This window comes from Leuresthes tenuis, unplaced genomic scaffold (assembly GCF_036924035.1).
Source record: "Leuresthes tenuis unplaced genomic scaffold, fLeuTen1.0.hap1 SCAF_23, whole genome shotgun sequence".
NCBI classification, from domain to species: Eukaryota; Metazoa; Chordata; class Actinopteri; order Atheriniformes; family Atherinopsidae; genus Leuresthes; species Leuresthes tenuis.
In genome coordinates, this window is record NW_027325377.1 from 16,922,472 (window position 1) to 17,066,650 (window position 144,179).

At 40.3% G+C, this 144,179-nt stretch overlaps 4 protein-coding genes across 4 annotated transcripts; 3 read left to right on the plus strand and 1 right to left on the minus strand.

The window, feature by feature from the left end:
* Positions 1-7,916: 7,916 nt before the first annotated feature.
* LOC140282803 (protein FAM180A) lies at positions 7,917-19,207 on the plus strand. The gene is made up of 3 exons (XM_072377362.1): positions 7,917-8,110; positions 17,244-17,341; positions 17,695-19,207. The coding sequence occupies exons 1-3, from the start codon at positions 8,035-8,037 to the stop codon at positions 18,022-18,024; spliced, it is 504 nt and encodes a 167-aa protein (XP_072233463.1). The 5' UTR covers positions 7,917-8,034; the 3' UTR covers positions 18,025-19,207.
* A 26,145-nt stretch (positions 19,208-45,352) lies between these two features.
* On the plus strand, positions 45,353-90,559 carry sema3c (sema domain, immunoglobulin domain (Ig), short basic domain, secreted, (semaphorin) 3C). Its single transcript, XM_072377479.1, has 18 exons — positions 45,353-45,534; positions 49,185-49,361; positions 64,096-64,256; positions 64,856-64,918; positions 70,370-70,489; positions 72,132-72,222; positions 76,768-76,887; positions 77,004-77,146; positions 77,230-77,344; positions 77,834-77,903; positions 79,227-79,371; positions 80,223-80,445; positions 82,114-82,202; positions 84,009-84,050; positions 84,281-84,438; positions 85,357-85,424; positions 86,267-86,397; positions 88,140-90,559. The coding sequence occupies exons 2-18, from the start codon at positions 49,223-49,225 to the stop codon at positions 88,560-88,562; spliced, it is 2,301 nt and encodes a 766-aa protein (XP_072233580.1). The 5' UTR covers positions 45,353-45,534; positions 49,185-49,222; the 3' UTR covers positions 88,563-90,559.
* A 2,676-nt stretch (positions 90,560-93,235) lies between these two features.
* On the minus strand, positions 93,236-100,083 carry cd36 (CD36 molecule (CD36 blood group)). Its single transcript, XM_072377862.1, has 12 exons — positions 99,770-100,083; positions 99,257-99,417; positions 98,929-99,073; positions 96,110-96,265; positions 95,904-95,995; positions 95,696-95,745; positions 95,544-95,613; positions 95,165-95,352; positions 94,902-95,020; positions 94,725-94,798; positions 93,868-93,922; positions 93,236-93,785 (listed from the first exon to the last, which is right to left on the minus strand). Exons 1-12 carry the CDS (start codon positions 99,890-99,892, stop codon positions 93,606-93,608), a joined length of 1,413 nt encoding a protein of 470 aa, XP_072233963.1. The 5' UTR covers positions 99,893-100,083; the 3' UTR covers positions 93,236-93,605.
* A 3,012-nt stretch (positions 100,084-103,095) lies between these two features.
* On the plus strand, positions 103,096-118,021 carry gnai1 (guanine nucleotide binding protein (G protein), alpha inhibiting activity polypeptide 1). Its single transcript, XM_072377951.1, has 9 exons — positions 103,096-103,596; positions 109,443-109,485; positions 110,755-110,896; positions 111,134-111,291; positions 112,697-112,825; positions 114,192-114,321; positions 114,477-114,630; positions 116,486-116,710; positions 116,808-118,021. Exons 1-8 carry the CDS (start codon positions 103,479-103,481, stop codon positions 116,674-116,676), a joined length of 1,065 nt encoding a protein of 354 aa, XP_072234052.1. The 5' UTR covers positions 103,096-103,478; the 3' UTR covers positions 116,677-116,710; positions 116,808-118,021.
* Positions 118,022-144,179: the final 26,158 nt, after the last annotated feature.

Consider the following 144,179-nt stretch of genomic DNA (forward strand, 5'->3'; position numbering starts at 1 on the left):
CATGTTACTTGTTGTTTAACAACTTGATTTAAGGACTATTAACAAATCCCTAAAGTTAAAACATTTGAAACATTACAGCTAGAAATGGAATATGTCATTAATCTGCATTTGAAATACAGCTGTACAAAAACTGTGACACTGGCATTTTAATTAATATTTTCCAAAAAGAAAACTTTGTGTGTGTGTCCACCAAGTATGTGATGATTTTCTTTTTTCATTCAGTCTGTAATGAAATTGCATGTATAACCTCATTTTTCATTTGAAAATCCAGAGATATCCTGCCAGGAGCCCACTAATTTTCCCTCAGTGGGACACAACCCTGCCCTACTTTTTTCAATGTATCAGGTAATCTGCAATAATTTGAGGAAAGTCACGGGCACCTTTTCTGCATAACATCAACTGAAATCTTAAGGGTATTAAAACTTTTGGAGATTTATTAAAAATTTGAAAGTATTTGCATGATTGCTGTTTTTCCAAACACTCTTAAAACAGAAGATAAATCATTTAAAGACTATATTCAACTGAAAACTAAAGTCTGGGAAAGTTATGCAATGCTTAAAGAAAAGCACCTGCTGTAACATCTCATAACTAATTAGGTTCATTGGTAACAAGTCTGAAATTCTATAGGTATCAAGAGCATTCAGGAGGGACTGAGTTCTCAAATGTTGCCTGATGAGAGGTGTTGATGAGAGCAGTGTGCAAAAGACTGTTGAGATGTGGAGCTTTATATCTAAGTGTTACCCTATCTCAGTGCTATGTCTAATAAGAAAGGGAGGAGGCAGCAGAGATGCACAATCTCTGTTAAAGCAGTGATCAGTAAAGAGTGGGGAGACTGTCTCTTGTATGGAATGAGAATGGACCCTCTCACCGCAGAGAGGCAACGTGAGGGTCCGCAGAAGGACTGTACAAGAGGCCCAATGGCCGCATTGTTTCCTTCATTCCGAATTAAATCAGCTCCATCAGAATGCATCTCTATCGCTTGCATGAATAAATTGCTCTTTTGTATTTTTCTCCCGGCTTTCACTCGCGTCACGGTGCATGCAGAAGCTGCATTTCAAGGCCAGCAAATCGAAAACTGAGTCAATATTATCATAGAGAATTCTCTTCACGATTAGTCATGAGAAATGAGAACTGTCCAAGGTTTTCCATTTGTATCACGCAGTTGGGGGGGGGGGGCATGGGCTGTAGCATGATTTGTCGGAATTCATTTCCATTGACAATAAAACTCCTGCATATGTTTATGAGCCATGAGCACATGAGACATCTGTCCTGAAATTATTGTTAGCTGATGCTGGGCATCATAACGGTTCAGGGTGTACAGGATTTGGAGCAACAGGAAGTCTCTTTTCCAGAAAAAGCTACATATTTCAAGACAATCTTAACCACATTCTGCAAGTATTACAACAGCATGGCTATATAGCAAAAGAGTTGAGGTGCTAAAATGAGCTGCTTGCTGTACAGACAGGTCGACTTTGTGATAATGTGCAATAAAAGAAGAGTTGATGTAAAATTGTGGGGCGTATTCATGTGTCCTATCTTTTTATTGACAGTGATAGCTCTATATACTTGAGGCTGTTGACGGGGCCACATAGAAATCGTTAGCTTTCCTCAGTTAGATTGTTTTACAAGCAGCCGCAACCAAAGTCAGGATGGAACAGTCTGGCTTGACTTAAAAGCTAAAGTGCTTGTAAAAATGGAAAGTTTAAGGGATTCACGTTGTTGATTTTTCAAAAATAAAACCAGCAAACTAAATTAAATCCCATTGATAAAATCGTTGTGCTGCACATCGTGTTATTGGATGTCTCTTCTGTAATTTGTTTGGTTGTTCATTCTGGACCACAAATTAGGTAATTGCATATTAATTTGTCAGGAAGAATGAGCAAAAAAACTAAAGAGAAAAAGAGCAAACTTCATGATGACACCTTATGAATATCAATTAGAGACCTATATTTTCAACTGCTAATTCAAACATTGAAAGTGACTGGATGCCACAGTAATTAGCGATGTGGACCAGAATGTAGCTGTCTCCTCTCCAGTCTGTGTGGTGTATATCAGGTAGACAAGCAACTACTTTTTTGGGTTTGCAGACAGCCGACACCCACGGGGACAATTCCAGCTCCATTTAAAGACTCATTGCTGAGCTGTGTCTGTGTTCTTATTTGGATTATCCTTGATGAAATTGTTCGCAGAGGTGTGATAGACAGCCGAGATAATTCTTCTGCTTGAGGTATGATCATTAAGCACTGTGATTGAACATTCACACTCAGTGTTTTGTTGAGTTGTTTTGATGTGTCTCCTGCCAGCCAAGTAGCGATGTTCCAGACAGCCTGCTCTCATGCCAGTCTCACTCGCTGTGATGGCTGCCACGCTGCCACTAACTATGGTCGATCAATAGATCTTAGTTTGAAACTTTCAAAGAGTTGGTTCCCAGCTGTCGCTGAACTTTTTCTCAATTTTGCCTCAGCTTTCTGAAGTCGAAATTATCCTCACAGTGTACATTACTCTGCTGCTCTCTGCTTTTCCTGTACTATAATGTTCTACCTTGTTCATACATTTCTGTGAGTGTGAAGCCCCCAAATGTTTTCAGTCTGACCTGTGTGTTTGTGTTTTATTTTTGCCTCTTTTCAACCTTGTGGATCAAGCAAAAGTTGAAAAATGAACGGTGTTAGTGACCAGTGGTATCGGTATTGTATGTGTCCAGCTCGTACCTGGGGGCCTTTTTTTTCTACTGGAAGTGTGTTTTATATGAAGCTGGGGTCTCCAGCCTTCAGCTCCTGCAATCTGTCAGAGAGAGTTTTCAGTATATCATAACATTGCTTTAATGTTGAGCTTTTATTCAAAAATAACCCCTACGAGTCAAAATGTCTGGTCTGGAAAGAAACCCGAGCAGAACAAATGTCAGTGTTTTCTGCAAAAAGTACATTCAGGTGGGGTGTTTACTTATCATCTCAACTCATTGCTTCGAAGAATAAAACTGCAGCTGCAGACTTCTTGTGCGATAGCAATTGGACTATTAAGCAAGCCTCACGCAAGTTCAGATTTACAGTGGCCTCATAAAAATTTGCATATTCAAGGCATTCCAGTGATTTACAGCACAGAAGCAATTAAACTAAAGGATGTCTCGAGGGTCCCCACCTGGTCTGAACCCCAAACAACCCTTTGATCTCTGTTAAGTGGCTGCATTCATATTGCCAGACCTTATCTAAATAGAATTAAATTATTTCTGAGTTCATGCAGCATCATCGAAAGAGTTGGGGAGCAGCAGTAATCACTGCAGGATCTTGGATAAGTTGGGCAGTTGTGGCTCTCTCAGAATCTGCGTCGTACCACTGCCCCCTCATGGTCATATTGACCAAAAAAATAAAAAATGCACAGATAAAAAAATCATTTTGAAAAAGGAGGTTTTTGGGGGAGATTGTCTGGTACTTGCCAACAAACGAACACATTTATGGATCAGTAAAGTTTTGCTTGTCTTACATCGATTGAATAAGTGCACCTGCAGGCAAACACAGAGGATATGAGCTGCAGAGAAGAATGCTGAATGCCATCTGCCTTTGCCTTATGTGTAGCTCATGTGATTTAAATGCAAAATGCAGACAAGAGTCACAGCTTGCCCACAGATCTGTTGCTCCAGATTCCACGTCCATTTAATTATATATTTTTTGTTCTATAAGGTACAAAAAAGGGCATCAGACCCTCTGTGCCCATCTGCTCCAAACAAATATTCAATCATCTGTTAAGGTAACAATAAACCATTGCATAGATTAAGTTATGCAGCACCGTTGAGACTGATTAAACCTCAAGAAATAGAAGATTATCATTTATTTCCCCGAATAAGCAGGCAGACCTGTGTCTTGTCATGTTATGTTATCTTGTGATATTCGTTTTGATATCGTTATGGGATTTCTTTTTAAATCATGCTTACTATCATATTTCACTGTTTGACAATAATTCTGTTTGTTCTTCAGAGGACACCATCGCTTGATCACAGAATATAATGGCGTTACATAATGACGTCATGGTCTGTGGGTTCTTTGTTCTGTCTTTGCATACCTGGACTTAATTAGAAAATTATCCCACCTGCCCTTTGTATGCCATTAGCTCCCTCTGTTTAAGTACTTCTTACTTCCCTTTTCATTTTGTTCTTCATTATGTTGCATGCTTTGTTCTGCCTTTTGCCACGTCATAGGTTGCTAGATTTCCTGACACAGCAGCACCTTTTTATTCTATTTTGCTCTGTTTACATCCGGTGCTCAACACAACACGTTAACTGACAAATTATCTCATAATGATTTTAATTTGGATTTCTGTTCCAATTTGATTAAAATTTCCATCTCTAGAGTCATTTTAAGTGTATGTACAAAGATGAGCACGTGTGTGAATGTATTGGTATTCAGAGAGCCTCCATTTATGGTTGTTTTGTCCAGGATGATTCAGTAAAGCATTCTCCTCCACAGTGAGGTTTAAACTGAAATGATGGAGGAAGGACAGCTACAGTACAAAGCATTTTAGTAAATGTTTCATCTAATTACATGAACCAACAGGGTCAATAGATATCAGTGCAAAAGATGACGGCTGTTTTCACTTGGTTCCTGCTCAGGGTTATCAAACGATGATGCGACTAGCTCTGAACTTTCATCTTCCTATTCTACTGTCTAGCCCTTCTCCACGTCATCTTCTGACAGCTTTATGTCTGACTCCTCTGCATCAGTTCTGAGCAACATCCCTTCTGCTTCATTTAACCTAAACCACAAAGGACAATACGTAAAAATGTTATTTTTGAGGGTTAAAATTACTGTACATTTCTGAAATCATCCAAACTAAAGACCCATTTTGAGGAGACAAATTGATTGATTGAGACAAAGAAACATCTTTAAAAGAAATACCTTGTTGTCAGAAATTGGGGATAACACATGACCAGCAAAATTTAAAAGAAAGTCCAGGTGTTCTGTTTGCCACACTTCAACAATTGTGACATCTATAGAAGGCCAAAGATGTTCTCTTCACTGTACTGTTGAGAGATTTCATAAAGCATTTAAATCGTGGATTTAAACACTTTGGAATTATTTAGCCCCATGCTTTTCTAAAAAAATAAAAACGCAGCATTGATGACCCTCTAACCCATTAAAAGTATGAACGTGCGATTCTCACTCAATATTTCCATTAAAAAAGATTCCATTCATTGTTTATTCACAGAGCAAGGTGTCGATAAATAGAAACTGCTTTTCATCAGTTTTGTATTGTTTGAACAAACATAATAATGAAGAAGAAGAATAATGACGCTCTGCTCTCTGATATTATCATGCTGCGCCCTCAGTGCTTTACTTTAAACTCCTTTTACACGAGAGCATCAGCAGAATGTCTTCACTATTTCATTTTAGAGGATGCAACTTTGGGGGATCAGTCAAGAGGGCTGAAATCACGAGCACCGGCACAGGCTATTATATGCTTTGGCGCCAGAAGGACGTCTGTGTATTTATTGCACTTATTCGGGGACAATAAAGAGCAGAAAGAGCTTCAGATGGGAGAAAACAAACCTGTGGAAAGAGCCTTTAATCAAGATGCCCTGAGTTGTTCTCACGCTGATGCTGATGCTGACACTAACAGTGACTCGCTGTTTGTCTTAGTCTGGATTTCAGTGTTTGCTTTATACTCACAACCTGCGATGAAACGGTGCTTCAAAGTAAGGACTTTGTTTCTTTAAATGACAATGCCATAATATTCCTGAAAAAAATATGTAATTGGCTATGTCTGAAGAATTCTGTCATTTATGTTGCAGTTTGTTCATTAAGTTAATCGCTGAGATCTGGAATCGCACTGGAGGAACATTGAAGAACTAATAAGGTCAGAAAAAGTTTCTGGTGTGCTATAAAACCTTATTAATTAGTACTGTGTTGGAAAAGATCTATGCTAAATCCAAAACACGGCACTCATGGAGTTTAAATGTCTTCATAATACTGACAAGTCCTAATTGGACTAATGGGAAAATTCCAAGTAGCTTTTTAAGGTCATGAACTACGAAGTTAATTGGCAACAGGTCAGTAACTTGATCGGGATTTTAAAAAGAGCCGCCTTGAAAGTCTGTCATGAGTAAAGATGGAGGGAGATTCAGCTCTCTGAAAAACTCTGTTGGCAACAGTTTAAGAAAGCTTTGTTAACATAGCTGCAAATAGCTTACATCTGTCATCATTTACAAGACAAATATCACTGTTTACAGTGGCTTGTTCACCCCCCCCCCCTTGGTTTTTTACTTTGGCGTGACATCCTGTAATACAGCCCCTTTGATATGAAGCCCCTAAGATTTGGTGCTACAAATTACCTTCAGAAGCCAATAATAAGATCCACCTGTGTTTATCACAGGATCTCTGTAGATATACGCTTGTTCTGAAAGACTCTAGAGTCTGTCACCGTGAAGCTCTACAAATAGGTCGGGATATAGTTTTATTTGTGTGTGTATTCATTTATATATATATAAACTGTGATAATCGCATGAAGCAGCATTAAATCCATCTTCAGAAAGTGAAAAAAGAGTGGCAACATAACAAACCTGCCTAGAGAGATATCCAACAAAACTCAAACCGTACAAAGAGGGCATCAATCAGAGAGGTGACAAAGAGACCAAAGGTAACTCTGAGGGAGCTGGAAAGCTCCACAGCAGAGACTGGTGCATCTGTCCATATGACCAGTATAAACAGCACATTCCATGGATGCGAACTTTAAAGGAAGAATGGCAAGAAAAACCACCACCATTGCTAAGAGAAAAGTTAGCCAAACACCATTGGAGACTCCCCAAACATATGGAAAATGTTATCCTATGTTAGCTTGTGAAAACATCACCAAAAATACACCAGCCCCACATTGAAGCATGGTGGTTGCGACATCATGCTTTGGGGATGTTTTTCATCAATATTCTGAGGGTAATATGCTCCAGTCTTCCAGAGATTTGAGACTAGGATTGTCCTTCACTGAGAGACATATCAGGTCTGATGCCCATGCTGCTGTTTGACCGCATATACTTTCCTTTGTCTTTTCACTCACACAAAGCAAAATTCTGCTACAAACTAAACTATTTTAGCAACATGAGGATCTACGTTGTAGGCAGATGGTCATAAAGTAACAGCTTATGTGTGTATGTTAGGAAAAGTGTATTCATTAAAAAACTAACAATATTTATGTCAGTACTTGATTTGTAGTCTTGTGCATTTCAGAATTCCTTCGAGTCACTGCATTCTGTTTTTAACTGCACATTGCTTTAAAGAGACAGCAGCGAAACAGGAAAACAATAACCGAGTTAGACTGATTGAAAGGCAGAAATGAAGACAAATGTGAGCACAGTGTCACACAGACACCCTGAAAACCCACCCAATTTATCAACAATATTTCGTATGAATTTTCTTTTTTTTCTTAAACCTGTCAGATGTTCAGATATGCTTGTTTCCCGGCTGGTTGTAGAAGTTGCAGTTAGCCCACGTTTGAGCAATTAAACTGCTCAGTTCCATGTTATCCAACAGAAATTATGGTAAGAATGATCTAAATAATCCCATATAGATGAGGATGTAGTGCTTTTTAAGGATTGATTCTGGTTCATGGGAATGCCATTATGCTTAGTCAGTCATATTTTTGCAGTTTGCTTATTCACCTGTAGGGAACAGTCTCCCAGTAACTGAACCAGTCCATCAGTCAAGCAGTCATCCTGTAGATTCTGGCTGTGGCCAAGAGGGCAGGCGTTGCTCCAAATCCTGATGATTTCCAGATGGGAGCTCAGACAGTCTGGCCTGAGAAGAGAACACACACACACACATATCCAAAAAAAAAGAAGAGGGAGTGTGAAAGAGAATGGAGGGAGGAGGCAACATGAAAGTAAAAGCAGTGAATGAAGGAATGATCCTGCACATTAAACTTTTTATTTTGTGGAATGTGGAAGGAACAGTTCTTTGTGATGATCGTTAATGACTCTGATTGAATTGCTTGAGACAGCTTGACAAGAAGAGTGTGTGTGGATTTGTGTGAGAAGATCTGTGTTTCAGGATCAGCATGACGCGGTGGTGGGCTTTACTCACCGTCGTTTACCTGTCCATCCTCCAGGCAGCCACTCAGCACCACAGGAGAGGTAGGAGGGCACACCTGCTGCTGAAATGAATGTCTAATGATTAGATATCACTGAATACAGGCATAATCTGTCACAAGGCACACAGGAATTCTATCACTAGTTTAAGAAAATAATATTCGCTTTGTTCCATTTTCTCTTTGTGAAGAAGTGGAATGATTTTTATTTCACGTTGAGAAAACACAAGCTTCCATGAAAATGGAGGCAAACTGGTTAACGATGGTTCAGCGTCTGCGCTGCAGTGAAAGAATGTGTTTATCCTTCAGAGTTTTCAAGAACATGAAAAACGCAGGATGTCAACAGATTCAGTTCCAGTGAAAAGGGACTGGATCCGCTCACTTAGGAAATTCCTTTCTTGACACTCACAAAGCGTGATATCTTCTGAAAAAGAAATGAGAGGCAGCTGTTTTAATCTTTTCAGCCATTAAACTCTTTTTTACTCATTTTACAAGCATTGATTGTAGACCACTTTTCGTGCCCCTTCAGTGTGGGCAGTGTCATAGATTTTCAAACTGCTTTTCTCTGAGGATGAGAAAGTTACTTTTTTTTTTTCCAACATAGCAGTAGCGGTCTACACTTGAATCTTTGTAGGTGATGTAGGACTAACAAGGAATACTTCAGTTTCAACACTTTTTGGTTAGGTTTAGGCACCATTTGTTTAAGTCTTAGCTTGCTTTTTGGGTTAAACTATACCCTCTGACAACAACAACAAAAAACGTTACATGCTTTTGACCCTTAAAACAAGGCTCTTAGATTTAAAATGCCTTCATACCTGAATTGATTAGTACAACTTTGTTTTTTCGGGACCCAATAAAAAGCCGTAGAGGAAGACCGTGAAACTGTAATCTTTGTGGCAGTATAGCCAACTTTTTTGTTTTCAGTATTTAGGTTGGTGCAGTTGTGTATTCTCCACCAGCCTCGGTTATGACCTGCGTCGACACTATTCCTCTATTAACCGTGTGAAATTCTATCAGTTTGACATGTGCTACCATGTGACTTTACTGCAGCTCAGTCTGTCTTCCATCACAAAGGGAATATTGATGGTGAAGCCTGTGTTTGCATTGTAAATGTTGGGGATTTGGGATCTGACTCATGTGCTTTTCTGTATTTTTAACACTAGTTTGAGGGTGCAGATGACGAGCTATTGCTGTCTGAGTATTTCATTCTCATCCGTGGCCTTTTCACCCCTCTCTAATGTATGCTTGAGGGATCCAGGCATCCATTTTGTTTTATGTTTTGGTTTGTTTTTCCATTTGTCTCGCCAAAACATCCCTCCAGCATGGAGCACCGTTCGGCACAGTTAATTAATGAACCTTTGTTGTTCCCTCATCTCCTTGCAAGCAGTTAGCTGGAGATTACAAGTTCCCTGCCTCTACATAATGACACCAGGGGAAGCCTGCCCATCTAAACATTGATTGTTTGGAGCGCTGGAGGAGGGAGGGCAAGTCTGATGAATGGGGGGGCTTAAAATTAGCAGCAGGGCAAAATGAGATGTTGTGATAAAGAAGATCTTTATCAAACACTCAATCGAGCAAATGAGCAAGACTAATTGGATGGAAAATATGAATCACTTTACAGAGCACTGGTTTGAGATCAAATATGAATTACCTCAAGTCTCCCTCTGCTAAAAATCTAGTTTCTAACCTTGTTAATATGACCGTAAGGTATTATGTGTCACAAGACATATGAGCAAAATCAAACAGCAGTTAATCAATGAAGCTGCAGTGCTCCACCTACAGTCTCAGAAAGGCCAGATCTGAAAGGCCATATGTTACATGAAGAATATCGGAGGAACCAATGCTCACCGCTGCCTGGGTGGAGCTGTAAAGAACTGGCAAGAGAGAAGCTTGCAAGCTACCAGAAAAAGTTCAAATAAGCAAGATGGGGAAGTTACTTGGTGTGTTTTGCTCTTGTTGCAAAGAGGGCAAACCTGGTATTATGTGTTTATGACTTTAATGGCATGAAATCAGATTCTGTAAGACTGCATGTCTCCCTTAAGTATATCAAATTAGATCTAGATTCAGCTCATTTAGTTTATCAGTAGATAAATTAAGCTGGCCTGGGCACAGAGTCGCTGGTTGAAATCCCTGTTCATAGTCAGAGACAACCTTCGATACAGATGAGGGCGAGCATGTTCAGCAGTATCTGGGATTAAAAACTCCCAAGTGGCCTGATCTGAAGAGTGCAGATGATTCCGTTCACAATTTTGGATCCCTTCTGACAGCAGAGTGACAAGAATTGGAAGTTTTTAATCTCAGATACAGTAAAACACACGCCTGCCTTCATCCTGAATGTGTTTCGTTTCAGATTCTTCCCACCAGATATTGATGTTTTTAGCCAGTGTCATCTCTCTGTCTCTCTTTTGGTAGCAATGCATTTGAAAAGCAAACATACCAATTGACCAACATGTCTGGTAATACATGCAATGACCACTAGATAAATGGTTAAAATGGTGTCAGCCTTAATTGCTTGAGTCTTGGTCTTTACATTATGAGCATAGCCGAGCTAGTTTTGCACAGTTGAAAGAGACTTTGTAAGATTTTGCAGAGCTGGCAAGCGGAGATGTGGCCTTTTACATTTTCTTTGTGGTAAAAACTTCACAATATCTCTTCAGTCCTGTTGGTTGACATGCCCATCTGCATTGAAGCAGTTTTCAAATCTGTTTTCACTGTTGTTGGTCTCTTGACTTCATGTGTTGTCAATGCGGTAGCTGCTTCTCTCTCTACTCCATTAACCACTTGTAATTTGTCTGCCAGCCACTATATCATAAATGTATAGTTGTTTACAATACAGTGTAATGAACTACATTTACTCTGAACTGTTTTAACGAACTGTCCAAATTCTAAATGGGAAATTTATGCTGTGCATGCTCCTGTGCAAAATATAATTATAACAATCCAACAATGTAATGCACTGCATGTTACTGATGGGAAAATTGCAGCCATGCTCTACACTTGTCAGTGCTGATGCAAAATGACAGTAATTCATTAGATATGGGAAAATTCAATTTGCCACTCCTTCTAGAGTAAAGTAATGAATGTCTTTTGTATGGGGAGTTGTGATTGCATGAACAGAAAAGTGATTTCAGATACAACCAACTACCATCTTGTCATCCCAGAAATTCTTATTCTTTCCCCGTTGATTTAGCTCTCAGCTTTTTCTACCTCTCGTCATCACCTGACCCCCACAACCACCTGTGCACCTGTTTTTCCCTTATTTGTTCAAAACGTCTGGTGCCAGTCTTGCTTTTATTTTACAGATTATAAGCATAAATGGATGCCTGGGAGCAGTGTTTCTGTAACCTGTAATGTGTTTAAATTTTAAGTACATAAGGTTTGTGCTACGCAGCACAATAAAATACTTAATTCCTCGGTTTTCAATGCCATGAACAGGGTTCACTTCTTACAATGGTAATCTAAGCTTGAATACTAAACTGCTCTGGGATTATTACTGTTCAGGATAAGAGATAACCGCCTAAAGCACCGGCCTTGCAAGAAATCAGTTCTTTTGCATGATTAGGGGGAAAAAAAGAGAAATCTTTGAATAGATATAGATTGTCACCTCTGTATTATCTATCTTAAGAGTTAGAAATCGTCTACACCCTTTTTCTTTCAGTGATGGGTAACTAAACGAGGGATCTGGGTTGACCGACATTGTGACAGCATTCGGCATCATCCACATTTTTACAGGTTGTTAAGCCAGTAATCATGAGATTACTTTGATGTGTTAAACCTGCTTTTTAGTACACAACTCTGGTGTTATTTTGGCGAGCCGTTGTGTTGTATGAACATGGAGCTCTATGGAGCCAGCATGTAGTGTTTTAGCCGTGTGTGTGAGTGTGTGTGGACATGCCCAGTGCTTGTACGCACATCAGCATTTATGGAGGCCTTTTTGATCTTGAGGTGAGTGGACTGATGTGACTGAGTGTTTTTGGGTCACTTATGGATGTTCCTAGCTGAAGGTAGTAATTTTATGTGGTGTGTGGCATATTAAGTGTTTGCTCTACTGAAATGTGGGGCTTCACTAACTTGTAGTACAGGGACACTGCATGTGTTTGACAATATTTGCTGTGCCGGCAACATTTTGTTTGCTTAACATAAATGTTGCCTGCAATGTATGAGTCTTTTTGTTGCTCTATCACTGTATGTTAAATTACAACGCACTTTTTTTAAAACCATCTTAAAACTACTGGGAAGAAATACTAACAATGGCTACCAGGATTGTGGCTTTGCTGCTGTTGAAAAATACCTTTTTGTGACCTTTGACTGTGTAGAAAGTGCAAAGGAATTTAAATGGAATGTTGAGACTGTCCATAGCCTCAGAGCTAATGCTAGCTGTAGTAACAGTGTCTCAGTAAACATCTAAAATGGACAAAAAAAAGTGGTCATATTTGTGCAGCATTTGTTTTCATTCTGGCTTTCTTAGCAGGATGAGCATATTGAAGGATATGATCAAATGTGTGGCATCGCTGTAAGTAAATACCATGTTGCATTGAAAGATGTTTGTGGTATTCTGCCCATACTTTTAAAATCATTTTGCAGACATTAAAACTAAGGTTATAATCAGTTTGCTCCATGACATAATATGCCCATGCTTTGGACTGCTTCTTCCTTTCTGCGATGACTTCGTTTTACAGCAACACAAGTAGATAGATATGTTGATTTGCAATCAGTGTGCATTGCTAGAACCTGCTGCCATTGACAAAGGAATTGATAAGCTCATAGACGTATGATTCAGAAGCTTTTTTTAAACCAATTCTCAAGTCCCATCTGTGGTCACATGTTCCTGTTTTGTCTATATAGTAGCAGAACTATGTTTGTGATACTCTTGTGCAGGAGCCTCCATGTGTGTTTGGTCAAGTCCTCTTGTTCTATTTCGTGAGAAGATTTATCTCGGCTGCTATTGTGAATAGCTACAAGAGTTGCTAAATGAAGCAATTTAGTAATAAAGATCCTATCCTAACCCATTTGATATTTGAGAGACTGCTTGGTAGCTTAAGCCACTTTGTTAGACAATCTATTACTTTATAAGGTGATAAGAGTGTATCTGAGTCTCTGTGGGCGACCCATTAGTCTGTGGCTGCAGTACTTTCCATTTTCCTCTTTCCTCTTTCTGTTGTAGGTCTGGTGGCTCACAGACAGGTCTATAGACAGGGGTTGTTCTTACTTTGAATTATGTATGGGCATCATTGTTCTAATATTCTTAAAAGGCATAACTGGTAAGGCTTTAAAGGGAGGTGCATCCCTATTCATCCCATTCCCTTTACTTTAATCTATGATTGCTGCCAACATTGTTTTGTGATTAGTATAATTTGTTATGAGATAACATAAAAAAACAAAAAGAATATCTAGTTCTGCCTTTGAGCTTCCCTGCAAGTTATTATTCTTGTTTCACCCGTAACTGAAGCCTCACCATCCAGCTCTACAATAAGTCCTGTCTTACTGAGCTACTGTTAACAGTCAGGCATAAAATAATCAATTCTCTTTATTTTCAAGCTTAAATAACGTTAAAGTCTTGTGGTCTATTTACCTTCACAGCAGCAGAACTTCAGCCATATGAGTTTTAACCAGCAATAACTTTTTTAATTCAAAACTGCTGCTGCTAGAAACAAACTGTTGTCTTAAAGGAAACGTTGACAGAGACCAGAAGGTGCCTTTTCATGTAAATTGCAGGTTATTCATTTGAAATGTATTGCAGCATTGGGCTGGCTGTCGTTTCCCTGCAGCTCCACCATCCTTTCAACGATATAACCTTTGTTCTAATGAGCACTCTTTTTCTCTAGGCGTTATGTTTACATCAGCAATGCCCCATAGAAGCTGCAGTGTTTATTTAGTATATAATATGTTGGCGAAAGCATTCCTTCTCTGCTGCTGATAAGTATGATGCATGAATGAGGAGTATTTTCTCCTGTATGTCACGTACTCCCTGCTTGGGGTTTTTGCAGCAGTCGGTCTCCAAAGATGTCTAATTTGCCACAATATTGCTCACATGATGGATGGTTTAAAGACTATCACCAGTGGCAGAATTTCTTTTTTTATGCCACAAGAAGAAAGAAGTTGTCAACACCCTTGCTAGGTAAGAAACCATATATGTCAACCAAATTGCGGGGTAACATGTCAGACCTGGGAAGAACATAAGAATCCAAAATAGACCTTCAGCAACACCCAATTAGCTGTTTGCTAACCTGATTAAGTGGAAGGATACTATGATCTCTGTAGTGCCGTTTGAATTCAGCCTTATTTGATGGTTTCAGCTACTTGTCTTCTGCTTTGTTTCTTTTGCATTTTTGTGTGCTCATGACCAAAAAACTCAGCTCCAAGCAGTGTCTCTTCTGTTCAGAGTGTTGCTCCTCTCTACTTGCAACACAAGCAGAGCTGTGACTCCATAGCAGACGTCAGTCCTGTCTGAAAACTCCCAACGACAAACATTAAATGAACACATAACAGAAAAATTCATTTTTGAGCTGTTGAGTATGACATATCAAAATGGTATTTTGAAACTTTACATTATCACATGGTTTTAATTCAAGCTATGATGTTTTGCTAACCTTAACCACCTTGTTTTTAAGAAGTAATCTCAAACACCTAGCCTGTAATGAGTGTAACAGCCTCAAATTAGCCAGTTAAAACGAAAGGAAACAGTGACTGAATGCCAGAACTAATTTTTAAAGGGTTGTGGGGACTAGTGAAACGTTTTATAATGTCGAAATGTATAGTAATTTCAGACTCAGCACTCTATATACTCATTAGCAAATTAAAAGTATCCTATACGCACCGTGAAAAGTCGTGTAGAATTGATGGTCATCAACCTGTCAAATATATACCATAATCCAGTGCAACAAAGAAAAACAATAAGAGCATATCAGTCATATCAATCAGAGCAGCAGCACCTTTAAAACTTGTCATATAAATGCGATTAACTTACACTTTGAAGACATTTTCATCTTTTTAAAGATTTTCTTAGCCATGTAAATTATAGATGAATATCACTATCTTATAGGAATATGAAGTGTCTTGTATAAAGTAACATGTATAAGTTTGTTTTTAATCCATTTAACTGCAGGCATGAGATGGTTACACAAGATGTGGGAGTAATATGCTGAATTTAATTAGATGAATGTGCACAGGGCAGACGATTACTCCACAAACAGCTCAAAGAATTTTGCATTCATTTATTTGTGTACATCACGAAAACTCTTCGCAGTAATTACCTCGTGAGTTAAACAGCAGTCTCATGATTAATGGTGCAGGAAAAAAAATTACTGGACTCATGTCCAAAAGCATTGTTTAGAAATGAGTCCACTATAATGCCCTACAGACAACTCCCTAAGAAGCTGGTAGGAACTAGTGAGTGTGTGTGCCATTCGGACTCAGCACTAAACAGTGAATTACACCATCTGTTGGTTAGACTTGCCATTTGAAGCCATTTAAAGTTGGTGCAAAATATGTTTCTCTTTGTTATCCAATCATTTTCAGAAGGACCTGACATGATAGTGACTTGTGGGGAAAATGTATTGAGTACTGATTTTTTTTCTTTTTTTCTTTGAAGCCAGCACCTAGTGGTCGTCAGTGGTGTTGAATTTCCAGGCGCTCAAACAATGTGTTGAAGTCCAGCGACTTTATCCATCTCTTTATATCGTAACATTTCCCCTGTAACTCACTTGGCAGTGTCAGGAAAAAGATACAAAGCAGACACATGCACAGAGAGGGGCTGACACAAGTTGTCACATTACTGTATATGCACTGAGAGCTTTCCAGGGAAGGGTTTCTGTTGTCAAAATGGAAGAAGGAAGAGAAAAAAAATGAGCTCTCTGTGTTCTGGAACCTGCTGATTCACAAATTAAGAGCAGAGGATGCATCTGAAATTCCATGCAGTGGAGTTTCACTGCAAATGGACTCTTTATATCAGTTATTAAAACCCTGCTTATGACATTTTGAGCAGGTAAAAGCTTTGAGATAATTAGCTGAGGATTACACTGATGTGCCAGAATCACTCCAACACTGTTATACGGGGCTAAAGACTTCTTTGCATTCTGAGTGTTGAATGAATTGTGAAAGCAACGCCAGAGCTGAGACTGGCTGTCAGCCAAGCTGGAAGCAGGTACATGTGGAGATCAGCCCGTGCATGTGGCCTGGCTGAACTCATAACAGCAATAAAGCTAAATATGTCTGGCCCACGAGGCTGCAGGCAGCAGGGCTGATCGTTTCTGTAGAACTGAGAGAAGGAGGAGGGTTGAACCCAAATTCAGATGAAGCACAATGTTTATTTTTCTCTATATACCTCATTAAGATCTCTGTGTGTGATATGGGTGTTTCATGTGTACTTTCTCAGAGTTTGCTGCCAAATGCTGGAATGGTACAAAAATATGTGAAAAAGAGAGTTAGGAGTCTGGAGAACTGAAGAGGAAGTTCAACCGTATGTCATTATGCTGTGAATCCCCTTTCACTGCAAATCAAATTTACTTTTCAGTTCCTGCTGAAGCAGTGTGAACGACATCGCTCAGGCAGTCTCGGACAACAGAGGGGTTCATTATATGGACACATTTCAATGTTATTTGCATCCATGTACCTAGTGACCATTTCCAGTTCCTCCTGCGGCGAGGCGTGGCCCAGAAGGTTCTGCAGTGTGCAGGGTTAAATTGTCCTGGTTGGTTAGGCTGCCACTGCCTTGGATAAAATGTATTATGTGTGTGTTGTCATGTGGAACTATGTTGTATGTGTAACAAATTCGATTCTCCTTTCTTTGTGCCTACTAAATTGGGCAGAACTTCCAACAATTAAAATGCAAGTGAATCAAATTTGGCGCAATGAAAGTGGGCAAAATTGGAGTACAGGGTCCTCTACAAACATGGACCGAATTGAGTTTGTTACATGTGCTCTCTGTGAGAGAACAAACAAATCTCACCTCTGGATGCACTACTGGCACTCACAAGATCTGTGGATCTGCTCGAAGACCAATTACCCTTTATACAGCTGGAGCCACATTATCTCCCACCTGAACAATAACTGAGCTATAATGAATCCATGTTTACTCAACCTCTGGCCCACCCACATGTGCCACACTGGATAATGCGGTGCCCAATTTCTTAAACACAAGGAGCTCATCTAATCCAATTTCCTGTTCTCATGTGTTGCAGCTCTGTATCCATCTGCGTATAGGATAAAGCGTGGGACATATTCACTTGTCAATCCCACATTCCAGCGCTCAAAGGACGATGCCAATCTGCTTTTTGAGGTCAGTTTAGAGCTTTAGAGGTCCGGAATTAAATCACCAAACACTGCTTCCTTGCCAGAAACCATCATGTTGAGAATGAGTGACCTCTTCAGATCACACATTTGTGAACACTGTGTACTGCTGCTGCTGCCCTGCTAATCATTAGCAGAAATGTGAAATATGTGTTTATCTAAAGGCTTCCTGACTTTGGTGAATGGAATGTTTATTAATAGCTTATGTCGTCAGCTCATTTCACATTCAGTTAAATATGTTCTTGTGGTAGATTGGTATAGTTTTGATAAGGTCTAATATCATTTGGACACCAGTCAGTTGGAAGCAGTCAGTATTTTTGTCAATGGACCCCTATTTTTCAGATTCTGCTGGCTGGAATGCAGATTCAAGGCGAGCAGCGCTCCCTGCTGATCCCAGATGAGGAGCTGGCCTCCCTGAGAAGCATTGAAAAGCTGGAAGTCATCTGTGAGGACATCCTGCCCAAGAAACTCTCTGACATTCGCCGACTGATGGCTGATCTCGCCCAGCACCAGCGGCCTCTGAACTGGCAGGACTTTGAGAGAACAGTGCTGACTTTAGTTTACGCCTCTCAAACACTGGCCAATGTTACTAACAAGCACCAGAGAAAGGTGTGGACAGACACCCTGGTGCAACTGTTCCAAGTTGTTCAAAGAGACCTCAGAGCCTCCTGAGGGAGAACCACTTGTCTTTTTGTTTTTCTTGCTCGTGGTCAGAATTAAAAAGAATTTTATCAACACAGCCTTAGCCTTTTATCTGTTTTATGCATACTTTACATACTAACTGTGCACACTCAATGTACTGTACATTTCTGCTTCTTGTTATGTTGTGAAGTTTGCAGGTGCTATCTAAAAAATAACTGACTTTTTGCACAGCTTTCCTCAGCAGACTGAGTCGAAACTTAAACATGAAAGTTTGTGAGTAAAGTTTCTTTTGCCAAGGTCAGAACGTAAGTCTAATGCTGTGGAGATCAGTGCAGCACCATACATAAGATGTCAAACTTGTTTATCAATTCCTGCAATCTGCCTGAAATTTCATCATCTCCATTTTTTGTCCTTGTTTTTGCCTGACCTCCTCCAATAGTTTGTCTTTCATTATGCATTAGTCGACAATGTCCACCAACAGCACGCTAAATATAAACAGATTTTTATTCATTATTATAAACAGTTATTTTCTTGCCATGTCACAGGACGCAAATCAATAGCATACACATAGCCGTTCAACTCACTTTGATGAGACTGTGATGGTATTCAACTCGTAATCTCTCATCAGAATGACTTAAATCTGCTGTGTAACACCAGTCCAGTGTTTTTAGACTAATATGTTCACAAACCAGCTTTAAATCAGAATTTTAAATGGGTTTTACATTCTGCCTCCATCAATCAATTCACAAAAGTGGACAGATTCTAACGGTTGGACCTCTTATCCACAGCTTAGAAAATATGTCTAATTGGCACGTATATGAATTTTCAAAGTCACTTTTGAGGCTAAATTTAGATCATGTCTGACAGTCTAATCAAAGACCAATTGTCAGGGTCTTTTTTTGGTCTAAATAGGGAGAGAGAAGACCATCTTGATTAAGCCTTTGAAAGGTGTCCATGGTCGTCAAGTGTTTGGAGGGTGTGAGGTTGGGTGAAAGCCAATGCTTCCCCTTGATATCTTGTAATTTGATGAGATGAGATATTTCACAATTATATTTTCTATTTATAAAAAAAAGTCTCCAATCATCCAATCATTACAGAAAGCCACTGAAGTTGATTGTTGCTATTTGTATCTGATTGTAACAGTAATATATACTTTGTGCCGGACATTTCTTATTTGTTCATTGTATGAAATTCAAATAAAACTAACAAAGCCTTTGAGTGCCCTGTTTTGTATAAGTCACAGGATTATCTAGTCATCCAACTGAGTCCCAGTGAGCCTCAATAAATGACTCAGGCACTGCGGCAGTTGATTAAAATACATCACATAATGAGACGCAGATACTGTGCCTTCCTTCTTAACTTTTCTGACTATACTGGTCTTTGACCTACTTTATGAAATCAAAATACACAAAGTCTAACTTTCAGCAGTACATTAGTTTGACAACTTGATGCAGAGTCACGACCAACCGCCTGCCCTGCCTGTTTGATGTCTTCAGACAACTTTAGAAGATGCTTTTTTCTGTCTAGAAAAGATTTCTCACCTCATCTGATTTGCCAGTGAAAGCAATTTAAATGAGTAGCGCACGGCGGTCTGTGTACATCAATACCCTTGATTGCTCATTTGAGCGAGATGTAAAATGTTAGATAGATGTTTGCTTCAAAGGCACCAATTTCCCCGCTTATTTTGGGAAATACATGCTTTACCTAATGGGCTTTTGTGAAGATTACTCATCTTGGAGTGGATAGAATGTATGGATCTGTTTTGGTTGCTTTGCCTACTTGAGTCAATTAGTTTTACATTTGCTTACACTTTAGTTAAGTTTGAGTCTTTATCCAGCTTTGAGGATGTTTTTGATTTCCTTAAACTTTTATTTATTTTCCTCAGAGTCAGCATTCAATTGCACCGCAGTTGATTAAGACAGCAAGGAAGCGAAAAGGACACCGGTTTATAATTTCTTTAAAGGATCTGGATCAGCCTTTAAACTACATATTTGTCGAACAATGATGATTAGCTTCAGAATGTTTACGGTCACTCATCACAAAGTTGAAAAAAACTTGGATATGAAAGAAAAGAGGGCAGCTCAGGATTTCATTCTAGCATGTAATGGGACCAAGCTGAGCTTCATTAAAGGACAACAGTTAAAGCCAATAATTAACAACTGAACCAAAAGACGTGTTTGTAAATCCTTGCAACAAAATGTGTAAAACTGTATTTTCACAGGCCACAAGAATCGAAGTTGTCGCAGTTGTTATGGGCTTAAAGGTTTGTCTTAGCAGACTCAGCAGCACTTTTTAAGTATATGCAGGAATGGCTGAAGAGTGTGACTAAGCCAGCAATTTGATTTTGCTCTCCAACCACATTGAAAACAGAAGTATTGAGGATACTAAGGTTCTTTATGCACAATCTCTTCGTTAACTGACAAAGTTTTTCTTCATCTCTTTCACCTCCTCTGGGATTTGGGTACAGACTGAAAGAGAAAACATCTATTTTTCCATGGACTGTTGACTTGCACATGTGCCCTATGAAAAACAATTCAGTAACACGTTATCTGTTTTGAGTACTATCCCTTTCTCTCATGTGGAATCTCCTGCAGCATCATGCGTGTTTAGAGAGCATCACCAAGTGGCTACAGACAGAACTGCTGTCCTCATTGGGGATTTTATATCTTTCAGGCTTGTATGAGTCATAAAGCTTCTCATTTCTACCCTTTGGGATCTTTATCTTTATTTCTGACTCATTTTCAGTTGTAGCACAAAGGTGCAACATTTCAACTGTCATGTTTCAACCATTTTTTGTCAAGAAGAAGGCACAATGTGTTTGAAATAAAAGCAATCCGTATCTTTCAGCTTTTTCTGATTGAAAGGTATTTGGATCGATTACTGTAGCAGCTCACTATGCTCACTAGGTGGCAGCATTTCCCATCTGATACCCCTGATCCTCAATCATGAAATCAGTCAGGATTTGGTTTCTGTTGCTTTTTTTGTTGATTTTTTGCAGCTGTATAGCCAAGTAATGGGTTTTCAGGCACAACTGAACTTAAAGATTAGAACAATACTCTCATCTTACTGTATGTTTTTTAATTCATGCACTTACTGAGGACCTCTTAAACACATCAAAATATATGCACATTTTTCCGCTGACACACAGCATGGACAGCTGCATTACACATGATCGATTGACATTTTGTGGTGTTTTCGCATTTGAGGTGTCTTAATTAGAGCTTGTGCTCATCAAAAACAGGAATGTGTCTTTCCTGGCAGAAATACACTCTGATCACCTCCATCTGACAGTTGTTTTTTAACCCGAGTTTATCAGCAGCATATGTTTTCCCCACAGCTGTCAGGCATATTTTTCATGCTTCAAGTCTTGCTCTGCAGGCAGAAAGAGATGAAGCATCACAATGTGTCACATTTATATACATATCCACTGGGATTTCAGCAAGCAAATTACACAACTCAACCTTTACCATGTGTTTTATAAAAGATATTTTGTAAAATCTGAAAATGAAAGCGAGACTTTAGGTGTATAACTTGTGAGAAATATATTCAGGTTCTTAGTTGCAGGGATCAAACACAGCAGCCTCACAAGTGAAAACATTCCTGTGTGTAAAGTGAATTTCTTTGAAGAGCTTTCGAAACAATAACTTTACGAGAAAAGCCGTTTTTATAAGCAAACAGGCTTTTTTTTATTAGGCAAATCATTGTCAGTCCAAGAGGGAATTTGACAGAGAGAGTGAACGTCCAGATGTGAGGCTACATGTTGGGAGGTGATTTATCAGCTGCAGCCGCAAACATGGTGAGGTCATCAGCCACTGCCGTGCCAGTATCTTGATGGAGTTTTCTGGCATTGCTAATATCAGTTTAATGGACACCACCCTGAATTGTATGGACTTTACGTTAACAACTGTCAGCTTTAAAGGATTTAGCATTATAGCAGTTCATTCTGAAGCCACAACTCTACAAAAAAATCTTGGTTATTCTTGCAGCCTTGTCATATCAACATGCCTTAATGTGGCTTGCAGAGAGAGAGTGCTTGCAGGGGGAGCTGCAGAGGGGTGGGATGGATGAATACATAGATGGATAAGACAGAGGTGGGATGCATTAGTCAGGGAGTGGGAGACCTCACTCAGAGGGAGAGCCAATTATACAGGTTTATTGAGAGCAGGCAGCCTCCTGCTCTAGCTTCCAGGAATCAGTTTTTCACCCAAAAAAAACCCCATCACAACGGCAAGAGGAAAACACCATTTTCGGTGATTACTGCCCTGGATTTACAGCACAAATCCTTTGAAAATGATCAGTGTTCTTTTCCTTTATTCTGCTCCTAATGCCTCGTCTCGCTTCATTCAAACAAGACAGGTTTCGCCAAAGCAGTTCTCACAACAATTTCAGATACTTTCCAGCGTTCCCACCAAATGCTTACTGGGATAACAGGGGTTCTGATAAGGATTCAGGAGAAAGTTGGCCGATGCTCTCTGGCCCTCCCGAAGTCTTATCGGGCACAGTAATGAAGAGGCGCTGGATTCACATGGGAGTTGTGGTATGCTGTGTTTCAACACAGCTCCCCAGGCCCCTAATTTGATTCCACATGGTGAAACTCAGCCACAGGTGGAGTGGTCTCAAAGGGAAGCAGCAGATGGCACATAAAAGACTGATAACACTGCTGTGTGTGGACGATGTCTTTGGCTTACTCTTAAGGTGTTTGGAGGCCGCAGATTGTTTGCATCAGTCACCATAAGGACTGTTTTAAAGCTACACAAATCCACATGGGTCAAGTAATAATAATTATGAGAAAGCGGTTTCTTACAGCTCGAATTGAGAGTTCAGATCAGCTCACACCCATAACTTTATTGTTTCGCTTCAGCTTAAGGAAGGTTGTCTCTGGATGACAGCATATATTGAGTTTTAATGGTGCATTTGTAGTAGTTCAAATTATCTTCGATGATGTGGCCTATGATTTGGTAACATTTCAGCTTACTGTTTTGTACAATGTGGCAGTTTGGAAAACATGTAATAGCATTGCATGTTTCTGAAGCCTTGAAATGATGTAATTTCAAATTTTTTGAGGATGTGCAACAGTTGATAATGTTAAAGTACTGCAAAATGTATGTTGTCATTCTAAAAGGCAGACATAGACATGCATTGATATTTGGAAGCCAGGAAGTTGAGCTTTCATTGTGAAACTGCCACATTTTGTGGACCAACAAAGCTATTACACTCTCTGGTGCGAGACTGTGTTGCATCAGACCAAAGGACACTTTTTCACTTCTCCTCTGCCCATCTGAAATTACCTCAGGCCCAGAAAATGTGACACTTGTGAATCTTGTTTGAATGTTTTCTCATCCTTCCAGAGTAGAGTTTTGACTTGAATTCATGGCTGTACATGAGCATCTACTTTTTAAAAACAAAAACATTTCTCAACATCATCACTTAAAACTGAATATAAGGATTAAAGGATTTGCAAGTGATTCTACTCTGTTTTGGATTCTACTCTGTGTCCCAGTGGCTGCACAATATTAGACACAAATGATTGACAGAGTTAGTGAAGAGCATGTATTCACTTGATTTTAGCACAGATTTGAGAGTCCCCTCTTTCCTTCTTGCTGAATAAACATCCTGAAAGCACTCCAAAACAGCTGTAAATTCATATTTTGACTGACTGGAAATATGACAGATTAGATGATCCATCTCACATCCTCAGCACAGCTCTTTGTCATTTACAAGATTAACACAGGCAATTTGAATAGATTGAAATAATGACAGGGGTCACATTCTGATTCTAATGTGTTTCGCATGTGTTACATGTGCATATTATCTTGGGTTGCCCCCATAATAACAGTCTGCTGATTATGTTGAAGTTCTATTGTAATGCTCAAGGCTATAATGAAATGTTATAGTGAAGGAGGAGGAGAATGAGACCCCAAATCATGAAGTTCAAAGCCTTCCACGACCCAAACCACCTTGTAATTGAATACATGAAGAATCTCTATTCTATCCCACAGTACTAGTTCTTCTGATTCACTGAAATGCTTTCCTGTGTGTTTACACTGTATAAATGTATCAGCAGCCATGCCTTTGATTTATAAATCTCATGCAGTTTCCTAATTTGTTTAGCTGTTGGCTGCAGAGGTGCCAAGATCCTTCTAAAAATACAGGAGCCTTGCAAATTTCCAAATTACTTCCAAATTATGTCGATGACATAAAGGCCTGCATGAGTCCTACTTCTCTGCACCTAAATTCAGGCATAACTGAGGTTGTGGTCATTGGGCCTGTGTGCCTCAGGAAGAACCAACCTCGCTATCTTGTTACTTGGTTGGCATTACCTTGGCTTCCAGGACTACTGTGAAGAAGCTTGAGGTTATTTTTAACCACGATTTGAACTTTACTCACATATAAATCAGGTTTCTAGGACTGCCTTCTTTCAACGTCTTCATTTTGCCAACATTAGGAACATCCTGTCTCAGAGAGATGGTTTAAAAAAACTGGCCCATGCATTTGTTACTTCAAGATGAGACTACAGCAACTTGTTACAATTGAGCAGTACTAAAAATGATCTGAAAAAGCCTCTAGCTGATCCAAAATGCTACAGTGAGGGTTCTGTCATCAAATAACTGAGGGGGAAAAAAGGAAAGAGCAAAAGAACAAATTCCCCTAATTCAAGCTTCTCTTCAATGGCTACCTGTAGAATTTGATATTCCTCTCCTCACATGCAAAGCTCTTACTGACCAAGCTCCATTGCTATCTGAAAGATCTTATAAATCCATACTTTACAAACGTAGCACTTCCTTTTTGATACAGTTTGTAGGCCTGGCCTGAGGCCTGGCTCTGGTTTTCTTGAAACATTCCGTAATTATGTTGCTATATTCCTAGACTGCTGGGGGACCTCCCATGATGCACCTTTTCAGCTTCCTTAGCAATTCAGGATTCTAGTTTGATCCTGTTTTGATCCTTCTAGATTAAATTGAAATTAAATTCAATCAAACTTGTTTATTCTGTTTAGAGTGGCTTGAGATGATGTGTGTCGGCACTATATATATATGTATACATATATATATATGTCTGTGTGTGTATACGTAAACTGAATTGAATTAATTTGACTCAGGGATGGTACTCCATCATATAAACACAGTTGAAAAATGTATTTCCTTTTTGATTAGACAATATAAATATGTGTTAATCAGTTTATCGTCTGTTGAACTAGATCATCTGTGGTAAGTGACACTCAAGCGCTTGGCTGAAACTTGGTTCAAGACAAGTTGACCCTCTGGCACATGTTCATGTTTAGAGAGGAATCAGTCATTTAGTGATCTGGATGATCGGTTGTCTGCCAGCTTTGTTTTAAACTGTGGCCACCTTAGTTTACTTTTACTGCTTCAGCATAAACTTACTCAGGAAACTCAGTGTCAGGAAAGACAATAGCAGAGTTTTTCATACAAAATAAACTGTTAAGTGCAGTGCATGTGTGTGTGTGTGTGTGTGTGTGTGTATGCAGGCTCGTGCCTTGGCCAGCTCACCACAGGCCTTCCTCATTATGTGTTTGGTGTCAAACTGACTGTGAAAAAGTGTACAGGGCCCCCGGGAATCTTACTGCAACCATTGACTCACACTTTGCTCACACTCAATTTTTTCCTCTAAGATGAATTTGATTATCATCTGTAAACAGTTTTGAGATACCAAAAGGAAAAAAAAGCCGCTCTGGCAAATGTTTGTCCTCACTCTGACCTTTCAGTGTTTAGATACAACAATGCTTCCACTTCCCAACAAAATCCCAAATTTTATAGAGAGGAAACACTTATATGAGGAACACATGACAGAAAACAAAGATGACAGAGTTTCATTAGTCTCCAGTTGCATTTGACAACAGTTCAATTTAAAGAAACAGATGTTCATAGTCACAAAGTGTCTCAGCAGATGCTGTCAGTTTTAAAGTTGGAAAACGAAACTCCACTTTGCATGTGAGATGCCATGTGACTGTTTTGTTTTTCATACAACCTCCTTTTCCAAAGACGGAAGCACTGAACCTTTAACTTTAGTGTCACAGTTATTGGAAAGGTAGGACTTTTTTCTTCCAGAAAAGCAAAAAAATGCATGAATGATGTTTAATGAGCACAAGAATGTGTTCCTTGTGGGCATTCCTTATAAAATATGAGCATATATGACTGCATTCCTCGGGTTATGTCTGTCTTCTGCCCTCACACCAAATCCAGCTAACTCTACCCAGGAAATCCTCGTCTGGTTGCAGTGTCAGGGCAGCACATGACAGTCACACGGCAGGTTTTAGAAATTCACACTATAACTGATATGAATATTTTGCATTTAATCAAACTTTTGCTGAATCAGTTAATTGACAATCATTTGAAAAAGTTTTATTTTGTTAAATGCATTCTTTATAGTCCATTTACAGGCCAAAGCATTGTGGCATGTGTACAACAATACACATGATATTAACTTCTGAATGTTGATTAATTGCACAGCTCTTTGCCTAAAAACAGCTATGTTCATGAATAATGTGAAAATTAATTTAAACTGATTGGATTTATATGGTGAGTCAATACTTAGTCAATAGCCAATACTAGTTCTCTAAAACTGGTTGATCCAGCTCTACCCACAAATAAGTAAATATTACATTTAAAAAACAAGTCCTAGACGATTGCTGTTGTTGGCTGTATCAGTGATAGACAAGAGGCTGAGTACAGGGTACTGGTCGATTACTTTGGAACATCTTGTGGAGACAATCAACTGATCTAAATCACGAGCAAAACAAAAAAATTACGGTGGGTTTTGGGAGGAATAGGAATAAGACAAACACTGTCTTCATTCTAATGAACATAATGGACAAGATTGTCCACCATATAGTGTTGAAACAAACTTCAGTCAGAGGCTTCTTCAGCTCTGCTGCAACGCAGAACAGTAAGGGAAGTTATTCCTGTCAGTAACAATAATCATACACAATGACAACCTGAGATGATCAAAAAAAAAAAGAAAAAGAAAACTGCGACAATTTAATTTCCTTTTTGGATTTGTAAAGTCTTTTCATTTCCTTTTCATTCAGTTTTACTTCTCTTCATATAGCTAAACTGTAATCTGCCCCAAAATATTGGCTCACCAAAAAAAGTAAACAATCAAAATTCATATTCTCCCCATGTTCCCTATTGCTTTTGCCGGTGCGAGGCTCAAATTCACACTTAATGCAAGCCAGAGTTTCCTGTCCTGCTGTCTGCAGCTTCAGACCTCAGCAGCTAATGTGCATATCATGAGTCCACATCTTGGCTCTGCTCTGACGGTATTTGTGAGTTTGGCAAATGTCAGTAAGCTGCAGAACTGCTGGAGACTTTGGTTTCACATAGTTATGCTTGTGGGCAACTGTTGTATATGAGAGGAAAAACTGAGAAAATTATGGCCACATCCCTCTAAATAAAGACTACTTGTTTTCTGTTGTAAAAGAACAAGAAAAATTGTCTTATTAACGGAAACAGTGATGTGGCTCAAGGCTCGTTTTGTCATGATATAACTGTATGTGCTAGTATTTTTCAAGATTACAGTTGATCTAGAGGCACTTGGATGTTATAAACAGTTTATATGTCTAAAGGCAGCAGGCAGCTGTCACCTTTGTTTAAGTGCTTCACTCTTAATGACAAGTGCTCTCCAGCAGCTCACGCAGCTCAGCCCCCTTCAAACTGAAATGCTCCCAAAGAGCTTTCTTTTAACTGCCTCTTTTCTTCTTTCTCCCCCAGCCCCCAGCCCCCACAGCTTTCCCTTTTCTCTATATTCAACTTAGAATCAAAAGACAATCTCAGATCTCCTGCCCATGCTCTCATCTTAAAATACAGGCACAATAAAATAAAAGTTTATTGCAGAAGAATCTGAATGTGGAAAAGACTTATCACAAATGTGTTTTATTTTGCTGACTGGCGTGCATCAATACTGCACTGTCTGTCATCCGTTAATTCAGATAAGTAACTTCTCTCACATTTGGCAGATGGACGTCCAACTCAATCTGGAATTGAGACAAAGACGTCCGCCACACATCCCCCTGGGACACTGGGTCCACAGGTTAATGCTGAACTAATCAATCAGAGCCTTGAATAGAATTACCTGTGAGTATCCCTGAGCTTTCACCCAGCCAATTAAGACTATTCATCTCCTTGAGGTGGAGATGGTCCCTTGGCACTTGCAGGGTCGAACCCAATTAAGCGTCATGGCTTTTTGCCACTCATTTTCTTAAAAGTTGGGCGGCTCAGGGGTGGTTGAGGTGGGACAATTCTTTTAGTTTTAGATGTGCTTTGGGTTTTAACATTGATCTCCTCACTTGAATGCTTAGAAGTCTAGAAGGGGTCACCCTTTCAAGTCATCAGGAAAATGGGGAGGGGCAGGTCACAGGTCTCTCTGTAACCAAATTGTTGTGAGGCAGACAAAAAAAAAAAGAGATCGTTCAAAGTGAGTCACTCCTATACTTTAATCATAACTTTCACTAATAATCATCAATCTTTAAGAACACTGATAGTTTTCAGAAGATGGGTGTGCACACATCTGGATCTGTTTGTTTGTTTTAATTTTCTAAATATCTTCTAAGTTCCAAATGTTACCTCAAGTTTTCCCCTTGTTCACATATGCTTCTAATTTTTGTGATGGCCAGATTTGAACGAGTCTTATCCTTACTAAGAAACAGGGCTGACCTTGTATGAGTTGAAGTCAAAGCTGTATCCCCTCTCCTCCTTCCAGCTTCAAGCTTAGATGGGAGCTGTGTTGGTGATGGAAATCTGAACTGTTAAGACAAAAATGGATAATGAGATTTCTTACACTTTCTAAAAATGCTGCGTTACCTTCATGCTGCTTGGCCACTGAGGCAAAGAATAAAGAGAATTCCAAGCCTATAATGAGAAAACTCAAAATAATGTGGAACAGATTATTGTTGGATCCATTACTTTGGATGATAGTGTGCCACAAAATGTTAATATTTTCTCAAAACTATGACCAACTTTTTTTGTATGCACTGATGAATTAATATACCTGAAATGTAACACAGACATGGCCACATATTCCATCTATTTTAATACCTAGGATGGTTATTCAAATCTACTGCCGAGTTCCAGCAAGCAAAGCATAATGCTAATTAAAAGTAGAGGTAATTCAGGTGACACTGTCTTACTATTAATCCTCAGCATATTGATTAAGCTGTCTGGAGCTCAATCAGTGTGTCACTCAGGGTTTAATTGGCCTTTGGGGCTCTGAGACTGAAATGCAGGCATAAATAAATAAAAGGTAATAAAGCAGTGAGCCAGAAAGCTTCACATGAATGGTTTCATGGAATTCAGTGGAAGTGGTAAATGCTAGAGTTGGTGTGTTTTATTGAAATAAGTCCTAATTCAATTAAAAAAAAAAAAAAAGCGGCAAAAAAGAGACAAACAAGGGAAAAAAACACAACAATCACAGAGCAGGAACCTGAAAAAAGCAAATTAGAACTATGAAGTTTGCAATAACTGTCAAAGAACAAGACAGGGCTTTATTGAGTATAGATGATGATTTGCAGACTTGTTTCAAAAAGTAGATCTTTGGGATAGACTATCTTGGTGCTCTGTCCCTGAAATGTTGCTGTGAATTGACGACAACGGATGGCAAGGTAAGATAACATTTCATGCCACAAAAAGACCACTTGTTGATGCCTCAATCGTACTATGCTCATGACCGATATGGGGGACTTACTGAGTGGTGTTTGAAGAGCAGTAGAGAACATTATCTTGCTGAAAAGAGACCACTGCCATCAGAGAATACCGTTACCTTGAAGGAGTGCCTGTGGTCTGTAACAGTGTTTGGATAGGGGGTGCATGTCAAAGCTGAACATTATCCAGAGCATCTGCCCAATTAGCTTCTTCCCATAGTGGATTCATCTGCCATCTCTTTCCAAGGTACTGGAAGCAACCCACATGTGCCCAACCATTTACGTCCTCATGCTGAAGTCTTCGTACCAGGCACTTCAAGCAGTGGACAGGAGTCAGAATGACCCCTCTGCAGCTCTGTAGCACTAATAAACAACAAGCTGCTTTGCACTGTACGTCACTTTTCTGTGGCAGCCACCTTTAATATTTTCAATGTGCTACAGCAACAACATAGCCGTTAAATTAAAGAAATTTAAAAAAGTGATAGAAGCTGATTGATGCGATATTATGCAGATATACTTCGATATAATGTTTACAGTGTTCAGATAGGTCGACAGGGGTCTACCACCCAATTCCAAAATAGCTAGAATGAGAGTAATATGTCTTTAAAAGCCTAATGCATTTATTTGCAAATGTTTTCAATTAATTTTCTTTAAACTGGAGCATAGAACGCATGTAAAAAGTTAGATAGTTTACTATTTCATGAAAAATATTACCTCATCTTGAATTTGATGTCAGCAACATGTCTGATAAAAAGTTGGGACGGGGGTAACACGAGGCTGGAAAAGTAAGTGGTAGTAAAAAGAAACAGCTGGGGAAACATGTTGCAACTTAAGTTGACAGGCAATAAATCAATAACCTGATTGGGTATAAAAAGAGCATCTTAAAGCAATTTCAGAAAAATGTTTCTTCACATAACATCGCAAAATCTTTGAATAATCCATAATCTACGAGACATAATCATCAAAAGACGATGAAAACCTGGAGACATAGCTGTGCACAAGGGAAATGGACAAAGATCAATATTGGATGCTTGCGATCTTCGGGCCCTCAGGCCTGCATTAGAAACAGGTATGATTCTGTCATGGAAATTAGTGCATGGGCTCAGGAACTTTTCCAGAAATCAATGTCTGTGAATGCAGTTCACTTTACCATCCACAAATGCAGGTTAAAGCCAAATATGAACACGATCCAGAAACATCGCTGCCTTCTCTTAGTCAAAGCTCATTTAAAATGAACTGCGGCAAATTGGAAAACTTTTCTGTGGTCAGAGAATTTCTTATTTCTGGAAATTATGGATTAATAAATTAATCATATTTTCCAGACTAGATAGGAAAGGGACCATCCCTCTTCTTATCAGTGCTAAGCTAAATACCGAACATCTCCGATGGTATGGCGATGCATTAGTGCCTGCGCACATCTGGAAAAGCATCGAAAGGTTTATTTAGGTTTTAGAGTGACATATGCTCCCATCCAGATGGTGTCTTTTTCAGGGAAGGCCTTGTATATTTCAATAAGACAATGTTAAACTGCATACTGATTCTACTGCAACAGCTTGGCTTTACTGTAGAAGAGTCCAGGTGCTGGACAGTCTACCCGCAGTCCAGACCATTCACTAACTAAAAACATCTGGCACATCATGAAACACTAAATACGACAAAGGCGGCCCAGGACTATTGAGGAGCTAGAATCCTGTATCAGACAAGAAAAGGGCAATATTCGCTCACAATTTTTAATTTTTAAAACCTAGCTTTAACCTTGAATTATATCTAATCTCACAAACACATCTTAACACTAAAATATGATGATTTATGCAAAGTGTGTCATAGCAGCTGTGTCACTTTGTTAGTTACTGAGCATCCAGAGATTGACATTGTGATAGGCTATCACTATCTATAAAGTGCTGCTGTTGATAGGAATGTCTTTCATTTTGGAGAAATTTGACAATCAATATATGTTAACCTAAATATGGGTCTGAACGTTTAGGAAATTTTGTTCCAACAAAATTAGCTGTCCATTACATAGCTGTTCAGACATGTAACTCTCTAAATGTCAAGGTGGTGGCAATGGAAAGATCAGGAGATCACAAAACTCAGCAGGATTCATTCAATAAAAAACACATATGTCAGCACAGGTCAGTCCATCTAAAAGCTATCTTATTATTTTTTCCAGTCTGTACCAAAAGGGACAATCCTTTGTAAAAAGCCATATCACTAAGGAGTTTTAAAGCATTTACAAGTTAAAGGTATTTATTGATTTTATGACTGGGATGCAGAGAAACAAGCTTCGATCACAATATCGGATATCAGATTCTTTTTCGATAGTGAGCGCTCTTAAAACCAGGAGATGCAACCAAATAATTAATATATTCCACTTTTTATGACACTGTGATTTAACTCTGAGTGCTACGTATCAGCGCTTTTCAGCTAATGCAGTGTCTGCAGATTTTATGAGCAAACTTGCTGTTAAAAACATCATCCATCAACATGAGTAACAGCTGGTCTAATTGAGGCTCTTACAATGAATGATAGCTAATTGAATTCCAGTATTCTGATAACGGAATGCCTTCAGACACTGATTTATTTTGAGATTTGTCATGCTGTCGTGACCTCAGGAAGCATATGAAACGGCAGAAAGTTTACACAAGGCCCAATTTATAAGTGATGCCTGACACAGGGTCAGTATATCCGTCAGGTTTCTGTCACACAGGCACTCTGATCTGATAAATGGGCCTTTGTTTCACATGAATTTCTACATTAAGTGGATTTAGGTGTGTGCAGTATTTGGAAAGCTACACTAAGTCAAAGAGCACTTAATTCTAATGACACAAAGCCATAAAAACATATAGAAATCTTATAAAAGAGAGCACCATTGATGTGTAACATATATAAAGAGTTGCTTGAAGCATTCTCTATATAGTTGTTATAACGTAATAACGTACAGCCAACATTTTCTTTGATGAGACCGTATCACTGACATTATGTGTTTGGAGTGAGGTTTCAACATTATGACGGTTTTTATCAGGGAATAATACAGACAATACACTTTCAATACACAATTCAGACAATACACAATTCAGAATGTGCTGAATGAAAACAATGCCATTCCATTCAACATTAAGGCTAGAGTAGAACATATGACAACTTACAAAATTAGAGCTTACATTCTGCTATGAAAAGAGGGTGAATGTTGATATCCATATGAAGGTTTTGGTGCAAGAGCAAGACTGCCTTTTTTGAGAAGTATATCAACTAAGCAGTGTCCCTATGCCACCCTCAATAAAAAACAAAAATGTGCTGCTTTGCACCAGGAGTTACAAGGCCAGGACGTTCTGAAACCATGACCTACAAGCTGAGACATAATTTGAACCTCTCCTTGTGCCATGTTCTTCCCTCCACAGGTGAATGGTTTTCATGGGTTTCTGGGGGCCAGTTGTATGAGGGGGAATGGTGGGTGAAGGTGAAAGGAAGAAAGTCTTCAGATCCTCTGGGACTGAACAATTTGAGTTGAGTATCTGGGAACTTAAAGTTCACAGTTCACGGTGAGTGGTTGCTGGGACTGCAGCTCCATAGCAAAGTCAAAGGTTTTGGAGTCACCTTCCCGTCCGAACACATGGGAACTGACATCATGCATCTGGGTCCAATGCCAGGGTCGGGTAAGGGATACGACTTGACCTTCGGCCTTTGGTGAAATTCAACCATTTGTCATACGTTACTGGATCGGGGGTCCGGCTTCTGGCACATCTGTTCATAATGCAGGTAGCATGTGGGGGCTGCAGCTTCCGTGAATCTTCTGGAACCCTGGTTCTCAAGCTAATGAGGTTGCCTATCCTCCGAGTTTCAGCCACTCTGAGGCAGACATACTCACCTTTGAACTTCCCGAATAATCCTGATGCCTTTAGAGATAGTTTAAAATATGACCTCTTTATGGTGCAGTCTCCATCCATCCTCACACTTCAAACAATGCCATGATGGTTTCAAAATGTCTCATTGAGCTGTCCCCTGATGTTTGAAATAACTGTGAAAAGAGGCCTTTAAGGGAACTTAATTTGTTTGTATTGCCTAAGATTGATGAAACTAGCTCATTGGGTCTGTGGACATGTTAATTTTTTAAAGGGCTTCACATGACAAAAGGTTTCTATTTGCTCTCCAAGAGCTGGTCAAATAACTGATAACATATGTTATAATTTTAGTAAAACACCAATGGATTTTATAACAGCATGTTTTACCATCTAATTCTGTGTTGAATAACTCTCCAGTCGCGTCATGTACATTTGCTTTTGTCTGTAAAAGTGTGTGTCCACAGAATCCATACTTCCTACACATTCTGGCAGCGCCACAGTTGCAGATTTTGCAAGATGAGGGGTCGAATTGTCCCTTCCTCATTTGCAAAACTTGAGGTCAAGCTGTCTTAGGCGAATGAAGAATTGCCAACATGTGAAGACAGATTCAACACAGATTCTCACCTAAACAGTTTTCAGAAATACATTTTCAGTGAACTACTGTCGTAAAAGAAGATTTCCAAATGGCCTGCATTGTTGGACTGATTTGAAATCCTTGGTATGCCTATCACAACCAAGTCACAACACATATGTAGCTTATTCCACAGGCTCCCACCTGCTTCTTACTAAAGACTAGGTCAAATGTTATCATGTAAAGCCAGTGATGCCAGAGGACACGTCAACACATCAGTATTTGATGGCTTTATTGTAAAAGCTGGGAGATGCTTCAAAGTTTTCCCACAGTGGTCTTCCACCCTCTTCACAATCTAATGCTTAAAAAAATGCTTGAAGAAGATGGAAAGTCTAGGGCTGTAGGGTTAGAAATAAATGCTGTCACTCAACCCCACCACTTGCCACTCATGTAGGCAACATCAGCTGCATTACAGCTTTGAATCTCCAACAAAGCTGTAGGCTGCTGAACAGTATTGTGGGTCATGTAAAAGTCAGGTTTAGACAAAGAAAACAGGCTATCAACATCTATACTTCTCTAACTAATCAGTATATCAGCCAAGGTGCTCTTAGTGTTTCCTGATATGTTCACATTCTTGACGAAACCCATTCACACTTTCAACAGTTATCGCGTGTTAACCTGCAAAAGGACTTGCAATGACAGCAGAAAATATGCACGCTCTCCATTCTACGAATCGGTCGGAGAGGTCAACCTGTGATTGACACCAGGTCAGTGGCAGACAGCTGACCCACAGCCATTAATGAGGCTCAATCGGACAATCATGACTTCTCAGATTTGACCTCGATGTGATCTTTTCAAAGCTGGGAACGCCCACAGAATAAATTAGGATCATGCATACTGAGCACAGGAAGAATTATTGGGTGACCTTGTTGCTCTGAGCCGATCAAGAAGAAACTCTACCTGATTGAAATTCCTGTAGAGGGGCTGCATGGAGCTCTAAAGTCTAAGCAGCAGTCCACAATGACATTCAAATTAGAGGAAAAATACAGATGAAAATGATAAAGAATATCAGTTTTAGGTCATGTAAATTATGATGAATCGTTTTGGGGGTGGAACATGCTCGTTACAGCAAGTTTTGTCATCACCTTTTAGAGATTTTCTTCAGTTGGTATGTTGTATCTCATCACGATCAGTGACTGAGGGTGTTTACCACTCACAGTAATCACTCCAGATCTTATCCAAGCACATATTCCCCGAGCAAATCAGCCACGCAGCTGACCTGAGGGTTTAACTAGAGGTTAAACCAACACAAGTGCATGCAAAATCAACTTAAAAGGAAAAACAGCTTATCCTGTTCACTTATCTTTTTCATTCTTCTCTTTTAGTGCGTGTTTTTAAAAACAAATCAAAGATGGGACTTGGTCATCATTAAGTTTCCAAGCACATTTTTTCGACTCTCCCTGCTTGAATTTTTTGTTGTTTAACCGCTGCTGCTTTTCAGAATGAGTAAATCCGCAGATGTGTCTCACAGGCTTAACAGTTATTTCTGTTGTATAAAAAAAGGATTAGAAAAAAGGAGGAATATGGACACAGTGACAAATCAGGGAAATGACTGATAAAATTCAATAAAATGCAGCAGAAGCCACAGTAATGAGATGGGAACTGGTGTGGCAAGTAAATGAGCTGTGACTGACGGTCTAAAATGGATTTGCCTCCATGATTATTATAATGTAGGATGAGACTGGAGCTGGATGTCTGGAAGTATTTTGCGTGTGGAATGATGTGCCATCTTACACTGCTCAATCTTCAAGTCTGTCTCACAGGCATGTTCATCATGAACATAACTTTTTAAGCCGACAGCATCTGCTGTGTGACGGTGCACTGGTTTGCACTGTGAATGGCAGTCTTTCACAGTGAAGACAATGGTAAAATAAAGAACTGGAAGGGTGCATAGATTTGGAGACAACCCCACATTACACTCTAGCGCTGTGCTTGCATATAGCTTACCAAACACATGTTTAATCAACGTACATTAGAAGCTGGATCGAGGCAAGGTTTGTTAATAAAACAGGTTAAATAAAACCCATGGATGCTTTTTAGATGCACAAACCAGTCAGCAGGTGAACCTCTTTGAAGATATATGATTAGTTAACATTGAGGAAGAAACGTCTGTCTGTTTTTTAGCATGCCATCTAACACAGGTATCCGGTCATTTTTGATCATTTAGGTTACTTTTAATTGATTCAGTGCCTTTACTTTCATTTCCTGCTTCACTTCCAATCATTTGTCTTTGAGCAGGTAATCATGCAAAGAGGAAATAACTAAAATAACTACTAACTCTGTGTAACTCTGAGTCCTGTATCTAAGGATTGCTTAATGAGCCAAAAGGGGGGGGGGAATGACTCTGGGTTGTGGTTTTGATCTGTGTTATTTACCAGCACAGTTGGGCTCTTTTCTTTAATTATTTTTGTTTACTTCACAGGACAGAAATAGTATTGTCTATCTCATTCAACAGCAATTGATTTTTTTTCCAGCACAAGATACACTTTATAAACTTCATCTTATACATTTGGAAGAATTTAATAGTTTTGATTTACATTCAATTAATGATTCATACAATGACTTGAACTTTATATGACAGTGGTCTCTTGCCCGAGTTGCTCTGCAGATTAAAAGTAGAAATACTCATCCATAGCACTGATTTGTGTTCATGGCATGTCTCGGGGGTAATTTGGTGATGATGTTTAGAGAAGGGGGACTTTAAGGCAATCCATGATGTTCTGATAATCCTAATCATTTAGCTGTTAATGGAGTCTTCTGATCAGTTCAATCCAAGTTTGTGGTTTAGGTACTTAAACCTAACCAAACAGCGAGTGAAAGCAAATGCAACCAGTTTCACCAAATGCTTTGGAACTGTATTTCTCTGTTACATTCCTCTGTTGCATGTGGAAAAGGATGATGTCGTGTCCCGGCCCGTTTGGTGGTAAATTCTCAAACAAAGACTATCGTGTTGTCCCATGTGACGTTTGAGGGAAGGAAGTCCAAAAAAGGTACAAAAGGAGAGATATCTTTTCTTCAGAGCTATCATAAATATATCAGCTTACCTGCTCCATCCATAATTTTGTGAAAGCCTCCAGCTGTATATTATAATCTCTGTTAGATGAGCTTCAACGGATTTCATGGCAACTCATGCGCTTGGTTTAAAACAAGCACTTCCAAATGAGAGGACTTCTAATTCAGTCCTCTCACCTGCCTTTTAAAGTGGAATTCAATCCCAACCTGTTCACCACAAATAAGCTGCAAAATATATATTAATCTCTAGCATATTCCAGCCAAATTATCCCCAAGCCTTTCAGGTACCTTTCAGTTACAGAGTCTTTGTTTCAACTTACCTACACAGCCTATATTCCACACTCCTTGACCCAAATTTCCTTTTTCCCAGCTTTCACTGGGATATTGCTGTCTTCTTCTTGAAGCTCCCCTTTGCACACAATCCCTTCCGTGCTCATGTCTCAGTCCTCATCATGGTCCATTCTTCATTTCACAGACTAGACTGCCTCAGTAGGTATCAGACATCTGCTATTACACCACCTGAATTGCAAACAGTACTATCAGCCTTCCAAATAAAATCTTTCTTTGTCATCTTATCAGTGGACTCTCCTATCGCGGTTGCAAATTGCCCCCCTAAAACTTTTGTTCTTACAGGATCTAATTCTCTTATTCCAGGAACCGCTTCCAGGATTCTCCTCCCTGCAGCTGTGTTGCCTGAGTCCAACAACAAATTCCAAATTCAGTATCTTCCTGCCAGTTGTTCTCATCGTGTATAATCCCAAAGTGACGTGCTTTACACAGACTATAAGCAGTCATTTGAATGTTGTTTAGGTTTATAGAAAGTCATATGAATGAAAAGCTGCAAACATTTTTTATTATAAATGAAAAATCTGCCGTATGATTGGCTTTGCAAGCATGAAAACAGCAACACCTCAGCCTCTGGCTAATTAACAGTAATGTTTGACTTATCTGGTCATGGTAAGTATTGTAATATTTCCAGAGACCGCTCTTCCTAACCAAAGTGGGTTTTACCTGTTTGCTCGTAACTGATAACTGATCAGATCTACAGGGAAGAGAAGAGACTCTAAGATTAATATCATAGCATTTGCCTAATCTTGGTTTTTATTTCCACTTCTGAGAGATAGATTACCTTGAAACCCATAGATCCATCTGGACAATTAATGGCTGATAACAAGCGATTTAACCACCTCTGTTTGGACAAATCCATACTACTGCCATTGTTGGCTTACAATCCCATTACCCACACTAATTTTAACACTGATTTACATGTACAGTTACAACTTTTCTAAAGATGAATAAATGAGCCTATTCAAAGGCTTGTGGCTATGCTGTCCACTCATTGTACTAGATAAAAAAGATCTACGAAAGGGCAGATAAATGTTTGCTTCACAATTCATGCTGCCTTAGGATGGAACTCTAAAGGTCATGATTAAAAAATGAACTGCAGTACATGACCCAAGAAAAATTCCTCATACGGAGTCATGAATACAGCAAGAGGGGGGCATTGATAAAGACTTGGTAAACATGACCCCATGTTAAAGCAACAAGCGGTGCAATGGTTAATATATCAAATACATCCGGCTAAACTTGACAAAATTTAACTAAAAGTGAAAATGTAAAAGGGAATGACTTGACTCAGATCACACCTATGAACAACTAGATGTTAGATCCAGTGTTTGTTGCAGTTACACAGTGTGAGCAAAATCTTTTTTTCTTCTTGGAAGGCACTGTAGGGGAAACCTAGTCCTAAAATTCAGGAGGTTGGATGTAATCTTTTGGAATGAATCTTACCGATCCCTAAAGACAGACTCCTATAATTCATAATACGGCAATGTCTTTGTCAGGAAAGGGCCGACTGTATCTCACAGAAGGTTTTCTGGGTTCCTGATTAAAAACATGCTAAAGCTGCCGCTAAAAACCACAACTACTGTAACAGTGCTTCTTTAATATGCAAGTTAATTTCATTTATTGGACTCATAAAGTTGTAGATGTGGAGTATGCTTAAGATAAAATCTAGTAAGATCTCAGACTGAGATAAACTGTATCCTATTGCATACAGTAAAGCTGCTACAAGAAGCTGGAAGTGGAATAAATCATAAAAAGATTCTGTTAGAGTCCCCACGGAAGTCAGTGCCTCGGCGAGAGAACTTTTTAATGTGATTTATTGTTTCCCTCATCCATTGAGATGGAAGAGTGGAGGACGGGAAATGATGTGCAGTTAAGGGAGAGGAGACACACTATAGTGTGACAGGTAAAACAGGGACAGATGGGCTCTGCACAGGCCAGTTTCCCACAATGACATTCTATCTTTTTTTTTTCATAAATCTATTCTGCATATGCGGTCATCAGAAAATATAACTCCAGTAGTGTCAGCTGTTGAAAAGACACATCAGACAAAGACTTTTTCCTGGGTTTTTATGTGTAACTTGTGCTCTCCTGATCAGACATCATCCCCCACCAGGTGTTAACATTCACAGCTACAAGTTTCTTTCTACTCCATTACTCCATTGCCTTGTCTCTGCTGTCTGAAGCAATGTTTCAGTTCCCAAATAGCAGGTGAGGAAAATGTAAGGTATACCGGAAGGAGGAGATGCCAAGAAAAACTATTGGTTCCATAAAGCATGAGTCCTAAGCAATGATGACTATCTGTAAGCCACATGTGGAGATAGATATTATACAGGCTATCATCACAGTATATATAGAAACCTACTACTGTGTGTATGATATAGTTGTGTTTCATCTCTCTAAGCCGGGCCCTCCTCTCTCCTCATGTCCTGGAGGTGCTTGGAATGTTTGGAAAAATCATCCACGATGCAGGTCACAGTAGGATGTGAAGAGGCACACGTTCGTGGAATGATAATCATGCCTGAAATGCATCCCAAGGAGAGAGCAGAGAGGAGGCTTGCCAGAGGAGCTACGGGAGCTTTCTAATCAGACAGCTGATGCAGCTCTGCCACATGTCATATTTCAACTCACAGCAAAACATGAAAAAGTCACAAAAAAAAAATCTTTCATTCATGCAAATGGATATAAATTCTGTCAAGTGTGCATCCCGGCATATCTTTAAAGTAATGTACTTATGGGAAGGTTTTGGTGTGTGTGACCCATATCTTTTAAATGTTTTGGCAGGGGAAAGAAAGAAAGGTCATTCTGTAAGGCAGGAAAAGGGGATTTTAATTTGCTACGTAATTACAATGGCCATCTTAACGCAAGCTGTGGTGTCTAAGTCAAACAAATCACTTTTTAATTCTTATCATTAACCACAAGAAACAGTAAACAGTGACACAACAAACCAAAGTGATTTTTAAAAGCACTTGGAGGGAGAGAGTTAAATACTGGCCTCATTTATATTTTTCCACTGAACCCCCCCCCCTAATCATTTTCACTCCGGGAGCATTCTTGTGTCATGGTCTGTGGATTCTTGGATCTGTTGTGTTACTTTGACACTCCTAATGCAATTTCCCTGTGTCAGCTTGGTTTGGTTCCTGTTGGATCTCTGTTTCATGGCTTTTATTCTTGTTTATTTTTCTTCAGTTTGATCCCTTGTTCTCATACTGGCGTTCTGCTCAACGTGTTTCATTTCACTGGATTCATTAAGCCAATGATGATCACCCGCCCTTTGTTAACGGTTAGCTTTCTCATTACGAATACTCCGTGGTTTTAAATGTTCAGTGTCTGATCCATGTTGCTTTTCATCAGTCAGTCCTGTTTCCCATAAGTAGTTTCCAGTTTTTTAAATTTATAAGATTTCCCTGCTTCAGCTGTTTTATTTTTACAAAAATAAAGACTTCAGTTCTGTCAGCTGCCAGCCTACATGTCCTCTATTTGTATCCTCTCATCAACTCTAGTAGTTACATTTGGAACAGAGTATCAAAATGACATGTGTCAACTCACTTTCTTCTCCCACTACTCGACAATACTCAAGCAGCATAGTGGCTCTTTTCCTCTGTGGTTTCATCAGTTGTGGCATTGTGCATACATCTGAGACATTTTGTGTCACCCCGAAGCACAACCTTTTTTATTAAGTGGTCAGAAGGTTTATCAAGTCACTTGAAGAGTGAGCTTTGCTGAGCTCTGACAAAATCCTAATTTTCTCGTGAAAATCAGTGAAGAGCGACAGAAGAAGAATTCTCCTCCTCTTTCTCAAACTCTTAACTCGGAGAACAAGTGGAAACGTCTGTATGCTAAAAGCAGAGTCAATGTGAAATAAGAGTGGTGCATTTCTTTTGCATTTGCGAAGGTAGAAACTTTGCAAATTGATACAGACTCTTGTGGTCCCATATTTGTCTTTTTATCTCTCTTACGTAAGATGTGGAAAAGCAAAAACAGAAGACACAGCAGAGCTCTAAACCGTTGTTGCTGTTTCACACTTCTCTGTCAACTAGGTTTAGATTAAACAAAGCAAAAACATCCAGACTGGTTCTGAGTCACTTTAATGAGCTCACTAATTGTTTCCTCTCTCCAGCTCTGTTGTTCTATTCATTACTCCCTGCTTTCTGTGCCAGTCATCTACAGTGTGAGATCATGCCCTGCCAATGTCTTTCTGTCAAGGAAAAGACCCTCACATGGAAAGACTCCAAGTGCAGCATTGTGCAGTAACGTATGGATTCTAGCTGATGACCTCAGAAAGGGGGAAGGAAAGGGGGAGGGAAACAGGGAGATTTCTCTTGAGCTGTTTTGACGCAGAGCGTGACTCTGGAAGAATTCCTCACCTCTTTTTCACGGGGTGGCAAAGAGCTCATGGTTACGCTCACAGAATGAGCTGTTGAACGTGGAGGATGCTGCCTATTCCTGTTTAGCATTTATCAGATCTGCTCTCTGGTGCCTGGCAGCTAATTAGTGGTCCCATTATTCACGCCTCTGCTTATTGTTTTCCCTCATATTCACAGGCTTACAGAGTTGTCAGCTGCAGTACACAATGGCTGCACAGATGGAATGAATGTAAACTCTGGGTTTACATTCTACAAAATCAAATGTTCTCAACCAGTTTACTTCTTGCATCCGCCTTCCAGCCATTTTATACATCCAATTCTGGGTAGCCCAGCTGCCATTAGGACCCCTGGACAGGTCCACAGTCACTTCAAGAGTCAATGACCTAATATGCATGTTTTTGGATGGTACGAGGCAGCTGGAGTTCTTGGATAAAACCCACATGTGTACTGGTAGAACATGAAAACTCAACAAAGAGAGGCCCCAGCAACGATTTGAACCAGGGATCTTCTCACTGTGAGGTAACAGTGCTAACCACAACCGACTGTGCAGCCATTATTTCGCAACCTGTCACATTTAACTGAAGTTACACCTACTGGAAACCTACTGTTTTAGACTCAAGTAAAAGGTAGCTGAGTGTGAAACTGATTACATTACTGACCCTGCAGATTATATGAATAAATGAATTACCAAATATTATGAAAAATAATCTAATCATGATTTTCCTGACCTGAATCCAGTCTTTCCAACCATTCATCTTTTTTGGTGGTTGGCACAATAAACCACCTTGTCTTCTCTGCTAATTAAACCTGGATGTGCACTGCTTTCTCTCCCCTAGTTGTGCAGGCGCCTCTGTAATGACGTTGTAATGACACATTGATGTCTATGTCGCTCAATTCATATTATCAAAACCTGTGAATGGAAACCAATCAGATTTTAATTTTTGCATTTTTAAAAATGAAGCCTCTTTCTCGATGACTGCTGGGATAGAAAATTAAGCTACAAATTCAAAAGTCTGCATCAAAATGGCTTCAGATTGGATGGAAACACAACTATTCAGTTTGTTTGCATGCTCAATTAAGTCAAGCTACACCTATAGCTTGTTATGTTTTGTTGATCAGGTAAACTATTCAAAGATCCAACTTTTAATTTGGTGAACTTTATTGAAAGATCACGTTATTTTCCACACAGCTGTCAGAACTTAAGTGGAACATGAGTGATTGATAATGAAAATAATCGGTAGCTGCGGTGTCAGCTTTTTCTGTGACTAGTTGAAGGCTATAAAAACAGGTCATGGAGGAAGAAACCTTACCAATACAGATTTAAAGGAATAAATTAATTCCCTATGTTCAGCTGATCATGTTTCAAATGGTTTAAATCACAGGAAAGAAAAAAATATCCATAAAAGAAATGTGTGAAATAAAATTTCACAGCATTAGAGACAGTATATTAGTTTTAACTCTGTGATTCGTCAAGTGCGTATATGTGCAAGTGATATGCCGAGTATCGCAGGAGCCCCCCCGTGCTCTGGGCTTCAGTGTGACAAATGTGTAACATCTGCAGTGTTAATGAGGGGCAGATTGTTCAAAGGTTTGTGTTGGCCTGAGCAAGAAATAGAAGTGAGTAGAAGTGAGAACAGCACGTCATGCAGAGAAACCCGGAACAAACGCATCAAAATCTTTGTCACCTGCCATTTTTGTAAAATTTTTGTTGTCTTTTCAACATAATCCCTAATATATGGAGTAAACCTCTAAAACATGTAACCAAAGACAGCTCTTCTATGATCACTTGCTGTAAAGCGTTGTCCTCCATAATCATGCCTCCTGTCAGAGATTACACCTGATTCTCTTTTGCCCGCCACTCTCATTAAGTTAATTTACCGCCATGTCTCTGCCGTGGGGATCGTAAAGTATACGCCTCATCTCAATTTTGCTCTCACCCACCTCTTTCTTTTCTTGTTCCTCTTCACCACCTATAAGGACCATGCAATTGAGTCTTCACGGACCAATGGAAAACCTGCATCGCTCTACTGGGCCATCCTGACACTTTAATAGGAGAGGCGTAAATCAGGCTCCATTGTGACGGAGAGGGGTAATTATTTCCTCCTGTCTGAGCCACCAGTGATGTCCTCTATCCTCCTCCTTCCACTTTACTTTTTCTCGCTGTCGGACATTTTCATTAGAGACCTGCCTCTCACACCCCCTTTCCCTTTCTTTATTGTGTGCTCTAGGATTCTTAGCAAATGGCAAACATTTTTTCCTAAAAGCTAATGTGCATTTGCATAAAATCCTTCACATCCTGGCTCATACCCTCAGTGAAGTGGCATGTGACTCTCACTCGGGGAGTACAGCATGTAAACGGAGCTCAGTTGCTTTATTGAGCTTATTATGGAAATGTAAATCAATGTCATGTTACTAGTGGAACATTATCATACAGACTGCGGCATTCTTTTATTCACCCAAGTCTTTCTAGACTCCTGACTCCTTTGTCTGGTTTGTGCTTGTGCTGAAACTACAAAATCCATATTGGAATAAGCATTCATGTTAATGCAGGCTTTAGTTACACAGCATGGCATTTTCTAGCTTCTTGTGCTGAACAAGCTCTCCTCAGTTAGCTCAGTCAAAGCATCTGTATGTCAACTATATATTTTTTGTTATCCTCAAGTTTCCCAAAAGGGTTGAATCCTCTTTACAAATTAGGTTTATGCGCCCCTGGTTTGAGCATGCCTCTTTCACCAAAAGCATATCATATGTTGACCACAGTGGAAGAAGGATGTGCCTTGTTATTATCTAAGTATCTGTTCTAATCATGAAATATGTCTACTCCGAGAGGAGACCTCTCAACGCAGAACAGACTGGTTTAACAAAGACTGCATCAGAGAAGGAAATGGTGACAGGACTTACCAAAGAGTCAGTGATATCCAAGGTAAAACGAGAGAATACAAGATTTTTTCAGCCAACCATTAGTTGGCTCATAAAGCCTCTGTTCGAGTGTAAATAAAAAGTTGGCTGTGCATGTGTCCAGAGTACAATGGCTGCATCAGGAATTGTGGTTTAAAACAACATAAAAGTTGCCATTTTATGTTTTCATCATTTTCATGTGGACAATTTATAGGAACTCTGAAATTACTTACAAGCCAATTGTGTTGGAAAACTTTTGGGGCTCATGAAAATAGAAACAAATGGAACATTTCTGATTTCATTGAAATCCATGACGTGTATTTTCAGACTGGCCATGTGATAGAATAAAAGCAGTGTAAGTGATGAATGTGTCTGACCTTTCGGGCTTCACCCTCTCACTGTGTGAGGTAAGGGTCCTCCACTTCTCTGATGTTTTGAGCTGTTAAAGTGATCTGTTTGCTGTCTAGTTAACGGAGGGAGGGAGGGAGGACGATGGTGGAGAGGAGGGTTGGGGAGGAGGAGGAGTGGGACTCCAGTGGAGAGTATGTAATAGGACACCAGCTCTCTCTGTCTTTTCGTTCCCCTCCCTCTTTCCTCTCCTCTCTCCTGTGCTCTCTCTCAGTCAGGCTTTCCCTGTGAGCACTTAGATGGAATAGCTGCATTTTTCCTCATTGGTGTCACTGAGGAAGTCTGGAAACAAGTGTTACAGAAAGGACAGGACAAAATCCAGGGTCTGGTTTGGTGGATCTGTCTTCTTCAACTGGGATCAGCACTGGAGGAAGCTCCTGGACGGTGAGTTCTGCACCATGGTCTGATATGACCCTGTCTCTAAGGGTAATGTAGTTTCCTGTAGTGGCGTAGATCTCACAGTGGATGCAGAAAGGAGTTTGTGGGCAGTGGGCTAACAGGTGCAAAGTCCCACCAGTGAGAAACAATGAGAATAGCTGGAAGTAAACCCAATCTGACTGACATGGAAACACTTGATGCTTCTTCTAAATCATGCGTAGTATTACATCAGACTTCTGTGCCATGCTTTATTCCCTGTCCATGCTTTGAGAGCACAAACTATTTTGAATTCAATATGATTTTTTCAGGATGAGTCATGACTTTCTCAGTTATCCTGTGGCCGTTAAAGCAGAAAATCTGACTTTTTAAGGGGCTGAATTATTTAAAGTATCCCCTAGAACTCTAAAAGGGTTTTATGTTTAACAGTGTGAAGAAGGTTGTCTTATATTACAAGGTTTAAATGGTGCTATCACAACACTCCCATGTTATTCAATCGGATGGGCTAAAGTTGAAGTAGTTCAAATATATACTCTTAGCTGCTCCTGCTAATCTAGTCATGTGTGTAAAGGAACATTGGGCCGTAACAGAGGCACTGACAACTGACTGACAGGGTGTGGTATGAACACACATTGTCCTGTTGGAGCCGGGACACAGAGCAACTTGTTTACCAGTGCAATTTTAATTCTTCCTCTCCAGCTGAGGACGAACGCAACTGAAGGAAAAACAAAGCTTAAGTCCTAAAGAGATGACCTGGTGCTGTCAATTCGTTGTGCCTGAATTGTGTTCAATATGTTTAAAACATTACCAGGAGCATATGGGAGCCCTTTAGTAAGAAAACAGGGGGAAATGCAGTTTGCTTGTGCAGCTATGCAGTTTTCCACTTTTATCAATATTGGTTTTTGGGCAGCGCGTCTAAAATGGCAAGATGGAAAATTCATTAGGCCTGCAGCCAAGGAACAAGCACAATAAACACAATTATCATCACACCCCACTGGAAATATAACTCTCCTCTTGCCCACTGCAACGACCTCCTTTGCGGAGAGACATTTAATTACTGCTACAGAGATTCCTGGCAGACTCGGCTCTGGAATTTCTGGGCTAAAGTGCCCAGCGAAATTAATTGGAAGCGAAATTGGAGTTTTTATTAATTTTGTTCAAACAGTAATGCACCTTTTATTAGCAAAGTCCTTCATGCAGGAGGAGCGCTGCAGAGCTCTAGGAGAGTGTTGGTGAGCTCATCCATGTTGTTTGGTGTGGCGAAGCAAAGTGTCTTAACCTCACCTCACGGGATGTCACAGAATGCTCGGGAGACAAACTCCCTTGCCGATGAGTTTAGCAGCTGTGAGACCAAAATTTCCATGCCAAAGACTCTCCTTGGGAGATCACCATCTGTCTGAGCAAACAGGGAGTGTTAGGCGTTGATGCTCAAAAAACAAGGGGTCACTTCGATTAAAGTATGAAAAAAATATTTGTCTCACTCAAACATTAACCAGGATTCATGTTTACAATATTGCGCATAGCAGCGTCAGCATGGATAATGTTAAGAATGAAGACAGACATATTTCCTCTGGTCCCGTTTGAAGAGACCTCAGCAGACCTCTTTGTACCAGAAGATTTAGTGTCTTTTCTCAGTGCTGCACATTTACAGTAGCCATGGAAAGGCAGCTGTGCAATTTTAAGACTTGGTTTTGACTTGACTGCCATGAGGCTGAACCTAATTAGTAAAAAAAAAAGTCTGAAGTCTGACCTGGTAAAATCCCAGAGCAGTAAAAACAAAATAAATAAAGGAGCAGTCCTTAAATACCATTACTTCCATTGTGTCGAGATAAAGGCAGAAACTTCAGTGCGGATCTTTAGAGGATGGGGACAGAGGCCAGAGCAGGACAAGAGCTCAGCTTCGGGACTGGGCTTAAGACAAGAAGGAAGGAAAACTATGTGTGTGTATGTGTGTGTGTGTGTGTGTGGATGATGCAGCAGGATAGGGGCTGCAGTGCACTGGCTCAGCCGTCTGGATATGCCCCATGCTGCTTTATTGCTCTCAAGTGCGCCTAAAGAGATCTCATTCCTCTGCAGCTTTCCATATGTTATCCTTATGCACCTGAACGTTAGAATTCCACTTCAGCTGTACATCAGTCATGCTCCACTCCACCACACAAATACGTACATTTTTCAGCCCATTTGTACACTACACCCCTTACTGAAATTTCCATTGCAATCATGTAGCTTTCTATTCTCTAGCCATCAATTTTTCATTGCACATCAATAACCCATGACATCAAAGATTCAGGCTGTCGTAAGAAAAAATATATTCTGCATGGTCACTCGTGCGATACGGTTTTGAACAGCACAGGTGGTGTAACAGCCAGTTTGAGTGGTTAAAACAGCCAAGTCTTTCTTCAGAAGAGGAGTTTTACATTGCAGGAGTTAGCACCCCCCAGGCAGTACAGCACCTGCATCTATCAATAATTGAGCTGATCTTGTCCTGGTATGGAATGGAACAAGAGGAGGCTGCGCACCCCCAACCGCTCTTTTGTGCAGATTTACCTCATCCATATTTAAGAGAGGTACATTTGCAAGGATACACTAAGTGATGGGATTTAAGCGACATGTTGTGCTCTCATCTGGGTCCTCGTTTACTGCAGCTCATCCCATTCTTTCCTTTGTGAATAAGCATTCCATAATCTGTCCTGATATCGAGTTGAAATAAAGTTAAAGCCTCTTCTTATAGAGCTTTCCTGCACTTGAGCCAGATTTGAATTATTTCATATATGAGTTTGCCTTGATTTTTTTTTCTTAAATTTTTCTAATTACCACTGTCATCCTGTTTATGTCCAGACATGCATACCCATGCCTGTAGAAACTTTCTATGAGCTGAATTTAATTGGAATGTCAGAGTTTTTAAAAAACAAAAACATTCAAGTTCATCAATTACAGAAAATTTGTATAAAACCTAAATATTCAGCATAATTTCTATATTAACAATGGATCAAGTTACATTATTTTAAGTATATTGTAACATTTATTTACAAGATAGTATGGCATACTGCTCCTTGTGCTCTATTTTATTTAGCAAGAGCTTGTTCCTTTGTGCATTCTGTCTAGTTTTACTTCCCGCCCTTGATTCACACCAGGTTGCAGTTGGCCATTGGCACACACCTGCTTTGCATTTGTTCCTAACCAGTTGCTCCATTGATGTTCAGTTACTCATTCAGTCTTTTTGCATTTGAACTTTCTTGGATTTTTCAGGCTTTTTTTCATTTATTACAGTTCTGGGACTTGATCTCACAGCTTCCTGTAGGCTTGCATTTAGCTCCTATAACCACTCATCGTATGACCATTTTAAAATTTGTACATGTAAAAATTTAACATTTCCAATTTGAAATGTCTTTAGATTACTTGACCAATGCTTCATATTTTGTTAAGGAGCATTTATAATCATGGATGGGTGCATAGTTGGATGGATAATGCAAATATACAGTATGTGACAACACAGAACACGGATAAAGCTTAAGTACATCTCAATATCATGATATGTGAAAAAGAGTTACACAAGTAAGAACTTGCTTTACATTCAATTTCTGTTGGCTTTAGCTGTTACAGCTGAAATGACACAGACTAAAACACCAATGCTTTTCTCTGTGAAACCCCTCCAACAGGTAGTGCCGGCTGGTCGTGGTTCCTGAGTGTTGCAGTTATGGGCAGGCCGGAGTGGTTGGCCAGGCCACCTCTGGTGTCAGATATGGCGTTCTTCCTCCTGGCTTTTGTCTTTTGTCTCTGCAGCGGGGTCTCAAGCCTTTCTCAACCTCTACCAAGAGTGTTCCTGTCCTTTGAAGGTAAGAGGGGAAAAAATGCTGGTAAATTATCTTAATTGGGGCATTTTGCGTCAGAATAGACACGTTCGTACTGATTTCAAATGGCAGGTAAACAAATTCGATGAGGTGCTACACCTTCATGGAGTTCAAATAGTTTATTTGTGGATGATAAATAACTTTGTTTAGTTTCTTAATTTAAAAAAAAAACTTTTTTATCACAATTTCATACACCCAAAGCCTCAAATCTCCATTTTTAGACAATCCTTGCCCATCTTATGTCCTGCTGTGAGTCAGCCTAAAGTCACACCTCTACAGGAGGTGGCACTGACTATCAGAACTGTTCTAAATCTGTTCCTAGTTAAGCTTTAATCAAACCACTCTGTACGCCTGCAGGCCAGTGGGCATTGTTGCTTCCTCTGGTTTTGATTCTCTTGTTTTATTTAGATTTTCATTTGCTGAATTTTTGATGTTCCCTTGAAATGAGAGTGTACCAGAGTGTTAAGCAGGTTTAACTTGCATTTGTGGGAATCAGCGTGGATGGAGGGGTGTATCACTTCTGCCCCAGTGCTGTGAGTGGTGCAGCAACCTTTTTGTAGAGGGTGGATAGTGTGCCGGGGCTGAAGGAGATGTTTGATCACTTTTCACTACCTCTCACTGTGGATTAGGCCGCACAGAGCAGCTGAGGCTGTCTGTCAGTCAGTCAGGTTTTTTCAGTTTGAGGCACTGCAGTAAGCAAGTGTTTTCTTTCTCCCAAACTGTATAGATTTGTTTTATTTGCACCATGATTTTTCCAAATACTTGCCCATTATTATCCTCTTTTTTTTAAGCTGTTATCATTCTCTGGCTCTTATCTCATCGCAAATAGATAAACCAACCTGCAGTCAAGCTGTAATTTGTATGGTCTGCAGCTTCTCTGAGCTGACGTTCAGCTGGAAAAAAAACTGACTGAATTCAGTCAAACCCATAGTTGGATTTCCATCCACGAGCAAAGTAAATCTACATTGCTCGTGGTTGGGATTCTGCAGAAGAAGTTGTTGTCGTCGTAACTAGAAACCCTCTAAATGAAACTGTCATATGAGTCGCTTGTTTGTAACCCTAAATACAACTTACAGCATCCTGTAAAGTACCCCCCTACAAGCAGCAGGAGGGGAATCCGACTCATATGAATGTTTCAGCATTAGAGTTTAAAGTTTAGAGAAACCATAAAGGCCTCATATGGATTAAGGTGGGGTGGTTGAATGAAGCAGCTAAGCGCTACACTTATAACCATGAGCCTTTGTGTGACGTGAGAGCAAGACTAAGATACATTTAGTCAATAATACAACAACACATTTGTGTTTCTTCATGGTTAAGTCTAGGCAATAACATCCTTGGTTAAGGTCAGTAATGAACATGATTCTGTCTAACGTACATTCTTTATACAAAGCGATCATCAACCTCATGGACACCATTTTACCAGTTGCCTCGGTCACATATAAACACAGCATGTTAGAACAAACCGTTATCACTTTCTGTTCAGCCTTATCACTTAATTAGGGTCACAAATCAAAGCTACGTAGTTAGGGCTAGAAAACAATCTTAGTTAGGGCTAATAAAAACATTTACTTAGTTATTATTATTTCTTTTCTACAATGTGACAGTGTCTTGGACACCATTTTAATTCATTTGAATGTAATTATTGGCCATGTCTCTCTGGATTTATAAACGCCACATGGGTTCATTCGTAGAGGGAAGACAGTCTTCTGGACACAAAATGGAAAGGGCTCTTCTTCTGGAATTACTTTAGCTTCCAGTAATATCTAGCATATTACATCATTTCTGGAAACGTGTTGGGTGGTCACGTGAGTACGGTGCTGGCTCAGAGAGGAAACAGCTGGTGACTCAAGTCATTTTCACATTTGCCAGGTCAGATGCGACTCACAACTTTGTTTCCATTCCTCCTAAATGCAACAAGTGTTCTTCCACTTGGAAAAAAAAAAACATTTACCAATTCCTTTCACTTTTTCATGTTCCCATCTTCTGAATATGAATCAAAAACAGCCATGGAAACACAACAAATATATTTGTTTTTCATCACTCAAGTGCCAGTTTTCCAAGTAGCCAAATTAAAATTCAAAATCTGGCCAAAACTGAATTCCCTTTTTGAGTGTGGATTCAATTATTTCTATCTTACCTGCCATATGGGTGTTTTACTGCAGGGAGGATAATGAATTGAGAGGAGAGCCTGCTGGAATTCTTCAGCAAGCTCTGCACTTTGTTTTCAATGAGTGTGTATCTTTATAATGACATTAATGTGTGCACCTTACTTTTATGCAATTGATACATTTGGAATTTATGAGAAATAAGCAGCAGGGAGCAGGTTGAGAGGAGGATGTTTATTTGAGACTTAAGAGCCAACATCAGGTGAGAGTTTACATTCCAGCTTTGATTTAGCATTTCGGGGAGCAATGAGTGTGTACAACTCCGTTTTTGAGTCAGAAACTCTTAGAGAGAGCTTGGGGTGGTTGAGCACCACATGTTGGGAGGAGACAGTTAAGGACCAAGGTGGAGATAAATTTTTCATACACAATTCGGGAAGTCTGAGCTCAGGCCAAAGGGACCGGTGAAATGAACAAAGAGATTGTGGATGAGTGTGGAAATAATGATAGAAGGTGCAGATGGTTTGGCACCTGCACCTGCACACATTCTTCTGCTCTCAGATATAACAAATTAATTATTATGAGCCGGAACAAACTAATGCAAGAAAATAAACCGGAGCTGTAGATCATAGAAGACTTGAATGTTCTGGTGTCACTGCTGAAACCCAATCCAGGGGCAAGGCAGGTTCATGGGACTCCTGGCGTAGCACCGCGTCCTGCAGAGAAGCTGCAGTCTCTCACATTCCACTCCCCCTCACTCTGCTTATTCTTGTATTCTAAAGGCAAATGCGGCCAGACCGCAATTAAACCCGCATAATAAACAGTGTAAAATGCAGCTAACCCAAATAATAAACTCTCAAGTGGTGCTTTTCTCTTCCACGCCTCGGATAATAAACTCAGGCCTTTCCTGACAGCAACCCTATTTTGGGATACCCAGTGTGATAAAAGATAATTACCCCCCCTTCGGTTGCTTTAAACGTCTCTTGTTCTCTCAACATCTTTTTTTTTTTTCCGAGCATCTTTTCAGGTAGTTTGATGTATTTTCTGTCATAAGTCTGAAAAGCTTACAGTATCTCCAAAAGAAAGTTAAGTGGCGTTTTACAAAGAAATTAAACAACATTCGGATCGGTGTCTGCTGTATTGTTACAAAGTTTTTGGTGTTATTATAACAAACATGAAGTGATCATTTTTCACTCAAAATGAAATTCTATCTCTTCTATTAAGCCAGACTTATTTAGGAATTAAAACAAGCTTTTCAACCTTCTTTATGAATTACAGGTGCAGGGGGCCTCCTCTATTTCACCTAATGTTACTTAAAAATACTTTTTTTTCCACAACTTTTCTGTACACCTCACAAATTCAAAATGCTTCAACAACACATACACTCACGCATGAATGGACAGAATATCTCTACAATTAATATCCACAAAAATAGCATCTTGTCTATTTTCTTGGTAACCATGGTGACGAGTCTTGCCCACAGTGACATCCAAGATGTCGCCTGCTTGTTTTTCTGGTGATGTCCGGGGTCATGTCGAATATTTTTTGTTTGTTTTCTGGCTCAGGCTCCTTCTTAACTGAGTGGCAGCACTGATGAGAGCTGGTTGAATTCTCTAAATGCAAAGGTAACAAGCTTCAGTGCTCCGTTACTCATCTCCTTAACACCGGGCACATCTTTCATGAGAAAGAGTGTTGTTCTGTTATTTTCATCCGGTCATACTAACTATGATTCACATAAATTAATATGAAGACTGGAGCACGAGTGTGAGCGCCCTGTGACAACAATACATTTCACGCTTATGGCTTCTTCTTTATTTTTTCTTCATTTTCAATCCTGAAAGTTTGAGGGTTTTGAGTACTGTCCACTTTTGATATGTTAAACAATTTTTTTTCTTTTTGTTTTAGTTGTGAACCGGGTACTGTATCAAATTCTGTAGTGTTAAATGGCTATACTAAAGCAATAACATTTTAAAAAACGTGGTTATTTCATTAGTGATTTCTGTGTATATACAACATTTAATTCCTATTGCAAACATATGATATACTATTACAGTATTTTATAAACTGTAGAATGAGTGTTGTTTAAAAGAGGCAACTGTTCACCAAAGATAGCACATTTAATATGTAGCTTACTGGTCCCTGCTACTGTTTTGGCTCAACTGTTGCCAAGATGACATCCTGTGAATAGTGAGGTGAAAAAAGCTGCCTCATTTATCCCTCGGGTTGACAGCTGGTGCAGTGGTCTGTGTTTATGATCAGGATCATTTAACCTCATCAACAGTCTCACCCCGTTCTGGCAAACCTCCTTATTCAATACAAAATTAACTTAGAAATATATACAGTGGGTATGTCAACCCATCAAAGATGTTTATTTGAGAGTGAGCTGCCCTGAACACGCTTTCTTGGGGTTATTGTAGATTATTGCACACAGAGCCTGTCAGAGAGATTGATTAAAATTATGTCTGTAGTTTAATGAGCACTCCTCCGCTCTGGTATGAGCCACATGGGCTGCAGCCTTAACAGAATCAGTCTTGGAGATCAGGAACCAGGTGTAGGAGCGGATACACTAGTTCCCTTTCATGACTCATTACTACTTCCAGTCACTCCCCATAATTCATTCAGGAACTATGTTCATGCACAGTAAGTTTATGTCAGTATGTCGAGGGTGTTTACTTGGTGTAGGAGTGTATGCAAGTCAGTAAATGTATCCGTGTCTCAATGTGCATTCCTTGATTGGATTTAAGTGGCAAACTGTAGTTTTCCAGTTATAAAACACTGTGTCAAGCTCCTCTGCCAAGTGGATACCGCTTATTTGTGAATTCCCAAGACAACAAGGATTTTTTTTTTTTTGCTTTTCTTTTCAGAATTTTTAGGGTTAGGGTCTTTAAATCCTAGTCTTCAAGTCTTTTAAATATAAATCATGATCAACCAGAGAATGATACACCAGATGGTTAATGGTGTATATGGGGTTTTGGATCAAAGGGCAACACTGACAGGTAGTCAGAAGCAGACCGGGATGTTTTTGCCTGCTCCATCATGTTAATTCCGGGACACGGGACAGCTTTTTAACTTTTTTATATTAGAGTTGCACATCAGCATCTTCACGTTCCTCTGGAGAAAATAATGAAACCGATGAAGTATAATCAGTGAAGGTCTGTTATTATGTGGAGGTCCTGGTGGGGTGAAAAGCACGGGTCTGTCACAGTTGTCGGCAAAGACATAGAGACGAGCCACGAATAGCCATAAGTTAGTGGTGCGTGATGGTTTGTGTGTGTTTCTCAAGCTTCAGCACACACGTTGCTCATGAAATTCATGTTCATGAAATTGCCTGAGTTGCAGCATGGACATTTTCCTGCAGGAGGACAGGAGAGTGTGGTGAGCTCCGGATTGGGAATGAAAGTCTGAGATGTTTGATAGTTCGTCTGTCGCTGTCTGTGTTTAGCCTTTCCTGGGACTGACCTTGCCAGCCTTGATGAATGTCTTATTATCCTTGTCCTGCAACATCTTTAAAGATTAATGATCATTTATCAGTACAGACCGAGACTTTCTTCTGAAGCTTCCCATCTGCCTTTGTTTGTATTTTGTCTTTTTCTACAATAGCTATTATAGTATACGAGTTTTTTCATTGGCTGAGCTATTTCACACTGCACAGACTGCTTTTAATAAGCACCTGAAGGCAACATATATAATACATACTATCACTGAAATCTGTATCAAATATAGCTTTTTAAAACATAATATAGTGTTAACTTTGGAGAATCCATTAAGTTTATGTATTTAGTGCTAATTCATAACTCCATTTTTCAGGTCAAGACACTTAACACTTTAAGGTCAAGATCGTTCAATATTACAGAGAGTAAACCAAGCAAAACCACCTAAAGCAAGAACCAGAAAAAAAGAGGAGCTCCACCTGGTTGAACTTTTCGTTTTGGGTGTCCTCCATGACTAGTAAAACCACATCAGTGCTGAAATTCCTCTGACCCATATCTCCTGCAAGCCTCCTCTCACTGTGACAGTCTCTTTGACAGCCTCCCTGACAGTAAAATCATGGAGATTTACTGTCTGCTGGGGGTGTGAGGAAACTAGAGGCTCCTGATGTGTGCAAGTGAAGGGTCACTGGCTAAAAGGCGCGGCAGTGGACAGCATGAGTTGGTGCAACTGTTGGTGGCATGTGAACGGAAGGTCAGGTGCTAATTGGGGCACCGGGAACGCAAACTAGCTGGCTGGAGGGGCAGTTTGTCATCTCAAGTTTCAAATCTTACAGGGAATATTAACCATCACCTGCAAGTCAGCTACACAGTGGAACCTGCAGTTGACATTAGTGCTGGATAACATCACCATGCAGGAACACACAGAGATCATCATGGGAGAATTTACACTCCGGTCTCACTTGTCCTGTTTAGATACAGTGTCTGCTGTGGGAAGCCAGCACATGAGAACCAAGATTCCGTGCAGCCATATGATTTCTATTACAAATGTCTGGATATAGATAATTGGCGACAGCAATCAGAAAATTAATGAGACACAGTAGATAAAGAGTCTCAGCCAACACTGGCACCTGTCCATGACAAGTAGTGGCAGTACAGTACATTTATTTACACTGTTTGCCTCTTAAGTGCTGAAAGTAGCTCCCCTGGGAATGTAGAGTATGTATGTTGGACAGACAATCGGACGACTCTGTCAGCCACCGCAAGACGTCTTGGGTGGTCTTCTTCTACTGGATCGACACCTTAACTTAACTTCCTAAGCGTCTGCCATATTTACACTGTGCCAGTCACAACTGTATACCAGCAGGGTGGGTGTCTAAGAGGACTCTGTGGTCCAATGTTCTGGCCACAGTCATTTTTTATCTCTATGGCTTACTTGTCAGTTGCCAAGGCAAAGTTTCTTTTACTGGCCTAGTATGTATGAGTTGGGCTGCACTGTATTAGGTAAGTGCAACCATCCAGAAGTGACCTCGAGGGCTCTTAACATTGTCCAGACAAATAGCAATGGTATTTGGCACCAGTTTTGAAGTCAGCCCTCTCAGATGAAACCCTCTCCATCTTATTTTCAAAGAGAAGAATTGTGAGGGGGCAGTATAAGCTTCTGCTTCAATATTTATCAAGATGGGTGGCTGGGGCCCTCCCACCAGCTGCCCCTGACAACCACAGAGCAGGTTATCCTTGAACTAAATGGAGAGCCAGCCTGATTAGCATGGAGTTAATGTATGCATGCTGGCCTTTCAGGTAGACAGCCAACTGATGAGGGCTGCTTTACATGGGAGATGCTAAGGTTGGTTTGTAATTGGCCCACTATCTGATCCCGAAGTGTTTTTAATTAGGTGCAGGGATATGTTGGCTTGCGTTCAGACACTGGTATTGATCTATAAAACCCAACACTTCAGACACTTAGTCAGTTTTTTGAAAGCTTTTAATCCCTTCAATACAAAGACTTAAGACCATGTTCTGACAAAATAATCCCATATTGTTGCTCCATGCTGATTTTATCACCTTTTCATGTCCAGAGAAAAGTGTCTGCCATTGAAATTTCTTGAGGTAAGGCTCTCATCTAGAAGCTATTTCCTATTAGATAAACCATTATTATATAGTTACATTTTGAATTCTGCCACTTCTAGCTGTCAAACTGGAAGGAGGCTCCTACATTTTTTTAAATGACATCAACTCAATTAGTTGGCACCAGCTCCCATAACCTTCAGAATGACAGTTGCCTCTCTCATAAAGATCCCACATATTTTCCATCCACTGTGAATCTCTAATCTTTACAATGCTGCATTTCAACAAACCACTCCTTGTACGGACATCCTAAAACAGAACCATGGCAGTGTTGTTTATTGCTGGAGGCATTGCTGTAAAACTCTATTATTTGATTATGCGAGCAATTTTGGGGATCAAGTCTGTCAGAAAAGATTGAAAACCTGAGAGGAGCCTCACTGTGGCTGTTGCATTTTCCTTTCCTGGAGATACACTGTATAATCACAAGCAAAAAATGCTGAGAAGTGAGCACAGCAGTCTCCACTGCACTTTAATTGCTGCCATACAAATAGGCGCTACAAGTCCCTCTCAGTTCCCAACATTTTTTTGCTATTTCTACTCTGCTGTTCACCACAGTCTCATAAAAGAGGATGCTCTTTTTTTACTCTGTGGGATGCCGGGCTTGTTGCCTGTTTAAGTTTTCACTCTGAAGCCTGCGCACATGAACAATCAATTCCCTTAGGGGTAAAAGAAAGATAAATCAAGAGTCAACATGATCATAGTTTGTAGTTGTATCATATCGTCTCTCTGCAAACTGTAGTGACAGCCAAATGCAGTGTGCTCTACTAAACCCAAAGCCTGCATATGACTTTGATAAAGATTGTCAGTCAAAAGAGACATGTGTAAAGATTTTTACTTTAGACATGTGACATGTTTTACTTTAGGATAAATGTGTGTTTATTCCTTGGTTTTGATGAATAAAAGCATTTGTGAATTGTGACCTGATTCTTATGACTGCTTGACCACAGTTAGACTCGTTTGTAATTGAAGAATCAATATAGATAGCCTGATAAGTATTGTGAAGTTTTGCAAACTTTGTCACTTTTCTCTTTTTCCACTTTTTTGAAAAAGAGCCAATGGCGTAAAGTGGCACAGAGGGACACCAAATGGTGCTTAAAAGTAGCAGTCTGATCAAAGCAATCCAACAGGAAACTCCCTTATTTAAAGGGGACTTATTAAAAGCGCGATCACAGTAAACCTGTACACATCAGTGCTTACGTCAATATAGCACTTGGCCTATACAGGCTACACAGAGCTTTTCTGTATCATATAATCTCTCACACATGCCCAAGGACAGGGACATAAACTGCTATCCATCAACCAACATATGAGAAATATTTTATGCTCATAATGTCTTGTCAACAGCAGAAAAAGCAGCCTGTTGTTGGATATTGAATGACCTCTGCAGTCCCGTGGCCAAATAAAAGGCTTTTGTGCTGCTTCTGCTTGGTCACTTATACACTTCACGTCAAAGAGACAAACTCTCAGCTCTTGAGTCACCACCCTGTCCTCTCCGCTATCACCACTGTCCACCGTATTGATCAGAGTGGATTAAATCACAAGTGGTCTCCCATCCAACCAATGGGGCATTATGGGTCAAGGCTCAAAGTCAAAGGCGGGACCACAGAAGACTGCTGTGAGGTCCACAGGGAGGTAAAAGGCCCACACGCCCACATCCATAATAGAAAACCCTCCAGCTGTCGTGGCCAGACACTGCTTCTTCTTCTCTGTCTTCGTTTCTGTCCCTTTCCACTTGCATTGATGGCAAGAGAAAACAAAAAATCAGACCTTTCATCTTTCTCACTACTTCAACTTATTTCCTACTGTTAAGAGTGGAGTTCTTCCTTCTGTGGGGTTGTGTGATCTCAACGATAAGAAATGCATAAAAACAAACAACTAATGAACTACATGTTGTCAATACATTTTTGTGTCATGGTTTGGATATAAACAAAATATCTACGACTTTAGTTTTCTACGAAATCGCTGACAACATATTTCGAAAGTTTAGGAAAGTGGTAAGTTTGTGCTCTCACATAAAATTGTTAACATGGCATAAGATATTAAGTTAGACCTGACGCAAGACCGTTGTAGTTGACCTCATACTATGGTTATGGGCTGGCAAAGATTTTGTAAACACTTGGTCACAATGGATGTACTGAATAGCTGAAAAACCTTGGCCGTTCAGAGCAGCCCCCTCTACTTCCCTCTGTTAGAGCAGGTGCACCATCTGGCAAGTTAAACTTTCAGAGCTGATCTACAATACTGCAGCAGAGCAGGCGTGACTCATATGTTTGTATGAGGCTGGAAGCAGCACACTGAGAAGATACCAGATCCAACGGTATGTGGACTCCAGAGGGTTTCAGTTTAACTCTCAATGAATAAGCTGAATCTACGTGACGCACCCCTGCTGCGTCCCTTCTTAGCACCAGGCTTAACTGACCTTCCACCCTCACAAGGGAACATGAAAGTCTCCTATTTCCCCCCACTGTGAAAACAGCACAAAGTTCACTATAATATTAAGCAGTTATTTCACTCTCACCACACCCCTTGGAACAATTTGTTCCTGTTGTGGAATATTCTGGAGAAGTTCTGGCAGAAAGAACATGAACTTGTCCTTATTTGTTTTGAAGATCTCCAACAGAACATGTTTAAAGATATATAAATAATGTCGTTTTCCCTAAAAATGCTATTCTGTGTAGTTGAAATCTCTTCACCTATTGGACAATCCACAATCTAGAATTGAATGTCAAAATTGCATGAATGCTCTATGACTCAGCCAGCTCAGATAATTTTCTAATCAAGCTCCTGAAAGTGGAGACAAAACTAAGAAAACTATACATACAAAGTAGAACCTTTACATTTCTTTATGTGGTCCAATGAAAGTACAGCTTTGGTAATGTTGGACAGCTTTAGCAGACAACTACTATGATAAATTACAAAAAGAAAATATGTTGATTTAAAAAAATCTCATCCAAATATAACTTTCTACTGCACTTTTTGTAGAGGAGGTTAGCTTTGAAGCTTATAAAACAAGCTCCTCCTATAGCGAATAATGCTAGTTCGCGCAAGCAACAAAAAACCCAATGTAGCTGTTTTGCACTTTGTTGTCTTTTGGTTTCTTAGTTTCTAATGTCATGTTCTGTTCACAACTGTTTTGTAACTTAAATACCAGATTGTTGAATTTTCCGTCTGCCCAACTTGTTCATTGTTGAATTATTTGAAAGATCATGTCCACATTCACAAAAGTTTTTTCTCAAAAGTAGATTTTTTTGGTTCACAATTTTCAAGTTGTGCATTAAAAATGACTGATGGGAATTCAAAAGTCTTGCTTGAGTTTGCAAAAATATCTTTTTGTACACTACTTGAGGTGTTCCTACTTCTACAAATCCCGCTGACATGAAATAAACAATATACCCAGCCGAAAATAATTGTTTAAGACCTCTCTACACTATGTTTTGTATATGATTTTATTTTTTCTGAAATATCATTAACCATAGCCATTGGTATACTCACATGGATCACTGTAGCACAGGTCCATGGACTGACTTATAACTAGAAATCTCAGCTGAAGTTCCAAGTGTAACAGTTGCAATTTCTGAGTTCAGAACTTTTGTTTATTCATTTATTCAAATGAATGTGTTTTTTGTCTACTTTGCTTGAGAGTTTGCCCTCTTTTTTGGTATGAAAGCAAACTGCATGGTTAGGTTTAGGAAAATATCATGGCTTTTGCCAAAATAAACTATTGGCCCTCATACTGTGAACATCGACCATTTTTACCCTGTTATGTAGGCTAACAGTATGCATTTTTCCCCAATAAGTTTTCAAGCTGAGGAAAACAAAGGAGGATTAAAAAAAAAAAAAACACCCATGCGTGTGTGGACTAAACAAGAAAACTAATTGTGCGGGTAACTCTTGTCTTTTTTATCTCCTCCTTTTTACAAAGGCATTTTAGGATGACATGTCACAACTAACATATTTGGTCTCTAACTCTTGAGGTTTGGGTTATTTTAGTCTGGATAAGAAAAAAGACTAAAGACTAAAACTCCTGCTCCAAACATTTTATTATAAACAGCTGCTTATTTAATGGCCGCTGCTTTTACTCTCCAGACAAAAGAGAAAAAATAACAACAGTTTGAGGAACGTTTTTTAAAAAATGCAATAATGAGGCATTGTTTTGTGGTATCAAAGTTTTTCCTGAATCCATTGTTTTTGAAGATGTATAAAACAGATTATTATAGATTATTATTGGCAGACTTGCATGTTTTTTTTATCAGTTGTGAGTGAGTCTTTCATTGTTTCTGTGCATATAACATCTTTAGCCTTTTTCAGTTCAGTGTTACTTCTGCACAGAATGTCCCCTGATGATATCTGTGATATCTTTACCGAAGCTTTTAAGCATCTGACCGATGCAATTTGTGTCTGAGAAGTTTCTATTTTGTTAAACACAAGTCTGCTTAACAGGATGTTTTAACTTTGAATTTCTTTCTTGACGATATTGGGTACATCTTCGTGATTAGGCACAGGGTAATGCTCTGACTCTGGATGATAACAGTGATTAAAAATACTACCTAAACACAGTTGAGGTGAAGAGTAAAGAGTCGTGGGAAACTTGGCTGTGCCTAATGTGGTAAACTTGTCTTTTTTTTTCCTTTTCTTTTTTAAGTTAAAGACTTCAGGCTTAACGTGGCAAACCAACGAAACAACAGCCTGTGATGAGAGTCAGGGGTGCCACAGAAAAGCCCCTTTCCTTCAAGATAAAAGGCTCCTGCCTCAAAAGCATATGCCACACAATAATGAAAATGTGACTTTAGCCCAAGGGATTGAAGCAAAGCGGAGGCAACCTGTTTGTTGATTAGAGGAGGGAATACAAAGAGAGCTCAGAGAGGGTCAATATAGGGAAGGAAATGGAGGGTGTAGATCTTCATTGCCGCCCACCAACCCCTGCTCTCAGAGCAGATTGAAAAAGTGATAAATATGCATGAGTTTGGCTTCAACAGTAGAGGCCTTTGATGATGTGGTTGAGAACGCTCTATCTCTGCAGCAAATAGGCTGAAAATAACTGTCTGAGAATGTTTACTTCGTCTGTGTGAACAATCTAATGAGCAGAAAAGACTTCACAGGAAGATTTTTTTCACACACTTTGTATATATACTGTATCTCCCCTGAACACATGCTATGTATTTACAGCTCTCTGTAATCAAATGGATGAAAGAAGGAAAATAAAACAATATGTATCTGCTCCAATAACTGACTGTGTGATCCACTTCAGATGTGGTTAATCCATAATGTTCACGTTAAGCTTCTTGTAATCTCTATCTACTAGAGAACCCTTTAATGTCAAGCTCTACCATTTAGTAGAGCACATTTCATAGAGTCAATATACTGTGTGAAAAACTAAGCCTATTTTAGCCACCTCTACCTTGTTTAGGGGTGTAGTGCTAAAAGAAAGTATAAGTTGTTTCTCCTTTTTTCAAATTGTGATAGTTTTACCATAAAGCTAAAACCACTCATGAAAAAAACACAGGTTCTTATCATCATTGTCCTAAGAAATGACTGTGGGGGCATCGAAAGGTTAAAACTGTTTTCTGGATATTGTAAGGGCCAGGATCTGACAATTAAATCAATTGTTTGCAACTAAGGGATTGCCAAATCTGGGTTGGAAGTGAGTTCCTGCCTCGTGTGGAGGTGTTTAGTCATTTCTGGATCTTGTTCCCAAGTTAGGATAGGATAGCGCATGAGATTGGCATGTGGATTGGTTGAGCGTCTGCAGTGATGGGGACATTGTACCCATCTCAGCGGAGCCAAAAAGCAAAACTGACTATTTATCTGTATATTTACATACCAACCCTCACTTATGATCACAAGATGTGGGTAGTCACCAAAAGAATGACATAATGAATACACGTGACAGAAATGAGCTTCCCCAAAGGGTGGCTGGCCTCACCCTTAGGGATGGGGTTAGGAGGTTGGTCATCAGGGAGAGGCTCTTCTCCACATCAAAAGGAGCTAGTTGGGGTGGTCTGGACATCTTTAGAAACAAAAATGAATGAAGAAAATGTAGTAAATATACATGTTTTGTAAAAATTTTTCCGAAACTGAAATGATATTGCTACAACTGGGAGTTGCTATCACAATATACTGATATAGACGATACTCGTGATATTTAAAGAATGAATTACTGATATCTCATTGCAAGTGCACATGAACAACACTTCAGCCACTGATTCCTGTTTTAAGGCAATCTTTGCTGTTATTGTGTGTGTGTCACACAAAAGAAATCTAGAGTAAATACAAATGACTGTTATCTTAGGAGACATTGATATGAGTTTTGTGCTTACCTAATGTAATACATTTTTGGCATAAGCTTTAGGAAATCTAAACTTCTCAGCATTTAAATTACAGTGAATAAGCTGATATCTTCTTCCACAATGTTCGAAGTAATGCTGTGCCCCTCTTGGCATATTTCAAACTTGTCCAGAGTTTTGGTGGATGGCCAGCGTTTTATCACTGCTAACTCTTACAACAACAGTAAGAGAGTTTCTTGAGGCATATAAACTGCACTGCATTTCTTTGGCCTACGTCTCGACTTGGCTTTGAGCCTGTTTGGGCCTCGTCTTGAGTAAATCTGTAAGTTTATACTTTATCTTGTCTGGGAATCACCTTAAGTGGTCATGACTACAGCCTTGTCTATACCAAGAATTGTCCCATGTGTTTCTTGTACACCGAAGTGATTAAGTACACTATTTAGTCTTGATTTAACAAAATTGGTTGTTTTCATGTTACTAGCAAGCTTCCGTTCTACTATTGTACGTGCAGTCTGTGCTGCAGTTGCAAATTGCCTTACACCCTATGTAAATATAGAGTGGCAGCCATGATCCTTCTATGTGGGAGCTGTGGCATGTTTAAAGAACAGCTACCAAATTAAAAAAGTAACAATGCAGAGTTTTCTCTCAGATCTTAAGCAAGCATCTGTTTATTATGAATTTACTTTTGTAGAAGCATGAGAAACATTTAACTTTTCAGTGGGAATACAAGCTTATTTGAATGTTTTTTTTAGCATTTTCTTCTCTGCGTGCCTCCCAGAACTGCAGGCCACCCAGTCCTTTGAACACTACAGCATATCAGACAAGGCCATGGACTACAGGATCCTGCAGATGGACGAGGACCAGGACAGGATGTATGTGGGCTGCAAGGACCACGTTCTCTCCATGGACATCAACAACATCACCCATGGCACACTTAAGGTTAGCGGGTGGTTATCGTTAGGATCTCAGAATCTATTCTTCCATAACAATCACAAAGAAGAAAACAAAAACTGAATATTATGTATCATAAAGCTGCTGCCGAGAATGTTCTCACAATATGTGCAATGATATGCAAATTACCTTAAATTGTCCATGATTAGTAAAATTTTCAGTTTATCCCCAAAAGCCATAAAACTGCCCAAGCTCTCTTACAACTCATTCTGAATGCAGTGAAGAAATTATCTTTTGTGTAACTGACAGGCATGAAGTGTATGTACAGATGGGAAAGCATTTATGTTCCCCCAGAGAGTACTCTATGGCATTCATTTTTTTCCCTGTAAATTACGTGATACATTCACTGAGCTGGACCTTTCAACCCTTTCCCCAGGTTTGAAAACACATTTTCCATAAATGACAGCTTGTTGTAATTACTGACACTGAGACTTGTGGAACATCCTTTGTGTTCATTTTCCACAAATTGTCCTTGTGATTTGTCTGAATAAACTGTTGAACCTCATGAGCATACTCATGTTATGTCTCTCTGTATATGTTGCCTGTGGGCTTAGTCTCTAATCTAAATACTGTTTTTTTTCCACCAGGTTTTTTGGCCTGCATCTACGAGCAAAGTGGAAGAATGCCAATTGGCAGGCAAGGACCCAACAGTAAGGACAGCAGACCTTTCAAACCCATCATTTTGGACATTGTGGGGCTATTTGGGGGACCAATTACTACATATAGCTAAAACAAATGCAACAAATAAGAAGCAGAGATACTTTTAACAAGGTCCATATTACTTTGCACCAATCTGGGCTGTTAGGGCCATTGTAATATTTGCAAAACAACTCAGGATTTCCAAAAAGACATTTTTGAGTAGAGAAAATGTTTTATTCTCTCGTGTTAAAGTAATACATTTTTAAAAAAGATCAACTTGAAGGTTCACTGGGATGATCAAATCATAAATCTATAGAGGGGAAAAAAACTCAACTCCACTCAAATTGCAAAACTGGGTTGCATCATTATATTAACCCTGCTCGTCATGTACAATATATGTTGTGGATGGCCTTATTGAATTATACTCTTAATCAGATTTAGCAATAATAAGATACTTGGGATTTTAGCCTAAGCATATAAACACTGCTGGGAATTGTGCTTCTTTAAAAGAACATGATTTGGAACAGATGGTTGTTTTTGTGCATCAGTTACAATTCAATGAGCAAACTGGTGATATCCTTACATCTATCAGCATATATAATTTCTGACTTTATAACCTGAGAGTTTCATCACTCTTTTTATGTCTTTATTTGCCTGAAAATACACATTTTTCTTACAAATGAAAAGCTCTTGTTTGGTATGAGCGTTAGCACATGTTAGCTAATGTTAGCTAATGTAGCAAGCTTGCCTCAATGTAGCACTGAAACTATTAGGCAATGGGCTATAGATAAAATCTGTTTCCCCAAAGACAATAATTTGAATAAATACCTGTTTATGAGGTTGACAAACATTTACCTAAATAATCACCCATTTATAAAGCCACAATTGCCCCAACATTGCTTTTGACCCATATATAATATCTCACATTGTAGACACTAATGACACGTTTTTAGACCTTAGTTCACAAGACTGATTAGAAAGTCCTCAAGCTTGTCTCCATGATGTTCAAGTTCAAGATTTAAAGGTTGTTTAAAGCTGTTTCCAGATCAGTGCTTCCTGGAAACTATGCACTGGAAGTCGCTACTTGGGATTTCTTGCTCACATCTTTTTGCTTCTGTCAAGCCCAGACATATTTTTAGCTGTGGGAGGATTGACAGCCGTAGATCCCGGTAAAAACTTTGTAAAAGGAGCACAGCTCATTGACGCAGAGATTTCATAAGCCCCCATGATTCTGAGCAGCACCTGCTGGCTATAAGATTTAATGAATTACATACAGAGAGACTCATGAGCCTGATTCTGCTTCAGTATCATTTCTCCTTTAATTCAATTCTACTAAGACATGCAAGGCATTCTATAGATAATGCAGTGGAGAAGCCAGCAAAATTGAAGGAGAGAAAAACTGGTTTATGTTTTAATTGTAAACCTCTAGAGGCAAAATTTAGATAAATCAAAGGCCTAATTTCTCACTTTACCATGGCTCTATGAGACTGATATCTACCATCTCTCTTTCCTCTGACACCATCTGGGGTAACAGAGCGAGGATTTTGTACTACATGCTGTTGCAGAAATAGATGAGGAGCTGTTTCCAGTAACTGATTTTTGCTGCTCTGAGTAATCGTATGCTCCAGGCAGGCTTTCTCAAATATTTGGGTGAGCCATCTATGTGCAGAGCCTCCTTCCCCTCCTTCCCTGCATGATCTCTGTCATTTTGCCTCTTTCCACAAGTTTGAATTCCTGTCTGACTACATTTCCTACCTTCTTTGCTCACTTTTTCCAACTCTTTCAACATTTCATTTTTGCTACAGTATATTTAATTTTCTCTCATCCACAGTCAGCTTTGTCACTGGCTTTTTTCTTGACTCAGAACTCCCATACATCTGTTATGGTTACCATCCCCATCTCTATATATTAAATTCTCTTTCTCCAATAGAATCTGTGCTTAAGAGGGGCTCTAGAAAGTGACTGCACATTGTTTGTGCCAGAGGGGGTCATCAGAGGACAAATCTAGACCAGCTATGTTGATTACTTTGTGCTTGAGACGTGTGTATTGAGAGGAAACAGGACAGGAAAGTAAAACAGGATAATGTCATATACTGTATGCATGTGGCTCTGTAAGATTGACATCAGATATGCGTGCAGGCATTTATGTGGGTGTGTTAAAATGAATGAGTAATAAAAGTGAGGCGGGGAAGGAGGGCCAACAAAGCAAGATAAAGAAGAGGAAGATAAATAACAGAGATGGGTGTGAGATTGTAAAATATTCAGTTGCTATTCATTGATAGCTCTCAATGGAGCTATGTGCACTGTGAGCTGCAGCAGCTGCCATTTCTGCAGCCATGGCCAAGTTTCTGACAGCTCCCTGGATACGTGTTTTTCTCCTCCCCACATTTCTCCACTCTTTTCCTTTCTTCACTAGTTTTCTGTGAACTCCAGCTTAATTAGCCACAATGCCCAGGACTCCTGCTGCTGCCAGGTTTGAGAGAGTGGAAGCAGAGGGATCAGTAGTCAGTCTCACCTACTATAGATATATCACTGAACCATTCATACTCTTTTTCCTCAGGTCTTAAAAACAGAGCAGCTCTGGGATCATTTGATTATCCAGAATGTGATTCCACAAGTGTCATAACAAGTGAGATCAGTTTGATTTACCACCTCACATGGAATAGTATTCAGGAGCAATAAACATGTTCCGGATTTGATGTTCACCTTGGCTTTATATCAGGAAACAGATCTCTCCTGTGGTATGTCAATGCAATGTGTCATAGCTGAGGCTGGAGAATATGAAAACGGTCAGAATCTAAGTGCTGTTATGTCTGCATTAAAGTAGACTGGAGCACCTTTAGCAATTGCAATTGAAATTGTCTTTTTGTTTTTGTTTTTTTTTGGGTGGGGTGTCCATTGTGATCAAGATTATTCATACTTCACCATGAAGAACTTCCTCACACTACATGGAAAGGTGTTAGATGGGTTTTGGAAGAACCCAAAGGATCTTGGTCCAGATTAAGCGCTTCATGTAGTGAAGCGCTTTGAGTGGTCAGTTAGACTAGAAAAGCGCTATACAAGTACAAGTCCATTTACCATTTACCATTAGAATTGTTGTGATTAGCAAAATAGGGCTTTGGCGGTAATGAGGGATGCAGCCTCTAAAAGTCCTTATGATTGTCATTAAAGTGACATTATTTGACATCATTTGATTCTAGATCTCCCCGGAGTGATTCTGTTGGGGATGCTGCTGGAATACGAGGCATCGGAGTTGCTGTTGCAAGTTGTTAGATCTTGGCACAAAGTCAAGCTTGTTTACTATGTATGTCAGACTCTCCCGCTTGTCAACAATCAGGTTTATCTTTTCCTTTTTTTAGATCATGTAGATCATGTATCTTTTGCACTGGAGCTACTTGTAGCAAAGTGCGAAATGGCCAGGCTGAAAGTAAGCCCTTGCAAATCTGAGGCCAGTGTTCTCAACTGGGTTGGGGGTGGGTCTTAGCCTCGAGGGTAGGAATTTACATATCTTGGGATCTTGATCACAGTTGATGTTAGCAGAAAACAAAACATAGAGAGGCGCACTGATGCTTCATCAGCAGTAATGAGGCCGATGCTTTGGTCCATTGTGATGAAAAGGGAGCTGCAAGGCTTTCGCTTTACTGGTCCATCTTTGTTCCAGCCCTCATCTACGGTCATGAGATTATTGACTGAGAGAATGAGATCACAGATACAAGGGCTGAAATGAGTTTCCATTGGAGGGGTCGCTGAGCTCAGCCTTAGATAAGGTCAGGAGCTCATACTTGGAGAGCTTGGGGAGCTGCTGCTCCTCCTCACTGAAAGGAGTCAGCTTATGTGGCTCAGACATCTGATTAGGATGTTTCCCAGTGGCCTCCTTTTGATTTTTTTGGGCACGACAAACTGGGAGAACACCCCGTGGCAAACGTACAACTCACTGGAGGGATTATATATCTCTTCTGGCCTAGGAACACCTTGGGAACTCCCATGAGGAGCTGGAGAGTGTAAATGAAGAGAGGGGTGTCTGGGTTTTCTTCCTGGACCTATTATCTTTGTGACCCGACCTTGTAAGCAGAAGAAAATGGGTGGATGAATGAAATAAGATCCAAATGGCTACAATTGAAAATTAGGGTTTAGCTTGTGCTATTGAAAGAGCACATGAACTAAACAAATGGACACGCTAATGAGCATTACACATCAAAATTGAGTCAATTACCATTAACCATATCATACTAGATCAGGAATCACCTTGTAAGACAGCCATATTCTCACAAGATCCAAACACATGAGAATCTATTTCAGATTTTTTTCAAGTTTTCAAGCAAGATTTTTGGTCAAGGCACAATGGCTCAGACTATACAACAGTCTCTACTGTCAGAAAAGGGCAAAATTCTAGTTACAGTCATTAATATTACAAATACAAACACAAATAGATAATGCAAATTATTCTGCTAAGAGTGTCCATGCCTATAAACTCCTGGATCTAATTAAAATAATTAGGGTAATTAACATGGTAAAATCAAATCCATATGCACTGCATGTGGCTCCAATCCACTAAGAAAACAAGAAGCTAGTTAGGTAGCTGATGCTGTAGTCCGCACAGTGGCTGCTCGATTGGGTTCTCAGCCTCAGCCTGCTAATGCCCAGTCGAGCCAGTCACTGTCCCTCTGGATAGTTGATTAGACTTGGAGATGATTTTGTCAGTGATAAGCCACACCAGCTTATAATTTGCAAGAAAAGTAGTTGCCTTTGGAAATAATAAAACCTCCGCTGGCTTCTTTTTGTCCCTTATCCTGCATCAGAGAGCGATAGTTCAATGTTGTAATTATTTTCTCATCATTTTCTAACAGTTAGAATGTGTTTTGAAGCAAGTCGCTGAACACTAGGATTTCATCCTTTGGATATTAACGAAAACATGCAATGGAGTCGAGCCTTTCTGACATAGTGAATTGAGCTACACAACAAAGGTTATCGATTATTATCTTTTTTTTTTATTTCTTTATTTTTACTTTAGTTTTTACTGGTCTGATGTACAGATAATCATAGTTGGGTTATAGGCGTAACAGTCAGTCTCCCAAAGATGTCAGTGTGCAGGCTGCTATAGCATCAAATATAGCATGACGAGACGTTATTTTTTTCATTGAAAGATGAGCACATGTTTTTTTCCTGGATTTCTTTGGGCATTCCACCAAGCAACTCTCCTGGTTCTCGTTTATTGATCTGATTCATTGAAAGTCCTTCACAATGAGAGACAAAAACTTCCATGAATGACTTCAGTGCAAAAGACCATCTGAAACATCAGGTTACACAAAGTGGATGAAAATATAAACTTATGATAACGCTGAACTGATCAATAGTTTTGCAAAACTTTGAAATGTGTGAATAACTTAACAGACCAACGACACATCTTTATTTCCTATCGGCTCAACATTTCGTGTCTTTCCTTGTTCTTCTGTACTTTCTAGCACGGCTGTGGGAACTTCATCCGGGTGATGCAGCCTTATAACAGAACTCACCTGTTTATGTGTGGCAGTGGAGCATACAGTCCTGTCTGTGTGTACATCAACAGGGGCCGCAGACCAGAGGTGGGTTCACAACAACAAACTTATGATAGAATAAACCATTTAGGGACGCTTACAATTCATTCGGATTGTCAATTTAAATGCTCTGGGATACATTCCAAAAAGAGGAAAACATCAAGCACCACTGGACATCTGTAAGAGTTTAAATGTGAAGCCTAAAACGTGAACATGGATTGATGAGGACACTTTGTACCGCTTGTTTCTACGTTAATTCTCCTGTTCTTTTAAGTTGACTTTAATTTGACCTGTGTGCTAAATAAAGCAATGTTTCAAAGCTGCTATCCAAAGCAACAAAACTGATTTCCTCTGTTGGAGAATGAGTCATTATCATCATTATGTCTTAAAGGGTGTAGGCGAATCAACTTTTATACAGTATTGTAGTTTCAAAACAAATTTTGACATATTTGTGATTCATTGCCGCAACATCAGGAAAGTGAATTTTCCATCCACCAACAACATATATCATAATAATTAAGCACTGGAAATGTTTTCAATGAATGACAACCAGTGACTGCTAAACTGCTATAATCAAATCACGGCATGTATTTAGGGATTTTCTAAAGCTACGCCACATGGTTTTTGAAAAAAATATCTGAGATTCCATAACTTATTAGGAGCCAAGTTTTCATGTGGTCCGATTGATGTCTCCTGAGATGAGAGGATCAGAAAGAGTAAATGGAGGTCTAGTGTCAGGGATGGAAGGCTGTTTTCTGGGCTTTCATGTCCAGCCACACTGCTCTGGAAGAAAGAGCTGGGAAACCCTCTAGGAGGAACTGAGTGAACATTCACCCCCAGACTGCTGTCGACTGCTGACAAACTCTAATAAGGAGAGAGAATCAGGCTCACTGCGGTGCCTTTTGTCATTTGGGGTTTTTGTTTGAAAGGCAGACTTCTCTGTTTGCAACCTCTGAGCTCAAACATGTCTGTGCCTCTAAAAAAAAAAGAGATCTGTTAAGCATGAAAAGCTGAAAGTATGGATCTTTTCTTTGTGGACGTATTATTGTGTTTGGAAGCTCAGTAGAATGGAAGCAACTCGTCATAAGCATGTGTCTTAATAAGGAAAGTTTTATTCAGCATCCCTGATGTTTTTCAAATAGAAAAATCTACCTTATTTGATTGAAACATTTCTTTGAAGCTGTTAAATATATCCTTGCACAACAGCAGTCAAATATTTAAGTGAGGGAAAAATAAATTCCTGGAATAATGCTGCTCCGCTGATGCAATCTGAATCCCCATTCATGGAAATTGCTCTACAGCAGTGGGCCGGATCTAAATAGATGGGACGGAAAGTGTTATCTTTTACCCAGGGCATTCTTAGACCTTTAAGTCTGCCACAAGAAAGGTGTGGAAACTGAAGCATCACCACTTCACATTGAGAGATGTCTGTCCAACTCATCAGCAGGGAAAATCCTCCATTCCTCCAGATTGGAGCATTTGTTTAATGGCCCATATGGGCCAGTTGAGGTGAACTACAGCAGGAATCCCTCTGTGCTTCCTTGAAATGAAATTAAATGAAAGGAGAATCTGGCAACTTGGTGGGGAATTTGTTTTGCCTTAGTTTTACTGTCATAGGCCACTAGATGGAACAATTTGTCATATAAAAATGTCTCCAAAATGTCTGATTTTCTCTTTTTCTCTGTGACAGGAGCAGGTATTTCACATTGACTCAAGGACTGAATCAGGAAAAGGAAGGTGCTCCTTCAATCCTCAAGTGAACACGGTCTCTGTCATGATCAGTAGGTGCCTCCATCTCTCTCTTAAAATCATCAACAGAAATAGTTTGCTGTATGACCTCAGTTTAAAGCCAAGGAGGGGCTTTGGTGGGCATTGTTAGGAATTTGATCTGCAGGCCAGATGGGAGGGATGGTGCATATTTTGATTGAGTTCATATCTGGTCGTGTAGGGAAAAAAATACCTTGCATTGCATAGTTTTTGGGAGCTCCCATTAGCGCAGAGTCAGATATCAGACAATGATATGAGTTCTCACCTTACATTCATTCATACAGCAGTAACCTAATCTCATGCACTGAATAAAAAAAAAAGAGGAAAAACTGTTATTCCCCCTATTACCTGACCTTTCCCCAACCCACCCACTATGTGCCAAACATTTTTCAGTGCCGGTGGTAATTTAGCATCTGACTCTTTTACTCCAGAGCTGTGCTTTTATAGTATGAGCAGAATGTAGTTTGCTCTTGTCCTTCCCTGAAAAGAAATGTCTGGAGGGCAGCACATGCTCGGACAACATGACACTTTCCAGCTAACCTCAATCCATCTTGAATGAGTTCATGCCCAGAAAAAGCTGCCCCAAGCTGCTGGATCTTTGTTTACATTTTTTCTCCTTTAATGGTAAAGTATCAACTTGCTACTTTGTGGATGCAGTGACAAAGCTGTGTTCACTGGGAGTGGTTTCAGAAATGTGCTGTGAAGTGACTTCCTATCCAGAACCGTTTGCATTCAATGCTGTGCAGCCTGTGGGTCATAGCATTTCGGTATTGATTTACAGCTTTGTCTCTTCATTGTCTATGGATTATCTGGATCTTTTAATGATACCATTTTTAGTTGATAAAATCTTGGAATTCTTTGCCGTTTTTTGATATTGAGAAATGTTGAACTAGAACCTCAACTTCTTTCAACAACAATCTGTGAACATCAGGTAACTGAGGACACCAGTTGCTGGACCTTCGGGGGATGAATGTTGTCCCATCCTTGTCCGATATAAGATTCTTGTTGCTCAGCAGTCCTGGTTAAAGGTCTGGACTACAGGCAGGGCAGTATAGCACCCGGACTCTTTTATTACAAAGCCGTGTTTTTGTGATGTGTTTTGGTATTGTCTTGCTGAAATGCGCAAGGCCTTCCTTGAAAAAAGGTCTAGATATCTAGATGGGATCATCTAGATGGGAGCATCTGTTGCGCTAACATCTGTATATACCTTCAACATAGATGGGGCCTTTCCAGATGTGCAAGTTTCCAGTTCCATTGACACTAATGCAATCTTCCACCATCAGAGTTATGAGCTTGTGAAAAGAGAGCTGATAACACCCTGAAGAGAGTCTCTCTTTAGTCTGGAGGACACAGCATCCAATTAATCTGACTACAGAACAGTTCTCCACTTTGCTGCAGTCCATTTCAAATTCGCTTTGATCCAGAGAAGACGGCAGTGTTTCTGAATCACGTTCACATACGTCCTCTAATTTGCATAATAGAGCTTTAACCTGCATTTGTGGATGGCACAGTGAAATATGTTCACAGAAAATGACTTTTGGAAGTTTTCATAAGCATGGAATGATTTCCATGGCAGAATCCTGTCTGTTTTTAGTGCAGTGCTGCCTCAGTGCCAAAGTATCACAGGCATCCAGTATTGAGCGTTAGCGTGTCCTTGCACACAGAGATATCATGTACTGTGGATGATGGAATATTCTTCAGTCTTCACAATTTTAATTTAAAGACCATCATGCTGAAATGGCCTCAGAATTTGTTCCCAGTTTTTTGCAGATTCCCTAAAGTCTGCCCAACTTGACTTCTACTTAGTCCCATTTACTTTGTCAGCTGTTTGTTGCCCCCATCCCAACTTTTTTGTTGCTGTCATCAAATTCAAGATGAGATCAAATTCTCCACACTATAGTAAAATGTCATACTTTCTGTGATTTGCAAAGATTGTTGGATTGTTTTTTTTTTGTACTTGTATTTTACAGTGTCCCAACTTTATAGAATGACAGATGTATTCCCCCCAGAGTCTTTTACAGAGTGCTGAACCCCTCCCCATCTTTACTTCTTTTTTTTTTTTTTTTTTTTTTTTCCCCCTTGTCCTGTTCAGCATTATGGCAGCAGAATTGTAGTCTGAATACCTTTGATGCCAAACAGATTTGCTTTGCCAAGGGAAGTTTTATAAATGTAAAGCTCCCCTTGATGCCCATTTATTTATTTTTGTTTACAATATATAACATGTAATAGAACTGAACCGGACCGGGGGACAAGGAAAGAAGAAGAGGAAAGAAGAGGAAACAGAACAAAAATAGAAACAAAAACCAGACAACCAGCTGCTACACCTGTAAAAAACAAAACAGACAACAATCCATGGCCTCTGAGGGGAATCCAGCCTTAGCGCCACCAGGAGCACCTGAAAGCAGACAAGCAGAGAAAAAACAAACACACAAACAAACAAAAACAAGCACAAGAAGCGGTAATCGCATACAACACAGCTGTGGATATAGATGACCTGAGACGACATGATAACACATCAACTGCTTAGCGAGCATGCTACTGGGCTAATGAATGTGTGTGTGTGTGTGTGTGTGAGAACATGCAACACCCATGGCACAGGATCTACATGGTAACCGTGGTTAGTTATGAGTGTATAAGTGTACAGGGCCACAATCCACAGCCCCCCCCCCCCCCCAGCAATCAGAAGCAGGCAGAGAGGGCCACAAGACCCAGGCCACCAGCAGCCCCCACGGAGCACAGAACCCAGGAAGCCCACCGCAGGGACAACCACGCATCCACCCAGAAGACTGCAGAGGAAGCCCCCGGATAGAGCCCCCATAAGCATAGGGCAGAGGCCCTCAGAGAGCCAGGGGCAACAGCCCACTGACCCCGCCAGGTCCCAGCCGCCCAGACATGGGCCGTGCACTGGACCCGGGCCCCGGGAGCCCGAGCGCCCCCAAACCCCCCGGCAGAGGCCCCACCCAATACCCAGGAGGGCCAAGTGCCCCAGACAGCCACGCAGTGGGTCAGCGCCTGCCCCAGCGCCCCTGGCCAAGTGCCCTGGGAGCCAAGACGTGCCCACAGGTGGCTGAAGTCGCGAGCAGCGGAGAGAGGCAATGCCGCCCCCCCATCGGGAGAAGCACAGGCAGGCCAGGCCAGGCCAGGCGACAGCAAGTCCCAGATCCAGGCCCAATCATTACCACACACACTTTCACGTCCCATACATCCACACGTCCTCCCTCCCTCAACTCCGCTGGGGTGTAGCGCAGCGGGCACACCAGGGGGCCAGCAGCCCCCCAGCCACCACAGACCCCGAACCAGCAGAACAATTAATTAATCCTCTTGGCCCCTCCCGCCTCGAGCAGCAACCAGGAAGCAGGGGTGTGGGAAGAAGACCCCTCCCCTCACCCTTCTGGCTCTTCAATATTTTCTAATAGTGAGCGATTAAAATTGAGGGGCAGCCAAACTTGTAGGACTGGGAGCGCGGCCCTCTGGGCAGCCTACATACCCAAAGAGCCCCGCCCACCAGATGCCACTCAGTGTAACCACCCCCCAAGACCCCATCTTTACTTCTGAAAAACAGTTTTGCTACCACCTTTAGATGGAATATCAGCACATATTTTCAACAAAACAATATATATTTCTGTCTTTGTAATATTTCAATTGGGTTGTAATGTATTGCTAGTGATTGCATTCGGTTTTGTAATCATACTTTAAACAGCATCCCAACTTTGTACCTAAGAAACTGTACCTAACTTGAGAGATTTCAAATTTCAGTCCAACACTCTTACACAACAAACATAGAGGCTGGTATCTCTTTCCAGTTAAACTCCTCCTTTGATCTCTGATTGGTTGAGAAGTGTTGGGTTGCCTTTTACACCGATAAGACGATCTGCACCCTCAGCTCTGCTTTCTGGCACCTGAGTATTGCCTTGTCAGCAGCAGCTTTGCCAGCCAGCAAACACTGTCAGAGATCCCCCAAGAGTGAACCAGAGGGGAGGGTGGAATAATCTATAGGGGTAGGAAGGAAAGTTGTCTGCCAAATACAGTGGAGGTCAACTGCAATGCTGTGAAAACAATGATACAGCACTTGGAGCCATAGAGGATAATCCGAGGCAGTTTCTGGGCTCAAGTGAATCTTTGTCTCATCTCCTCATCCACGCTTTGCACCCTCTGTGACCACTGAGTGCTCATCGACACCCACTTTTTTGGCAAAGCTAGTATGGACGTGTGCCATATATCCTTAGAATTCCTCTAACTTGCCCCACATCCTCCAAAAAACATGGCCTGAAACTGGTTGATGATTAAATGAGGAAGACAGAAAGCCTGAGGCAGCTGTGAAGGCACAAGGCTGTTTGTTAGCAGCAGGGCACATACAGTGTTGTTGATTCTATAAGGATTCAATTTCAGTAAAAGATAATGTTTACTAAATAAGTTTGAAATAAACACAACATTCATCTATATTATCTAAATACATATTTTCTTTAGTATTATGGCCATTTTAGTGAGTTACCTTTTTTCTTTTAGGCTCTAAAATGGGTAAGAATATTGCTGATGTGTGTTTTGATGTATGCTTCTAGATCAGGAGCTGTTCTCAGGCATGTACATTGACTTCATGGGGACGGATGCTGCCATCTTCAGGAGCCTGACAAAGAGAAATGCAGTGCGGACAGACCAGCACAACTCCAAGTGGCTCAGTGGTGAGCAAACAAACATTTGAATGCAGTCATATTGTTTAATTCACATAAAATAAGATGAAACCTCTTTATATCAATGTGGAAGTCAAAATCCCCTCAGCTTCTCTTTTCTCATTCAGAGCCAATTTTCATTGATGCCCACCTGATACCAGACGGAACGGACCCGAACGACGCCAAATTGTATTTTTTCTTCCGAGAGAGGCTAACAGATAACAGTGGAAACACTAAAAATATCCACACCATGGTTGCCAGAGTGTGTCCAGTGAGTGACTTTGTGTGTGTCTGAATGAATCAACACTGTATGTTTTGTGCTTTTGAGTTGCTATGTGTGGCTTTTGTCTGCAGAATGACATAGGAGGACAACGCAGTCTCGTCAACAAGTGGACCACCTTCCTGAAAGGCAGGATGGTGTGTTCAGTGCTGGAGGAGGATGGCACAGAAACACACTTTGACGAACTTGGTGTGTAAAAGAAACTAATTTTACATACTTTTTCTATTAGTCGTGTCCCCTCTCTAAGCTTTATATTCTATGGACGTTCCATGAGACGAGTTCAAACCAGTTTAGGATTGATATTGCCAAGAACCAAAGTCATCCTAATTTTTGAAAGCTTGCTATTTATGTTCCAAGATTTCTAGCGGTTGCTTTTTCCATAAACAAACCATGGAGCTTCTTATGTTTGGTCTGGATTAGGATTTGAGTCCCATGTCATGTTTCATAACAATTCCTCTGTTGCTTTTGGTGACCTCGTGTTCATTTATGAGCGTATTTGTCCAGTCCTTTAAGCTTCAAAAACTTCAAAGATCTGCGCACAGCTTTTTTAAGACCAGATTTTTTTAATCTAGGTCACCAGACTCGCATCTGTCAACAAGTACACTTATTAATTCATGCACTCGTGACTTTTTGAAAGGTGTTTGTCCACGTGTACACATGTGCATTTTCCATTTGCAGAAACTGTGTTTTTGCTGGAAACCGATCAACCCAAGGGTCTGTTGGTGTTTGGAGTCTTCACATCCACAAGGTAAGACTGATGAAGCCAACTGTAACAGTTTTCCAGGCTTCAGTGGTTATGTTAATCCCTGACTGAGTATGAGTTGGAAGGAACATACATAGAGATGTCACATATCATCAGTTCCAGCATCCTGGTTGATTTACTTTGTTTAGCTTTGTTTCCGTGTTGTTTGTATGACAAGAAATCTTTACTCGGATGTCTTCCAAAAGTGTTAAGAAACAGTTATCTGAAGGATCTTTGAGTGCACAAAGAATTTCAGTGTTAAATTTTCATATAGATGGACTCAAACCCTGATTCTTTACCTGTGTGAAAGCTAATCTGAGCCAAATCTCATTTTAGATTAAAAGCTATCATTAAAAACTGAATTTAAAAAAAACTTTTCAGCTAAAATCTTGATGTAACCATAGATACGCAAATGAATTATGCTATAGTTCAAGTGTAGAATTAATTTCTAGAAATCTTTTTTAAGGGCTTGTTTTGTTTCCAGTTAGGATTACAATGACCTGAACAGTTGAGAATCCACACAAATTACCTGGATGCTTCTGAAGCAATTTGATAAAAACCTGTTGCAAACCGGTTCCAAATAAGCACAGGGTCTAGTAAGGACAATATATCTTTTATTGAAACACAAACTTCAAGGCATTTGTGTGTAATGGAAACACAGACATTTGAGCACATTTTCAAATTTGTACTGTCAAATATGATTAACTTAATCTGATTATTTTTTACATTATAAACTCAGAAAAGACATGTTTACCACGTACTGTTTAAAGCTCTAAGGTAACTGAAGACCACCACACTGAACAAACTGACTGAAGTGCTCTGAAGCAAATGTAGAGGTTTATCGAAATGGTCACTTGATCCATCTGTTCTGGACTTTGACTGAGTTCGTCTGGGTGACTGAGGGTGATGCTGCCACAAATGCCCAATTCACTTGTTTCCCTCGAATCATAGAAAGTCTACAGAAGTGTAGCCTGGCTCAGAGAACACAGCCAACCCAAACAGTCGGGTCCATTCGAGTCTCTGAGCTCACTATTGTTGCTCTGCCTCTGCTGAGCACAATATGCTTTTGTTCCATTTCCCAGCAAAGCATCTTTTATGTGTTAAGCTGTGTGGTTTAAAATATCCAAACCAAACCACATCGCATATGCTTAAGAGGAAATAGATGATCTGTCCTTACCGGCTTGTGACAGCACTTCCTCTCTGGCTGCATGACTCGTACACCATCATGCTGTGATCATAAGAAACAACTGCAGAATATTATTTTTGTCGGGTAGAGTGTAGGTTCCAACTGTGTTTGTTTCAGTCGGTGTATGTTTTTTATTTCTTCAGCTCCGTGTTTAAAGGCTCAGCAGTGTGTATGTACAACATGGCAGACATCCTCACTGTCTTTAATGGCCCCTTCGCTCACAGAGAGGGGCCCAACTTTCAGTGGGTGGCGTTTCAGGGACGCATCCCCTATCCAAGACCAGGAACTGTAAGTGTAATGTTTTTTTTTCCAATGTATGATTCTAAAGGAATTACAAAAACTGGTCATCTCTCTTTTAAACAGTTTCATATACATATCAATTAGTAAGGAGCGAAAGGAAAAGATAGCGTGACATAGAAAATGCATAATGCAATGTCATACACATTGAATTGCAATCATCTTAACATAAATACAATCAGTTAACACATGTACACTCATCAAAATAAAAGTATATACAAATCAAGTATAAGGGCCACTGTGGGTAGAAAAATACAAACAGCAGAAACAGGGGGGGAGTCGCAGTGTGTGAAGGGATCAGTTTAGCAGAAAAATGACTAGTCTCTTATATTAAACCTCAGAACACCAGACACCGCAGCTCTAAATCATCTACTGAAGAACAGTACACTAAGCTAATAAAGTTGTAAAGAAATTTACGAAATATAATGTCAGATAGTATGAGCCTTTTCTGGTAAATTCCACATCAAGTTAAGAAATTCTATTAACCTCAAACCAGAAAAAAATAAGCAACTGAAAAAAGATAAAGCATAGTATCAAGCAATGCATAATTTTAGGGAGGGGGGATGTTTTCAAAAACATTAAACTGAAAACATGCTTCGGTTATTAACCTCTAAGAAATCCAAACTTTAACCCTTATGAGCATCGATTTGTATTACACAAACATTCTAAAACTATCCATCCCTAACAGTTGTGTAAGAGTTATACATGGCAGGACTTTAAACGCGGTTCTCTGTGTCGCTTTTCATCGATTGTTGAATGAAGATGCGAAAAAAAGTTGTGAAATATGTGTGAACTTGAGAATGAGTTTCCTTTTGCACAATACACACTCTCTGTCTCTACAGTGTCCCGGTGGAGCCTTCACACCTGACATACACACAACAAAAGAGTTCCCAGACGACGTGGTGAACTTTGTACGGAACCATCCCGTCATGTTCAACCCCATCTACCCCGTGGGGAGGAGACCCCTGGTGGTTCGCACCAACGCTGACTATAAATACACATCAGTGGCTGTGGACCAAGTCATGGCTGCTGACGGCAACTACCAAGTGCTCTTCCTAGGCACAAGTATGAATCCACTGCAGTTTTTCTAAAAAGAACACTGGTGTCTTGTGCCCTTCTGGGATAGAAAAAATATCACATTCATTCAAATTTAAAAAGAATAAGACAAGTAAGAAACACTAAAAGGAAAGGAAAATGAAAAAAAAGAAAATGTATGGTTTGGTCATAACATTTAGAGACCTATTCAGTCTTTTTCATGTGTTTCATGAGTAAATGATTGCTGAGTGGAGTCTTGTTGCTATAGCTGGTTATCAGATAAACAGATAAAGAAAACAGCAGATAACAGGTGTTGCAGCTGGACAGGTAGAACAGCTTGGCACGGCATGTTCTGATTATTTAATCCTATCCATGCTGAGATTAACATATTGGCTCCATAGCAGCAACAATACACCTTTCAATGCATAGGCAATATGTTACAGTCATTAGAAATATATCATTGTGTGTCATGATAATCATTTTCTTGCATGTAACTAGTCTTATGTAACCATTGGGAAACTTTCATGTATTTGCTTTTTGAATCATGTCAACCATGGATAACGAAAAATTTTGTGGTGTAAAGGGGCCCCTGGTCCATAAACTCATGAGCCGACTGACTCAAAGTTTCCTATTAGTTATTCAGACCACCAGAACAAATTTGAAATACCTCACACAAATAGAAAGAACCTAAAAATGACAGAAAAAAAAAAACTGCCAAAGGCCACAAAGAGACTTGGCAGACACAGGATGACTCAAAATTTATTGAAGGAAGCTGAAATTATTCATACTGACAAAGAAAGATTACAAAAAACTACAGAGACACAAAATTGCTGATGGAAAAGAGCTACAAATAAACTTTAAATGACAAAAAACTATGTTGAGACATTAAAAGCCACTACAAAGACGGAAACGATAAGAAAGAGGAACAAAACAACAGGTAAGATTTGCATAAAAATCTGTTTAGAGCATCTCAAAATGAGCATAGAATCAAACTACAGCCTCAGAGACTCAAACACATGAGGGTCTGGCAAGCATGTACAGGTTGGGCCTGCAGAATCAGTCCAGCTATGCTGCTAATGAAATGAAATGATGGAAGGAGACACTTAAACACTGATGTGTCGTGTACTCCTGCAATACCTAAATGTCTGTTCCTATGCTCATAAGAACAAGTAAGATGTATTTGTATGCAGTTTTAAACGTGCATCCGTGCTTGTGCATATGCTTATGGGCGGATTTGTATTCAGCAAACTGCTCTGGGAATCTCTCATGCAGCTGCTTCTGTTTATCGAGCAGCCTCTCCTGTCGGTTACTCCTGCTTGGATTCTTGAAGAGAAGCCAGTGCTGTCTTACCATATCTGCTCCTGAAATGTGGCTTTGTCTCAAGGATGAGGGAGGTGCTCTTATCAGGCTTTTGCAGGAGCTTTTACTGTAACTCCTCCTCCAACCCCTGGGACGAAACAGCCGAGTTGATGATGGCGATGTTGTATTTTGCCCTTTTTGTGGTCCTTGACCTCCCTGCTGTGTACTTAAAGGATTCCATTCCCACACTTGCCACAGTTGATTTTGCTGTGGAAACACAGCATGCTACCATTCCTAATTCAATAGCAGACATGGTCAGCAGTTGTTCTCTGGCTGTTTATTGTTGTGCCATATTTGTTGTTAAATGCACGCGTGCTATGTCTTCTCTTTTTGCCCTAGACAAAGGTACAATACAGAAGGTGATTGTGCTGCCAAGCAATCAATCCCTGCATGAAGATCTGATCCTGGAGGAGCTGGAAGTATTTAAGGTCTGCTCCCTTTTGCCTTTTTTCATCTTACACTTTAATCCTCTTTCTTTGGTAAAATCAAAGGCAGCGAGGAGGAGGGTGAGCTTGGCCACAACACAAAGGCCGGGCAGGCAGAAAAAAGCAGGGTGGCACTTAAGAGATTGATGTAGCGCAGCACAAAGTGATGAGAAGCATGCTAGAATACCAGAAGGGTCTGGTTTTTGGCCTGAGTGAACCTACGCACGTGTTTTTTTTTTTCTTTGCTGGAAAATGTGATCAACCTGTGATCACTTGTAAAGGACCTGATTTCTTTCATCTTCTATTCCAGCCAGACTTCAGCAGCTGCATGGAGGGGATTTTTCTAGACAGTCTGGCAAAACTGATCTTAGTTATTTTGTTTTATTATCTTTTTTCACCTTTACTTTACTCCAAAGACTAGTCAGACATTTTTTGGAAATGGGTAGATGACATCATGTCTGTACATGAGGCTACAGCTTGCAAAATGTTAGCTGAACTTAGCAAGAAAGCCACAATGTGATGCTTTGAAACTGGTTTAGTGCAAATAAAACTCATTGAAAATAGGTGATTATTACTGAGCTAAAGAGGTGCTATTCGACTGACTCTGCACCTCCATGTCTGAGACTGGCTGTTAACATATTTACTGTCTTTGTGCTTGAGTTAAGTTGAGCTAAACTAGCAATATACTGATACATATATCACATGATTTGTATCCAAGGTGCCAGAAAGTGGTGTTGAGCAATAGCTCTTTAGAATCTTTCTTTAGACAACAACTGCTTTTTTATTCATTTCAGGTTCTATTCTTGCACCTGATCATTTTCAAGAATGTTTCTTTTCTCCTTTTTTGGTATTTTTTGTCATTTGTTTGTCTCTGAAGCCACTTAAGAGTGAACTGAGAATACCCAAGCATAACTCAAGGGATGAACCAGCATTGTCTACACATAACAGACAACTTAGCAAAGATACAATTTTCCATTGTATATTTAGGCACTTTGTAGCAGTAGCCGGTCACAAAAACAGATCATTTGCTCCCATTTCCTAACATGTTTGACATGTATAAAATGGAATTGTTGCCCCAGAATGAAACTCCCAATGAGCTTTTAGTTTGAAACATGGAATATCTCAGCATGGTCTGCAGGGTGTCCTTTAAAAATTGAAGACAAGTTGTGGAAAAAAGAGGAAATTACAGGCCTAAAAAACTGTCCATGTGAAATTCACAGTATTTGAAAGTGATGTCCTGAAGGAATAGAAAAAAAACAGGAAAGACTGGACACAGGACTGGAAAGATTGCATCTGGCCCTACAGTTGACCCATCTGCTGTTCACTGAAGCCTCATCAAAAATCTGGCTGTCAAAAATCCATTCTTAAGAAAGAGAAAGCACTGAACTAGAAACCAGTGGCAAAAGGTCTTATGAAGGGATGAATCCTCCCCAGAGCCCAGACCTCAACATTATTGAAGCAGTGTGGGATCATCTTTACAGAAAATAGAACAAAAGGCAACCAACATCCAAAGAAGAACTTTTTGATCTTCGTTCAAGAAGCCTGGAGAACTGTTCCTGAAGACTGTTTAAAGACATTACAAGAAAACTTGTTAGGGTTGTGCAAACTCTGTTTTACTTTATGTACTGTATTTCTATTTATAATGTCAGGTTTCGTTCGTTCCTGACAATATGTGAGGAAATGACAGGTGGATCAAGACTTTTGCATTGTACTTTTATTACCTGTATATTTCCCAGAACATCATTATTATGAGTACATTTCAGCTATGTAAAAACTCTAAACTTGGTTTGTGTTTTTTTTTTTTCTCAGAACCAAGCTCCGGTTACAAACTTAAGAATATCCTCCAAAAAAGTAAGTATCCCAAATATTGTCCCTCATATATTAGGTGAAGTTGTAAGTTATTCATTGTCTATGGCCACCAAGCAGCGCACGAAAAAGAAATTGCCTGCGCACAATAAGCCGGCCCCAAGGGGAAGGAAATAATAACCCATAATTGTTTCGGCACTCTGCCTCATTTTCCTGTCAACCGGCCACTTATTAAGACAAACAGGGGGCTGACATTTGAACTGTTTGCTTTGCAGCAACAGCTGTACGTCAGCTCAGAGTTCGGGGTCTCTCAGGTCTCCCTGCACCGTTGTCATGCCTATGGCTCAGCTTGCGCTGACTGTTGCCTTGCCAGAGACCCCTACTGCGCCTGGGACGGACTGAGCTGCTCCCGTTTCTATCCCACCGGGAAAAGGTACACAACAATGACCAGTGTTAGGGCTTGCAGCTTTGGTTTTTTGGCATCTTAATGCAGTGAATTATTTAGTGTACACCAAGGATTTCTCTTTTGGCAGCACACAAAAGACTTTGCAAGTTTGCAAAATCTGTCAAAGTGTTGACAGTGGCTGATCAGGTGTCTCATTCATAGAAGCAGCTTTTCAAAACTCTTAACAAGTCTTAAATCAGCATAAGCATAGGACAGATTTCTAAATACCACTATAATCACTTCTACTGCGTTCTATTTGTGTTCTTAGGATATATTGGGTTTCCAAAAGACAACCAGCGTGTTCAGTTCAGTTAAACGACAAATATAAAAGCATTCAGTGTACCAAAAAGAGGACAACAGCTGACTTTTAATCTGTTAAACAAGAATAGAAAGAGCTGTCCACAGATTGAGAGGGCAGGAGGATCACATGAGCAGGATCCCTCAGTATACACTTGGGTGTAAGCCATGTTGCAAATTTAGCTGCTGTTGTTTCCATCCATATGAGCAGACAAAACACAGACAGGGAGGAATGAGCAACACCTCGCCTCTAAACTGATACCTCAGTGGTTTCTTTGAGGACCAGCTGCGTTCCTCTTGACAATTCAGCCGATCGCGGGTCAAGTTTAGTTTGGTCGCAGAACAAAAGCCCAAGTCTCTGTTTTTCTGCAGGAAATGTGTCTGAAATGTGTCAGCTGTTTACATGTTCTTTCCCTCAAGCTGTTATGTACGACTGTGCTGCAGCGAGTTCAACAACATGGTCAGATTTTCCCTCATATTATTTTGGCAGCCAAAGCTCCTTGCACAGTTTCATTATGAGAGGATGGAGGATGTTATGACTGTATTTTATTTGGTATTTCAGTGGTGTATTTCTGTGGTGTATTCATAATTCTTTTTGTCTTGTTTCAGGAGAAGCAGGAGACAGGATATTATGCATGGAAATCCACTGACTCAGTGTAGGGGATTCAATTTAAAAGGTAATCAAAGCTGTACTTTTTATTTCCTTTTTTCAAGTAACAATTGATTAAGTAAATGAGTGTAATCTAAAATGAGGACACAATATCTAAAATTAGACTTAGATTCTTACTTAATGTTTATTTTGTGTGTAAACAGGCAACTATTTGCTAACGAGCCAGCCATGGCTAATTTAATGAGGAAAATGTTATGTGTTCCCAAATGGCCATATAAAATCAGCTGATGCAGCTATCAATAATTAACTTAGACATATATTGATAAAGGGACACCTTCCGTGTCAGACTCAGTAGCGTTTAGCCTGACATTGACAGATTTGCCAGTACAGTAAAATCATCCCGGAGAGTGTGTATTTCCCATTTGCGTTCTGCACTATATGTGCTTATTTGTGGGAGCAGGTGTTTGCACAAATTCCTCATAGAAATGTATCCGGTCCATTAGCAGGGTGCGGTTTAATGAGAGGAGAGAAACGATTCCCTGGAGTCTTTCATACCATGAACAGTTTACATCTCTAAATTAACATGAGCTTGGGGAGCCAGCCATATGGCTACTACCACTAATTTGTCACAACCCTGTCTGAGTGATAAACCATTTAAATTACACAAAAATCACACAATGGGAAAGTGAGTTAGTTTGATGCATTAAAGACTATACTGCTTAAACTGAAGTCTGGGTGGTTCAGTTGTGCTGCTTGTGTGAAACTGAGCTTTTTGTACACATTTCACTGTCACTACAGAGGCTTGAGACAGATTTGAGACCATCTGTGGGTTTTTTGTCTTTCACCAAGTGACGTCTGATGTGGCTCATTTGACTCCGGTGTGTGTGTGTGTGCGTGTGTGTGTGTCAGCTTACAGGAACGCGGTGGAGATGATGCAGTACGGTGTGAAAAACAACACCACTTTCCTGGAGTGTCTTCCAAAGTCTCCTCAGGCATCTATTCGCTGGCTCATTCAGAGGGACAATGATAGGCGGAAAGAGGTCAGTCTGACATTTTAGGAGGTCAAAAGTCAGCTTTGTGGCCCGCTTGATCTATAATTCATGATAAGATAACGTGGAATCAAGGACGCAACAAAAATCCTTCAAGATGTACCTGCTGAAATGTCCTTTTTCTTATCCTTAGTGTGTAGCTCCATTGTTTGCTTATTCATCAAACATATTGTGACAAACCAGAGAGCTCATATATGTTATCAGGACTTGTATCGCCTGAGGAATGACAAAGTGGCGGCTTATTGGCAGGGGAGCTTCATTATTAGGCACAATACAGATCAGACATAATATGGGCCTTGGCTAATGACTACATTCACAGTGGGGGAACATTTTACAAGTATTTGACACCCCTTAAATGGTGGGAGTCCGATAAAAGGCTGTGAAAGATTAAATAAAGCCTGTAAAGAGAGCGCTTAGATGATAAAAACACATCTTTTATGGATTTTGGCCTCACCTCCGGGGGAAACGTCACGTCTAATGAACATTTAATACCAGTTTCGTCATGAAAGGCAGGTTGTCTTTATTTTTATATCACTCAATTTTACAACAACACAATTTGTAGGGATTTACCTGAAACATAAAGGGCATTAAAACTAAATGTATCAAAAACAATACATACAATAAAAACATGAGAAAGAAAATAAAAGGTACAATACAGTGAACGTCACTGAAGTCCTTCAAATAAATGAAAGGAGTAGCAAACAGAAAAAAAAACTTTTATTTAAAAGAAGTGAAAGTTGCAACAGAGCTGTCATCTCTGGGAGTTTGTTTCACATACGTTGTACAGAAACTGAAATGAGCTGCTCCAAGTTTAGTTTTATCTCTGCGGACAGAAAGTAGATCTGTTCCAGACGGCCTAAGATGCCCGGGAGGGTCATAACATACCAGATAGAAATTTTATATTCCAGCAACGGTATTCTAAAAATCAACTTTGTGGACAGGAAGCCAGCAAAGACACCTCAGAACTGGAGAGATATGATCCACTTTTCAGGTCCTCACGAGGACTCAAGCAGCAGAAATAACATTTCTAAATATTTGATTTATTTATCATATTTTGAGAGTGAAATCTGTGAGAAATCGCAGAAATTATGGCTCTGTTCTCAATTTGGGGCTGTGCGCTGATGTGGTGGTTAGCACCTTCGTCTCACAGCAGGAGGGTTCCTGGTTGGAATCCCGACTGGGGCCCTTATGTGGGGACTTTGCACGTTCTCCCCGTCTGACTTGGATTAAGCGGGTAAAGACAATGGATGGATGGATTTTCTCAATTTGTTCAGCTTTTTTTCGCTTTAGATGAAATAAGAAGAACCATTAGAGTGCCATTAAGGAACTGAGTATTGGTAGGAGTAGTATTACCATTATGATAGTATAATGAAGACAGAACACAATGTCATCCCTATGTGAGATTTCAGGTTGTATTGCAGAAAATCTTGCTGCCCTGCACAAACTCTCTATCTCCTTTTGAATAAAACTATTTACAGTTAAAGAGCATGAAATAATGTAATACTTTTGGAAGAATATGCTTGTCTTTTACCTTTTGTTTTGAGTATCTCTCATAAAAGATCAACATTTGAGCCACTATATATACAGTAGTTCTTCATAATTTCAGATGCATTGTGTTAAAATCCCAGAGCTGTTTAAATTGGACATCTGCAACGGATGTGACATAATTCAGAATTACATTTAGTCATTCAGCCACTTCTTCAGTCTGTATTCATGCCTTTGAATTTCTGCAGGTAAAGCTGAGTGACCGTGTCCTCTCCACCGAACACGGTCTCCTCATCCGCTCCGTCCAGCTGTCCGATCAGGGCCTTTATTACTGCCTTACAACAGAGAATGGCTTCAAACGCACCGTTGCCAAAATCCGTCTCAACGTGCTTAGTGAGGCCATGGTGAGTGTGCTGACAGACAAACAGCAGTCGCCTTGGGCATGGGCCAGCTCTTTGCACCCTAAGGCCCTGTTGGCAGCCTTCAGCCCTGCAGAGAGTTTGGCTGTTCAACAGTACTGCAAAGAGAGGAGGGAGTTCCACAACCTGCAGCAGAGACATCTGCAGCAGCCACAACCGCCTGGACCCCTGAGGGGGGACATGGCCAAACTGAAGCCCCTGCTGGACCGAAGGAAGAGCCGCAATAGACGCAATCACATCCCAGAGGTCTGACACAGAGAGCTGGCAGCTGCAGAAACTGAAACGCACACCTTCCTCTAAACCAATATCCTTCAAAGCAGTTACAGACCCTCATTTCCTGCTCTCATCTCAACTACAAAAGCTGCACTGTGGATGTACAGTAAAACCAGGATGTGGGTTTCTGGGAGTAGTTTTTTGGCAATATTTCTCCTTCTTGCATGAGGCACAGTGACCAGATGGCTGTGATATGTCACTAACACACAAGCAGTTGGTTTGCTCTGACGATCACAACACGAAGTGAAGCAAACATGTTGTGACTGCCATTTATAAACTGTGGTTTCAGCTGATAATGCGCATGATAGTACTTTGCAATGCCGCTATCTTATCTTACATTTTCTGTGTGAAAAGTGAACTGGCTCGGTTTTAGCGGGAAAGGGATTTGTTCCTTCTGAGAAAAAGGGGAAGTTCATTTAAAACGCCTTTAAAATGCTGTCAAGTAAAAGTGATTGAAAAGGGGCAAAAGGGAAATAAGTAATTCATTAGTATAGTATTAGATTGTCCTCTCATTTGAATGTTTACTTTTTAACTAAAAATGTAGTCTATTCCAGGAAAGCAACTGGGCCTTTATGAGCTCACATGAGGTAACATTTTCACACTGTTTACAATCACATCAGAGTACAGATGAGAAGCACTCCTAATGAATTCTTAACTGCCGTGGCCCTGAGGTGAAAAACACAGTGACGAACTGGACCTGGAAACACAAAACTCGTAACGCAGCATCCCAGAGAACGCAAAGTTTTAACGCAATAAAATCATTTTGAAAAAGGCTCAAAAAACAAAACAAAAAAACAATACAATTACTATTGCAGAACAATACAACAAAACAGAAAACACATGTAATACAGCAAATGTGACAAAACCAAACTCGGAACATTTCACACAACTCCAGGGACAAAGCACGCTTGTTGCGTTTTGTGAAATGTTGTTCACTAAAATGTCGTGTTTGTCTTCTGTTTTGTGAAATTTTGTCTTTTTTTCTTTTTTTTTATCAAACGTTTTTCTCATTTTGCTGCAGTGTTTTATGTGGAATCTTTTCTCGTTTGTTTCAGTCTGTCATGCTTTCTTTCAGGAACGTCGCCATGTCCCTCTGGTGTGTCCTGATTTTTCCTGATGCTGTGTTTCCTTTTTCTTCTAACTTTGGGGGTTTGTTGTTGTTTTTTGGCACTTCAGGGCTGAAGTACTTGGAAGAAAACGAAATTCCATGTACGTTTGCTCACGTGATCTCTTCTATTTATTTCTGTATGTGCTGTAAAAAAAAAAATAAGTCTCACTGTAATCAAAGTGCATATTGCTACACACTTCTTACGTTTCCATCACAGAAGCATGTTTCATCAGTAATGTAGCAGAGCCATCATTCTTCCCTTTTTTCTGTTTTAACAACCAAACTAGCAGACACGCTCACAGTAGCGAGCAACATGGAAATGTTAAGTTTACAATCCAAAGTAGAAGCTGAAAGATGAGCGTATCCTTCACTGGATTCACTTTCTCAAAATTCTTTTAAGGAAAATACTGTTTTTTTTCAAATGTAGTAATTGTCAGTGAGGTAGTCTGAGAGTTAGAACATTTGACACATGTGAATAGACTTTCTTTTCCAAAGCGTAGAGAATGTAGATAGAGATACTTGTTTGTGTACAGAGTATTTTGTCCGTTTTTAAATTAATGTTACGCAAAACTTTGCAAAACTTTGCAAAAACTGTGCAAAACTTTCTTTGTTGTGTATATGATTTCAACATTATTCGTCAACTAACTATGACTGTATCTGCAAATTGCAGAGATAAACGGTATTATTTTCATTTTGAAAAAAAAAAAAAGAGCGTGTACCTTTCTTTGCGCAGATCTCTGCTCCGCATGTGATAAAATCGCGCGGCAGGCATCGTGTCATCTTCAACTCAGTGTTATTTTGGTGCCCTGAAACATGTATTTGTATTTATCAATGTCATGGTAGCCTGAATAAATGGTTTCAAATTAAAGTGTAGACTTTATCTTACTGGCCAATACATCATCCATCTGTCTGCTTGACAGATTCCAAGATATGATATATTGTGCCAGGTGTATGATATTACTTTAAAGAAGTAACTTAATATTGTAGGAAATAGTTTAGTCTTTAAGTTGCAAACAGTAACATGTCTTTGAAACCACCTTAAAATGAGCTAGTCAAAAAGGTAACTAAATCTACCTCACAGCAGAAGCTCGTGACAGCAGTGGCTCCAAATCCCCTCCCTGCCCAGGAGGCTGTCCGAAGTAATGACCAAAACAGCAATGATCAGAGATAAGAGACAACAAAAGACCACTTTTGACTTTTACTGGTTGCTCTCACTGGATAACTCTTACATATTTTGATGTATAATTATCTGGGTTCAGTCATGGTTTCAGCATATTTGACAGTTATTCTATTCAACTTAACGAGTTCTGCTTTAAAGCCCTTTCACTCTGAAAATAAAACCCAGTAATACTCTTGGATTTTATCTTTAGTCTGAAAGAGTGCAACCAGCTTTCATTCATGCTTATTGCAATAGCCTGAAGTGTTTTACTGAGTAGGACTAAGCATTCTTCAAACTGTTTTGAACGGCACTTTTGCGAACCTCTTGAAGGCAGCTTAGAGGAGATGACTGCCACACATGAGCCAAATAGCTGGCAGCTTTAAACATGACGTTGCCATGCCTCTGCACAAGCTAGAATGTGAGTCTGCAAATTTGTTATCTTTGCAGAGTAAGACCATAGCTTTGAACAAAGTCAGACTACCTTACCTTTGATTTCTTACCCACAAGTTGCTTCCAATCAAGCATTATATAAACATAGTTTGAAGAGACTTTAGGTTGACAGATTAATCAGTTGGACGATTCATTTAGCTGATTTTTGCCATTTCTTAAATGATCATCATGAGCCAGCGTCTGAGCATATCATATCAGTAGCTACGATGCTTACACTGCTGTGCAAATGCACACGTCAACACAGCACTGAAACCATTTATAACTGTGTTTGAGGCCCACTGGACTCTCTGCAGTCTTCACCCAAAACACCTGGCATCATCGCTAAGAAAATGGCAGAAGTTCAGCACAGTAATAGCACTAAAAGCAATGAAAGTATAACCATTAAAAAGGCATATACATCTGAGGGCAAAGCACTGGTGCTGCTGTGGAAATACAAGCAGTGACAGATGTGCAACACTGTTCTTTGTGTCAATCAAACTACTGTGAGGCTCTCATTTTTCTTGTTTTTTTCAAAACCCTTTATATTTAATTGGTTAGATGTAAAATGTTACTTTTAGGGAGAATAGTAATAGTATTGATAAGTTGTTACCGATTCTGTACAAGGGAACAGATAATTTGGTGTTGTTGTGATAGAACTAGACTCAATATACTGTCCAACATACAGAAAAATCTATATTGACCATTTGCATCAGCACTGGCCTTGGAAGAAGCTGTATTAGTTGGCATCTGGAGGAGACTAAAATAAAAGTGAAGGTCACTGGCATCCATGCCGTTTTCTGTTACATACCATGTACAACCTTTCCCAACAGCCAGGAAAACGAATAAAAAAATAGAAAAATTAATTTCCCGAGGCAATTATTCGAGTGAAAAGGGCATGAAAAGAAATGTCATTATGTCACTAAAGTGTAAACATACCAGATAGCTCCTTACTGAGGGTGATGTTACATGTTGCCTCCTGATAAGAGAGCGAACAGGTAGCATTTGCAAACTCATTGTGTGAGTTGTTTCAGGAAAATACAAGCATTTAAATATGAATTGGAAAGCTAAAGCTTAGCATACATAAGCTTTTCAGACAAAAGAGATGACTGTTCAAGTCATAAGTAAATCCTCCCCGTTGTGTGTGATAATCAAGATTCAGGCCAAACATACCCATGTGACGCCGTGTCTTGGTTTTCATGGAATTTGCTGTCCCATTTTGATTTCTCTGCCCCTTTCTAATTCAGACAGCCTCACCTCTACCTCCTGTTTTATTTGATTATCTTGTTGTTTTTGCCTTGTACATTTAGGTCTTTAATTCCTGTTCCACACCTGTATTGTGTTTTTTGGTGATTCTTCCTCAGTACCTCAGTCAGTCAGCCTTTTGTTCTGAGTCAGTTCTTTATTTTGTATGATCTCTCCTTGTTACCAGTTTTTCCTATCGCCTGATCCCTGCTACTGTTATTTCTTTTGGATCTCGTCTATCTAACTAGTCAGACCGTTTTTGGGGTTCTACCTTCTCCTTGCCTGTTCAGTCTGCTTCCCTTGCGAATCGGCCCTGTTTGACCCATGCTTTGTTAATATAAACACTACATACTGGACTTTTACTCCATGTTAGTAGTGATCACTGCATCCAATTCACTTCCTGAGAGCTTGCTAAGGGTCATTTAAAGCCCAGTAAAACAAAGAGTGGCCTCGTGTTGTCCAGAAATACTGCTCTCGCCACAAACAAACCATGGAAACATTCATGATTGCATAAAAATCCCCCTCTAGCTCTATTTCAGTGATAGGCCACTCAAGGTAAAGAGGAAAATGAGCACAATGCCGAAACTTGAATCAGCACTGGAGTGGTCTGAACTGTGTTTGAGCTGAGAGGGATGTCGACCCGTTTTTACAGTCTGATGCAAAGATGGAACAATCCTGTACAAGGAGCAACTTATAGACATCTTATAGAAGAACTCCCTTTCTCAGCTTTTATTCATTTTGAACACATTGGTTCAGCAAAGATTATGAACATTTGCGCAATATTAGATCTGTGTACATTTCTGTCATATAGATGTCAAACAAACCCTGAAGGATTTCCTTACATTTGAGAGGAGTTTCCACTTGCTCTCCCTCAAGAAATCCCTGATATAGTTAATGTTACAGTGTTTTCAATTAAAACAAACGTGGTAAGGAATTCAGCTGATGAGCTTCATAGAATCACAGTATCCTCCCCTGTGATATAAGTGGGGGTATGACATTATAAATAACAGTGAAATTACAAAAAAGTGCAAGTCTATATCAAAAGGGTGGACGTCCCAAAGCAGCTCAAATGCACTGTGCTCTTTTATGCAACATGCTTGCTTTTGTCATGTCTCCTCTTCACCACACAGTAGGCGATGAGACACAGGACGAAGATGGCCACACCTGTACCCAGCAGTACATGTCGAATCGTCTCCAACATCTGGATGCGAGATATAAGCTCCTTCTTAAATAAGTCAGCGGTTTCGTCATCCAACTCGGCCGTCTGTCAGGAGACAGAGCAGAAATAGATGATTTACTTGATTTGTACTCCTCATGACTGCTTAATTTTTCATTATTCATCTTACCTCATTCATCCAAGCAACAGGAAATATGGTATAGTCTTTGACTTGCTTAAGCACCCTGTTGGGAGATAGTTAATTATTTGACATTTAGTGCATGATTCCACCTCAAACTCTCTTTCTTTGACTGTTGCTTTGATATGTCCTTCATGTAAGTATGCCAAACTACGATGGCAGCCCATATAAAGCCATGAAATAGTTAAGCAAAAATAGTCAGCGCCACAAAACCACAGATACATTTTACTGAGCCCCTCATGAGTAGCGTCCTCCCTTTAGCTTGGTTTGCATTGCCATTTTGATTTGCATTTAGAATAATAAGTTGACTGGAAACAATAATTTGCTAATTGCTAATTTGCTAACAAGTTTATAAGCACCTTTAAGGCGGGTTTTGCCTCTTTTGAAGAAGACATGATTCACATAGTGGGAAGTTAAAACAACTTTGTGAATGACTTGGCCTGGCCGAGATTAAAATGATATGGTTCACCCCTGTTTCTGGCTAGAGCAAGCAAACATTAAACTCAAATAACTTTCCCCAGATATCTCATATCCCTGATATTCCCAGAGATAAAAGTAACTCCTAAAGCCGTTGTGGCAACACTACGAAGTTGTTCATTCACTTTAAATTACTTCAAATTTCTTTTGGCAGCTTTTCAAAAATTCCCCTTCAGATTTGTTTAACTCGTCAATGGAAACCCAGCCTCTGTTGTGGAGCGGAACTTTGACACTTTTCAAGATTGTACATGCATAAAACGCTGGATAACAAACTAAAGCTGAGGGCATAATCCAAAAAGAACCTCGAAAACCTAAAACCGAACAAACAAGAAATTCCTCAAGATCATTTCAGAAGTTAAGTCACAACTCACGTGATGACATTTGATGGTCCATACATCATATTGACTTGAATTCTTTTGGCGAAACTCAGAGTAAACCCAGTGGTCTGGTGGAAAAATATGACAAAAGAATTATTACCATCTCAAAGTTAACTTGTGCTCCTTCTAAAAATAAAAAATTAAAAATGAATCTGTCACATGGGCTCATACAGGTTCTATATTCAGGAAGGTTTGATGGTGCTCCTCATTGGGGCTGATGCCAACCACGTCTTCCTGCAGTGATTTACTGCCATGAAGGAAGTGGGCCAGAGAGATGAAGATAGGTCGTCCTGTTCAGTTGGGAGGAGACAGTTACAATTCAAGATGACTTGTTGTTGCGTGAGAGGAACAATAAAGCAGCAAAACAGTGGTCTGCCCTAAATTCTCACTGAAATCTGGATATGTTGTGCTTAAAAAAAACAATAGTGACTGACCGGCTTGACAAGAACTGAGGTCCAATACTCCAGCCAAGGTGCAGTTCTTGGTGGTCTTCATGTTTTTGCAGAAACACTTGTTGTCTGGGTTGTCCAGAGGGGAGGCAAGGGTGGACGGGAGGAGGGTGTAACGATATACTTCGATCCCTTTCAGATCTACTGTCTTCTCATAGCTGGCTGACACAGACCTGAAGACAAAACAGTACAAGGGCTGGTCCAGTTCATGTACCTTTTTTTTCTTCAGCATTATTGAGACTTCAGCGGAAAGCTCTGACCTCTAGTGGGCACTGGCAGGAAAAAAGCTCTTCTAAATGTTTCACTGACTATCCCACATAACAAATCCAGCAAACAGCTCCAAATAAATGAAACCCTTTATCACCTGCAAATGTCTGATGAGAAGAAAAAGAGGGGCTTTTTCTTTTCCACGAATGGAGGGAAGGATGAAGCATCTAAGACAAAAAGGAGAGAAAATCTGGTCACACAGGAGACTTCTCTGCATTCTGGCAGTAAGAATATTAGTGTGAACCTGACCTGTTCCGTTGATCATGTCGCAATATCTGTCATTCCAAAACTTTAAGCTCCTGTGGCACAAAGCAAAATTAGCCGGACCTTCACTTTTTCAATTTAACCGCTGAAGACATATTTCACAAAGTCCCACTTTACAAAATTCCACATCTAGATCAAATAACAAAAACTTCAACTTGAGACTGTCTCTGTCACTATTCCTGAATAAACTCACCCGGCTCCTCTCCATGAGTCAATTGTTCCCACTTTTGAGATGTCATCCTTGCCGGTGAATACATTGTAGGTGCCATCAAAAGTATCATTGTACTAGGAAAGATAGAGGTATTAGGGACCTTATATTGATCGAATAACTGCATTTCAAACACGTCACTGGGTAGCTCCTCCTGTGATATCCTTATGATGTCTAACGTGTTTACTTACAGGTGCAAATAAGCCCACAGTTTCTTTCAGCAGTGGATCTGTGTAGCCCCACAGCAGTTCCCTCACTGTGCGGGATTGGAACAAGGAGGAATTGCTTGATTTGATCATAGTCTCCAGAAGGGTATGAATTGGCTCTGGAATCAGTGAATAAGCTCCCTGAAAAATGAATGTGGAAAAATGCACACTTAGATTTGGAAAAGTTTTTTTGTCAATGTAAATCTTTGTTGTGCCAGGCATCAGTACGGTTCCATAACAATACACAAGTAAAACATGCAAAAACTGCTGCTCAGTCAAACAAAGCTGTCGCCTCAGGAGAAAAGCCAGAAAACAATCCTTTTATGAGTATGATATTCCACAATAACAAGCGTACACCAGCCTTTGCTTTGCTTTCACTCATCATTTGAAGCTTATCAGAGTTTGAAGACAAGGCACATAAATGTCTGCATATAAACCAGTTAGATTCTGCATTAATCAGACATCATCTCTGAGTCATATCTGATATCCATAGTCCAAAGCAAGACAGAGGCGTGTTGTTGTTCTTGTCACCTCAGACGTATTTTTAAGTTGGTGATACAGGCTTAGATTCATACCATTTCCTTTTTTGAACAGTTACCGTTTTAAATTTGGCTACTTTAGGAATTTTAGTTTGACTAAGGTCAAAAAAATTTCTAGAATTTTTCAAACTAAGTCATATTTTCAGCCATTCTGTCTTCCAACCCGTACTTGGCTTTGCGCTCACAATTTAAAGGGCTAAAAGATTAAGCGACACCCGGATGACTTTGGAGAAAACATTTGCCTCCTTCTGCCAGAAAGCTGTGTTCCTGGAAGCCTTTCAGGCAAAGGGCATTCTGCCAAAAAGGCAGCCGGAGCAACTAGAATAAGGAGCAATAGTCCACACAGCAAGTGGGTTGCAGTTGATGAATAGATCACACACCAGCCTGAAAACTGGACCTCAAATTCTGTCCGTGGTTCATCATCATTTTTAGGTTTCTGTTACAGCTTGGTAAGGTGTCGCCAACAAAATTGCTCGCTGAGGGTCAGAAAAAATTTCACGAGTTCAAATAAGACTTTCTCAATTTTTATGCGTGTGGGTGTTTTATTTTGTATCTGTTTGTGAGAACAAAGCGGGGTGCCAGAAACCGCTACGTGTGGACAAGTTTAATGTGTTGCCATTCACTGATTTGCAGTCTCACTAAAACCTTGAGGCCAACACCATCTTGATCCTTTAACATCTAAAGTTAACAGCGAGCAGCAGATCCGACTGCGACTGTGGAAACAATACACTCCTACTGGGCCTGTCAGTCTCAATATAGCAACACCTGAGTGCATATCATACTTGATCTTCTATTTTGCTCTAAATGGGACAAGGATCTCAAAATGCAGATTATGCTCCATTGTATAAGACATGAAAACAGTCATTAACACATCAAGATTGTGTTTACTGACATCCCAAATCAATTTAATTGAGTTATTTTTCCACAAACTGGTATAGAAAATATGAAGTTCATGTCATGAGTAGGTATGTTTAGACACCATATGGTGTTGCCACTTGCTCTGAGACCCTGAATTCTAGCTTCAGGAAAGTATTTCTATGATCAGACTGTAGGATCGGCCTCTAAAATCATATCTCAGTCCATTTCTACTCCTTGAAATGTTAAACAAGTCAATTTACTTCAATTTGAAGATAAAAAACACTTCAAATATTTTTTTTTCAAAATATAGCATATTGAGATTATCTGCATCTCATGGAAACCTCTGCATTCCATAAACCGAACACACGAATTAATGCGTTTGGAAGGATTAGTGGAATAGTTTGTGTACTTTTAATAAACTGGCCAAAAACGGGGGAGGAATTCTGTGGGGGATCAGATTTTGGAACAGTACTGCCTTGGTAATCAGCAAATCTGGCACTCAGCAGCACAATTCAATTTCTCCTGGTAAATGCCATCCACTATTTCCTTTTCTTTTCTCCATCTCTCTCCTTCTTCACCAGATTGGACCATTTTCAGGCAAACAAAACAAAAGCTTGTAGGTAGAACTAATGGGAGAGCAATCCTTACAAGAGGGCGGTTCTGTCTCAGTTAGCAATCAGGCATGATTCATGAAGTTCACATTCGGCATACATACAGATGATTTTTTTAGCCATATGAATTCCCCCCTTTGACGGTTTGATAGTATATGATAGTAGTCCACAATGTAATAAGACACCATCAACAGAGCTTGGTGTCTCAGTAGCTACTTTGTGTGTATATATACAGTAAATGTTCGTAATCAATCATTTAGTAACATCCCATAATTGCAGGATGTATACAGAACTACAAACTTCACCCACATAACAGCACAAATGTGATTTGTCAGAGTAAACACAGACGCAGTCTTCCCAGTCATTTGTTCTCAAGTGCAAAAGGCAAAAGTGGTGCAAGGGAATTTGCCACGTGAGAAATATTCTGAGAACACTAAAATTAATCATCTGCAGCATTTGCTATCATACTTAACTGCTGATAGAGCAACCCTTGGGTTTAGATGTGTTTAAAACAAGTCATTTTTTTGCAAGATTCCCGCTCAAACACTCGTGAGATACAGTGAGTTGATTCCTTTCTCAGTAGTTTTCAGTCATGTAAAACTATTTAAAAGATAAACCCTGGAGGGTAAAAGCCACAAAATGAACAAATGGCCATTAAAATGTATGATTACATACAAAAGCAACCCGCCACATGCCTGCACAGTTTGCTTTGGCGCTGACCTTAAAATCAACTAGACAGAAACTGCCAGCAGTAGAGACGAGTCACGAAGAAAGACACACTTGGTCTGACACTTACAGCCACTGCAAGGTTGAGTGAGCTGATAATGTCTTCTTCTGGTCCCACCGACATGGATGGCTCAAAGATAGCACCCTGAGGCAGCAGGAAGGAGACGGTGTCATTGGGGTTGAATGTAATGTTTTCTTTGGCAAGATATCTTGTTCTGAAATAGGAGACAGGAAGAGTCATGAGATGAAAGTAAGCTGTTGTTTGTGACATGACAACAAATGATAAATCCGATTCTGGGCTAATTTAGGAAGCATGAAAGGTGTTCTCTTACAGGAGTTTTAAAATGAATGGTTATCAGGACACTGACAAAGAAATGAGGTTACAGAATCAAACTCACATGTATGTATAAGGTCCTTTTTCTTTTACCACTGGTTTTGCACCATGCTGAATAACCTCCTGTGGGTTTGTTACGTCAAAGAACCAGAACTGCCTGTACACCTTTGTCCCTGCAGCAGACCAGTTTTCATAAGCTGTCGTTCCAGGCTCAAGGATGACTTCCTAAACCCCGCAGACACACAGACAAGCTATTTTTAACATTCCTCAGGACTGCCAGCAGGCCAGCAGCTCTCCTGACACATGAAAAAGGTGGATGCTCTGACATTGAAAAAATAAAAAATCTACTGTAAAACGATCAGATTTTTCTGGATGGATGACAAAAGGATGAAAAGAAGGCACACATGGCTTTTTGCATTGCCTCTTGTAATCCATTTGAAGTAGCTTTCCAAATATACGCCTCTTCCTTCTCATTTCTCCTGATTCACCTTGATCTCCGCATATGCACACACACTCTCACACTGATGCGTTCTGTCACTCCCTACCCTTTAAGCCAGGGTGAAACTGAAAACCATACCTTCTCCACTGTCCCCTGAATGATAATGTCTCCCACTGGAAAAAGGATGCCTCCCAGGATGGCTAGCAAAGCCCCCAACACAGCTCCGGCTATCAGCCCGCATCTTCTGTTACAACAGCCCATGGTGGTGTGCGTTCTCCTCCTTCTAACCGTGCGTCTGTCTGTCTCCTTGTCTTCTTTGCTGCTTGTTCTCCTTCTGTCTCTGTGTTTGTGGTGCGTACTAGTATGTGCAGCTTGTCTGTTTGTGTCCCAGCAGCAGCAGCAGCACAGGGAAGGCTGTACCACAAGGAGCTTAGAGAGCAGCTGAGGCCAGGTATAGGTATACACACCTCTGGCTGGGGTGGGGTGGGGTGGGTTTAAAGGTCAGCTGAGAGACGTGATTCCAGCTATCAGTACGGACTCTCTGACCTGATAACAACTACCACAGATTGAAGAGGAAAAACGCAGCAGCAGCACTCGGAGACTAAGTGATCCCAGAGTTTGCTCATTATCATATTTCTTTTTTTTTTCTTGCTATTTGATTCTAAACTGGTGCATTATGAATCCTACTGCTATAAAACCTTCTCGAAGTCACTTATAGGTTCAAGAACATGTTATCTGTAACTGTCATCATTTAGCTTAATAAGTTCTTTATCTTTACAAGTTATTTCCTCATATTCATCATGATACTTTCCAGTGATAAAACATTGCACATTGAACTTGATTATGGTCCGGCAATACATCTCCACTTCCAGTCTTTTTTGCTGACAATACCCTCAAACAAAAATCTACTGTTGCATGTTGTGCAACACTACAGTGATTTAAATTGTGTTAGCCACTGTAGCATAACAAACTGAGAGGTTTAAAAAAAAAGAAGTTAAAGTTAAAGGGCTATCCCTGCATTTTCAGGACTTTAAAAGCAAACGTTGAGTCGACATATGTTAACATTTCCCGAGTCAAACTCAAAAACACTAAAACTAATTTTCAAGAAATCCCTCACTAAAACAAAATACATTACATTACGACTGGGTTCACTGTATTTTTCCCCTTGTTAATTAATCTTAGTGCACAAAGCTGATGAGTTGTTCCTTTAAAACAACACCTCCAAACCTCAGGGTGCTGAACCGTAAGGGCGTGCACTGGATCCAGAGTGCAGTTTCATTGTATCACCACTGGGGGGCGGCATAACCATTCCCATATCACACATATCAATCATACAAAGCTGTGAAGATGAACCTCTGTCTATTTGAACAGTCTTGACAAACAGCATAACTCTCACGTCACCGCGCACATTGTTTATTTTGCCAATAAACCATCAGGGGGGTTGAGAAGGCTTTTCCCTTTCCTTTTCAGCAGTGACGTTACTGCGTTACTGTCTCTAATGCGTGACTCACCGTTAACAGTAAAATGTTTGTTCTTCCCAAAATATATCACCTGAAAGCAACTAAAAGCAAATATTGTTAGCAGGCTTGTCACAGTTTGAAAAACGTTGTAAAAAGTTTTGTATCTGCGTTTTTAAAAAGTAAAAGGGACAGGCAGGCCCAGCTTTACGGAAAGCACAATGAACTACGCCTTGTTGTAAAGTTTATGTAAGCCAGTTTCAGAGGGTTGTGTTTTGCCAAATTCAATTAGTTTCTGTATTCCTGCATCCACAGCTTTTTTTCTCTCTAATAAATTAGTGACGATGGACATGCAACTGTGTCATTGTTTTTCTTGGTTTATTGGTGTGTAATCTACTACGAAAATGTTGAACGTTTCCCTTCCACTGACATGACCGATGCACACTTAACGGCTTGAAACAGAACCCTGAACATGACTTGTGTGCCATATCTACGCACACTCCCAAAAAGTCGCTCATGAAATGAAAATTGCCAGGAAAGTCAATAAGATTTGCCTCAAGGGGATTTGTGAGTTTTGTTAAATTTTTTTTCTTTCTTCCTCCTCTTTTTTAAGTAGACACCCGCAACCTGAAGCTGGACTTTTGACTTTGAATTGTCACACTTGACTTAGTCTGACAGGCTAAATTATTTAAACCACAAACAATGGTTGTGCGCTGCTGAACGCATCGTCGAACAGACTGACACTGGTTAGGGCTGCGGTTCCCATGGGAACGATACATGCTAAACATGCTGGATACTCTATTACATTTAGTCAGTGGAATGTAATGCACATATGTGATCAGACAAGCACTACAATATATCGTCATGTTATTTGGATATGCCACGTTCCATTTTGTTGTTAAAACCCCCGTTGCTCATATTTACAAGGCAAATAAACACAATGTTCACTGTTTACTGAAAACCGCTGATGAACCAGTGATGATGTTGCTTATAACATGCAAATAATTCGCTTTCAGGTGGTAGTAGGTAAAGTTGTAGGTGGGCAGATGAAAAATACATTAACTGTCGAGAGGTTTCCGGTTTGAGTGTCTACTTTCAAAATAAATCTGAATGCCAAAGATATGGTTTCTATTCAGTAAGTTTTATTGATCATGAAATGCCAACATATGCAAGACACGCAACGAATGTCTGTGGTCAGAATTGAATCAAAGTTTTAGGATTTACTCAGACAAGAGTCATCGAGAGTCAGCATTTGAAAACCCATGTTAATATAAAAATCCCCTGGACTGTAAACATTGATATACTGAGGAGGTTGTAAAGGTCTTTACAGCCTTTACTCAACTTTCTTTTTTTTTTTAAAAAAAAGGCTAAATTAAAGCTATTAAATCAACTTCTATACAGAAACAGAACTGAAAATCAAAAGCTCTAAAACATAGTCAAATATAGTGATACATTACATTAAAAATGTAACCCTTTCAAGGACAGTTTCACCAGCTGTTTCAATGCAACGTTAACTGATGCATCATGAAATAAAAAAAACTCTATATAACCTTTCTGACTTGAAATATAATATAGAATATTGTGGAAAATAGTAAACACTGACGCAACGCAATCTATCTATCTATCTATCTATCTATCTATCTATCTATCTATCTATCTATCTATCTATCTATCTATCCATCTATCTATCTATCTATCTCTCTATATATAAATACTATACTTATATATAAAGAATGGGAATAGCCATTAGTTAATTAAAAACAAGTATATTCAACTTAATTACAGAGATAATGAGCATTGTGGTTGTGCTACTTTTTTAGAGGATTTGGAATATCATCAAAGCTGAGTGGTTAACAACCTTAAAGAGGCAATTTTTGCTGTAAAGCTTCGTCTTCTTTTATTAGGTTTGAGAAATACTTTTATTGTGAAGGAGTGGACCGGAAGTATAGCTGTTTACCGCTTGCGGAACAGACCGCAGCTGCTCTCCAGCCTCCAGTCCTCCTCACCGCTCATACAGTTCGGGCAGTCGCCGCCGCATCGGATGGACACGAATGGGTGGGAGAGACAGCACCACGGAATTGTTTCACTGTTGAATTAGCCTTCTCTTGGATCTCTTGGATGCAACAAGGATTTTAATCCGAATACATTACAGCTGGGCGAACTAACGCCAAAACGCGATAGTTTCTTTTTCTTTTTCTAAAGTCGATTCGCTTCCCCTTCCCCCCCACACCAATAAGATTGATCGCCCGTTGTACGAAAAAGGGCGTGTGTTCGGGGTGAAGGCAGTTTTAACCAATTAATGTCGGTATATATGGTGTTTTAGGCGTACATTTTTATTTTATTTTATTTTATTTTTTTACACCACCTGGGTCTCGAGGACACAGTCGAAGATGGGATGCACACTGAGCACCGAGGACAAGGCGGCGGTGGAGCGCAGCAAAATGATCGACAGGAATCTGCGGGACGACGGGGAGAAGGCGGCCAGGGAGGTCAAGCTGCTGCTGCTCGGTAAGGAAGAGAGGCGAACTTCGCTTCGTATTCGCCCACAGCAGTGTTAGCCAAGAGGAAACTGAGGGAACACACCCTGTAGTGAAAGTCACATTGGAGTTGGTTAATTTACGGTTTAATGAGCTGCGTTGGGTGGTATCAGTCGAGAAGTGTTACTGAGTTTTTCAGGGTTTTTTTTTTTTGTTTATCCTTCCGCGCTCTTCTGTTTTTGCTAGCTTTAGTTAAACTTAGTGCTTAGCCTGTCTAATGCAATAGCCTGTTCATTTTAAAACCGTCATTTACTATCAACATCAGCTAAGCATTTCGAATTTGTGTGATTTTCTTTCTTTTTTCTTCTTCTTCTTTTTTTTTTGGTACATGATGTGGTTTTGATTTACATCCAGTGCGAGTTTAAAAGCGTTTCTCCTGCTGTTGTTGTTCCAACCGTCCAGCCATTTTTCTGTAGACCATTTGTATTGACTAAATCCTTTCAACAATGGCACATTTCCTCATCTGATCCTGTGCAGTGCAGTGAAAATAGACCCATGGCCCATTAGGGGCCCAGGCCTAACTCGCTGTGACTGAAAACTGTTGCCTCTTGTCATTTTTGGCCTGTTTCAACCTTCAGTTCCTTGTGTTTTCCATGAAAAACTGACCTCCCTAAAAGGCTGAACTTTTGTTTGTTTGTTTTTTTCCTCTTGGATGATTATTATTTACAGATTATCCGTGTAGGGAGCCACATTTAATATCACGCTTGTCTGTTTTGCTTTAAATCCCAAGTTCAACATGAAGATGCAAACAGAAAGCGACATCTTGTGCAACAAATACATGAAATTACAGTTCTGAAGGGGTATAGTCAAGTCTGATTCAGCTAGAAGCCACATAATCACGAGCATTTAAACTAGATTGTCATTGTCCCAAGTTAAATAGCCAAGCTGTGGAATGACATCACTTGCTGATGTAGAGATAGTTTCCCCGTGACCCTCTCATTACTCTCAGCAATAGCCAATTTTAACTGCCCTTTGTGTATCCAAACAATTTTCAGGTCCTCCTGTTTGAGTAATGCCAGAGAAACCAGCCAACATGAGATGTTATTTTCGTAAACGGAGACCTCTCTTTAGAGGTGCAATTGAAGGAATGGTTCTCTCGTTTTGTCATTATTATGATTAGTTGCATTCATTAGATGCTTTCTGTCATTTGCAACCTCCTTCTGGCAATTTGACTGATTTGCGTTCCGAACCCAATCGTGTCCTGATGAATGGCGTCGCCCATACATGTCGAAGTACAGCTATCCTTGAAGACGGTGACCATAGGTGAAAACTTTTCCATCGGGCCCTTAGGTGGCTGGCTTTGGGGAATGTTGACATGCACACACATGGTATGTGGGTTACCAGAACACAAAGTGTGAGGCCTGGACCAGTAGCAGGCAAACACCTGACAGAAGGCACATCGCAAGAGCTGTTAGCTGCTTTTGTGGATACAACTGTGAGCCAGAGTGTGACAAATGAGAATTCCTTGTGTTCCTAAACACAACTCGCACACAAAAAATAAAGGAGCACAAGGCACGGTGGTCAGTGAATCTCACATTGAGAGGATTCAATCTTTTCATTTTGTAGGGCAAAATGGAATTTGGCAAAGTGTTTGCATCATTTTGTTTGTGCAAGAATGCAGAAGTTTTCTCGTTAAAGGTAAACACATTCCTTGTGTGCTCTGGGGCCAGATGGGGCTTGTTGATTGAAAGTGAGCAAGTTAGGTCAAGTTTCTGTTGTGCTCCCGAAGGCTGCTGTGTGAGTTTTCGGCAGCCATTGCTTTGACACAGACCATGTGGCATTACTTAGCTCCTCTCGGGCAATTTTTGCCATAAGAATTGTGTGGCGCCACTATTTCTTGTTGTGTTTCATGCATTCGCCGCGGTAGCCAGGTAACCCACTCTGTCTTGTCAGATTACCTGAAGTGACATGCAGCTAGGCTGGGATGCCAGGGGAAAGGTAAAGAGAGGCTGTAAAATGAGAACCCTGCTGATGGCTGTGGCATTAAAAATGAAAAAGCTCGGAGAAGCTGCGTAGGGCGCTTTAGTGGTTTACCTTGCAGATAAACAGATATTTTTGGAGGCTGCTTGGTCACACGCAATTGAGTGGTGTTTTTCTCTAAACACACCCTACCGACAGACATAAACGGTCAACAAAGCTTGTGGATTGGCTGGAAGATGAGGTTGTTTTTCCGCGGCCCCTGCCTGAGGTGTCAGTGTTTTTGTGCACGTCAAATCGTTTTTCACCTGGTTTTTTCAGAACTGCTGTGCCCAGCAGCAATCGCGGTCCTCCGGGCTGCCCTCGCGAGAGGGAGCCCAAATTTGCATGATGAAAAAGTATTTGAATCATTGCAAAACTCTGGCAGGCTCGGGTGTCTCTCACCAAGAGAGGTGGTCTTTTCAGCGAGAGCTAAACGCATTTTTCATTAAGCTCGTATTTTCATTTGGCTCTCATTTCATTTCAATCATCTCCACGACCCAATTATCCTACTATTCATATCTACATGCTGAAATAGATTACAATCTCCCCAGCCTAATTACTCTTTCTATAGCTGTCATCCAACTGTGGGATGAATTTATTCATAATCCTCAGGCTTCGACTGACTTTTGTCAGTGTTCTCTTTTTTTCTTTCTGTACTTTAAGATGATGCAACCGGCAGGATCAAAGATATAGAGCAGCATGACTGTGCTGCTAATCTTGGTGACATGAGAGTAAAAGACAGACAATAAAGAAGCTGAATTGCTTGCATTCCTTTATTGGCATCAGACATCACTGTGAATCGTTCGGTCCATCCCAGCATTTGCGAGTGTGTGCGTATTGGGAAAAAATCTCATGTCGATTTAGCTTTTTGGCAGATCGATCTCTGTGATTAACCGTGGTCATTTCCTCCAGTGGGTAGCACCACTCGGCGGCTTCTGGAATCCTTCATGAGTGACTCATGCTCAAGTCCGCCCAAAGGGAGACGGAGAGAGGGGAAGGAAGAAAAAAAAAAAAAGAGGAATTGGATAGTGAGTGAGAGGAACAATAAATCGTAAAGGGAAAATAACTGTAGGAGACCGAGAGAATGTAAAAGAGGAAGAGGGATGTGTGCAGCTGAGTTGGAGTGGAAAACTCTGCAAAAGAAGAAGTCGATGGCGTTGGCTCCTTGCTGCTAATGTGGCATCACTAATGTGTTCAGCACATTGTGCCAAACTCCAAAAGCCCTCCTTGAATCTTTGGATTGCTTACCTAGAAGAGGACGTGGCAGGGAGGCAGCGTGACCTTCATAAACCTCCCTCGCAATTTTATCATCACGCCACGATTTGACCCCAAAGCCAGCGAGAATGAAGAGAATTCTCACTTTTTTTTTTGTTAAAGCACGTTTGTGTCTGTACGTCGTTGTCATAAAACACCCATCATCCTCTCACTGGCTGATAGGAGCAGCTCTGTGTGGGGGGGGGGGGGAGGCTGAGTTCACTGCAAGGCTGAGCTTGAATTTTCCCAAAATAGTTTGAACCGCAAGAAACCGAAACCAGCTGCTCCAGTGGTTCTGGGTCTGTAGCAGTTTTAGGGTGGGTGTATCAAAGCTGTGGTGCGTAACGTGACTCTGCGCGAGGAGCGATAGGTCAGGCCTGCGGCTGAATGGAACCCTTAAAGGCTTGGGAGAGTCCAAATGTGTGTTCCTCTGACCTCCAGGCTTTGACAAAAGCCACACCTTCATGATATCACTGCTGTTTAGAGCCAGCTCTCTTGAATAAACACACGGTTCACGTCTCATTGATTATAATGTTGACTTAGACACTATATTCATGGGATTTATTCCATTTTAACCCTCGAAAGGCTTGTTGCTGTAGCGTTCGTGGAACTGGTTTCACTCTCTGTGGTACTTTCAATCAAGAATAACAAGACTTAAAGTTAATTTTTGTTGCATAATCGAGGTGATCGGAATTATGTGAGGAAATCTCGTTATTTCTGTTGAATTTCAGCAGACGTTTATCAAATTTGAGGACAAATATAAAGCATCTGACTGTTTAAAGTTGAAGGAATTTCTTCTGAATCTGGGGAGAGGGGGGATGTATCTGTGCTTCTGGCCTTTTGCGAGATGAAATAAATCATTTCTAAATTGTCAAAAGTTGCAATCATGTAACACGACCTATCGGTTAGCTCAAGTTTCCTTTTATGAGGACGATTCATAGAGCGATATTGTGAACTCGTGGCCTGCCTGAAGTGGATTTCCCTGCATCAGACACTGCGCTGCTATGCAAAGAGTCTGTGGCATTGTGAAAATGGATTTTTTGGCGGGCAGAGAGTGCCAGCGATGCCCAGTCGAGAGATGCATCCGTTGTCTGTGCACAAGTCGCGCAGGGACTCAGAGAGCAGGGTGTTTGGCCTCTGAGCTCAGGGAGCTGGCACCCATCCCTTCACGGTGCATTGACGCAAGAGTGGTGACACATAATTAAAATAAGGTGTCCTCTAGTGAATTTCATCCAATTATGTGATAGATGAAGTGCAAGGGCTGTACTTTCAGGGTGTTGTTAATGACTCAAAGTTTGCAGGAATTCAAACAGACAACTCTGAACACCACAGGGGCATTTTTCTTATTCTGTGCCCTAATTTGCTTTAAACTGTGCTCCGATGCTGCTGCTTTAGTCTCGACAAGAAGGGGGCTTGTGTTCAAAAAAGGTCCACTCAGCCTTGTGTTTGTTGTTTTCGCACCCACAGGGAAAGTGGAACTAGGTTAAGTGGGAGATTTCTTATGCAAGAGCACGCCATCTTGTCTCTGAGTGTATCACAAGCTGACAGAAGCAGTAGGTGTCATGATATGATTTCACTTCCTCATTTGCTGTTTCTAAAGCTGAAAGAGAAGTTGTGGGTGCTTGACTCAGAGAGTGGCCACTCGCAAGTGGTTTGAAGAATCTTCCCAAGTGGGAGGCAGGCATTATCGCGAACCAAGTCTCTGCCACTGGAATATGAAGACACTGACTGGAAATGCTCTTGCTTATTAGAGCGTAGCTCTGATTAGTGTGGTTTATGAAGAAGACATTTAATTTATGGGGTGCTTTCAGGTTCCCTGAGATGGAGGCATCAAATATAGAAGAGGACAAAAAAAAAAAAGCAGCAGGGGGGGGTGCACATAATGGTCTTGTAGGAAGCCAACTTGTCCGTATTCATGGCCATGAAACATCCTTAGGTGACTGTGGCTGCTCACAAGAGATGTCCTGATAGAACCAGAGCAGTTGCCATGACACTGTGACGTTTGAGGAAACTACAATGCAAAAGCTGAGCTAAACTCCCGTCACGGCCTCCTCCTCCTCCCCCCCCGTTCCTTCCCCTCCAGTCTTTCCATCATTGCAGCGTCTCATGAGTCAGGTAAACTGCTGTCAGTCCGATAAGGCGACAGCACACAAGGCCTCGCCACCCCGGAATGACAGGGTTTCATCTAAAAAAAATCATCTAAAAAACTATTTTATCATTAGGGTGCCTAAAGGCTTCACACCCAGACTGGAAGACCCACCTTTGCTGTGAAACTTTCAAGCGCACGGTTGGCTCATACCGTGATGACTTCAGTCAAAGTTGAACGCAAAACAGTCATTTGAGCGAGCCTTTTGGCTTTGAGGAAGCAGTACGATGAGCTTCAGCAGCCCGAAGCAGAGGCCGAACAAGAAATCAGAGCACTCCTTTGAACCTAAACACCTGTCATACAGAGACCTCATGTTACACACATCCATGCTCTTGTTTCTCTTTTGACTGTTTGGTCATATATTCAAGCCCAACCACCTTTGTCACATCACTGATCTCGTATAGACCAGAAGTGTTGACACTCTAATAAAGCCCCATATTTTCTCCTATCTTTTTCAGGTGCTGGTGAATCGGGGAAAAGCACAATTGTCAAGCAGATGAAGTAAGTTAATTTCGCTACTTTGAACATCGAATTATTCTTCGCCGCAAATAATCACAACTTACTTTAATTTCCTTTTTTCGTCTCCACTGTCGTCTGATCAGATATGCATAATGACACCACAGTAGATTACACCCCGGGAGAGTGTTCATTTTCCACAACACAAACAGTTTCAAACAGCAATCATGCTTTTATGGCGTCTCCGTTGGTAATGTTACGTTCCACGAGTCGCAGTACAAACGGGCGCCGTGCATAATGAATCATGAGAACAACCTGCAGAATATATTTATTTAGACTCTGCCTATCCATCATCCACAAACTGTGCGTGTGTACAGCATGTGAAATAGATTTTTCATGAATATTCCCAGAGATGCACTCATCAATCAGCAGACATCCAGCTGTCGGAAGCAGCTATTCTACTATATGATTGCTTTATCATCAGGTTGTTATCGTGCGTGACCCCGCGCCCCCGTTTCAGTAGACATGTCCATTTTCTCACTATGAACAGGGTCATAAATTGAGTGCAGCTCGAGCAAACTGACATATCCGCCTGATGGAAAGAGAGTATTTACATTGTGCTTATTTTGGACACAGTTGCATCATGCTACCTTTTCTCTCGTTTAGATTATGAAATTCCCAGTGTTCAGTTCTCAAGAAGATGGCAGAATGTGAAAAATGCTGATGGATGATATAGTAATTCAGTTACCCAACCATTTTCTAATAGGAGACAGGTTCCTCGAGTCCCATGAAGATGGGCGCTCGAGTAAAAAAACATTTGCTAATTGACGCCACATCTTTTGTTGGACCAAACGGCTAAGTAGCTGAAAGCTAGAGACAGAGTAAGAATCTCTGAATGCACTCTGGGAATGACTCACATCTGCGGTGTTGTGCTTTTTGTGGGATTTGCTGATTCTGATTAAAGTCTAGAATGATGCCAGCCCTTTTTTTTGTGTGTCAGGATCGCATCTTTATTGAGAAATCTGTGGTGAAATGAACCGAGGGAGCTTCAAGATAATGATTTTATATTGTATGCATTCAGTGAGAGCTTTTAACCAGAGTAAGTAGCGCCGAGTGCAACTGTAGGGGGTAGAAAAGGCTGTTCATAGCGAGGAGATCAGGGCCGGTGTGGCCCGGGAGCTTTTGTGCAGACACTACACTGAGCTTCTAAAATAGGACGGAAAAATGATAATTTCTGAGAATGTTGGACGGATGGTTCATGTAAAAATGACTTTTGCGTCCATGGTGGTAGCTTTGTTCTCCCTCTTTTCGCAGGATCATCCACGAAGCCGGTTACTCAGAAGAGGAATGTAAGCAGTACAAAGCTGTGGTCTACAGCAACACCATTCAGTCCATCATCGCCATCATCAGAGCCATGGGACGCCTCAAGATCGACTTTGGTGACGCTGCAAGAGCTGTGAGTGACGGGGAAAGTGAGATCTGGAGTAGAAACCTTTATGGTTTTGCAAGTAGTCTTAGTAGCAATTTCAGAGGCTATTTCATGTCCTCTGTACATGGAATAAATCCAGTGATTAAATCCAGTGATTAAAAGTTAAATTGGGTAAAGATGGCAGATTAGTGCTGTTTATTATGGTGGTGTAATGACTTTTAAGGCTGATTCCTGATGTTGACACCAGCCCGACTCCTCTCCTAGGATGATGCACGGCAGCTGTTTGTGCTGGCGGGCTCAGCAGAGGAAGGCTTCATGACAGCCGAGCTGGCTGGTGTCATCAAGCGACTCTGGAAGGACGGAGGTGTTCAAGCCTGCTTCAGCCGCTCCCGCGAATATCAGCTCAACGACTCGGCAGCATAGTGAGTCACACCCGCAAACACATAAACAGCCAACCTACTAATCGCAAGGTTCAGCAGAATTGGGAGTCATGCGCAGAGAGGACTCGGTGGTCCTTCGCACACAAATTTCTGCCAAATTACTTGCATTCCAGTGCAAATACACAGAAAGGGTTGTTGCAACTCGCCTCACACAGGCAGCCCCAACCTTTAACCGTGATCAGGGAGCCGAAAGCTACAGCATGCGTCTGGACTTTTAGACTGTCAATATTTGCCTTCCTCTACCGAGCCTGAAGAGCGGTGGCTAAAAAGACTGCTTAATCTTTGACCTTACACTTCAGTACGAGAACATTTGCCACATGCTAAAAAAAAGGGAAAGTCGTGCAGGGGAAAATCTCCATGGAGCTGCACTGCTGACTTATTTTTCTTTACCCAGTTGGAACCTAGTATTTATTGTGCAAGGGCTCGTGGGACTAAATCGAATGTCATCACATGGCAGCGCCTGTTTTTTTCAGAGTAAGGCTTTGGTTTTGCTGCCGAACAACAAACATGGTGGCTGGTAATTCTCCAATCTGTAGTCCAGGCATTTTTCACGAATAAGAAACACCATCATCAAACCTTTTAAGTTATTTTTTTTACTTCAGTTAATGTCTTGCAAGACAAACCAAAAACAGAAGAAGAAGTTCACAGATCTCTCTTTCCCTCAACTATAACCTTAAAGTGTCTGAAGTGAGGTTTAATGATGCATTCGGGATGCGTTGGATTATTTGGGATGCCGTGAATGAGCGCAGCACATTTACTAATAAAGAAATCTTGGTGGGAGGATTAAAAGACAAAGGAAAAAGAGGTAAAACTAATTAGGGGGGAAAAAACGGCTACCATCGGTCTATTTTCACTAGCTGCGTGTTCCTTTGCTGGATCATGTGAGAACAGGAGCCTGTCCCAGCAGGTACTGCAATTGCCAAAATGTGGGACAGCACCCTGGACAGATGGCTCGTCCATTACAGGCCTCACACGTAGGGAGTTTCCAATTCAGCTACATATTGTTGGAGTGTGGGTGGGACCGGAGCACCCACAGGGAGCCCACCAACCACAGAGAAAACAAAGCACACTCCCCACTGAAAAGACCGGGGCTTAGACTAAAACCGAGGTGGTGTTTGCTGCTCTAATCATTAAGCCACTGTGGCACTGTCTAAATTTAACAAAGGCAAATGTATCTCTAAACTAAATTGCAAACTATTTTTGCTCTACCACATAGATTTTATCAATGTGAAGCTATGAAGAACTGAAGTGTGACTCATTTTCTGTCTGTCATATAGAATCTAGCCTGGTTTATTATTGGGAGTACAGTGGGCGTGTTTACCGTGACACCCATTGCACCCCTGTTTTCTCTTCTGTTTACGCCCACTTCTTTGTCTCCCTCTCTCAGCTACTTGAACGATTTGGACAGGATATCCCAGGCCACCTACATCCCAACTCAGCAGGATGTCCTGAGGACCCGAGTCAAAACCACAGGCATCGTGGAGACGCACTTCACATTCAAAGACCTGCACTTCAAGTGAGAATCTCATCACCGTAACAACTGGCTCGCGCTCCAGTGTGTTTTTACACAACAGCTTAATTAGCTTTCCTTCCTGTCACTGACTCATTCGCTCCCATAGAAATTCCCTTTGAACACATACAGCTGTGAGTCGTCGCAGTTTGAGACGGTGTTGCGCACATCAGCGATGACTCAGTTGTGGCCCTTCGTGAGCATTGACAGGAAGTGGGGCCAGTAGGCCTGATGATGTCACCATAGCTGGGATTTTTAGCTTATTTCAGCATCACTGAAGTTAGAAGAGAATTTCCATTTCACTAACAGGCGGCCTGAAGACAATTATGAAAAGCCAAAGGTTGTCAGCACTTTATGTAATGCAGGAATGAAACATGAGTGGCTCACAGGTAGCTCCAGAGCAACATTATCCTCCAGTTGACAGTTAAAAAGGCATCGGCCCACATGAGTTCACCTGTTAGAATGTGGTTCCTATTTTTCTTTGAGCAACAGTTTTTCATTGGTGTATTTTCCAGATGGGACCCGAGCTGTTCTTTGGAACAGTAGAAGTTGTTACACAGGCTGTACACGAGGCCTTTGACGGTTTTTATTGACGTACAAAGACATAAATCACAGGATCTGTTACGAACAAACCTTGAAATGGTGAAATGACCAACAGAGCAAATGGTAAAAGCAGCACAGAAAGCTTCGATACACACGTTTACTCAGAGCTGCCTTGATGCCTGTTCATCAAACCTTCAAAACAGCTCTGCTCCAAGTACCTCACAACTGCAGGAAACCCAGCCCGACCCAGCTGGTTTGATGCAGCCACACCTAGAGCTGCATACGGCCATATCAACAGCTGGAACATCTTTTTTTTCATCAGCACAGTCAACTGACAGTCTTAGCTGAGCAAAGACATGATATCTTTATGGTATTGCAACTGGCAGCTCTTTTTTTGTTCTTATTCATAAAAAAGCTGAAAAATGGAGGACTAATGACGCAATATTGCAGGTTGAAGACCTGTAGGAAGCGAGGTATAGTTAGCTCAGAGTGGCATTTTAACTTGAGTAACGTGCCTTTTCTGGGTTTTGTTGCAATTGATCTGATAATTGTATTGATTTGATTGTTGGGCAACATGTTAGAATACACAGCCAGAGTCTAACATGCAGATTAGTGGTTGGATTTAAAACAGACATTTAACAATAGAAATTGAATTTATTCACATTATATGAGGCTGTCTCCCTCTGTCATTATGCAGCTGCGAGTTTTCTTTCCCCTTTATCACCACAAAGTGCAGCAACGCCAGAGTTGATTTCATAAACACAGCTTGTATTGTCTGTAAACACGCAGCGAAACACGCTTGTACATCCACTCCCGTCTCTCTTCCCAGAATGTTTGATGTTGGCGGTCAGCGATCTGAGAGGAAGAAGTGGATCCACTGCTTTGAGGGTGTGACCGCCATCATCTTCTGCGTGGCGCTGAGTGATTATGACCTGGTGCTGGCTGAAGACGAGGAGATGGTGAGTGGTCGACCGCGTGACTCGCGGAAGCCAAGCGGAACAGGAATTCTTTGTACTGGGATGGTGATGGGGCAAAGAGGCGGGAATGGAGGAGGGAGGTCGCAGAGCGCTGATCAAAGCACAATGGCTAATGTCTGGTTTCCTTTTCCCCTTAGAACCGAATGCATGAGAGTATGAAGCTGTTTGACAGCATCTGCAACAACAAGTGGTTCACAGACACCTCCATCATCCTCTTCCTCAACAAAAAGGACCTGTTTGAGGAGAAAATCAAGAAAAGTCCTCTCACTATCTGTTACCCAGAATACGCTGGTAAGACACGCATTAAAGTGCTTTTCTGATTAGCTGAGGACTTTTTTGCTGCTAAGGCTCTTTTTTTAAGCAACTTTTTCTGAAAACATGTAAAGCTTGCTTCCATTTGCCTTAACATTAAATGGAAACTGCTCATCTGGTGCTTTCATTGTTCCCGCGGGGTCTTAAAAAGTCTTAAAAGCATTGAATTTATGAATTTGGAAATAATACCTTAAAAAGACTTGAAGATGTCTTGAATTTTTATATATGGGTCTTAAAACTTGTGCAATATGCAACTTCTCCGTATGGCATTCTCCTTAAAAGTTTAGTTTGTCAACCACTATTATTTTGACGCACGGGCCGCCACACAGACACGGACCACAAGCAACAAGCCAAGCAGAAGCACAACACAAGAAGTTTGGTTTTAACGTTAGTTTACCCAGTTCATGTTTTATGGGGAAATGTCAATTTAACGACGCTTGGCGAGAAATGCAAGCATTTTGTCACTGGTTAAAACCGGTGGACAACAATGTAGTCCAGGCTTTTTGCACTGTAAAAAAAAAACATTTAGCTTGGTACCGTGGGCATGAAAGCTTTAGAGTCTCATGCCAAGTCGTCCAAGCACATCAAGTCAACCAAAGGGAAGTATCAAACTCCTTCCATCGCCGGAGTATTTCAACCCGCTAACGTTAACCAGCTAGCTGTTAATGAGCCTGAAGCAGCTAACGTAAACCAGCTAGCTGTTAATGTGCCTGAAGCAGCTAACGTAAACCAGCTAGCTGTTAATGTGCCTGAAGCAGCTAACGTAAACTAGCTAGCTGTTAATGTGCCTGAAGCAGCTAACGTAAACCAGCTAGCTGTTAATGAGCCTGAAGCAGCTAACGTTAGCCAGCTAGCTGTTAATGTGCCTGAAGCAGCTAACGTTAACCAGCTAGCTGTTAATGTGCCTGAAGCAGCTAACGTTAACCAGCTAGCTGTTAATGTGCCTGAAGCAGCTAACGTAAACCAGCTAGCTGTTAATGAGCCTGAAGCAGCTAATGTAAACCAGCTAGCTGTTAATGTGCCTGAAGCAGCTAACGTTAACCAGCTAGCTGCTAGCGCTACAGCCCTCCCAGCTACGACCGCAACTAGAGTGGATCTACTAAAGCTAAAAAGCTTTTGGGTCCACCCCAACGATGAAGATGAAACTTTCATCGTTGGTGTGGATTCAGTTGTTCAGGACTCTCTCTACGCCCCATATTCCCAGCGTGGAATAAGTATCTAGCTGATGTAACCAATGTTTAAAAAAGAACCGAACTGTCTGAGTCAAACTTTTTTTTTCTCTCCACATTTTCACATTTGTTTCAGAAATAAATGAACAAATTAAAAAAAGAATTCTTTGCCAGTAGGTCTGTGAAATAGGTATTAAGTTTATATATAAATGGTCTTAAAAAGGTCTTAAAAAGACTTGAATTTGACTTGAAGAAACCCGTAGGAACCCTGGCTTTCTATAGGTAACAAAATGCACCTCAGATTAACATCCTCTGCTTCACCCATGCAAAGAATAACCACATCTCAAACGTAAAAGCAAACTGGTTTTATGGGACTCTCTGTGTGCCAGACTGATTCTTGACCAGCTGCTCCATCAAATCCCTTCTCCTGGGGTAGAAATGGTCCAGCACATAAATCCCTGTTAAACCACAGCCCTAATTTTTCCACCTTGGCTTCCTTACAGATTGTTTTTGGTATGTGGCCATACTTTTCATAACGGCTGCACACCTAACAGGATGAAGCCCTGCCAGTGCCGTTCATTACCTAGAACCACACAAATGTTCGATGTCCCTTGCTATGTGGCGGCTTCCTGACTAATTAACTTCATCCTTCCTTGTCTGTGCAGGCTCTAACACATACGAGGAAGCAGCTGCCTACATTCAGTGTCAGTTCGAGGACCTGAACAAGAGGAAGGACACCAAGGAGATTTACACCCACTTCACTTGCGCCACAGATACTAAGAATGTGCAGTTTGTCTTTGACGCCGTCACCGACGTCATTATCAAGAACAACCTGAAAGATTGTGGTCTGTTCTGAAGAGGATGACAAAGAACACAACGTGCTTTTTTTGGTAAGGAGCTCCTCATCGCCTTAATCCCCCTAACAACGAGAGTTAGTTGTCTTCTCTTCTTCATGTTTGTTTGTTTTTTCTTCACCTTTAACCTCAGGCAGAGGAGCCAGCCGATTGTGCATCTTTGGTGGGGAGGATGAGAAGAGTCGGGAGGATCAGTGATGGACCAGTGCTGTACTATATGCCACTTTTAACAGCTTTATTTATGTTTTTGTCCCAGAACATTTTGAACTAGCGTTACTACATTTGTGTAGGATGTTCGTATCATCGTAAAAGCATCACTTTTTATTTTATTTTGTTTTTTGTTTTTGTTTTTTCGAGGAAAAGGAGTAGATCACAATGTTTTTTGCTGTTCTTTGTGCCGCTGTTTCTGGAAAAGGAAACTTTGCTGTTGGTGGAAATGCTCCTTTTCTTCTTTTCTTGCAACCAAAAGGGAAGAAAAGGGGTACTGCTCTCGAGTCCAGTATGTTGGTACCTGTGCCTTCGCATGCCTTTTCGCTGCGGTCGTAGTCTCAATGCTTGTTCTGTTGCCTGCTGAAATGTTCTAGACATAAAGAGGTAAACTGTTTTCATACGTTAGTGTCTGCTATCTTATATGTGTACACCACTGAGCTATCGGGAGGAGGAAGATCTCCCTCTGGTTTAAAGGTACATGGGTGTCCATGGTGACCAACATGTAGCCTCCACAGTCCCCTCACCCAATCCCCCTACCTGCCATGATGATGTAGGGCCTCGCTCGCCCGTCACACAGTACAATACCGAGATGTATATTGTTACATTTACCCCACAAATCTGGGGCTCTGGTTTTTAAAGAGTATAAAATATTAAATCTTCCCATTCATCAGAAAGCGGTTAGTTGAGGCACTGAGCTTCTAATACGCCCCAAGTGTTTTGAATACAGAGACCAGATTTGTCACATTTTACTGTATATTTTAATGTATTTGAAAGAGGAGCTATGGACTTTTTGGTGTTAAGGAGAGGAAAGACCAAACTACAGAATGGATTGTTGTGAAGTTGAGGAGGAGGCCTGACATGAGTTAAGCTTCAGACATATCATAGATCTTGTCTGATCACTTGGGAGTTAAGGAACAGGTTGATGATCGCTAAAGCCTTTCCTTTACATGATGGAAACTGAGATGGTCAAGGTGGTTTGGTCTGTAGATCAGTACTACTTTGCCAAGAGGAGTGTCCTGGATCTGTTCATGTAAAGAAACTGCCACAACTGTCAATGTGTGTGTATGTTCTCCATAGAAGGAGAATCTTTGTAGACTCATCTCCCTTATTTTGCTAATAAAAACCATTTACAAATCATCCAGAGTCGTCGTATTATTATGCATCTCTTTGACGAAGAGTATCTGTGTGCTGATGAAAACTGAATTGCTTTCATTAGCTGCTAAAGCACAATGCGAGGTGAATGTGTGCCGTATTTTTTTGTTTCTCGACCTTTCCTCTAGGGGCCATGCTGCACATCACATGCTCTCCTAAAAAAAAAAGCCATAATCAGAAGGTTACTTCTTGAATATGATCAAATATTCCTGTCATTTGTCTCAAATGCTAACTCTTCCTGATGCGCTTTTAGACGCTCTTATAAGCGCTGACTCACACACTTCTTTGTCTTTGATGCCTCCTGTCCGTGAGTCAAATCACATTCACGGTTGGACAGCTTGCCGCACAAACACGACACGAACCAGGATGCCTAGTTGCTACCGAACAGGGAGTCCAGCAGAAGCAATCGGAGACCATGATGCCGGCTAACACAAACATAATCATATTTGCCCTCCACTGCAGTTTTAAAAGCTGCATTGTAGCAGCAGCTGGCGTAAAAATCCATCATGGCTGTACATGTGGCGTCACTGAGCTGGTTGATGTGTAAGAGCCGAAATAGAAACTACCTAAAACTTATTTTCATATTTGCTAATGTCTGTGATGTAAAGCAGTCCTTAGACTCTCTCCAGTGCATCTTTGCATTGTAAATATGCCGTGCCGCATCCTGTGAATGACATCAGTAACTGCTCCCCTTTCTAACAATACTGCTTCAGATGAGAAATTTGCATCTTTTATGTTGTGATCTATGTACTCTGTGACATAATTCTGGTAATCCAGACTTTCTGGCCACTCTTTCTGAGAAAGAATAACATTTAACAAAGATGCTATTGTATTAAGCTTATGCTCTGTTTTAGTCTCCACCACCAACCAAAGAGAACTCTTTTAGTTACCTGACTTTTTTTCACATGTAATTATAAGATAGGAAAAATGGGCTTATCTACAATTATCTATATTTACTATCAGATATCATTTTTTATATTAATACCATATTGTGTTTGGATATAAGGAGTGTTACTATATTTAATCATAATATGGTCATGACCACAGACAAAGAAGTGGTCACATCATAGCCAAACTAGAACATTTGCTTATTGAGAAGTAAAAAAAAAAAACGGCACAAATCTGCCTCGTCTATATTTTCAGTACAATTACACATCGAGATTTATCTGAAAATTATATAACTTCAAAAGGCAACTGTGACAGTGGAGGATACAATTCATCATGGTTTCACAAACCGTGGGTAAGGGGGAATGTATGGAGCACAGCTAAATTAAGTTTTACCACAAGTAATCACGTTCTTTCCTTTTCTCCCTTATCTCCCCCTCTGTTTTCCCTACAGTCTTACTTATCTGTTTCCTCACTTACAATGGTTCGAAAAGACATTTGCAGTGTGTTTGAGTCAAGTGATTAAAACTAGAACATTGCAGGGGACAGTTACATGTGGTCAGGTCATTAAAAACAGGGTACTTTCCAATGGAAAAGTGAGGTCTGATCACCCGAGGCTCATAAACTAACAAATGAAGGTTCTACTGTTTACACCAGCTCGTTGCTAACTTTATCATTTTAGCTCTGGGCTGTCTGGGCCAGCAAGGTTTAGATCTCGTGGATCTCACAAGAATCCTGTTTCTTCGCAAGTCAAAAAAGGTTTTTTTTTCGCAGGGTTTGCTGGACCCTATCCCAGCTGGCATTGGGAGAGAGACAGGGTACACCTTGGACAGGTCACCTGTCCATCGCAAAGACCAGTGAGACACACAAACCAAATGTCCATGAGGGATTCTATCAAAGTTTGTTCAGTTTCATCTGAGTAAAACCCACCAACCTCCCAGAGCTGAAGCTGCTCTGTGCAGAGGAATGGGTGTAGTTACCAGAAATGTTGTGGATATTGCTGCACCCTGGGATTATAACCTTTTTTTTTGCTTATTTCAACATTCACTTTCACCCCAGCAAACATGTAAAGTTAGATCATTTTTCTCAATATATATATATCACCTTTTAACCAAATACCAATCTTTTACGGTAAATACGGTAAATTCTTCAGATGTTTTTGGATCATGTTTGTGCAGACACAGAAATTTTAAAGGCTTCATAAACTCTGACAGTCCACCATGAGAAGTTATTCCAAAAGTAGTGCCCGAACTCATGGTGAACAGCTGTGAATGCTTGCAGGACTTTTGCATGGCAGAAATTTAACATCTTGGCTTGGAAAAAGGTTTTCCAATCCTGTTGACCACTAAATGTATGGGTTCAGTGGCGTTCAGTATCTAACCCAGGGACACCACAATGGATGGAAGCACAAACACCTCTGATTGGTGAACAATCTGAACCACAGAAACTTTAGGTGATGTAGATCAAGGTTCCTTGTACTGTATCTGCTGTCTAACTGCCACGGTCTCCTACAACATTTGATTGGACTGAGCCATTTTTAATCAAGCTGCATTGGTTCCACCTGTGCCAGTCCAGGTGTGGCAACTCAAAATGTATGCAGTGGAAAATGGTCTGTTCTGTGCTATAATCAACCTGAGACATCAATCGACCTGACATGCAGTCCCCGCAGGTAAGCCTTTGTCATTCTTTCATTTTCTTTTGTCTGCCTGCGGCGGCCTTCAGACCCCACAAATTTCAGATGTGGTGGCTAACCGGTGCGGTTATTTTCTAGAAGAGTTGGAAAATTGTCTGAAGTGTCATTTAAAAACTTAATTCTGTCATTTGTTTGAACCTTTATTTAGTAGTCACAAGTCCCAGAGAAGGACTCCCCTTTCAGTATACTGGTTTGAGAATGGTTTGGTTTCTCACTGAATACAAGATTTCAGCTGCTCAACAGTCCGTGATCGTTGTCAGATTCTCCTCTTTATGACCAGAGAACTTGGTGGATGTATGGCTTCCTCAGTTTCAGAGATTCCTCTTGGCTCATTAAATCTCTTCACAGCATTCTGTGCTGTGGGTGTTGATGATCCTCTGATCCAGTTTGGCATGAAACACGCTATGACACTTCATTGCCTGAACTTTTATACTCAATCCTGACACCCTCTTCCAGAACTGTGTCACGTTTTTTGAGTGTGTTGATTAGTGATAACACTGAATATATATATATTTTTTGGTCTCGTGCCTATTCGGTAAAGATTCTAACTAATTCTTTTTATTGAATTTTATAAAAAATTTTCTGGAACTTCACTGTGCATAATTGCTGAGAGGTATTTGCTTTGCATGCCCCACTTATGAAACTGGATTTAAATGCCACATGCACCAGGTGCAGTTATAAAGAGCCATAAAGTCAGGAAAATAAGCAATGATATTTACCTAAAGTTTCAGAACAGTATGCTAATAGGAAGATGGCTGCAGCAGTAGAACCATTCAACAGAGAATTAAAGGATGATTTATCATTGCTCGTTAGCTCAGTAAGTATAATTTCTTCAGGGAAAAGTCAGTCTTGCTTCACAAGAAAATTTCCAGATTCAAAACCTGAAAGAAAACATGGCCTTAAAACATCTCTTCCCTTCTCTTGATGCGAGGGATGTCCTTTTCAAACACGAGTTTTAAGCGATCCAGGGCGCCACAGATACTTTGCATGTTTTTATTTGCGCATCAACAACCCTGCTGATTTGCATGCGCGCTTGCAAGCTCCTCAGCAGCAGTACTTGCATCCCCTCATTTGGTCCTCTTCCAGACTTGGTCCACCTGTCTGGTCAACTTGCAGAGACAAATGAGAGAAAATCATATCAGGCTGGGCTCCTTTTTTGTCTGTATGAGAGGTGGCTCCCATGAGTGCTGCCAGTCAGATGAGTTGAAGTGTTTTCGTGTGGATGAGGTTACATATATGCTGTATTTATAGCACATTTGAAGATGACAGAGGGGGAAGATGGAGAAAACAAGGGGACGGCCATGATGCAGCTGGGTAAAAGCAGAACGGGTGGCGCTGAGGTTTTGCTCAGCATTGAACAGCGGGTGGAGGATATTTGAAGTGTGTGTTTATGAGAGAGGCAGAGGAGGAGGATGTAAATAGATTAAACAATAGAGGCATTCTTTCAGTGTTGTCCTGTTGCAGTGTTGGCTGTCTGCTCTTCGTACAGTCAATTTCTCCTGGGGCAGCAGTTGGCAACAGAGATAAGACAGGCTTATGGGCTCTGCAGACATGTCAGAGGGGACACATTGTAACGCCTCACCAGACTCACTCTGGGTCCGTGCTGCACATTCTTCCACAAACTGAACTGTTCACGGTGCAACAGACGTCTGGTTCATTGTATGTAGATTATTTATGGTTGACTGTCTTATCGCATCACTCTTCTATCTTCCAGGCAAGTTCTATTTTCTGCTGCTTTGTCTGTGCAGTCTGAAGTGGCCTCTTGACTCACTGAGAGAGGCTGCCGGTTTACAGTCGGATGTTTAAAGCATTAGTTCACTAATCTTAACATTTTAATACACCCATACTTTTTCACTGAGGGGGCTGGGAGCGACAGAAATGAAACAAACAGGCTTTTATTCGGTTAGCACGGTGGGGGAGATGAGGGTGTTAGTTCCAACCGCTACTGGGGCCTTCCGGTATTGAATTTGTTTCATTTTCCCTATGCCTGAATGATTTTCTCTGGTCTCCTGGTTTAGAGGTAACAGGTTAAATGTTGACTCAGAAGCGACGGTGAATGCCCATGGTTGTCTCTATTCATAGGTCCTTTCAGACGAGCATTGTAACTGAATGAATTGGCTTTGTTTAAATGAGCATACCCTGGTGCATTTCTGTAACGGATTGGGACAACAGTCTTGCTAGGTCAGACCTAGTAAACATTCAGTATCCACTTCAACATGATATAGATCCGAACTTCTGCTGTAACACTGACAGAAAATGATCTGATTCTCACCTGAATCTGATTGCTCTCATTACTTGGGGCTATTAATTAGTGCGTCTGCATTTTGGCTTTATTTTTATTACATTTTTGAGTGTAATGTTATGTGGTGGTGTTCATCTGATGAGATTGTCGTGCTGTGAAAAAACTTTGCCTCTATAAAGACTTTGGTGTTACGCCTTACTTGTTGTACAGTCCAACTTTGCACAAATGGTAAAAATCATGACACTGTCAGTCGCTGTATGTCCGAATCAAGCTGTGAGGAACACTTAATTCACGTGTCCCTTGCAACCCTAAGCACACAAATCAGATGGCTATAGTAAATTAAATTATTGCTGGGGAAAAAAATACCCAAAAATTCCCTTTTTAAAATAAGAAAGTTCTTCTTTTGAACTATTTTTAGACATCTTGAGCAATAGAAGTGTGTAATTGTAACTTAGTTTGATTTGAAATGTTGTCACTCCAGGTCAGTATAATCCTGTGAGACACATTAACACAATTTGTCATTTACTCTTTTGTCTTCTAAATGATGTGAGCATCCCCTAAGCTAAAATGAAGACCTTTTAAGATGACAAACTCTCTAATCTGCTGTTTAATTACTGATCAGAATTCAGTTTGAAGTTGTGGACCCCTGTTATGTTGCAGAAAAAACATTTCATTAACCCAATTAGCTTTTTATGCATTCTCGTGGCTGTGTGTGACAGATTGGACGTCTGCGTGGGTCGGTGAGTGGGCTGGTGGAAGGCTGCATAAGCTTTTTGTGTGTTTGATGCGTGATGCTGTGTGCGTGTGCGCTGCAGTTGGTTGCCTGCTGTCTCGGCTTCTGTTCGTCACCTGATATGTTCTGGCCATGTTCATTCAGTCCGCACATTCTGGCTTTCATCTACACACACGCACACACACATACGTGGAAGCATGCACCCGCTCTTTGCCGTGATGTCATTGATCCAAGCTCCATGGCAACAGTGAGCGAGGAAGCAAGAGAGAAGGGGTAAAAAAAAAAAAAAAAAAAGATATTCCGTCATACAAGGGGATGAAGAGGTTATAAATAGCTCCTGATGTTTCTACGTGTCGAACAGAGGAGGTGGGTGGGTCTTGAGTGACTCAAGCACAATAATGCTTAGGTGTTTCAACAGGGAACATTGTGTTGTTGTCAAGTCGCAGTTTCAGAGTGACTCTAGTTGTCCATAGCCTTTAGGAGAAACTTCTTTTCAGAAATAGGCACATTATTTCAGGGCTTTACCAATATGATAAGTGGAGCAGAAAGCACCGTGTGCTGAATGGACAAAAACTGTCTCGCAGTGGGATATGATACTCTCATTCATTCCCTTTCTTTAATGCCTTTTCATATTCTTCTTGTGTCCTCAATCTTTCCCTTTACTGCATCCATGTGATTAGTTTTAATTCCCTCCAGCGCTCTAATTTGTTCTGCCTCTTCCCTGGTTTCTCTGATAGTGCTGCTGCCACTGAATATCTTTCTAAAAGCATCTTCACACTGTGTGCAGTTGATGTACGAATGTGTATCTTATTGTTTAAATTGCGGTTCGCCTACTTAGGGTTCAGTGTATTTATATTCCAGGAATTTGAACCAATCCACCACTGGAATTTTGGACGATTTCATGTTTCATAAACAAAATCTACTTTAACAGGACATTACACTAACATAGTTTAGTGTTCAAACAAAACATCTGCAAGCATGTAAAAGTCACAGATCTGTTATGAGAGCCTTTTATGTGAAGTCCGAACAAATGGCGGTCTCAAATCACTGCTCTAGCTGCGATCGATATGCAAGTAAACCAGTAGTGTTCTACAGCTGCTGCAGTTACAGTCATGGGGCCATCCCTGTCTCCATTGCTCTAGTCAAGTCAACTCGCTTTAGGACTGAGCCGTGCTAATCCTGAAACTGAATATTGATTTATTTTCTGTTTGGTTGAAAGGATAGGACAACAAACTACTATTAAACACAGGGACCAAGACAACTGCTATGGGAACAAGAGGAAAAAGAGAAACAAAGTTCATGAGAGCAATAACTTCTTTATACATGAAGAATAAAGAGCAGACCGATGAGAGGTGCTCACTGCATCATGAGGAGCACTGCTGTGCATTAACACAGCAAATTTTACATAGAAATTTCAGATGGAAATGGTCAGATTGTTCTCTTTCAAGTGAAAATCGTAGTAGCTCGGGTGTCCATAGCCATACAAGCACAGTAGATTGAAGGCAAGGGTGTCAAAAATGCTCAAATTTGAGCTTCACCAAAAATGTAAAGGGATTTATAGCGCTGCCCCACCAACAGCGTGGACTGTAAATAAAAGATGCATTAAAAGCCCCCAATGCTGCTTTTGACTCCAAGTGTAACATTCAGCTTTTACCATGTTGGTCTTTCTGGAGCCTATATTGGAAAATAAGGTTGAGATTGAGAACGTTGACTTGTTATGGAGCCAATGCAAGAACGATCATCAATTGTATTGTGTTTAAAGATACTTCCACTTTAGCTACACTTCAGCTGTTCCATTTGTCTAGTTTGTATAATGTTCCGTCTGTGCTTCACCACAAACAACACCTGCTTATTAAAATTGGCTGCAGAGTGGCCACTGTAGCTACACCTGATGGAGAGAGTGCTAACAGCTGTGTAGCTAAGCTAATTGTTAGCATTGACCTGAAATGTTGGTGAAAAGTCATACTGCAAGTGGGTTGCTTCAGGAACTTGCACGTACATAAATGTGTTGCTAATCTTAAGCTAACATCAGGCGCTAGTATTTACCAGCTGTAGTAGCTAAACCTCTAAATGTAATGAAATAAGCTTTTTGCTTATTAGGTCATCTAATTAGAAAGAAAGCAGAAAGTCTCACTTTAAAAATATCTTTCCTAAGCAAGCAATCGCAACATGTAGACGGGGTGTCTGCTTCTGAATTTAGTCGTGTGTATATATACAAATCAGTTGAAACAGTTCCTGAAGCAAAGTATTGATGGAAGGTAAAATATTGGTGGTAAGCCAGCATTATTTCAATTTATGGGGTCATAGATGAAGAAGGTTCAGACCCACTGATCCATATGTCCTCATATATATTTGAAATTCAGTCTCCTCATAATCCCTGGCTAATAAGTAAAGTAAGTAAAGGGCACTGGGTCTCAAAGCAGGTCATTCTCACTCCTTTCTTCAGTCTGAACAATAGTCCAGTGAGAGCAGCCCTTCAGCCTTTTGATGAGGACATTTGGGATTAAACAGTGTATTTCCAACCTCTTAACATTCCTGGGTGCCCACTGCTGAGGAACTGAAAACTTCCAGCACCAGTCACAAGATTTTTTTTTTTTATTTAATTCAAATTATTTTTACTGTGGATAACCATTAACAACTTTCCAGACACAACCTATAATATCCTGTTACGAGTCCAGACACAACCTCTTGCCATGCTTGATAGCCTATGTATCCGGCTGAATTTGAATTAAACAAACTTATCTGTGGTTTCAGATGTCAGTTGTTTCATAGTAAACAGAAGGTTGCAGTTTTAATGGAAAGTAGATGCCCACACTAACACAGCTCACTGTCTCCATTAATAAATCAACTTGGTCTGATACATAATGACAAGGACATTGATTTCCCATATTTACAACAAGTATGTGGGGAAATCTTAGAAGATAAATGAATTAAAGTTGAGACTTCTCTGATATTTTTGAGCAATTCTGCTTTCCTATCTGGACCCCCTCCTCCACTAACTCAGCCTGCATGTGGGCGGTAGCCTTCTGCTGCTCTCACAGTGAATGAATCACTACTTATTCATAAGATCATGGCAAGCAATTACTGTTTTCTCCTGCGCTTTGCAATTAAGACAAACACACTTGCATTTATTAGCGTGTCATTCCAGCATAGGAGCATCTTTTTTTGAAGATTACCTGCCCTTAGCCTCCTCTTCAATGGGGAAAAGAAGAGCTTTTTCCAGCTTAATTTTCTCAAAAGCACAAATGTCTCTTCATATAGCCAGTATGCTAATATATAGTGCTTTTAGCTGAATGTGTGTATACACCAGCTGAGGAAGCAAAATGTAGAAATACAGTTGTTAATGGAACAGGTAGTGGGCCTTGCTAGGTTCAGATCAGCACTCATGTATGTTTAATCCAGTAAATTGTCATTAAGAGGCACTTCCAGTGGAATCCGACACCCAATTACAAAGAAAAAAAAAACTCTCACAGACAACTCGCACAATCAATGGGAGCCGTAATTATCAACCACTCTCCATTTGTGCTTTGTGAAATTATTTCTCTCCCCACATGTTTTCTGCCATAAAACTGGCTTCAATTATTTATCGCTCTGCCAAAGCAGTGTGTGATCTAACAGGAAGAGTAGTGTTGAACAGTGGACACATAATGATCTGTGTCCATCTAATGCCTGCATGCCGTGTCACTGCACATTGGCGGGGAGCTGCACTGCAACTTCAGCTAAAGATCTTTTCCTATTGTTTTTACTTGATTCTCATGTTTTTTTTGTTTCTTTTTTTTTAAAATAAATTGATTAATAAAAAAATCTAAACTCCATACTTGTGATAAGAATATCTGGCTCATGATACAAATCAATCTGCATAGATTTGACCTCATGTTTTATATTAATGTAGATGTAATAATTTGCTCAATATTGGACATTAAAATGTGTCAACTGTTTTATAATGATCACACGATGAGCACCATCCTCTCTGACTTCCTTACTTGCAGCTCCCTCTAGAGATAATTCAGCAGCACTGCGTTTGTGTGCAAAGTAATAGCTCACTGTGGTTTCCAATGACTGTAAATTTCCTGAGCTGTAATATCGTAACTGTGGCCATATCAGAGGTGTTTGGCTCCTATTGGATTACAGTTGTTGTCACTTCCTATATTTTCAGTTGCTGTAAGATGCAGCTGATGTCAGAAGAGCTTTTTGTTGACACAGCCCTGAGTGATGTTCTTCACATGAGTCAGCCCCCACTCATAACTCATCAGTAATGTCGTGTGTGTGTGTGTATATGTATACATATCGATGGGTAGATAAATCTCTTCAGTAGGAATTTATTTCTGACAAGTAAATATAACGTATGTAAGAAACTAACAATACTTTCTTTTTTTTTGTATGATTGTGAAATTTAAATTGTGTCATAAGTCAAAAACAGGGGGATAAGATACCAATTGCTAAAAGTGAATTGGAAAACATTTGTCCCAAAATCTATTTACATCATGCATCTAAATGTACAAAATGAAAATTGTACTGTTAGAGTTGAATATAAATAAAGACTTGTGGCATGTTCCCACCTGCAAACACATGCAAAATGATCTAAGCCACTCTGGTCTGAAGTTAAGATATAGCTGCTTGAGAGGTTTTAAAATTTATTTAAAACCTATTTATTTATATATTTTTTTATTTTTACATCATTTAAATCTCCTGAAGAGTCTCACCCAGTTCTGGGAATGACAGTTTCATATCTGAGCCAGTTATTTTCCCCCAAATATTAAAAGGTTTGCCCGGGAGCGTTTAGTGTCCCTACGTGTTTACTGTAGACATCCCTAAGATGAGAACTTCTGCCAAGCAGGTCTGTGTTTGGTTCTGTTTGTGTGTTAGCAGCATTACTGGGGAAAGAAAAATGTAATGTTCCATGTTATGGAAATATCTACATGAAGATTTTTCCAGAGATGGGGCATAGCCCAACTTAGAACTGATTTTTCAGGAGGAGATTTATAAATGAATGACGGTCTGAATTGCCTTTTGCACAATATGGGGAGACCACTGGAAATATCATATGTCATTTAGAACAGCAGAAAAACATTAAACCAATTAAGATCTGTTTTGATTATTTAACCTAATCATTTATGTAGTCTTACTAAATGTGAGCAACTAAACATAATACACTTGTATTACTAAATGTACGTGAAGACATTTCAAGTAAAACCAACTTTGAATGCACAGACCGACAAGTTGGATAAAGAACATTTCGTAATGGGCTAATCACCTCGTTTTCATGTAGCTGATTCTTCAGCCACTGAATTCAAAGCTTAGACTGGATGAGTTGGCTCATGCCAATTAGAGTGCATAAATGCTCTGTGACCAGAGGCAACTGAATTGGATTACATTTTTTTTGATCAATCGCTTTTACTTTATGCATTTCTGTATTCCCTTTGATTGCAATCTCAAGTGCCTATCCCCACACTGAAAGGCATACAATAATTAGGGTGTTTATACGATAATGTTTTACTCATTGTATGTGTATCAATAATGCAGGAAACGTACATTGATTTGACCACTTAGTGACACCAAGCGGCAGTAAAGGCAGCATCAATCTGAGCTTTGTAAAATATAGATCTTACATCTGTGCGCTCACAAATCTTTAGTGAAATCTTTCCACTTCGTTGAGGCTTGTTGAGATGAATGTAAAAATTTGTCACATGAAGGGTGCAGTTTTTTCCTAAAACTAGTTGTGGTCCACCTGCACTTGTTGTGCTGTGCTGTTTTTTTTTTAGTTTTTTTATTAAAGTCTGACCCGAGTGTGTCTGTAAGGGCGATAGGTGGAGGACACAGGCAAAATCCAAAAATGAAAAAGACTGATAAGCTGTTCCTGTAGCAGAGTCGTCAGACCAAACGGGACCAAGAGCAAATACCTGGAAAATAATAAAAAAGGAACAAGAAAACAGTCAAAAGTGCATGAAAAGCTTGACAGAAATAATCCAAAGACAATCTGAGAAGCAAGAACAGGAAGTATTTGATCAGAGCTGGAAACAGGTGTAGGATAAATAACTAAAGATAAGTTTGAAACAAAGGACACAAAACTAATGGGACTGCACAAGGGAATCATTTATTCTTTATTTTTTAGATAAATTAATACCTCATTATACGCCACTCTGAAGTCAACCAACAGACTTCTTACTGACACCCAGTTTCAGTAAAGCCTTCCAGTCTCATTTCAGCCACTTTCTTGTTGTAACTTTCTATGCATTCTAGTCATTATTTCAGTATTTTTATAGGTTTCTGCATTTTGACTGTACACCATTTTTCTTCAACCCTCTGATATAGTGATCCTCCATCTGGATTATAGTTGTTCCTGGCTGCATAAACACCTGAATTGCCAATGAAGCGCATTAAAAAAATGTAAATGTCACAAAAACTTGAATCGGTGTCATCCGTGGCAGCTCACTTACACTTGCCTTCTATTCACAAATGTTAGAGATCAGAATTAAATTTCAGTAGCATTGAAGAGAGAAACAAAGTCAAAGCATAAAGGGTAAGTCTAATTTATCTGAAATATCTCAAGAATGACTAATCAGACCTCAAACTGAGGCATTATAAATGTTGAGTTATTTCCTGTTATTAAACTGCTGGAGCTGGTAAAATCTCAGTTGTTCCACACTGTATTCAGAATAATTACTTTCTTTCTTTTTGCATTTCAACTGGAACGAAGTCTGTATTTAGCCTGCATACATGTTGGTGTGTACACAAATTAACCCCCAAAGTTCACCAGAGCACCAAACCAAAAAAGAAGATTGTGACGGTTTAAAACATTTTTGCCTTCACAACCAACTGACTTCCCATAGAGAGGCTGTGGATCCAACCACAAATCTTCTAATAGAAAGATGACAAGTCTAGTTGTCCATCGCCCCATCTAGTATGTCATTATGTGGTCAGTCCCAACTCTTTTAATGCACCAACTCATGCACAATAAACCTTACAATCAATAGAAACAAAATCCAAATATTGCAACAGTGGACCCCCACATTGGTCTCATTTATAGTGACATTTTAAATCTATACAATTGTAATTTCTCTGCAATAAACCGTAACTAGCTCATGGGAACGTTGGAGTTTTTCAGTCTATCAGAATAAGAAATGACAGTAGTTTTTTGTCCTCTTTTTTTTTTTTTCCCCCAAGTCAAATGATTTCTGTAAAGCCTCAGCTGTGTGGTTATCGGGCTAACATGTCAAACAACGATGGTTGGAAGGGTAAGCAATGCTTGTTGATATAAGTGCGGGCTTTGCAAACATGTGGCAACCTGTTGGCATCATCCCTGGGAGTCTATTGGCATGCTGATGTTTGCATTTACTTCAAAGCATCACTGTGTGGATGTACAGCCAGAGCTGCCAGCCTGTTATTGTCTGATTATTTCTGTCTTTTTACAGAGGTCATACATGGAATGGTGTGTTCAACCTTTTATATTTTTCTTCACTTGCATTCTCTTTTGGCATTTAAAATGTATTCATTTTTGCATCTAAATATCACCATTAACCAATTTAACCACTCTACCTTGCCTCTGCAATTCATTCAAGGTTTTTTTTTCTCTTTCCTATTTTCTATATCTGAAACCCACTTATGGTGTTGTTTTGAAAATGATGCCATGAATAAGTATCATTATTTTAGAGGTGACAGCACAGGCAGTTTGAGAGTCGGAGGCTGGTCTAATCATGTGCTGTTAAGAACTGGTGATGACTATTTTTAAAGGAGTGCACTGGCGTAACCTAGCTCTGTGTGATGACGATAAAGACCTTGTTACTGTGGAAACGGCTCGTCAACCAAGGACGTTTGCTCGTGTCTGTGTGTGCGTGTGTATTCTTGCGCCCACCCCACCTGCTTCAAACTTAATTTCGTCATAACAAAAACCAGGCTCCAGCCAATCATGTTTTTTGAGGTCTCAGCAGAGAGCGGCAGATAAATGAGCAGATGCAGCCTCTTTTTCTGATGCTTCACCATTAAGCTGCTAGCTTTCCAGATGGCCCCCAGGGAGTCTTGAAAACTGTCTCATTGTGTCTGAGTCAAGTTGTACTTGCACAGCACCATCCCATGAAAGGTACTGTACAGAAACATTGATTTAATTGAGAAAATATGTCATAAAAGGAGAAAGTAGACCCGCTTTCAGTTCTAGGGCTTTACATATAAGGACACCAAAACATTGAGACGTTATTCAGCAAAATACAGAAGCACTGTGGGACATGGTACAGCCTTTATTCTTTTCTTTTTCAGACATTGTGTTGCTGCTGTGCTTGTCATCATAGTTTCATGACACAGTGTCAGCCAAGCTTTAGCTGTCAGACAGGTGGCATTTAACTATTGAAGAGTCTGGTATACAAAGGAGTGATGGAAAGATTGCAAAGTGTCCAGGTCCTGTAGCAGCAAAACGAGCCCAAATCATCAGCCATCCACCACCATGCTTGACAGTTGGTATGAGGTGTTTGTGCTGATGTGCTGTGTTGGTTTTCACCAAATGTGGCAATGTGAATTATGGTGACCAAAGAGACTTTCTCCTATAACAATTCCAAACAAAGTTTGCTTTTGTAGCTTCTGAGCATTGCATGGGGTGACCTTGGGGTGAACTTGTTGTGATGCCCACTCCTGAGAAAATGGAAAACGATCTTTAATGTCCTCCACTTGATCTTTCTCATGATTGAATGATGAACTCCAACCTAAAGGGCTGCAACAACGGCTTCTTTAAACAACATAACTGATGTCTTTCCTCCTTGGCATTGTGTATACACACACCTGAATGCTCCAGACCAGTAAAGTGACAAAACATCTCCTTTTATAGAGGTCATTTGATTAGCAGTTTGTGAACATCTTAATTTCCATGAAGCAGTAAAGGTATACTTAGTCTTTCACACCTTTTTGGTTTAGTTTTTGTTTAAAACATAGTACTATAATGCAATATACTATGTTGTTGTTAATCTGAGGTTGCTTTTACCCAATTTTAAGATGTTAAGGACTAGACTTTTTTTTTTTTTTTTTTTTTTTTTTTAGTCCTGATATGTAAAACCTTTGAATTGAAAGAGGGAGTACTTTCTTTTTCACATAACCGAGGATGAAAAACATATTATAAACAATATGGAATAAAGCTGCTTAAATGATAGATTTGAGATTGTGTGCCAGAGGGCCACACTGGTGAATAAGAATGTAGGACGTAGAACCTGCAATTAGTTTGATATGACATTTTGTTAACTTTTGTTTACAAAAAACACATTCAGATTACAGTAATACTCTGTGCTTTTTTTTTCCAGAGATGAGACGGCAGAGTCAGTATTCAGAAGTCAATATGCCATCTTCAGCTTTCATCTCGGTATGCATCAGAGAAATTTCATAATACTTTCATGTGTGAGACAGTGAAGCCGCTGAATAAGTGAAAGTTTGTCCTTGTCCTCTTGCTGTCTGTCACCCTGTAGCTGTGTGGATGTTGAACAAGCTTCAGCGTAAACTAAAGATTTGTGCCACGGGGTGTGTTTGTTTCACTCCATCTCTCCCTGCTTGGCGACGTGATCATACCTCAAAACAGCCCCCCGTTGTTTTCACACGCAGAGGATCATGACTGCTGTTGCATGTCTATCCAAACGCATTAAAACAGTCGTCCTTGGCTCTTGTCAGACAGAGAAACTCATTTGGAGTCTCATCACGGGGATACCCACAGGCAGCTGCTGGGGAGGAGGAGGGTCATGTTGGTGGTGAGGAGGATTTGTGGTGTGTGTATCGTTTCAATGGGCTGATCAGATCTGAGAGAATACGAATTAAATTATGATGTGTTCCATTTTACGACACACTCCAGTAATTAGGTAAACACAGGTGGATTAAGCCGTTGACTGCCTTGGGTTGTATAGCTGTGAAATTTATTTTCAATCATCTGGCTGATCGATCTCTGCTGCTGCTCCCGCTGCTGGGAGGATGGAGATCAATAGCACAAACTAACTAAGGTATGAATCGCTGGTAGAGGTGAGGAGAAGCCTATGAATCAATACAGTCACTCATTTGCAGCTTTAGGCCCTCTGTGTGCGACTGTAGAAATCAGCATGCAAAACATTGTATGTGTGCTTTTACACTCCTAGCACTGTGAGTCTCCCGCTCACCAGCATTTTCTGAGCTTAGATGAGTTGATTTACTTCTTCAGCTCATTACAGCTCTGATGCTATAATGTCCTTGAACTTGGGTTTGTGTTTTTTTTTTTTTTTTATATTTTCATCAACTGAACTCCAGCTTATTGCTTTTCTCTATGCACCACCCTGTGGAAAGGCAAACCGAAGTGTCTGGTCTTTCTCCACCAGCAGATGGCAGCATGGCTGCTTCACCCCATTCGAACCAGCCATGCTGAGGCAGCCAAAAATAACAGTCAGTGGTATGTTTCTACTGCTTAACCACCTCAGGTCTCTCCTTAACGGTCACTGAATAATTCATTTTGAGCTTTGAAGAGAATGAAGTTAGAAATCAGCATGATTCAGATCGTGCTTAGCTTTCCTAGTACCATTTTAAAACAAAAGTGACAAATGGCTTCACAGGATGAGAAATTGGAACATTTGAGACATCCAGAAACTAAGATAAAATTAAACTAAGCCATGTGTTAATTTTACCTGTTGTCTATATTTTCATTAAATGTCACCCAGATATTAATAAACTTCTATGAAAAATAAAGCAAGAAGTAAAATAAAAGACTAAAGTGCCCATACTTTAGTCTTTTATTTTACTTCTTGCTTTATTTTTGACATATTCTTTCATTGTGCAGGTGTTTTTCTTCTCGCTTTGTTTTTCTCCACATCTTCATTCAATAACTTAACACTTAATTCTACTTCTCTTTCTCGAGGTCTATTAAAATAATATTTATACTCCCCCTGGTTTTCTTTGTTGCTTACCACACCAATTCCAGTCAACTTCTTCTTGACGTCGTGGTTGCCTGTTATTTCTCCCCGAGTGTTTTGGAATTGATGGACAGTTGTCTGGACTTTGCCTTAGGCCTGCTCATCTCATAAATAAGACAGAGCTGTGTTTGACCCCTGCCAGATTCCTCAGCCTTGGACAGTGGATTATAACGTTTCTGGTGAAGCTGCTTTAGGTGGTCATTTTAGAGGGTAACGTGGCAAAAACTACATAATGCACTTAAAGCATGTTGTAATTACAGTGGTATGAAAGGAAACTAAACTCCTCCAGCTCTTGAATTTAGTTGTCAGGGTCTATCGTCTAACTTATGACAGGGATGCTTTGGCCAGTCACACGCCTATATGGAAACTGGGTGTTCCTGGTAGCTGTTATTCTAAAGCAAATGGTGGAAAGTCTTAACTTTGCTATGCAGCTGCATTCTCACAAAATTGTGCATAACATTGGAGGATGGGTTTCATTAATGTCCCATAACTCTTGAAGCAGTTTGACTAATTTTTACCGCATGAATCCAAATTATTTTGCATTACTCCCTCTTGCAGCAGTGCAGTCCCTTGCTGCCCCCACCTTGCCTCACAGTGCAAGTAGCCATCAGCTTGTAAGCTTCATCCACTAATGTTGACATTTATTATGATAAACCTCAGCGTGAACCACACTGTTTGGAAAGGAAGGCTGTATCAGAGGCTGGGAAACGCTCGTCACAGTATTGCGACAATATCGTATCAGAACTATAATCACCCAAAGGTACAAGACACAAGCACAAAATACACATTAAACGTCTAAGAAAATGAAAAATAGAACATGGTAATAAAACAAAGTAACATTTGGGAAAAGGCAGTATCAAAATTTCAATCAAATGCAGCTTTTTTTTTTTTTTAAATGTTCTTTTGTTACTTTTTGAGAGGTTTTCTTCATTTGGTTATTGTTTCTGACACTTTTAATATCTAGTGACATGTGAGGTGGGTTTTTCAGTTTGAATGTTGTGCCATTTGATTTTTCTGCTTCCTTTTTTTTGATCAGTTGTCTTAAATGCTGTTGTGTTTTCAGCTTTTTATTTTTTTTTTTTGTCCAATATTGTTGCGTTTTGCACCTCAGTTTCACTATAGAGGATCCTTAAGCCACAAATACATTTCAAAAAGGAAAAAGCCGAGACAAATGATCCGTCGTCTGTTACATCTTCACAAACAGGTGGTTAAAGTCTTTGTCTGACCAAGTGAGTGAGTTGACTTGGCTTCCAGCCTTTATGTCGACAGTGTTTTTCATGCTTCAGCGGAGCGTGAGAAGAACACGCATTTCCCCCAATTCGAGGAGCTTGCTCTCACAAACTCACACAGTCGCACACATGCATGCACAAATCAATAGCACATCAAACTCCCAGCAATGCACAGTGAGACCAGTTTGTTGCTCCTTACACCCCAGTAACACTTTGTTGTTTCGGCAGTGCTTACTTTTATAATCCGCCTCAGGCTATAATGACTTTGTAATAAGCAAGAACCACTTGTGTCAACAATACAGATTGCCCATTGGAAGCAATTTATACACCACATTGCCGCTATTGCCCCATCTGTGCCAACACATGAGGTGTCAGAATTGAATGATTAGGAGTTAATGGTCATCCTCATGTACAGGTTACAGTTGTAACCTTCAAACTGGTCCCAATGAGTGCCCCATTTAAGTGTGTGACAAAAAGCCCTGCATATATTTAGATTCATTTTTACTTGCTGATGACAATAAATATGCAATCATTTAAAAGACCTTCTCTGATACATGTTGAGTGGTACATTACTTGTGCTAGTTATAGCCAAAATTTAACTCGCCAACGGTTTACCTTTCTACATTCTCACAAGAGCTCACAATATGCATGGAACTGCAGCTCAATCTACTGCTGCATTCAATGTCAACCTGGAACTTTGAAATTCCAATCTCTGGTTTGTAGATTGGAAATTGTTTCTCAACTGCAAATTCTGTATTAATGTCAAATTTTTTTTTCTAAAACAACATGGGAGAAAGTGTCTCTAGTACATGTCTATCTCAAACTAGGTTTTTATTACCTTTTTAAAATGAAGCTTTTATATCTATTGGCAAAGCAGGACACAGAAAAACTATATTACCAGTATAAAAGGCATACAGAAGAAGAGTGCTGTTTAGAGAAAAGAGGGGGGAGTGAAGTGAAGGATTTAGTGGTTTCGGATGTTGTATTATGAGAAGTTTGCGGGAGCTCACTTGAGAAAGGGAGAATCCTACTCTTTACATAATGCAAGAACAAGCAATGAATCTACATTGTCAAAGGAGATTTAAAAAGAAATGGTGAAGTGGGTTTTAAAATAAGCAAGTAAATTAAATGGTGTTGTCTTTATGTCTGAGTTTTAAAATTTTGGCTACTTTAGGAGACGCAGGAAAGGAGCACAGCTCTGTAAGTGCTTGGTTTAAGTCTGATGCAAATTAAAATACTGAATTTCTGGAATCCAAGCTGTTCCTCTGATATATTAACTTAATCTACATGTACAAATTATTGCTTAAGTGGAATTAAACTGTGCCTCTGCTAAACCCGAGGCCTCCTATGATTTTCCAGTGGAAGAATGATCAAAGAGTGCACTCCAGTCACCGGCAGTGAGTCTGAGAGGTGACATGATTAGAATCTGTGATGAGTTTTACATCGGGACAAAGATTTTGAAAAATGGAAACAAATAAATACATCTTCGTCAGTCATCTTTCAGCTGTCAGAATCCCTGAGACGAGAATCAATTCTACATCCCTACTGGTTTGAAATGCTTAGAAGTCAGTCTGAGTCACGCCTCTGCCACTGCTCCTCATGATTCCCAGTAGTCTTTGTGGATTATTGTGTCATGACTCACTAAAATGAGCTGACATCGTCTGCTGGAGGGGCTCGATGAGAGTACAGACTGAAAGTTTAATGGCCTGTTTATTGTGTGTGTTCACGTTCTTGCATTCTCTTGAGGTCACATAATTATGTATTTTTTCATGTCGTCTTCACCTCCCGCCTTTTCAATAAGTTTTATTATTCTATAATTGACAAACAACATAAGTTTGGTTAAAAGTGCAGCAAGTTCAATATTCACTTTGTTTTTGCTTTGTTTTGATCTAGCAGCTCGTGCGAGCTCCTGTTTTCATATGCTTGTCATTAACTGTGTCTGGCTGCACATAAGTATCTGTCTGAATAGCTTTCAGCTCTTTCACCTCTGCAGGGTGAAGTTTTGTTTAGTTTTTTTTTTGATGACTTGGGCCTGGCAGGTTTCTGAAGATTAAGAATGCAGTAGTTTTACTATTTCTGATGAAGAATGACTGTTTCGGGTAATGCTGAAAATAAGAATGAAATTATTTTTGAGCCAAGATGGCATAACTTTAGTTTCTCAGCCCTTATGAAACTAAGGTTTTGTGTACTCTGGACCTATGAACTACATATTTTGGTGTGAGACTATGTTGTGGTGAGCGTATTTCAAAAGAAACATACGGTTCTGGTCAGAGTTGGATTTGATTACAGGTGGTAGGAAAATTTATCCAAGTTGATTAAAGATCGATTAAATTGAGCTTCTTTCAGGAATAAAAGGAACTTCTTCAAGTTAGTCTGGTTTTGCTGAATTATTAGCTGATGGGATGGTGGTGTGCTTCAAATCACCATCGACCAGTTAGAGTTAAGCAGTTACAAAACTGAGGAAAACATGACAGCAACAATTCTCCTCGCGTAGTCATTTATGGCAAACTTTATGATGATGAGAAATTTTTAATTTGAATTGGCCTTGAAGATCTGTCCTTCAACTTAAAGCCAGAGGCCTAAGACTTGGAGTGAATTTAGATGCCGTGGTGACTTTAAAAGATAGAGAGGCAATAATCCACTTTGCCAATTGAGAATCTGCTCACAGTTCAAAATGTTATATCTTCCACAGATTTAAGGAAGGTCATTGATGCTTTTATCTCATCTTTAAACCACTTTGACTCTCACAGCCTTCTGAGATTATCATATCTTCACTTCATTGAGAATTCAGTGCTTTAGCTCTTCGTATGCTTCTATTTATCCCAAGTCTAATTATCTTTTAACCTGCCAATGAGATGAAGTTATACCTTAAGGTAATATTGAAGGCTCTGGCTGAGTTTCACTCCGCATGACTGCTTTAAACAGTGTTGTTGGGCCATGACTCTAACATGTTTAAAAGTGTTACATTCTATTTCTTGGCCCCTTCTTGGTTCATGTATAAAAATAATGATGCTGTGCCACATTTGCCATAAAAGCCAAGTACATATAAGATGCTAGACCTCTCTGTAATCAAGTTTAGTCACAGCCATCATGGATTATATGGAAGCAAAAGAGATGCTGAGAGGTAACTCGCACTCAAACATAATTTAAAGTAGGTTTATGACAAATCATTCTCCCAAATGCTCACATCATGCTCCAAGAAAAGGTAATGATGCTCACACACTACCCCAATGTTACCCAAATGAAAGGGAGGGGGGGTAGTAAATGCATAGACTGGTTGCTTGTGTGAATAACATGTTTCTCAGATGTTGTAAATGCAACAAATGGATACTTTTGATTGCCCTGTGAACAAATGTACTTGCACGAAGTACTGTTAGCCCCCCTTAGCTGCTTTTCACTTGGTGTAGCCATGATGTTTGTACTAAAATCCATACATAAGCTTTATGTCAACGCAAGACAGACATTTGAGACTGTTTCACTCCCTGCTTTAGGTTCAGACTCATGCCCTGTTAGTGTTGGAACACCTGGACTTTTAGCTTCAGTCGCACCACAAAGCCAGCATTGTACTGGGTTGTGTTCTTAAAACATCCGTGAGGTGCAACTGTGTTGCTGGCCAGGAAAAAATGACTTTATTCACTGAGAACCAAAAATGACATTTTCTTCAACATATCTCCAAAATAAAAACTAAGTGCTGTGCTCTGAGAAGTAGATCACTCATTCTTTGCTGTCCAAAAGCCATGAAGAACTGGCATTGTTTAGTTGGAGCACACTGCCTGGAGAATTTGACCATACAAGGAATCAAGAACATGACATGAGAGTGGCACCTGCTGAAAGAAGTTTTGAGTTTGAGACTGCTGGATAACACAAGTTCCTTCTTCATGAAAATACTAAATCATTCATAAACTTTTATTTTTTTTGCTTTGCTTGATGTTTAGGGTGGTAATATTTCATTATAATACTGCAGATATGCCAGAATGCATAAACAAACATGCCACAGGCCCTATAACTAATATGATCTTTCAAGAAAGGTAGGCTATTAAATTGACAAACTTTGTCTTGATTGCATTTGATATAATTACTTTAAAGAGATTTTTCTAATTTGTAATCAGTTTATTTTATGCTAATAATAATCTATATGAAAATAGCTTTTCCTTGTTATGCTGAGGGTTTCTTTCTTTCATAAAAACATCTCTTTTACCCATGAAGCATGGGCATGACTGGGAGTAATCGCGGCACGGTTCCATTTGGTGCACTGTCGCCTCACAGCAAGATGGTTCCTGGTTGATATCCCGGCAAACTACTATACAATTGTCCGATTATATGGTTTGCCTTTCAATGTGTGTCAGCATTTAAAACAGTAACCCCCCCCTGTTTTCATCATTTGTTGAAAACTTGATCAATTGTAGCTTTCTGTCCTACTTTTAAGCAACCCAATGTGTATGAACTTACAAAGCAAACACAGAGCAATTAAAAAAAATATACATATATATAATATAACACAGGCTGCGCGGTGGTGTGGTGGTTAGCACTGTCACCTCACAGCAAGAGGGTTCCAGGTTCAATCCCTGCCTGGGGCCTTTCTGTGTGGAGTCTGCATGTTCTCCCCGTGTATGCGTGGGTTCTCTCCGGGCACTCCGGCTTCCTCCCACCATCCAAAAACATGCATGTCAGGTTAATTGGTGACTCCAAATTGTCCGTAGGAGTGAGTGTGAGTGTGCATGGTTGTTTGTCTCGTTTGTCTCTATGTGGCCCTGCGATGGACTAGCGACCTGTCCAGGGTGTACCCCGCCTTTCGCCCGATGACTGCTGGGATAGGCTCCAGCCCACCCGCTACCCGATTAACGGACTGTCGGTATAGAAAATGGATGGATGGATAATATAACACTTTGCCACTGTTAGTTTCATTGGGCAGGAAGTATATTGTGAATTCATCCAAAAAAAAAAGGCAGACGAAACAGCTTTTACAAACCAAAACTTAGTTATAGGCTTTAAAAACCAAAACGTAACTGAAGATCTGGTAGTGCTGAAGAGAGCCGCAGAGTTTGCTGTTGATTCTTTGAAAGTTGGACATATCTTTTTGAAATTTAACATCAGTTATCTTCCCCACAATTCATACAAAGTTACTGATCAAATGCAGCTTTAGTACCATATGTTTGTAAGTTTCATGAAGCACCCAAGTTTTTATGTTAGCTGAAACCCTTTCCATTATGCCTCTAATGTATGGCTTCTTTTGTAAAGAACTTTAGAAACGATTAATCATTATTCATAGTTTATTTTTTTTGTGTTTGGTCAGTGTTGCAGGAAGAGGCTGACTTTATCTTGTCAATGGTACAACAGAACATAGAATCGGCATCCTCCATCCTGAAGCCCACTGCTGTTTGACTGTTATGAATGCTCGCTTCGGACGATAAACGCATCAGTAGGTAATTAATTAGCAAGCTCGTGTGTTATCAGCCCACACAGGGAGCGGACGCACTGACTGTCAAGGGGAGACCAATCTGTCATCGTCTCCACTGTGGTTCAGATGCATAATCATCTGCGCACATACAGAAAAAGGGTTCTGTGTGTGTGTGTGTGTGTGTGTGTACACACAATTTTTCTGCTGTTCTTTTAAAGTAGCCATATCTCATTTCCACTTCACCTTGTCAACTCATTTCCCCCTAAATTCCCCAAGGAGCAGAGTTTCATAGAAAAGTGAACTGAGTTTTTACTTTTTCTTGGCTTGGAAAGAAAACTTTTGCCTTTTGTGGAACCTGTCCACCTTTTAGAGGATCGAGACAGGAAGTTGAATGTATTTTTTTTCTTTTATTCCCTTGAGTTCAAAAGAAAAGGAGAAACTGCATCAAATACACACACCATGACTCATAGATGTGCATTCATTCATATGCACTTCTGCACTATTTCATGACTCATTATTTATGCATGCTCGTTTTGCTTCTTTCGCCACCCCTCTCTGCTTCAGAACAGAGCAGAATGACAGAATGGCACAGATTGGAAGATTGCTGTGTTGTTGCACTGGAAAAGAATGGAAGCCTGCAGCTCAGGCACACAATTTGAGCCGGGTGCCTTGTGACAAATCCTTTTATGGTCAGCATTCCAGTTGCCCTTTTTCAGGCTGGTGACAGGCTTTACAAGTTTGTTTCCCTTTGGCCTTTTGCAGCAGCAGCTCAGCTGTGGCTACACACAGGTGCAAATAGAAAGCCAAGCTACCATAGACAATGTGGGGTAGAAAGAGATGCATGATTACCTTAAGATTTCTAATAGGTGCTGCTGTTTGCTCATAAATAATAATATAGCATTGCAGTTATGCAACATTTTGAACCAATGGAGCACTAAACGGGGTTTCTTATTTTTAGTAAAGGAACTAAAATGGTCACTTCAGAAAAGTCTTATGCTTGCCCGATAAGCACTTGGCCACAAGGGGACAAGAATAAGGAATAGGAATGTAAAGAGGTGAGAGAAAATTGTATAAAGGGGAAAGTGCAGGAGAGGTCAAGTAAGCATAAAATGAAGTGAAAGCATCCAGCATATTGCAGAACAAACTAAACCCTTCAAAACGTCCTTAATAATGAACTGATGTTCACACTCAGTATTACTGTGTGTGAATCTCTGCAGCCACAGTGATGCCCACTCAAGGCAGCATCAGCCTCAAAAGCAACTTGTTCCTAATGCTTGACTTGAGAGCAGTAAAGTTGTATTTTGCTGCGTCCTGAGTGGGCGTTAGTGACGGGCAAGGCAAAAGATGTGCACGACAGAAAGGGGAAACAGTTGTGCCTGCAGTCGGGGATAAGTTCACCAGCCTTGACCTTTTTATGTAAAGTGTCAACACCCTGCCCTCTGGAGGGAAAAACGACGCAGTACAGTAAGACTGTGCAGTTCTCTCTTCAAATTCCTACTTCAAAATAACTTCTATATTCTTCATCTTTGACTAAAATGTTCTGTTTTTAGCAGCTGTGGCCAGGCTACCATTTAGTGCCCAGTGAGCATCTACAGCCTGACATGGACTGATTAGAGCTACCACATTTTATACTTCTGTACATATGCATGCATGTTGGGCATTAAACTAGAATCCCATCCAAGGATCTGCCCGACTCTTATCTCACAGCCCAGAGTTGGTTTTTAAATTGCTTTACTTTGAGTATGATGCAAATCAAACAGATCAATACTGTTCAGCCAGTAGACTGATAATTAAATTAGTAAAAGAAACAAACAAATGAATAGTTATATGATAAAGAAATTTATAAAGACTGTATTATTATTTTATTCTGACACTTCTTTTGTGCCTGACTAATTGTTGCTCATAATTAATGCATGTTGGAATGCTCAATATTATACATAATGATGTTGCACACTAAATACAGTCTGACATGAAGCACAAAACAATAAAATGAGCTATTAGAATAGTTATTTTTCTTTTATTTTCCCTCAGTTCTGAACAACTATACAAGCCTGAAAAGAAAAGCAATATGGATGGGGTTATTGCAGGCTCCTGACTTTTCTGTTGCCTTTTTTTTGCCACTCTGAGCAGATTGAACTGTGCAGGATAATTCTATTCCACTTATTAAATGGCAGATCAAGATTTCGTCAAACAAACTGCAAAAGTAATTGTTTTTGTGATATCAACTTTGGCCAAATGGGTTTGAAGTGTGCCACCACCAAGTGAATAACCACTTTAACTTCAGTTATATCAGGCTTTTGCTATTTATCGTCCACCTGAGTCTGCAAATGTCAGGCAAGGGGAGTGATTATTTATATGGTCTTCAACATAGTTGTAGAGAGTGCACTGTAACAGGTATCAGTTTGAGAGGAGAACACGTGATTACAATCCAGAAAGAAATGTAACTATGGCCGCCACACAGTTAAAGGGACATTTTGTCATCTGAAGTGTGGCTGTGTGAAGGAGTTTTGAGTTGTCACCTGAAGCAAACCACAGCCAGCGCACTCTCAATATGGAGAATGCTTGTAAAGGGAAACTAAAAAGCCACTCGTTCTCCTCCTAAAGCGCCACGTATGATATTGCTTTGAGGAATCCATGCATGCAGTGGTATTTACATAAACACTCTACATCGATTCTCAATTCTAGGGACCTTTGAGATTATATTCATACTTTCCATGCAAGCCTGACTCTGATGGACAAGGTGAAAACATTGTGATCAAACCTCACTCTGTGCGGCAATAAGGCCTGTTTACAATATTGACACATTACCAAAGGCATTTTTTAGACTCCAGCGCAACTTCAGAGTACCATCTCTCTTAACCATCTCTTTGATCTTTGGCTACAGTAAATATCCACTTAACCTCTTTTTTTCGCAGCCAGATGGGGATATGCAGGCGTTCCACAGCAAACTCGTCTCTCTCTCTGCCTCGATACTTAATTTGAACTTCTTATTACCACGCTACGTAAGGACATCAGAGCCTGTAGAGGAAGGATGCTTTGAAAGCTTGTTTTGGCTGCAGTCCTAG

What these genes read in the sequence shown, in the direction of transcription:
- gnai1 (XM_072377951.1), top strand. Translation starts at nt 103,479, where the DNA reads ATGGGATGCACACTGAGCACCGAGGACAAGGCGGCGGTGGAGCGCAGC. An exon ending in GGTCAAGCTGCTGCTGCTCG is followed by an intron (nt 103,597 to 109,442) that starts GTAAGGAAGAGA and finishes TATCTTTTTCAG; the next exon opens with GTGCTGGTGAATCGGGGAAA. An exon ending in ACAATTGTCAAGCAGATGAA is followed by an intron (nt 109,486 to 110,754) that starts GTAAGTTAATTT and finishes CTCTTTTCGCAG; the next exon opens with GATCATCCACGAAGCCGGTT.
- sema3c (XM_072377479.1), top strand. Translation starts at nt 49,223, where the DNA reads ATGGGCAGGCCGGAGTGGTTGGCCAGGCCACCTCTGGTGTCAGATATG. An exon ending in AGGAGCTGGAAGTATTTAAG is followed by an intron (nt 82,203 to 84,008) that starts GTCTGCTCCCTT and finishes TTTTTTTCTCAG; the next exon opens with AACCAAGCTCCGGTTACAAA. An exon ending in TAGGGGATTCAATTTAAAAG is followed by an intron (nt 85,425 to 86,266) that starts GTAATCAAAGCT and finishes TGTGTGTGTCAG; the next exon opens with CTTACAGGAACGCGGTGGAG.
- cd36 (XM_072377862.1), bottom strand. Translation starts at nt 99,892, where the DNA reads ATGGGCTGTTGTAACAGAAGATGCGGGCTGATAGCCGGAGCTGTGTTG. An exon ending in GACTCATGGAGAGGAGCCGG is followed by an intron (nt 95,746 to 95,903) that starts GTGAGTTTATTC and finishes TTTGTGCCACAG; the next exon opens with GAGCTTAAAGTTTTGGAATG. An exon ending in TTCTCATCAGACATTTGCAG is followed by an intron (nt 95,353 to 95,543) that starts GTGATAAAGGGT and finishes TTTTGTCTTCAG; the next exon opens with GTCTGTGTCAGCCAGCTATG.
- LOC140282803 (XM_072377362.1), top strand. Translation starts at nt 8,035, where the DNA reads ATGACGCGGTGGTGGGCTTTACTCACCGTCGTTTACCTGTCCATCCTC. An exon ending in CACTCAGCACCACAGGAGAG is followed by an intron (nt 8,111 to 17,243) that starts GTAGGAGGGCAC and finishes CATGTGTTGCAG; the next exon opens with CTCTGTATCCATCTGCGTAT. An exon ending in ATGCCAATCTGCTTTTTGAG is followed by an intron (nt 17,342 to 17,694) that starts GTCAGTTTAGAG and finishes CCTATTTTTCAG; the next exon opens with ATTCTGCTGGCTGGAATGCA.